This window comes from Pagrus major, chromosome 15 (assembly GCF_040436345.1).
Source record: "Pagrus major chromosome 15, Pma_NU_1.0".
NCBI classification, from domain to species: Eukaryota; Metazoa; Chordata; class Actinopteri; order Spariformes; family Sparidae; genus Pagrus; species Pagrus major.
Window position 1 is genome coordinate 23,276,318 of NC_133229.1, and position 144,179 is coordinate 23,420,496.

At 42.0% G+C, this 144,179-nt stretch overlaps 4 protein-coding genes across 6 annotated transcripts; 2 read left to right on the forward strand and 2 right to left on the reverse strand.

The window, feature by feature from the left end:
- Window positions 1–27,763: 27,763 nt before the first annotated feature.
- LOC141009602 (protein FAM53B-like) lies at window positions 27,764–55,478 on the reverse strand. The gene is made up of 5 exons (XM_073482276.1): window positions 55,323–55,478; window positions 42,546–42,839; window positions 40,140–40,194; window positions 37,301–38,178; window positions 27,764–28,974 (listed from the first exon to the last, which is right to left on the reverse strand). Exons 2-5 carry the CDS (start codon window positions 42,624–42,626, stop codon window positions 28,813–28,815), a joined length of 1,176 nt encoding a protein of 391 aa, XP_073338377.1. The 5' UTR covers window positions 42,627–42,839; window positions 55,323–55,478; the 3' UTR covers window positions 27,764–28,812.
- Window positions 55,479–59,015: 3,537 nt separating this feature from the next.
- eef1akmt2 (EEF1A lysine methyltransferase 2) lies at window positions 59,016–64,847 on the reverse strand. The gene is made up of 6 exons (XM_073481746.1): window positions 64,702–64,847; window positions 63,861–63,926; window positions 62,834–62,948; window positions 62,493–62,600; window positions 61,019–61,235; window positions 59,016–59,262 (listed from the first exon to the last, which is right to left on the reverse strand). Exons 1-6 carry the CDS (start codon window positions 64,809–64,811, stop codon window positions 59,165–59,167), a joined length of 714 nt encoding a protein of 237 aa, XP_073337847.1. The 5' UTR covers window positions 64,812–64,847; the 3' UTR covers window positions 59,016–59,164.
- A 59-nt stretch (window positions 64,848–64,906) lies between these two features.
- Window positions 64,907–74,309, forward strand: abraxas2 (abraxas 2, BRISC complex subunit). Of its 2 annotated transcripts, none has more exons than XM_073481744.1 (9): window positions 64,907–64,996; window positions 66,485–66,575; window positions 67,946–67,982; window positions 68,498–68,564; window positions 68,914–69,104; window positions 69,544–69,663; window positions 70,455–70,539; window positions 70,637–70,754; window positions 70,911–74,309. In XM_073481744.1, the coding sequence occupies exons 1-9, from the start codon at window positions 64,925–64,927 to the stop codon at window positions 71,480–71,482; spliced, it is 1,353 nt and encodes a 450-aa protein (XP_073337845.1). In that variant the 5' UTR covers window positions 64,907–64,924; the 3' UTR covers window positions 71,483–74,309. The 2 variants fall into 2 exon arrangements, with proteins under 2 accessions (XP_073337845.1, XP_073337844.1); XM_073481743.1 differs by having other exon boundaries at window positions 64,925–64,996; window positions 69,541–69,663.
- A 679-nt stretch (window positions 74,310–74,988) lies between these two features.
- On the forward strand, window positions 74,989–94,176 carry zranb1b (zinc finger, RAN-binding domain containing 1b). 2 transcript variants are annotated; one of them, XM_073481933.1, is made up of 10 exons: window positions 74,989–75,207; window positions 76,462–77,528; window positions 81,856–82,043; window positions 84,677–84,830; window positions 85,746–85,817; window positions 87,621–87,819; window positions 88,820–88,940; window positions 89,345–89,474; window positions 91,882–92,111; window positions 92,275–94,176. In XM_073481933.1, the coding sequence occupies exons 2-10, from the start codon at window positions 76,556–76,558 to the stop codon at window positions 92,491–92,493; spliced, it is 2,286 nt and encodes a 761-aa protein (XP_073338034.1). In that variant the 5' UTR covers window positions 74,989–75,207; window positions 76,462–76,555; the 3' UTR covers window positions 92,494–94,176. The 2 variants fall into 2 exon arrangements, with proteins under 2 accessions (XP_073338034.1, XP_073338033.1); XM_073481932.1 differs by lacking the exon at window positions 74,989–75,207 and adding an exon at window positions 75,346–75,389.
- The last annotated feature ends 50,003 nt before the right edge of the window (window positions 94,177–144,179 follow it).

The following is a 144,179-nucleotide window of genomic DNA, read 5'->3' on the forward strand; positions in this document are numbered from 1 at the left end:
CAAATGGCTGTGTATAGTGTTAGTGTATAGTCTTGAGCATTTTCAGGTCACAAAGATCTGGCTTTTTTGCATTGGGAAACACTAGTAAAGTGTCCTAATGAAAACACGACAAAGCCATTTGACTACCTTGTTCATAAATGATGGTGTCAGGACTTTTTTTTATGACACACACACTTTCATTGATAGGAATACTTGGTTTTGAGGAATGACCTCTATTTTGAGCATGTGACATGCTTTTGCAGGTTATCAACAAGGTTTTGCAGTTTGTACTAATTGTTTTGAGAAATGCACCAACTGTTGTGCAAATGTAAGTAATGATGTGAGAAAAACTCCACCCCGTCTCTGGTTTTGGGTTCTTCCCGTTAGTCTCGTCCCACCCCTGGTCATAACATAACTTCTGTTGTGATTTGACACTATAATGAACAAAGATTGATTGGTTGATTGCTATAGCTGTCAGTTTTAGTCCTTGAGTTCATAGCTACGTGCTTTATTTGTTAACTGCTATCAAGGAATATGACTCTCCTTTGTAGTATGTGTGAGAAAGGACGCCACGAGATTTGTGGACTTCTTCGTGGTGTCCGCTGATAATATAGTGGGCTGGTCTGGACAGAAAATGCCAGAGCTGAATTTTTGTCCCAGTCCACCCCTGGTAATGTCACTACCAAAGCTGAGACCAAACCTACGCCCTTGATGTTCAGTGTTGATAGTTGCCCTCTGCTGCCCTGTAACCTTCATCCTCAGACTGTTTTGGCCCCATGACTGCCAAAGAATCGGAAATGATTGGGGTATAATTGTTTTCCTTTCGCGCTTATTGCCCTTCTGTGCTAGTAAAACGGTGTGGGTCCTCTCCATCCCCCAGGGGGAGGAGTCGCTGGCTTTCATAAGGCGTCCGTCCTGCCTGCGTGGCTCTGCAGGCATCACTGCCCATGTGGAGCATCCAGCCATTAAAGGACCGACTCCAGAGAAGAGGAAAAAAGTGGAAGGAGGGGGCTGTTGTCTGAGATAAAATGGCACTTTTAGTGTCTTTCAGGTAAATACAGCTCATAGCAGTGAGACCTAATTTCACATCCCTACAGTTATGACACCCATGAAATGAACTTAAATGCGGAAATACTGAATTTATAACTTCTGTCGAGCTACCAGAAGAGGTGAAAGAGTCTACAGATTTTACAGAAGTCAATGCACATTAAGAATTCTTCATTAAATACTCAAATATACCTCTCCTGAAACACCAATAAATCTTGCAAGTTGAACTGGGGGATCATCTGGCAGGGGAGCGGAGGGTCATTAACTGCTCTTAATAAGATATGACTAGACCTTCCCTGAAATTAAAATGAGCTGCCATCAGTTTAACCTTATTGATTTCACACTTGCAGTAGAGAAAAAGGAAAAAGATCACCAAGAAAAAGTCACTGTCGAAATACTTTTTTGAGGTTACTGTGTGTCTGTTTTGATCAGATTATACTTAATAAATGCAGAAAAAATTAAGACATTTCACCATATTACACCAATTCTACATTCCTTACACCGTCTGAATCACTCCATGGCTCTGGGCTGAAATATATCTCTGACATGTTTGAGCCATATGAACCATCTAGACCCCTGAGGACAACTGTGACCAGAGCTGGAATAATCTTCCTGTACATATCAGAGAAGGTCTTTTAAAGCCCTGCTTTTAAATCAAAGCTAATAACTAAATCCTCTTAGCTTAGCTTTTAAATTGCCATTGTTTTTAATTGATTTATTCGTGCACCAAAATATGCTGTTTTCTATTATCATCTATTATCTCTTTATTTGAACTGCACTAGTTAAATAATCCTAAATTCTGTGTTTCTTGTATTTCTGCACTTTTGAGTCGAAGATCTTTTGACTTTTGCTGTATAATTATCCTGTAAAACACATTAAGTTGTTTTGATGTATGAAATATGCATTGCCATATAAACAAAAATCACAATGCAAACTCATGCTTTCACTGAGACGCAACACTTTATGAACGGCTCCTATGTAATTAGCGTCAGTTGATAGGTAATCAGGCCCTTATAAGACTGCCTTTGTTCTCTTAGATCCAGCAGCTGCAAAGTGTAGTTATCTAGTAAATGCATAATAAAGTAGGTAATAATCTGAATAAAGCAACAACACAAAGCTTGTTATTATAAACAAGAAATTCATGTAGTCTATGTTAATGAGTTTCTAACAAGTGCTTAGAAATATCTTATAATCAAACAATAAACATGTTTATGATGATATGATTGACATTTATATAATTGTATTAATGTTAATAAACATCTTATAAGTACTTATAAGGGCATCATTACCTATTAATTAATGCTTAATCAAGGACCTACATATACAGTGTTACTAATAGCGTTGCAGCAATACCATGGTACCAAAATTGTGTACATTTGCTTATCTTAGGTTTTGAATTTTACCACATTACTGCTGTTGAAAATATAAAATACTTTGTATATCAACTTAAATGTCTGTCAGGACATTGTACACACCGTTCTGTTTTCAGCCCTTAATGGGTCATTTTAACTATATAATATCGTATACCGTGAGATCGATATATTTTCTGAGATGGTCATCTAAAATCTCATACTGTTTCAACCCTAGTTAGCAGTTTTTCCTTTAATCATTATAATTACAATAATTTTAAAGTCTTGACTAATTGCAGAGCTACAATAACTTAATATGTGTACGAGATGATAACAGAAAATGGCTAATTTCTCCATTAGAGCACACATAGTGAAAGGATTAATGCTGCGGTGGCACCCTGCCATAACAATAAATACGGCCTTGATGAATCTGTCGTATATCACGATTTATGGAAGCTTTAGGGTTGTTGACTTACAGGGCTTTATTGAGAAAATTAGATTTGAGTTGTCTAACAGCCGGGCCACTCATCTCCTCAGTAAACTGCTGTAGATTGTGCCGACGTGGGTTTTATCGACATATCCCATTACTGAAGTCTTCACGTTTTATGACCATTTCCATAAATTCTGTCTGGGACAATCTCCGCTCTCTGTGGGGCTGATGGAAAGATCATCTCAGGCCTGTCGTTTGACGCTTCAGCACCCTCTCGCATACACATTTACACACACACACACACTCATCATGTACTACGAGCTGTGTGGCTCGCTCTCTCTATCTCGTGATCGGAGATGCCCCCCCTGCTCAGTGATGGAAATGATTCAGACTCTCCCAGACATCAAGGGAGAGGACTCTGAGTGTTGAATGAGTTTACAGATGATGAGAGTCTTAGTTCAGGTCAATCTGTATTTACAGCTCAATCACTTAACAGAGCGGGCCTCTCTATTAGACCTCTATCTATCTGGTTGGGTGACAGTCAGCAGCAAATAGGGCAGTAGAAGGGACACGGAGGGCAACTGATAAGACCTCTGGGACACTGAGAGCACTCTCAAGGGGGCTTTCTCCGGTTTTCTCCCATCCCCATGCCACTATTAATCCATTTATGGTCAACATTAGGTTATTGATCAGATATAGGCCATGCCCTTAATCAAAAATGATGGTTTGATGTGGATGTATTGAATGTTATATCTAGTTCCCACCAGTAGTGCCTCTTGGAATAATTTTATTTTGGTTTGTGTGAGAAAAAAAAAAAACTTGAATTCCCCCAAATTGAATCCCCATTCGGTCCAGTTCGTCCCAGTTAACACAACATAACAGAAAGCTGAATCATACTTCCGAACACATATGGTAGAACGTTTTGTGGATTTCATCCAAACCCCACTGAAATCAGTGCAGCATTAAAAAGGGAGTTTAAAATATTTAGAAATATGCACTTGAGGACCACAAAGGCGAATTCAGTCCAGATACTTTGAAGGGCTGACTCGTCCAAATAACAAAAAAACACATGCTTCCCTTTTATAATATCACAGGAAAAAGAGAATATTTCTACTTCCTAATTGGGTTAAAGAAAAACATCACTGTCAGCATTTCAACATATGATAGTTTTAAGGAGACCTTGGGACAATTTCCAGCCATGTTTGTGGCGAGAAAATTGGGTGTTTGTAACGAGCCCTCAGAAATCTCAAGCTGTGTTTGCGGTGACAAAAACTGGTATTTTAAGCTAAAACATTATCTTTTCCTGACCCTAATTAAGCGGTTTTTGTGCTCAAAGGTCCTATTTGTAAGCAAAGTTGATGTTTGTATTGTCAAATACTGACAATTTGGGGTTGTAGGAAAGGTCGGCCACCGTCCCAATGCGTCACTATTTGATGAGTTAGGAAACCAAAAGCGTCAGAGGAGTTGGAAATGAGACTCAAAAATCTACAAATAGGACCTTTAAACCTAACCAGACCATGAGCACAACGTTGTCACAACGCAACATGGAAAATTTAACCTGATGAAATGGAGTTTCAGCATATGTAAGGTTAACATTTGTTCTGGCAGTTGGGTTGATAGTATATGTCCATGAATGTCTCATGCACATTTATTTCCATTTGTTTAAACATGGGTTGACCAAAATTTGACCCAAAAAAGCTGCTGAGACTGTCTGGCCCATCTATATTTACTGATGGTTAAATTTGGCCCAATTTGTAATAGAACAGCCCCGATATAAACAGTGGCATATAATTTGATTGAACTCTGTACTCAACTTCTATTTAGGTTCTTGCTAAAAGGCACAAAGGAGAATAACAACCGACCCTGTGTGTGTCGTTTAATGTCAAATAAGCAGTTTCATACTTACTCTACTAATGGCCGTTAGCTGCACTGTTTTAGACATTAAAATGTGTCGCTGCTCTCCATCTTTGTAACGTAACTCGCACATGGAGAATAATGATGGAAAATCAATAGTGCTGATTTTGTCCCCTTCAGACTTTAAAGACATTTTAGTGTTGTGTTTTAACTTCTTGGGGGGGTAGTTTTCAATAGTTTTCAGTAGTTTTCATTTAGAATTTCTATTTTTAACTTTAAATAACCGCATGCAATTTAAATCATTATTAACTTGCTGCACACTGTGGACTGAGATACTATATGTGATATTTTCTGAGTCACAAGGGGGAGCAGTTACCTCAGAGATCTCAGCCTGCGGGGAACAATGACAGGAGTTTCTCTGTGGGTCTGCATGAGTTTTGTTATTAACAACAACAGAATGAATTAACTGATGAATAACCCAAGATTAATTTAAGATTAGACAACTGGATTAATTCCACTAGGGGTTATTTGCTTGAACAGCTTGCCTTGCACACATACTAAAACATACAGTAACATGTAGACACAATAATAGATAAGCAATGAATGAAATAAGAATAAAATACGATAAAATAAAGTCTAATAAAATATGCCAAGGAGTTCAGTGGCATAAAGGAATGTATGATAAATAGAAGATGATAATAAATAGTTTGATCATCAGTTAATAAAATCATTTAAAAAAAACAAATACAGAGAATTTATAAGACGAATTGCAGAGGGAATAAAAGATTTCAAGTAGTGTTTAGTTTTACAAGCAGTGCAGTGCAACGGTGCAATGTAATTATACAGTATGTTTATGCTTGTGGATCAAAATATCACATACCAACCTTTTTATTGCAAGAGCACACTCACTAAAAAACTACTGAGGGGAAGTCAGAAAGTTCAGTCATTGTGCAACATAACTCAAATCTGGCTGTGCAGTTTTTTTGCTCTAAATTAGTTTTTAAATGAGATTTCTGGACTCAACACATTGAACTCATCACCTCTGCACATATAAAAGTAAAATGGTGCCATCTGCTGGCTCTGCGCTGTAATGAGGTGCTGCAGAGTGAGTTGGCTGCAGTGTTTTCCCACAAATTACATGATGGCTTCATTATTCTGCTCACTGGATTTAGCCTTTACATGCTCCGTGTTACACACAGTCATAAAACTCTCCAGCCCAAAATATTACTAAAACATGTGCTGATTTGTATACTCGATTGTGTGTGCGTGTGTGTGCGTGTGTGTGTGTGCGTGTGTGTGCGTGTGTGCGTGTGTATGTGTGGCACAGTGGATGCCTTTATTAAGTATGAGCGTCACTGGCGGCACAGTTTGTTCCTTGGAGACAATGAAAGGTGTTGTGCAACAGTGTGTGAAATGATTATTGGCCCTGACATGAACTCTTAGAAGATGAGGCTCTGATAGAGAGGTCAGGACGGGGTTATCAGACAAGCACGAAGATGAGCACCCTGTCGCCGTTGTTTGTAAAACATTAGCGCTGTTATTCCGGCTCATTGAAGCTGGAAGATGAAGGTTAACCATATTGTTGTCTGAGATCTGCGCACAGGGACACACAGCAGTTTAGATCTCTGTCCGGCTTCATCTATCTACTCAAAGGTTCAAAGCCACGGGGAGCGTTCGGCTACATCCCCCTGACAGCTGCCTCTCAAGGTTGGGTGTTGAATAATCATCGCTGGGCTTATTGGTTTGGTTATGGCTTCTCAAATTTCCTGTCCCTCTGCCTGATAGACATCTAGACGGCTTTTTACTGGGGCACAGTGTAATAGAATGGCATTTCAGGAAGGCGGTGTTACATTAGCTGTAAATATATTGTGTTACCGTGTACGTTAACGTTGCACTTGAGTGCAATGCGTAAAGTGTTTTTTATTTGCTCAAGGCCAAAAGCTTTGGTTCGGTTTGGTTTATGCTCTGCTCTCTCAATTACCTCAGTGTATATACAGACTCTACAGTGGGTGATTAGCTGAGATTATTTATACTTTATCCTCCCCACATGCAGAAACTATTAGCACCATTATACAGCCCTTCAAGTAAAAAGTAAAGCCACTTTACTCAGATTGTTTGGGAGCTGTTAAAGTAGAGAAATATGCAGTTCCATCTCTACATCAGATCAGCTGATGCTCAAAGGGCTTCAGGATGGACTGACCTCGCTCTCTTTGTCATTCTGAATTAAAACCATTGTTCACATTTGTATTTCTGGGGGGAAACAGTTGAGCTCAGGTTGGGCTTAATTGCTCCAGCACTGTTTGTGCGCATGATGTAAACACAGAGATCCTGAAGGGACGTGTTGGCCCTGCTGACTACCTCTCTCTCATCAGCCATTCTGGGTACTTGTGATTTGTTATACTGGGCTGTATAAATAAAAGTGACTTGACTAAGGACTGGATGAACAGTTGGATAGATAGCCATACACAGAGCTGAAATACGCAATGCCTCGAGAATCAAGCGAACGGCTTATTGGAAAAACTATTTTTCCAGTTAACATCCAGACAATTAATCTGTCTGTGGATGTTTCCCAGACCCCTTCATGAAAAAAGTTGCACAAGACAAACCCAAATCAGCAGGTTTTCTTATCTGAGAGGAGCTCACAAGTTCAGATTTATCAAGCTTTTCCTCAGTAGTGTCGAACAAGATGACAAGCTAGAGACATTCACCTCACTGGTAAAGGTAAAACCGAAAGTCAGCAAGATTATATTAAACCTTATCACTAATGTGCTGCTGAAGTCACATGCAGAACAAGTTGTAGTTACAGTCTATAAATCCTTCTCAGCAATGATTGCCTAATTCTTGCTTAATCATATTTCGACATCACCTGTGGCTGACCCAACAGAGCGGGGTTGCACTAATATTAACAAACCAGCAGAGTTAATTTCATACCTTTAGAGAAACACAGTAGGGCTGCCTAAGGTGGAGCCTGCAGGCCAAAGTTGGCCTGACATAAGGTTTGACTTGGCTCAATGGTTCAAGTAAAAAAACATACCTAGTTAATTATCTGAGTGTGATGAGCATAATGACACACAACAGGATCTTAGTTCTGATTTTCCAGTTGATGACGGTTTCCGGATCAGAGGCAAATCGGTGCTCGCTCCCATGTGTGACAATCGCCATGTGTGAACTGTCCAAAGACACGAGCAAGGAGCTCACAGATTCTCCTTGGTCATCATAATCATAATGATGATGAAACTACATCATAATCCATCCTCCCACACATAATCTTCTTTTTTTACTTCCTTGTTCTTTCGCTTTAAACAACTTGGACTTCTTGGACCGTATCATTCCCGCATCTCGTGTGTGCAATCTTGTAATCCTGTAACGGTCTATCAGCTTTAAAACTTGGGCCCCTACTGTCGTACCATTTTGCATCTTAACAATACAGTAGGTGTTTTCTTTTGGCTCGTGGTCCACCAAAAAGTTTCAGTTTTGGCCCTTTGAGGGAAAAAGTTTGGGCACCCGTTTCAGAGTGAGGGAGCCAACAATCAACATTTCTGAGTCGCAACGTCAGTGAAACTAATTAACAATCATAAATGTTCTGTGTTGATGTGTTGAGTTAATTTAACCCTATGCTGATGTATATAGTTTTAATTTAACACTAAACTTGTTGCTGTGCACGTTATGAGTAACTTTTGAGTGTTGTTGTTGCGGTAAAAGGGGGAAAGTGTCACAAAACAGATGCTGTTGTGAATACAGTCAACTTGCATTGTTTGGTAGTTCACATCATCACATTAGATTCAGCTGAGCTCTGGAGGAAACACATGAGAAAAGCCGCATGTCATCACCGGGAAAATAAACTGACAGCCAGTGTAAACTCCAAACATCCTCTGGACCTTACACTCTCATCCTGCTTCTGCCTCAGTTTTCCCACTTGTTCGTGCACTCCTGCACAAAGACTGTTTTCATTCCTTTTGATTTATAATCGAACAAAGATAAACTTCATTCGAATACGAGAAATCCTGCATAGTTCTTTGACTTGTCCGCCGTGTCGTCCTCCCCCATCCCTTGCAGATAAGTGCTGGCTTCCTGTATTGTTAGTGCCAGCCCTTCCAGCCACAGGGTCCCAGACCTCTCCACCAATTAGACTACACACACGCAACCACATGGACAGAGAAAGGGAGAGTGAGGAATGATAAAAAGAGGCAGAAAATGAAAACATGAATGTTTTGTTTTTGTTGGCCGCCGCCACCGTCATCATCGCAAAAGATTTTTCTACATTTGCATGCTGTTTTATATTTGAATACATGTAATCACGCACAACAAAAGGCACACAAAGGTGGTTACTAGGTTATTTTGTGCCCATTTAGAGGGACGTTTCTGTGCCTTTCCATCATCTTTATTCTGTCTTAATTGTTTCCCAGTTCAGCGCAATGCCTTCTTCATGCTCTCAGATCACTATGTCAATAAAAAAGAAAAAGTTGCCCGTGTACACATTCTGTCATCAGCTGTTTATTGTCTGTCTGATAATGACAGCCCTGTGGCTGTAGTGAACACAGAGAGCGAGACAGACAGTGGCAGAACTTGATTCTGTGGCATCGTTTCTCAATGGCAGTTATGTGAGCCTGCCAAAAGTGGAGCATGTGCACACAAAGTCCCAGACAGTGTCATGCAATCACACATGCAGCAGACGATGTTCATGCTGTAAACATTCATAAGAGCGAGGCCGTAACCTCTCTCACGCATATTTGCAGATGGACGTGGACACGCTGTTACCACAGGGATAACCATGTCATGTGTCATCTCTGTCACTATTTCTTCTGTTGTGCTAGCAGAGGCCAAGATGTCCCTTCAGGGAGTTTGTCAGGAGCGTCAGTGACAAAGCATGAAAAAGAAGCATCAGCAAACTCCACTTCCATCACCGCTTTGCGTCAGTTTTAAGCATTACGTCAGTGCCGAGCTTGACTGTCTTCATTCCTTAAAGCGCTCTTATCTTCAGCAGGGTGATACCAAGGTGGCATCCTTTGTATCGTCTTGTTCAGTTAACATAACTCATCCCCCTGACCCCTCAAGAGCTCGCCTATAAACACCCATTTCCACCCCTCCTCCCACAGCAGTCCCTGACTCATGCACCCCAGGGGCCACCCAATGTCAAAAGGCAGACACCCTACCCCCACATCTACTCGCCCATGACCCCCTAAGACCACAACAGGAACCACATTCTTTCCTTTGTGGCTAGTCTTTCATCCTTCTCCACTGCCGGGGCACCAGAAATAACCTGCAAGGAGCATTGTGTGCCAAAAACCGGGGCCTTTTGTCCAGGCCGTGCCACGGCGTGCTGATAAAGTAAACACACCACTCTCCGTCTTATTCACGGTCTTTCTGTGTGTCTGAAAATGCTTCAGTGTGGATGCATTTAGTTGCAGACGTTTGGGAGTGACAGGTGAAGCCGACATACTGTGGTTTCATCAAGGAAATGTCATAAATAAACCATTTTATAGGTATGAGTGTGCTTAGGGAGTGTCTGCGAGTGCATCTTTCTCCCTCGTAGGCACAAACTGTTCCCTTGAAACCGAGATAGCACCGAACACACCTAGTTTCATGTGTTGTCTTTGCAGTTTGCATGAGGATATAGCGAGAGGAGTTGATGCTTTCAGGACAATAAAAGCGAAGCCTGATTTAAAGCGTCAGATACATGCAGCTCCCACTCCTGTTGACCCAGAGGCTACAGTGGCAGCAGCAGTCAGGCAGAGTAAGACAGGATCTGACAAGACAAGACAGTACGAGGTGTGGTGTGTTTATCTTTTAGTTAGGCTTCCTTCATTACACACGCACTTCCTGCATTTCAGATAACCCCTTGGAATTGTGGTAAACATCAGCCTGTTTTTGCACTGTGCATGAATACGGAATAGTTTGGCATTTCGGGAAAGTGCTGGGTGTTAGTATTATCAGCAGCTGGTTAGCTTAGCTTATCTCAGTGATTGGAAAAATCATCTACTAGCATCCGTTAAAGCTCTTTAGTTAGCACATTATATCTTACCTAGTTGATTAACACAAAGACTGAAGTATAAAAATGGCATTTCACCCATTTACAGAAGATTGCGTCTCCAGTAACTTCCTGGAGTTGTTAGTTGCCTGGCAAGTTGTCCTGGCCAGGAAATAGTCCAGCACACAACCCTCCCTCCGTTGTTGTTGCTAAGCTAACCTGCCTCAGTAGCTGTAGCTTTATATTTGAGGGACACATAAGAGTAGTGTTAATCATTTAACATTAACTCTGTCAGAAAGTGATGAAGAATATTTAGAGACATTATAAAAGAGACAAACCACTTTTGCATTCTTAACAGAAAAGTGCGCATAGTTGAGATTCATGACAGTTTGAACCGATTTACTGCGGCTGCAGACGGACCTCTAACGGGCATCGAAGAGGAGGATATCACACTAATACACAAGGATTACATGGGTACGTTGTCGGAGGAGGGTGGTGTTGTGAAACCCTGCGAATGCGCAGTACAAGTATAACCTGTGTATAACCTTATTTTGGGGCAAAGTCACTGAACTTGTTAAGGAGTTTTTATCAGATTTGACTGCCGATTCTGTACATTATGTCCCAGTGTTATGTGAAACTAAGGTTATGGCTCTCTTCCCGTTCATTTAGACTGGGCCTGGTCCCAATAACTGCTCAGAGACATTGCCAAGATGGCTGCCGAGTTTCAAGACTTGCCTAAATGGACTTGTATGAAGACGGATGGTGACCTGCCCTAAGTAAAGGAGCAGCTATATCTTTGTATCCAGCCTTTGAAAGAGGCCAGAAGTGAACTCAGGTCACAAGGCTCACAAACAGGCAGCTTACTCAATCAGTGTACGAATAAGTGAATATGTAAACTGACCAGAATATTCCCAGAATAGACCACCAGCAAAAAAGTTTGAAAAGAAGTAGGAGTGTAGGAGAGTGATGATGCCAAATACTTGTTATAGTCATTTCACTTTCTCAGTTACCTCTTTAACTAAACGTCAGGTGTCTTCATCTGGTTGCTCATGATCAAATATTATCCCCCCGGGTTATTCTAACAGAGTTATGATGTTTGTACGTGTCAAACCAGGTTGCCTGAGTGCATGAGTTAGACAGACTTTTCTGTGCATGTAGAGTTTTATTGAACACAAAGAAAGCCAGGGGGCGGGGGAGGCATGCAGCGGGACAGATGGAGGGCAGAAACCTTACACCAATCTGAATCGGATGAAGAGGGCAGGACCTGTCTCAAATGTTTAAAGCAGAAGAACTGGTCCGATCAATACTAATTCCACTGTTTACTTTCAATCTCTCATCATCAGCACTGGATTTATCGGAAAAAAATCAAGTACATTTCCCTGGATAAGATCTTTGATTGACCAGTGACAGTTTAAAATTGGCACCATGTGGAAAAACCTCCCTTCAGGATTTCACAAAAGAAGGAAGAGTGATGTTTGTTTTGCATGTCAGATCACTCCCTCTTTCATAAACCCACAATTTCCATGTCAGCACTGAGTGCTTTTCCCCGTCTGACACTCTCGGTTGGACAAACACCTTCAGTAATCCAACAGGCTTTATGCCAGAAACTAGACGGTGTTCAGGTAATTCCAAGCAAAACATGCAGTGCAGCGCTAGCAGCGGGCCTACAGGGAAACTAACAGTCATCTACAAAAACAAAAGAGGTGCCTCAAGGAATCATAGAGACAAACTTACAGTTCAGTGAAAATGAAAACATCTATAAATCCATGATCGCTGTCATTTATCTGCAGATTTACTTTAGTAAATTTTAAAAGCATACTTTGCTGGATTCGTTGGTTGCTGTTTGGAAGTTTTCTGGAGAAAGATAGTCGTTTGGCTTGATGGCTCGCCAGCCCAAAGTATCTGTATTTGATGAGCGGGGAATCAACAATCAACTGTCTTTTTCGAGAATTGTTGACGGCCAGAAACGTCATAAGCACAGCAAAATAGAAAGAAAGTAAGGAAATACAAAGGGCAGGGTCTCTGCTGATACAGACACTTCTTAACTTCTTTTTGTATGAGTCTATACATTGATTTTTTTGGAGGTTCCTGCAAAGTATTAACCTGACACACCTGATGTTTTGTTACACAGAACCGTGTGGGGAAGGCTTCGCTTGAAACTATTTGGAAAAGGGCAGGCACTTTCAAAAAAATCCATGGTAGTTGATTGGACGAAGCATAAGTCTGTCACCATCCGTCACGGGCTAACTTCTAGCAATCAGATCAACAGTAGGAGAGCACTACTACCAGAAGAGAACGTCTTCAGTTCAGTTCTTTGCTCTACGTTCAATGAAATAAACTCTCCAGTTCTGATATAACGGATGCTACAGCAGCATCTGTGCTAACCTCTTGAGACAACCGTGTAATAGACCCATCACTTTCACTTTCAAAATACGGGAAAGAGGCACCAAAACTACTTGGTTAGGTTTTAGAAAAGATAATGGTTTGGCTTTATATAACTACTTCCTTAAAACATACACCACTACTTGGTTAAGATTTGGAAAAGATTATGGTTTCCCCAAAAATAAATATTCCCTTAAAATAGTCACAATTGACTATTGGTTTCACACAGAGCTTGAATCCTGGTCACCTGGGTGAAGGTCCACCCAAACAACTCCGACCTCCTCCTGGATATTTTCTGTCTCTTGTCATTATCGCCCCCTGTTGGTACTAAACCGTCAAACACGTGTACTTTTAGTGCACTAGTAGAGGTCAACGGTCAGATATTTCCCTTTTGGAGAGAGGAGGGTGAGTATTGGACTTGCATTGGCAATTGAATGCTCATGTTGTTTGCTAACACGTTCTCCATAACAGGTTTAAAAGCTGAAAATATATCAACATGTGTTTGCAGCCTGTTGCGCTGCCTCTGAATGGCATAAAAGGTAGTTAATGCATGTTTAAAGTTGCTGCCCTCCTTTCATTGAAGTACATAGAAGGTAAATAAAGATTTGAGACGCACATCATCCCAACTTGGTGCTGTTATTTTTGCTGACTGTATCTTAACATCAAGCTATAACGAGCCCACATCCTCACAGGATCACCTGCCACAACAACTGTTTCAATGATTGGCCGCCTTCCAGAATATGATATATGGGAGGGTTTTTGCTTCGTGTCCTGAATATGAAACCGTCTGAATGGGAGGAAACTTTTAGTAAATATTTACATACAGCTAAATTACAGATATGTAAAGATCAGAAAGCAGGTCGACTGTGTTTACACATTAATTCGTGTAAACAAAAAGAGTGTATGCTGCTGCTGAACATCCTGAGCCTCCTGCCTTCTTGCTGCTGCAGTTTTTTAAGTGGTGAGGCCGTGGGGAGAGCACAGCGGAGAGAGACCATATGACACAGATTTTAAAGCACTTTGTGGCCAGTTTTGGCAGCTGGAAATGCCACTATAGCTTCCATGGTATGCACCGGGGGAAGATAAAAATGGAGTGAAGAAAATGAAAGAAAAGAAGGAAATTGCTTTAAATGAAACCTCCCTTGTTTCTACAGGGAGGCTTTTCTGAGTCTTTGTGTCTACCCAGAGGTGTAGATGGCTCCATACTGGCTCAGATTGGTGGATATATGTTCGCCATTCTCCCCCAGTGGAGGATATTACAGAACAGGAAAATAAAAATCTGATAATCTCACTCCACTGAGGTCAAGCAGTGCGCCTGGGGCTGTGGAGAAAATGTGAAAACCCAATTATGGCACATTTTATGTGAAAACAAACACAAAGTCCCCTTTGATGCTAAAAAAAAATATATCTGTCTGGGAATCTGTGCTGCACAGACACATGAGGTTTTGCCGAATCAACACTGAACACGTCCTTGTTTTTATCTTCAGACCTCCGATGAGAGAGAGAGGCAGAAACAGAAAGAGAGAACGAGGTTATGGTGACTAATGCTAAGAAAAGAAACCGGAGCCTCTGCTCATAAAGCTCCTTCATACAACTCTCTTGACACCCAATCAATCTGTCCCTGACATCCTGTTTTCTGCACAGGTCCACCCATCAGCGCAGGCCTTTTCACATGGTACCATTTTTGCTGTGCGCAGGTTACGTAACAGCTTACTATAGCACACGGCCTGGATGTCATGAGCTGTCATTAGCTGACAAGAACTTTCATTGTTAACAGTGAGCACATACGCTGATGTCAGTGTGATTTGACGTCAGCGTGGTATAGAAGTTTTCAGTGAACACCCATGTATAGCTAATATAGCAAACAGTTCTCCTCATTATTATTCTCTAAGATTATTTATGATGCAAAAAATCAATGCTAAGAGGCCAACAAGCTGTAGTTACATGCAGCGATCAGCCACATCATTCAGTGGACTAACAACTGAAGGGCATTCATGTGGATGCCACTTGACGTGCACCACCAACCCAAATACCCTTGCAGACCAAGTGCATCCCCTCGTGGCATTGGCATTCCCTGATGGCACCTGATCTGTTACATCACAATAAAAGTTGCTCCAGGAGCATCTGGACCCCAAATACCCCATCTCCAAATCCCACTGAGCATCCATCAGACATGCGGCCCCACTGTGGATCGGAGTTTGACCCGTATAGGCATGGACACGGGACCTCCGTTGGTGTCCTGTGGCGGTCGGCACCAGGGCGCCAGGGGCAGATCCTTTGACGTCTGTGTATTGTGAGGTGGGGCCTTCATGGATCGGACTTGTTCGGGCATGTCCCACCTATGCTTGTGACGCTGCATATGATGTCCAGTTCAACAAAAGCACCAAAGATTTTGTACAAATTAATATAATGTTGTGTTTTTCTTTCAATTCATTCTGTTAATTATCTTGTTTGGAACCACTGAATCACTTTAAACCTCTAATCATCTTTGTCCTGCAGCTGTTGTACTGTTTATTTAAACTGCAGTGTGTCACAGGCTTCATAGACAGCCCTCTGTGTGCCGGTGTGTCTGGAAGTTTTTTGTTGCCTGCATGTGTTTTTTGTCTCAGTGTCTGGCAGTGGTACCAGTAAATGAGCTGGTGACTTGTATCTCACGCCTCGTGCCAAGATATGTTTTGCCTGCTGACTGTTTCCTCCCTCCTCCTTCGCCTCCTCTTCTGCCCATGTTTTCTTCTTTCATGTCTTTGTTTGTTTACATTCACAGTGGATGGAAATCACAGACTCAGAAGGACGCAGCCAGGAACAAGGCTTTCTTCGTCCTTTCCTTCCCCTTCTTTTCCCTTCGCTCAATTGCAGGCGGTCGGGCATGCTTGGGGTTTCCAAACTAGCGTCTGTGTTGGGGGTCTCTGGAGAGCAACCCCGCCATAATAGCCGGGTGGAGTGGGCTGGCGAGCGCAGAGGAGGGAAAATGAATAGCATGCTATGGGGCTTTCCAAACCCTAACTCCTTACAAGACCTTTGCAGACTACATTGTGCTGAATTTACCCCGTATTTGACAAAACATCCAGCATGTGACCAAAGGACAAAAGTTGAAAAATGTTTTGCGGCTTTCTCACACTCATGATTTGTGAAAAATACTGCGGTCAGGCTTGTAACGCTGTAAATTTGCAGGAGAGAAGCTGTTTTATCTTCTGTTTGTGTTCAATCTTTGATTCAACTCTGCCCTATATTTCACAACTCATCCTCTCCCTGTTTCCTCTTTTCTCAGAGTGTGCTGAGAGTGTGCATGCACATACACCACCGTGATGGAGCTCTTATGGTATGCATGTCACTGCCCATGCATGTGTGCCCGAACGACTGTGTGTGTGTGTGTGTGTGTGTGTGTGTGTGTGTGTGTGTGTGTGTGTGTGTGTGTGTGTGTGTGTGTGTGTGTGTGTGTGCGCATGCAGCCCGTGGATTCTCGTGCAGAGGAGTCGACCACGGTACGGCTGTAAATCTCAAAGGGAAGCTGATAAATTGGAGCACCAGTGACAGTTTGACTTCCTCCCCTCGGAACGGACTTTGCTCCCTAACCTTGGGAAAGAACTGCCACGTGCTCCTGGAGGGGAGGAGACCCCCATCTCTGCTCCCTCCTCCCATCCCTTCATCTCACTGATTATGAGTTTATGTCAAAGGAAGGGAGGAGTGATAAAAAGAGCCAGAACGGGAGGAAATCTCAGACAGGCGTGAAGTATCATCCGCTGACTCACTCAGCGCGATACACAAACACTGACTCCTATACAGGCAAACCGCATTGTTTGATGGCTGGAAGGCATACGCAGACATGTACACAAACAGCACAGGAGCAGGGCGCACACTTGGAAAGCACACACTGTGCAAACAAGGGAAGAGGCCTTTCTCTTTTGTCACAGACATGCAAACCTACAGGGAGGCAGAAATAACAGACACCAGCCCTGTCTTTGCTTTGCTTACGGAGCTCTATTGTCCTCTCCGTCTTTCACATTTACTCCCATCCCTCTGATAGCACAATAAAGACACCAACCGTTTGCACTTGATCACCCTGTAGAGTTTCCACACAAAGGCCGACTTAGCTTGTGCTTCTGTGTGCGACATTGAAACGTAAGGGGAAGTGAAAACATGAGAAGAACACTTACAAAGAAAGTTAAAGCCTTCCACGAAAGACAGATGAATGTATACATACAGTAAGCCTTCCTACTGTATCTCGCTCTCTTTGTTACTTACAGGTGTGACCTATAACCTCTCGACAAAGAAGAAACCCAATTCATTTTAACCTGACATTGCTCCGCTTGGCTGGGAGAAGTAAAAACGAGCGTGACACACACGATGAACACTCCTACAGAGATAATGGCAAGCTGCTGATGCTTTACCAAGGATTTTCTAAGCACTCTAATTTTCTCCCTTCCCAGCTAGATCAAACAGGACTATCTGTGCCTATCCTTGACAGACCCACACCAAAGCAACAACACAGGCTCACACAGATTAGTAATCTGTCAGTACTCGGTGGGAACCTGAAACACCGAAAACCAGCCGCATCAAGAATATCTTCTCCCACAGGATTTGGTGGCATTCCAAGATCCTGTTTGTTCCTCCTCCCGTCAGATTTTGGGGAAACAGAACGAAAACATTTATCAGGCTGAATCCATTCATCATGCAGCTACAGCCGCTTAATGAGCACTTTGCTGGATATAATATGGGAGTTATAATTGTCTTACAGGAAAAAGAGAGAGATGTGGTTCGTTTCAAAGAATAATGCCAAAAATCTAATGAGCTCTGGGATGAAGAGCGAATCGGTGAACTTATCTGTGTGACTGTGTTTAAACAGGTGTATTTTTGTACAGATGTCTGACTGCAAACGTATTCATGATCCGGTACCTAGGGAGCTGAATGTCCTATGTTCAAGTTGTATTTGTTTTTGTATATGGAAGTAAGGGTAAGACCCTGATCAAAAAACTGATAAACATTATTATATTTCCAGCCAAGTTTCTTCAATCTGCGTACAAGTGACACGACTGTACACTTTCAAATATCACGCAGTGCACATGCCAAAGTCCAGTTTTGCCTGCAGGTGATACGCCGATCCTTCCTGTAGAAATTAGATACATCCAAATACCACCATAAAAATATCAGGTGCCGTAAAGAGCGAGAACGACCAAGCGGGGGTGGAGCTGGGGATGATGGATGGGTCACACAAAAATAGGAGACAAAGGAGACCGGTGTTCGTGATCTGTGTGAAACCAAAACGTTGACATACGTACGTTGCTTAACATAAGACAAACACATAACACGTTGCGTAATGTAACGCAACATAACATCAAGTAGCCCATGTGTTTTAACCCAAACCATGATCTTTACCTCAATCTAAGCAAGTGGTTCTGTTGCCTAAACCTAAACAAACCATTTCACAACCTTAACCACATGCTTGTTTTTGTCACCGTGGCGATGAAGCTTACTCAACTACGGATCTGTTCTCCACTGAAGTTTGTGAGAAGGATTCGCAACATGAAAGTGTAAAGTCGTGTTTTGTAAGCAGATCGAGGACATATTGATTGATATTCCATAAAAAGTGTAAATGTAACAGTTTATTTACTACTAGTTATGACTGATTTTAAGTTGTGAGTAGAAAAACAGCACGCCAAATCTACAATTGCTGTGATCTGGAGAAATCCACTTAAAACCATCTCTTAGCCCAGTGACTGAAAGGACTTTTGTGCTCACTGCATCAGAAAATATTAACATTTAAATTAAAGGGCACAAATTAACTCCATGAGGATCCTTAAGTATATAAAAACTTTGTTTTAAAGCACAAAGTAATGACTTAAATGCACACAATAGAAACAATAGAAAATAAGGGAGTGGCTAGCAAGCAAGTTCACCATCTTCCTTCCTCAAAGATATCCTATTTTTTACTGCGGAAGTATTTGCTTACAAAACCAAAGTGTGTTTTTGCCTGTTGAGATGTTAGACGTTGGAAGATCAAACTTACAGTTCCTCTTTTTAAAACATTTGTCTCCTAGCCATGTTTGTTGATGAGCCTGAAACCTAAGAAGCAGTTTATCCAGGGGCTTAATTTGAACCTAATTAGCTTTTCCAAGTTCATTTGTTGTCCGCCCTGCGGCTAATCTCTGTGGTGATAACATCAGTGGCTGCTGCCTACTTGTCTGCCCATGTTTACAGATGTGTGACCATGGCAGGCGCCTTTCCTGTATGCACCCACAGGACCCAGCTGGAGGGTGGTGGAGTAGATCTGATGGACGTCAGACTTATTATTCTCACTCTGACTGTGTAATCTGCTAAAAACATCTCTATAGCGCTCACTTTGTAAAGAGCTGTTGTTGTGTCGGTTTGGTTTCTTTCTCATATTTCAGTACTCATGGAAACTGTGTCAATATGTTTTATGTAATTGTGTTTTTAGTCATTTTTGTACTGTTTTGAAGAAGAGGAAAATTACAGATGACGGAAAGCTTCTCTAACACAGTGTAAAATGTGAAAATAAATCATTCAATCACTCATGTATCATGTTGCAATAGGGCTGAAGATTTTCACAATTTATTTTATCATGCATGAAACTCCTCCTCCACCACTGCATAGACAAATGCCATATGTAGAAAGAAGCACAAGCCTACTAACCTGGTCGTGTCCCTCTGAATCGCCTCCCACATCTTAGTTTTGGTCAGCAATCCAAAAAGTCTGGTTTTGTGTCTACTGACAGCTGTTCTCCCATTAGAAAGGTAATTGACCACTCAGAGCTTTAAAATTAAAGACTCAAGATACTTGATATATTTATTTTTACAATTCTATGTTAATTACTTAATTGCATTGGTAAATAAAGAAAATACCAAAAATCACTACACTAATGCAACCAACAGCAGCAGAGATGAAGATATTGCAGCACTAAGAAGAATGTTATTGTTCCCAGGTGTCCTGTTGACACTAGTATTAATTCCTCAGATCAAGACTTTGCATGGGTAGTACCAATACTTTGTGGATTGATACTTCCTTCTCTACATAGTGAGGCAGTTACCTACATTCATGAAAAACGTTGGCAGAAAAATGGTGAGAAGCATGGATAACATCTGCACAGCTCTACAAGTGTAAGTAATCATACGGGAAGTTAACTGCGGTTAGCAACCGCTAACGTAGCTTCTGTGTCAGATATGTCACTTGGTTCTTCTTCTAGGTGGTTAAAATCAGTTTTGCAGTCAGTGCCGTTTAACAGTACAATGCTCAGCGTCCCTGTCGGTGCTACGCATTGCTTCTCCACACAGGGGGAGAGCTGACGGTTATCTGCTGCACTGACGAGGGATAAATACCTCATACACAAGCCACCGTGCTCATACACATCAAAAGACCAGAACTATCACTTTAAGCTGTAGCTGTTACAGTGAACTGCATAATGTGGCCTACTGACTTCCAGCTCGACTTTCTGGCTCAAGTAATACCTGACAAACTGGATCTGAGAGAGACAGGCTGACAAACACCTCAGCAATTACTGTTTTATGAATGGAAGAACAATATTACACAATCATAGACCAGTCTAAGTCTTAGTCTAAGTGTAAATATGTAAAATTGAGAGTGTGCACACGAGCTGGGAAATCCATTTGGTAATGGAACTATAGCACTGTTACCACAGGGGTATTTCATGAGGGGTCACTGGGATCCCACAGGAGTGCAACAGACACTATCTTCTGTAGCTATATCTCTCTTGATGAATTGTTTCCCTGACATATCTATCTCATGTGTTTCCAGCATAAATTCAAAGTGAGAGATGGCTGCAGAGGAGGTCATCTGCTCCATCTGCTGCCTCTCTGAAGAATGTGAATTTGTGACATGGTATCTGAGAGTCAGTTCATTCTGGGTTTCGGAGACACGTGGCGACACAAACTGTAAGGGTGAAGCATCAGGCAGCCCAGATATACAGTATAGTATGCAACTGTTGACTACGCATGTACAAAATTATATCTCGTACCACCCGATCAAATGCACCCATGTGTGACATATTTGTTTGTTTGACATGTTTTTGCCATTCACCTCAAGAGTTCAATGATCCCCGAGGAGCAGATGCTGGTAGCAGAGGTCAGAGGTGAAATGTTTTAGTCAAGTTTTAAGAATGTGATAATAGCCAGGTATCTCCTGCCTGAAGTATTTCAATGCCAGACACTTACTCTGAAAATAGTTTTTTATTCGTATTACCCTTTAAAAACTAATCGTCCAGTGCCATGGAGACAAACTCGGGCAGCCAAAGCGTAAACTTACTTTAATACACTGAAGTATTATCTCACAAATGCATGCAAACAATTCATGTTAAACTGAACGATGTTGTCAAACGGGGGTCACCTCACATCCATTATCACCCCAGGTGGGCCTCGCACCAATTCAGCCTCGATTAGCCATGACCGGGCGAGACTCCTGAATTGACAACCCCCCACCACCACCTTTATACCCAAGGTCAAAGGTAAGAACGCAGACTGCAGCTGTGCTGAACGCTGTGCGATAGTCGCCCCCGAGTATTCGCTGATTTCAGTTTGATTACAGCTCGAGTGTCCTGACTCAACCCCATCTGCTTTGGTCGCCCTCATCGCAGGCTGGAGCTAGAAAATAAACATTTGAACTGACAGAAGCCAGATTATACATCAAGGCTTTCATACAGAACAATGACACAGATCTGTTTACTCTGCTTTAAAATGATCCAGGGATTGACCTCAGTTTTATGAAAGTGGTCGTTTGAGTTGCTACATTGTACTAATAAAGCTCTTGTGTTTTGTAGGTATTCATTATTTGATATTTGGCTTTTTTTTTTTGGCTTTGTCCAAAATCACTCACTGCCTACTATATAGTGAACTATATAGTGAGTTCACCATTATGTAGTGCCGTCCGAATGTGTAGTGAGATTGATTATGCCCTATGTAGTCGACTCAAAGTATCCCGCAATGCATCGTGAAAAGTAGCGTACAACTGATGGTCACTAACCAAGCATTATGTATCATCATGCATTGCGCTGGAGAGAAAAAATATTACCCAAGCATTGTCCAAAAGTGTTTTTTCCTTTGATTGATGAGCTCACTTTATACTTCTCTCTAGAACTCCCAAGTTAGTGACAAGGGAGTAGTGAATGAGTGGGTGATTTTAGACACAACCTCTGAAATCTGAGTTCAATGTCAAGAAAAGTCAGAATTATGAGGAAAAAGTCGGAATTCTGAGTTCCAAATTCTCAAAATTCCGACCAAAAAGTCAGAATTCGGAGAAAGGCAGCCCATCTGGATTCGGACCAGGAGGAAGGCGCTCTAGGCAGCACTAGTCAACCCAGATGTGACTGGCGTGATGGATGGATGGGGACCAGCCGTTGCAACAACATGTCTATTTCAGTCGCCCATTGTTTGGCACTCAGTCATGACTGTGTTTGTAGCCAGTCAACAGCCAGTCTCCTGTGTGTACTACCCTCCTGCTCACAAAAGAAAAAGGATTCACGGAGAGAAAAAAGGGGGCATGTGTTTCCTCTCTCCCAGCACGTGTCCTTCCACTGAGTAAAACTGCTCTTCTCCCACTTTCCTCTCCCTCATATTCAATAATACGTGCTGCAGCTGAAGCGCACGCAGAATGGGAAATGTTTGGGTGGCATGGCAACACATTTCCAAAATGGAATAAATGCTTGGCAGCGTTTGTGTTGTCAAATAGTCTGTGGTCCGATGGCACTCCTTTTTTTTTTTTTATAATAGGAGAGTATGGCTGGCAGTCGTTTGAGAAACACTTGATTTGAATGAGTTGCTGTGAATACCGCAAAGCTAATCAACACCGGACAATGTTGCCATCTGCTCCCCATAAACTGCTGCGAGCTTTACGAGCAGTGTTGCAGCGTAAATTCTGGGTTTTTCCGGGTTTATCTCGGTCAAGTCAACAACATGTACTCTTCAGGTGGCGCCTATCAGCTGCTCATCACTATCTCACTTTCTTCTTCCTCCTACTGACAGCTGCGAGAAAAAGCTGCTCTCTCTGTAAAGACATGTTTGCATCATAATTACAGTAATTAATGATGGCGTCCGAATAACAACCCCCTCAAGCAAATGTTTTTAAGTGTTTATAGCCAATGTTCTGTTGGTTTAATTACTGGCTGCTGGAGAAGAAACAGATGACTAAATACTCATCCTTCTTCACACCATTAAAGACATATTAACTTGAACTGTTTAATGTTTTTCGATTGTTATTGAACAAGGGAAGCCGGTTAAAAACACCTCTGCTCATTTTAGGGGATTTCATGTCCGATTCCTGCAAGATAAGTCTTTAAGACATGTGAGCGCGGTGGCTTTAACATATGCCACGCAAGCTTATACTACAGGGATTTCCAGGTACTCTTGGGTGGCTGGCACACAATAAAAGCAGTCATTACGGCGCATTATGAAGATGTAAATCACATTGAGATGCAGAGCTGGAGGGGACGGGCACAGCAATCATTGGAACCATGGTGATAAAGTGTTGGGTTGCACTCTGTCACCTGTGAGAGGAGCATTAGTCAATCAGTGACATGTGACACTGCCGGCCACCTGTCTGACTCCGATAGGTGTCTGCTAACACACGAGTACACATGTAGGGCCAGATGAACGCAGCTGTACTGGACAGGAAGATTAATTTGACCGACCTGAAGCACAAAATGTTCCTTCAGTAAAGTGGAGGAGGGATCCTCAGCATTTTTGTCTCATGGATCCTGAGCAAGAAGTACAAGAGAGCAACCTCAACATAACTATCACTTTAGTTTCCTTAAGTTTGTTTTATTGCTTTTTATAGAGGTTTATTTATTTATTACATTTACTGTGCTCATTTGAATTTAATTATAACATTTTTTTAATTTACACACATGAACATGTACTTTAATCTTTAATCTATTGGAAATAATCTGTCATCTGTTTTCTCCCTGATCTTTTGTGGAGTTGTACCAAGACAAGAATTACCAATATCACCACAGACATCAATATTTTTAGAAGCCACGACAGCATTGACTGGTAACAGTTTCATCTCGTTAGTTCATTTGTGTCATCATGGCAAAAGAGTGGAGAGAGTCTGTAACCATAACTGTAAAGAAAAAAGCGCACAAAAAGAAGAATTACTGTACACTCAACTAGTGAAAAGGAAAGGAAATGACTCACAATGGGTCTGAACATAAACATGTTGACGGCGTAACAGCTGGTGTGATCCTTTAACAAGAAAGCCACATCTGAATTCCAAGTGCTATATCGTAGGCGACTGGACTTGTTTCGGTTTCTTGAAGATGTTTCTTCAGTTCTGAAGTGACATCAACATGTTACACATCTTAACAAATATTTCAAGTGTTCCCTTTATTATGATTAGCTTGATTATTCAAATAGACCTTGTAGTTGCAGAGATACACTCTGTTAATTAAGGGCATGTCATTTTCGAGCAGAGACCCAAAATAGAGGCTCGTTCTTAACAGGTTAAAGGTCCAAGGTGAAGGATTTAATGGCATCTAGCTGTGAGGTTGCAAATCGCTACCAACTGAACACCCCTCATCTCATCCTCCCCTTCGGTAGCCACTGAAATCACAGAAAGCCCCTCTCTGGAGTGTGTTTGGTCTGTCCATTCTGGGCCACTGTAGAAACATGGCGGTGCAACATGGAAGACTCAATGGAAGAGGTTCCACTTCCTCTAAAAGGCTCATTCAGGTGATTATACTCCATTAAAAACATAATTATGAATATTATAATTCTCCCTCTAAATCCTTCACACTGGACCTTTAACATGAAGCATTATTTTTTGTTATATTCTTAATTACTTAACCACAAGCACGTTAGATTACAATAAAGCGTTAATGGTAAATAAAGACGAGATGAGTATTGATTTGCTGTGGATCAACGTGGTCTGAACTGCTTCTATAAACTATATTATCTTGCTTTAATGTGTAATCTGTTTTTGATTGTCCTTGCAGTGTTCTTTGTACATCTGGCTCTTCTTATGCTCACTGACAGTATATACAACATCTTGTTTCCCCTGTCGTTCCGTTTTTTTCGCACTATTTCTGACTACCAATTTGTTCTATAAAATAGCAACGTTCACCGAAAGAAAAACACTCTGAAGTTCAACCAGCGGAGGAGGAGAGGAGGAGAGGAGAGGAGGCTCAGAGGCCGTAAACGTATCAGTATTTCAGAAGAAAACAAACATTTCTCTAAAGCTAGGTTGCAAGCGTGCTTCCCACTCAGCTGGATGTAAACACCAGATTACGCCTCAAAAGGCCGATGAAAAACTGATGTCATTATTCTGACCTCCCCCTAAGCTCTCAAAGGATAGTTCAAGTGATTTTGCTGACAGTGTAAAACACAGCTTTCTTTGAAAACGCAGCCAATGTTTTCTCACATGTAATCGAGGCGGCGCAGCACAGGGCGCTGTAAATTTGTGTAACGTGGCCTTTCCTGTCTCCCTCTCTCTCCAATGTCTATGTTTGCCAGCCACAACTACAATGCTCCCTATTTATAGCGCTTTTACCTCAGATATTAACTCTCTCCCCCGCTTAGCCTGCAACTTCCTGCCGGAGAGGAAACGTGTGTGTGTTTGTGAGTGCGGTTCACTGACCTTTGGGAGCAGCGAGCAGCAAGAATGCTGTTGATGGCAACGGGATTTTGTTTTTCCAGCCTTTTGTGTCAAGTTTAAAAAGTGAGGTGTGAACAGATGTCTTGGCCTTTCACCAGTTTATGAGCAGTTTTTAGTTTCCATCATTTAAATATGAGCTTTCTGTCCTTTTTATTAACTTATCCTCATTCTTGCGAAATCTAAAGACAAACTAACTCATTTAGAAAGGAAAAGCTGTAGTTTTCTGGGCTAGGCAACAGGTTTTCTGCATATCCGAGCCAAGTGCACTCGGTATCTATTTCAGGGCCTTTGAATGAGTGTGTGTCGTACGTGTTTGGGTGTGCGTTCGTGTAAGCCGACACCTCGGGGGTTGAGATGTTGGACTTCACCTTCCTTCAAGGCCATGATCGAAGGAAAAGCTGCGGCTGGCTGGAACATCCTGTTTTGGACGTAAACACTGTCATGCAGGCAGGGCTTTCCTCCCCCGTGTTGGAAAAACAATCTGCCCTATCAATTCATTTCAGCAGTCAGCCTCCCTGGTGGCTGGTAATAATAACGACACAAGCCTTTTATGCAGACCCCTGTCGAGGTAGAAGGTGGCAGGTGCTTTGAGTTCATTTCAGCGACTTGGACAGACATAAGAGAGACGTGATAGGAAATCCCAGGGAGGGACAAACTCGCCCGGCCGACATGTCTGACTGTCTGGGACATTTTCTTTTGACATCACCTCCTCTGGTCACTGCTGGGTTACTGGCCAGGGATATTCCATGACTAGGCTTCCTGTCATTTTGTTTGGGGCTGGTGGACAAAATAAGGGTATTACACAGTGTTTACCTAACTTGCTGTATTCATTAAAGGAACAGTTGACCCAAAAATTTAATTCAGTCCATGCCGATGGAAGGTTGGCATGTGTCGTAGATCAGTTCATAGTTTCGCATTCAAAGAAACATTTCTGAAGCTTCACAGCAAAATAGTGTTGCAGCATTCTCCTGAACAGCTGAAGTAGGGACTTGTTTTAAAATGTGAGAAAACGACCCAAAAAGTGCCACATCAAATGGCTTCATACAGCTTGTCTGGTGTAATCCAATTTTCCTGAAGCCCTGACATCCCAAATTGATTTGAAAAGACACTATTTACACCCTTTTTTTAGCCTAAATCTTTACTGTAGCTGCTAAGCCAATAGTGTTAGCATGCGCCTGCCCTGTCTGAGGTACTTGCACAATGTTGACTGTGCTTCAAGGGTGTAAATAACATATTTTCAGATTAATTTGGGATCTGGGTTTCTGGAAACTTGAATTACACTGAATGAGCTGTGTAGAACCTCTGCCGAGGAGATTATGATTTCGCTTGTGTCTGCTTGTCGGCTGGTTGGTCTGTGAGCAGGATTACACAAAATCTATGAAACAGATTTCCACGAAACTTGAATGGAGATTAGTTCTTGACCCAGAATAGACCCTTTTAATGTTTGCTACAGGTTAAGGGACGGATCCTGGATTTTTTTTCTCAATTCCTTTAACATCGTGATATGGGGCATTTTTCAACACTATCATTAATTTCTCAGGGAATAATGCATCAGAATCTGGCATATTTAAATATGTTCTACTTTGTTATTGGATTAGGCTTGACTGTATTAAAGGGGACTGTTGGGCCTTGAGCTCTGACTGTCATTCAAGTTTTGTTTTTTTTTAATTTCATTTGTTTAGGAAATTTAGATGACTGAACTTCTTCCTTTAGAAGCTGTAAATACAGCTTTTAACCGACAACAGTCGAAGTGTTCCTGAGCCCATGCATCGTCTTTCTACTGTCTTCAAATGAGTATATGGCAATTATAAAAATTGTTTTTAATTTATGTTTTAACACAATGTCCTTACTTTTCTAGAATCAGGGTTTTCGCTTAGGTAGCAACTGTGAAAAGAAAATAGAAATAGATAGAAAACAAGGAACAAAAACGCATTTTATGACATTCAACAGGTTTGAATGAGTGAGCTGCAATAAAATGGTTCTGAAATGTGATGCAGGAAGTGAGTGTGGGGGAGCGAGTACATCTTGTACATCAAGACTAGATGGAAACTTTGCAGCTCAATCAGACCTTTGATCTGTCAAAGTGAAAGTCTTCCACAGCGATCGTGAACATTCATTAATAAACTGAGATTAAACCAGACGTATGAGTGCAGGTTGTAAATTTATTTCATGTCCATTCTGTTAGAGGAAAGGCCTTGTATTCTTGCTCCTTCACAAACAGCTCATAAAAAAACAGTTACTTAGAAAAATATACATTGATATTAGAACTGAAAACTTGAGATTCAGTGTTGAATTCAAATATACAATTTGCATATTAAGAAACTACAAAAAAAGATCAGAAAAGGTGGCTTCGGTTGAGGCCGTTTTCTTGAAGAGAACACGGAGAGCAAGCATCCAGAAGAAGGCACTGTCATTTTCTGATCTCCTCATAAAGCTTATTGAGCCTACATTCAGCAAAAAAACATCAGATTTTCATGTGTGCACAAAAAATGAAGAGAAAGGTCGCGGGTAAGAGACTTCTTCCTGTTTTTTTACCCCTCCCTGTTTCATCCTTGATGCCCCCCCACTTACTCTGAAAACAAAAACTCGAGCTACATACAGGAGAGCCCAGCTACTGCTACAGTACTACAAATCTATGGTTAGCTGACTTTGGAAAGGTCATCAGGTTGAAAAGACAGTGGGGGCTTTTAAGACTAACCCTCACTTTCCTACTCCTGAGTTAAGCTGAATACCCATTAAAAAAACAAAACAACTAAGGTCACTGCTTTTTGATTCAAACAGTAAGAATGTTCAAGGCAAATGTGTCATTAAGAAGCCAGCTGTTAACAACGTACTTATTCCTTTTTCTTCTACATCAGTCTCATCATCATTCCCTTTCAAAACTTCCTCTACTCTTTCTCACAGCCCTTCTTAACATCCATCTCTTGGTACATCGTCAATGTCCAATAACTTTCCAAAACAGTCCAGACACAGTCTTTTAAAAAATCTCCTATAAAATGTTCAGTTTCTCTCAATCTGGTCAAGATCCAGCTCTCCCCCCGAGCTGGAAAATGTCCCTCTGTGTCCCGCAGTCACCCTTCCAGAGGGGTGCATTTACCGCCCAGGATGTCTACAGGAGACACCGGGGCGGCGAGTCCACGCTACAAACCGAGTCGCTATCCAGCTCCTCGAAGGATGAATCCTCTTCCTCGTCATCTCCCGCCACTTCCTGACGTGGCTCCAGTCCCAGCTCGGGCACAGCAGCGAAGTCCGGTTGGCCGACAGGTGTCAGAGGTGGGAGGGGGCAGGATTGATTGGCAGCCGTCAGTGGCGGAGAAGCCGGGGCAGCTCAAGCTCTGAAAGGTCTGTAGTTTCTGTATAGAAGAGACAAAGAATAAGTGTTTTTCTTCTTGTTCTTGCTGTTGAATATGTGAGCTTCAGTGTGTAGAATGATGTACGTGCAGAGTTTGAAAGAGAAGTCTGTTTTCACATTTTATGTTTTTGTCCCCATCTACTTCAGTTGTTAAGAGAATGCTGCGACGCCGTTTTGCCGTGAAGCTTCAGAAATGTTTTGTGCACTACGAAACATCACCTGACTTTCCAGCGGCATGAGGGTGCATAGATAATGACTGTTCACTTTGGCTGATCTTATCCTTTAAGAGGCATGATTTGTGACATCACAAATAGTTTTGAAGACATCCTACTCGAACATTCAGCGTACGCAAGAGGCCTCCAGGGCACATACACCGAGAACTGACTTTACAGTGAAGTAGGAGGTATCTTGCGTCCAGCAGTTCAACGTGTGGAATGAAAAATATTCGCATGTTCACATATTCTAGATTTTTTGATGGGGGAGAAGCAGATGTCTCCATTTTTTGGGTTCTAATGTGGTAATTGGGTAAATGGTAATGGGGTCTTAAACTCGTGATCACATCCTGGCTAATGAGGCCATAAAAGTAGCAGAAGAAGTTTGTCTGAGGGAATACGAGCATGAGGTTTTCCAGAATGTCAGTTCTGAGATTGGGTTTCAGTTCGGGCAGCAGCAAGCTGGCATTCCCTTTTCAGAGACGGCATGTGAACATGTAAACACGAGTGCACGCACGAGCCATCGAAGAACTACACAAATTCTACAGAGAAAAACATTGAGACGAGCTGCAGACCACAAAGAGGTATCTCATTTCAAACTGTGCTCGAGGCCTATTTATCACTGCCACTGTGAAACACACCCTGCATGGCTTTCTTTCTTGTTGAAGCCATTGTAATGACAGTTTTTACGATATTTTGTAGTTCTGTGATGTAGGAAGAGTCAGGAGAATCTTTACTGCCTGTGATTTTGCTCTCAACACTTGACCTTAAAAGAGATTTAATTCACTAAGAAGTCGTCTCCTGGTTTGCCTTCATGCTCTCTTTCCTCCCTGAATTCCTCTCTGCAACAAAGAAAAGGCAGCCGTGAAATGCAGTGAAGGGGTTAATGATCTCTGGAGTGCCCCAGCAGCAGATGTTGGAGGCATGGAGGTGAATAGAGATGAGGTTTTCTCTATAGCGCCTCAGCTTACATGACAGACACCTCTAATGTTCCCCAGTGTGTTCGGACATTGCTTTTCCTGTTACAATGAACTGGGAGTCTCCCCTTCTTAAATCTCACTTTAGCAGGCTCACTTTTTTTCCCCTGCCCCTGATTTAGCACGCTCCAGAAGAAAACTATAAGGCAGGATTTTGGCTGTCCCGAGTTGCTGGATTAACTTTACATGTAAGCTGCTCACGCTCAGGATACTCCATCTGCAAACGCTTGAGGTGATCATGTGAGGAGTGGGAGGCCTTCGCTGTAGTTACCCCACTGGAGTGGAAAAGGGGATTTCTGAGCCTTCGTTCTGTGTGTTCAACCCCCGGTATTACCCCGCTACTAATTATCACAGCAGAGGAGGAGACGAAAGGAAGAGAGAGGCGGAGGAGGAGGAGGAGGGGAGGCAGCTTCTCCTCAATATGCTTTCTATAAAATCTAGTGAGGCTGACTGGGATTTAGGTGGGTGTGGTGGCAGGTTGGGGGTCCAGGGTTGGATTTCTGCTGTGTACCCAGCTTTGTCTGTATGTTTTTTTCACTCGAGCATACCTCCAACCAGATGGAATACATCCAAACCATATTCACTATTACCCCTCACACACATGTAGGCTCTCTAACCTCATGCTGTCATGTCTTCACCTAGCCCACAGCAGCAACCAGGAGTTAATCTAATCATTTCCTGACTACATGATTGGCAAGTTGTAATCCTTAGAATGTACCCCAGTGATTTAGTGATACACTTCCATAAAGTTGAGGGACTCGCATAACCATTTTAAAAAGAATGAAGCAACAAAGGCCAGATAACTTGGCTTTTATTTATTATAATCCAGCTCCAAGTCATTGTGTTGATGTAGTCTGCTGATTGTTTTCAGCCAGTCCCAAAATTTTTATGTTGTTGAACTTTTGATGCTGCTGTCTCTGCCAGGACTCGCTTGGAAAAGAGATTCTGAATCTCACAGCGAATATTTCTGGTGAAACAAAGGTTAGATAAAAATATTTAATAAAAATAAGAAGGATACTAAGGCTGTCAAAAGTACAGATACTTTGATACCACATGTTTCATATAATACTATCAAAATACTATGTTAATTACACACTGGGTACTATCAACAGATAGATCTACTATCAGGCTTTTAACCCAAGGCTGCACAGATACGATGCAGGCGTCATTGCAAATGTGTTGGTATGTGTTTAATGACTTTTTCTGTTCCAGCACTGTGTGGTACAGGCTGCTAATGAAAACATTTTAAAAAATGTATCCCATTTTGTGTGCCATGGACTTCTTTTTAGGTGGTATCGAAAGAGGTATAGAGTATCTTTTTTATACTAGTACCACAACGATTAAAAACATTTCCCAGAATTAAACTGCCTCTTCGTTCTAGCTGCCTACTTCTTTCAAACCCCACACTTCCTGTTTGTACTGCAGGGCTTTTTGTTTCATTTCGTTATGATAAAAAGCTCTTCAAGACCCTAAGACAACAAACTTACACATATTGAGTGGTACTCATCATGATGAGTAAACTGATCCTCATATATAAACTCTGAGGAGTAAGCTAGCCGTTTTCCCGCTGCAGGAACTTTTCCCATGGAGGAGGAAACTTTGGAGGAACTCTGGGGACATTATTTTATCCCCTAAAAAGTCCCATGCTAGAGGGGTTGTACTTTCCAGAAGTACAGGAGGTACTTGCAGCGAGTACTCACAACATTTTCTTTCAGCTGCCATTTTTAAAAATCTACAGCCGCAAACCAGTTAGTCTTTTCACGCATCAACATGGAGGTACAGAAGAGAGCATACGACAGATGAACCAACCAACCATGTATGATCACACACAAAAATAAAGTGTAATCAGCAGACTAATCAGCAGGTCGTCATGTGTCTTAAGAACGCGGTGGAAATGCAGACACAACAGGCTGAAGGAGCCTTAGTTCCTTGAAAAGTAGATCCTGGGACAGTTCTTGTTTCTATGAGTGGATACGCAGACACATCTCCGAGCTCTGTTTGACGGTACACATGTATAAACAACCGGGTGCTGCAAACACGGCAGAGGGAAGAAGAGCGACTCTTGTTTCCATTTACAACACATTCAAACAAAAAGTGAAATCAAGCCCTGTTCAAATAGGACTAGTATTACCAGGGGACCTCATGTGATTTAAAAATGACCACTGTGATAAGTCTGTATTTTACTCGAGTCTACTGTCATAACCTCTCAGATATGAGGTCAAGATTTTCAGAAGCAGCTGTTCTTCAGAAACCACATTAATAATATAGTTTGCAGATGTTTCGTGCATAACTACACATTTGCAGCTCGTTCAGATGCAGTCACAGATGCATTGTGGCTGTACTTAAATGACAACCTTTACTCATTTCTAAATGTCACTGTTGACTGCTACTCAAATTTCAGAATTGTTCAGTTCTTTGACATCAGAAAACAGATTTTAAAGAGAACACACACACATCCCATTTGCACGTGGCTAACATCATCACAGCCTCTTTGTTCGGTGAAATATGGTCAGTAATTTGCGGTGGAATCTTAGCTTGACAAATTACGGACATGGCAGATTCGCACAGGATTAAAATCACAGACGTCCTCTGCAATTATAGCTAATTGCTCTGGGTCCCCGTGCCAATAGAGTTCAGACTGGTTTAATAAACAAGGCAGACGAAATCAACAAAGTTGTCCAACATGGTGATACTGAACTCATGACTGCTGCTAAAAAAATGGGGTATAATATGATCAAAAATCGCTCGAGAAGTCTCTTTTCTCATCGATCAACACAACCATTACTTCCACTTCAAAGTCTGAACTGGACTGAAAGGCAGCTGCTGCGAGCACAAGCCAAGAGGTTAGACAAATATTCTCCTGGTAATTAGGGCAAACAACAAACATCGCCTCGCTAAGGACAACAGCAAATGTCCTGCTGTGAACTTGGCTCTAAACATACACACACACACACACAAACAAGCACATATACTGTATGTACTATGAACAGTAGAGAATCAGAAAGTAAGTATATTTCTTTGGATCACCCCTGTGCAGAAATTAGGTCACATAAACAACATCCAGTGACAGACTGCTCTGAGGAAGACATACAAACAGACCAACAGCAAACTGTAAAACAAAAGAGAGGGCAGGGGTGCAAACAAAGACAGGAGAAGTTAACTCATTCCTGACAGGCAGACCACATACTTGCACACCTCCGCATAAATTATCTGTGTGTGAACAGCTTGGTCTGGTTTTCAGTGTACCGCAGAGAGCATGTCGGGCAGATATGAATACAGCTAAGACAGAAAAATGATAAATATGTCAAGAGTAAAGGTTAAAAAAGCGGAGGTAATAGGTGTGACTGCACACTGGTGATGCTTCAGGACAGGTCCTAACATGTCATTACATACACGGCGAGCGCCGCACCTGAAGACGCCCACCTAGGTGTTTCTATAAGTCTGCTGGGCTTGACTCTCAGCTATGATCACCATGTCTGCCATCCCAGGAATGGAGAGGGATGGGGAGAGGAGGGGTAGAGCCGAGCAGCTCGAGCTTGGGCCAGCAGAGAAGATATTAATAGAGAGGAGTGAGGAGTTAGTCTGCCAGCTTCCCTGCAGAAATAATACCCCCTTTCTTCACCCTGAATGCACAGGCAGCCGCACACATGCATTCAAGCTCAACACGCCTCCTTTTACCACCTCTGCTGCTAACACAGCTACGCCAAAGATAACCCGTCCTTTTTCCTCAACCAAACTGAAGCCGTCAACAAAGAAGACATAAAACAATCTCAATGAAACTGGCAGAGTTGGCCTCACACGGGCCATTTCCTCAAGAGCCAAGTGTGAGCTGCCTCAACAATCGTCCGGCCAGTGACCTAGAATCAAGAGATAACATTCCCCATTTGACAGCTCGCAACGCCCACCAGGCTGAGGAAAAAACAATGAAGGGCCAAGGTGGAAGGGCAGCCAGGGATAAAAACGAGGCACTGGATCGCGGAGTGAGCTGATACACGCGGCTGACAGGGAGGATATTCGAGGAATTTTGGGGGTGGCCGCACGTAAATCCCTACAGTAGTCAAGTAATAGCCGATTAGCACGACATGCATCCGCAGAATTCACACCCGCCTTCATTGACGTGGTCGAGGAAGCTGGAGGCCAAATTACACCATGTTCCACTGACAACACACACTGGGGACTTCACGATCCTTAACCCCCCCACCAAATATTGCGATAGACAATATTATCATCTATATATGGTAAAAATTAAGCATATGGAGCCAAAACAAAAATAGCACTAAAACAGATCCTTGGATCCACTGGATGAGGCTCAAAATAAAAAGAGAAATGTCCCACACTTCAACCCATAATCCTCTTTACAAAATAAAAGCCCGAAAGATTCAGTAACAGCTGTCCGAAATTCGATATTGTGAAAAATGTTGCATATGATGGCAAATATCGCAATGTCAGATAATACTACATCTGCCTACGCCTACGTTCAGGTGTCACAAACATGCACAGACTACTTTTGTATTTCTTTGCCTGGACTTAATACTGTATTACTCATCCACACACACCTATAAAATGGATGAAGTATGGTGGCAAGTGTGTGTAGGTGTGAGAAGAAGTAATAACTCTTAATTTACACCCCAAGGCAGTGCCGAATGGGAAGCCGTTCCAGGCCTGAGAGTGCTGTGATGAAGGCCCACCCACTTCTTGGGAGGGAGTGGGAGAAAGTATGTATGTGTATGTGTGTGTGTGTGTGTGTGTGTAGCCAGGGAAAAATGGAGTAAGAGCGTCACTCAAATCACACACACCGTCAGCGGCCAGTTCACACATCAAGTTTGCCCAAAAGCAGCTCGAGTAAAACAGTCGAACACCCGAACCGCAGGTACCAATCACACACATTCTCAAAAAGAGGCATAAAAAAATCTCGTCTGTTGCCAACCCTGACGGTAAATCTTAAGTTCTTTCTTTACTAGAACAGACGTAGGTTGTAGCCAGCCCTGCGTTTCCACATTATCACTTCCTTTTCCAGACAGTTTGCCAGCTACCAGCTTTCTCCTGGCTCTCACTGAGACAAAAACACCTCATTAACCTATGACAACCACGTGAATCTTCGGGTGCTTCAGGGAGTTTGGGGTTATTTCATTTATAATAAGCTTGACAAAGTGAAACCCAGCTTGGAAACTAGATGCGGCCTTCTGGCCTGGATATTAACAAAAAGATGAACATCAAGTCTGAGTAGTGTAGAGGCAAAAGTGGGAAGTAATGAAGTACGAATACTGAGTTACTGTACTTGAGTATTTATTTTTCTGACAACTTTTTACTTTTCCTCCCTACATTTGAACACAAATATCTGTACTTTCTACTCCTTAGATTTTCAAAACAGGCTTGTTCCTTTAGTTGTAATGCAATTGAGGGGAATCCTTGATTATTTTTACTTTGCATCACTGCACACTGCCTTCCCAACATCACAAGACTGATTTTTACCCCTCAGTTGAGCAAGACAAAAAAATGTAGAAGACTTGAATGACGCAAGGTTCAGTTAGCTTTGCACAGAAATACTTTTACTACTAGTTAATACTAATACCAGACTTTTTACTTTCATTCTTTGAGTACATTCCAGAGCCTGTACTGTAAGTTGAATCTGTACTTCTACTTTTTTTTTTACACAAGTATCTGTACTTTGCCACTTCTGTCTAGAACAGAGAAAGAGAAGTGAGAGAGTAAATGAGGGCTGTGTCATTCCTTACTTTCCTCTCTTCAGGCATGCACGAGAGTGTGAAAGTAAACACAGCAACAGTAGATCTGAAATGACCCATCTAACCTGCTCTGACTCCTTTCAACACTGCTGACTACATGAAATCATGCAAGTTGGTTAAAAAAAAAAAACACACACAGAAAAATGGAATGTCTGCAATCTGCAGAGGTCTGAGGTAACGTACGCACAGATACACAAACGCACACACGGAGTCAGTTTTACATGTGTGATCACCGTGCCCGATTTTCCCCTCTTAGCTGCTGGCATGACTAGAGGAAACATGCTCGCTAGGCTCCATTACCAAAGCCTTGTTTATCCAACCCTGGCTAGGTCCTGAGGGTGACTGGCTGGGAACACAAATCTTTGGGAAAAGGAAGGGAGGGCGCAGAGGGGATACATCGATGGTACTTTCTAATCAGAGAACAGGAAAGGGGATGATATTTCCGTGACGGGAGGTGTGATGAGGGAAGATTTTAGTGCATCATGTGCAGTCAGGTCTGAGTCATTACATGCAACTACAGGTTGGCGTTGGTGTCAGTGGCTGCTCACTTCAAGAGCATTAAAATGAATAATGAAGGATCAAATCAAGATTTTTTCTGGGCTCTGTAAAAACATCAGAGCACTGCCAAGCATCAAAATAGTACATGTCATTAAAATACTTCTGCGGTTCTATTTTGGGTTTGACCAGGGGTCGTTTATACTCTCTGGCTGCTCCGCTGCTTCCTCTGACTTTACAAAAGAATAAACAAACACTTGTCATGAGGAGGGTAATTGGATGCTCAAAAACTCCCAAATATCCCCACTATTAATCACCTATAATTGCCTGATAGTAGACAGAGAGCAATGAAATATGGAAATACAGAATGGAAGTTGCAGAGAGGAAGCAAATTAAAGGTGAGGGGTCCACCGTTTGGATGGGCTGTTTACCCAACAGAGTAAATGAAATGATAAACCGGAGCAGGGCTTGCTAGAGCGTGGTGCTAGGCAGCGTGACCGAACATGAGGAATGCTTCTTTAGTATGTACCACTCCCTGAGCCGGAGGGAGGGAGGCCTGAGATCACTTGGCCCCGAGGCCTCGGACCGACGACCCAGAAAACTTAATTCAGCTTGATTTAATCCAGCTCCCTGATCAGATTCAGAGAGAGACAGGCTCGGTTATGTTTGAGAATCCCTTGAACTTCACTTTGGTCTAAGAACAAAAAGGTGCCTGTCTGCTCTTGAGTGAGTTTGGTCGAGGATTTAACTTAATTTGCAGCATTAAGGCAAGATTAGAAATAAAATGATGCTAAATTATGTTTAATCAGTGAACTACAGGGTTGCAAAACTCTGCAAATGCATGTAAGTGTGTGTGCTTGTCTGTGCCTGTCAACATTTGTTTAATATTTCCAGCTAACCTGAGTCATCTTCGCCAGGTCCAGGGAGGGCCGCTGCTCCTGGGCATCTTCTTGCCTCCTGCGCTTCATACCAATCTTTTTGTCGTTTAGCACGCAGGGCTGGGACCGGCTCCGAGACAGGCACCCCGTGCCCCCGGCTCTTTGGCCCGCTCTCCTCCCCAACTCTGGCGTGGAGTCTGGAGAGCTGGCCTCCGACGCCTCTTCCCTCTGGAGTTCTGGCAGGCTGATCTGCTCGTGGGAGAGGGAGAGAGGCCTGAGGAAGTGGTGATGGTGGGAGTGGTGATGAAGCGAGGAAGGAGAGGTAGGGGAGACTGGAGAAGCAGTGAATTGAGGGTGGAGAGGCAGTCGCTGGTTGAAGAATGGCAAGTCGAGGGCTCCATCTGAAGGGATGCTGGAGCGTGAGGGCAAACTAAAGCTGGAGCTACGCTGCATGGCGGGAAAATGACCGCTGGAGAATCCCCCTCCTCCTGCTCGGACACTTCCTCCACTGTGGCACCTCCGTTTCTCCACCGTTGTCCACACCCGGGAGCCTTGGGGCCTCCAAGATGAGCGGAACCCGCTGAATTCATCAGAGAACGACAGGGAGCGACACTGACGTTTGCTCGGGGGTGCCGTCGGAGCCTGGCTGGTGGCTGTAGTGGTGTAGTGTGCAGTGGCGGATGTGGTGAGGGAGTGTGGGCTGCCCACACCGCCGTCACCAAGGCTGAGATCTCTTATCAGACTGGTGATTGCTGTGGCGCTGCCTGGCTCTTTAACCCAGTGCCAGCTCCCCGGCTCAGGCATCACATCCCACAGGCTCTCCAGACTGGCACCAGACTGGCAGGGTGCTCTCTGCTGGATGGCACAGCTTTTCCCCAGGTCCAGCCACCTGTCTGCCTCTGCAAAATTCAAAAACGTACAAACTCACTCTCACTGACCTCAATAACAGGCCTTAATATATGTCTCTATCTGTGCGACGATGTTAATTACAATTACATTAATTCATGACTGAATAAACAAACTGACCTTAAAAAGGACGACACAGTTTCATACTGTTTTACTTTGTTAATATTTGGTGGACCCTGCCACCTTTCTAGCTTCGAACAGTGTTCTGGGGACCTTATTTTCCTCTGAGAACAGCTTGTTTATTCAGTTATGGGAAAAAAACAATTCTGAGTTTGTATTACTCCCTTTTAATATTATAAATATTAATATTCTGAGTTTGAATTTCTTTTCCAAAACTACGTAGTGCCCCTTTAACATCGTTCCTTTGCAGTCAATACCCACATTGTGACAATACAAAGCTGGTTGAAAAATGTCAAAGTTTGACAACATTTGGGGCAGTTACACAGTGCTACTCACCAAAATCAGAAAATCATGAGCTTTGGTGCACAAATGAAAAATAGTTTGTTTTCAGTTGTTTGTCTTAAAATGAATGACAGGATTATGCCAAGAGGAAATAACTCAATTAATTCAAACCAGTGCAGCTCATATGCAAGACACAACAAAAAACTGACAGCAAGATGTTCTCAATTCTCAGTGCATTTTAGGAAACCAGTGTCTTGTAAGTCTGAAGGAGTTGATTGTTTCTTATGAAGAATTTGGTGGTGCTTAATGAGAGATTTCACACAAAAAGCTAAAGAACAAGCAAACAAAATCAGCTGCAAGTTGTGATGGTACACGAAAAGCTAAAATTGTCTGTGGTAGAAATCACCTACAATGAAATCTGTCTGAGACATGTCAGTGCCATGGAAGCTTTTTTCTGAAGCATCCTGCAAACAAACAAGTCCACATTCCTGACTATTTAAAACCTTCAACAATGCTGATTCCAAACACATGAACCGCATATTACTTCGATAAGAATCAGCCTGTGAAACGGTTGGCAAGTCCCTCCCTTTAGTCGAGCGCTTTGCAAGATATGCTTCGGAAGGCAGTATGATTTGCCAGCTGCCTCGCCATCCGCACAAAAGAGTCAATGAGATAATACACCTACAGTAAAGTGTCTTTGTGGCCTGAACTGCAGAGCCAAGTGGTGAAGTTGTGAATCTATTGAAGCTTTTGCCAAAAAGAGCCGCCTTGCTGATCCAAATCCATTCCTTTTGAATGCCTGTCTCCAATTCTGGCATGCTCTCTCACAGCCTCATGGACGGAAATCATTGTTTTGGGCGGACAAACAATGCACGGGGGCTACAGTGACGACCTGACAGGAATGTTAGCAAAACAACTTGACAAAGGGAGAAGGGGATGAACTTCAAAAGGCCACCCTTTGAAAGCAAGAGACAAAGTGCTGGTTAAACTAACAAGACGTGCTCGACGATGTTAAGGTCAACATTAACAGTGCCACGCTCCTCCCTGTGACGTCGTCACGTCTGTCCCCAAAAAGAAAAAGAGGATAGTGAGTAACAGCGGGGCTTGTATTAACAGTAGCATGTCTTTTAACACAGGGGGTAATTACTGCAACACTAACAGAGCCAAAGGGAAATTGTTGACATAGGCAACAGCATATTCAATTACAGTTCACTCCCGTGAGAGCGCTGTGCAACGTTGTGTGAAGGCAGGTGCACCCTGATCATGAGAGGGGGACGAGTGACAGACAGAGAAAGGGAGAAGTGAGAGACGGAGGGGATAAACAATGAGACGCTTATAGCGGGGTGGGGGGTGGGGGGGTGTCACCGACCTTGATGGTTCAACTTATCAAGGGGTTTAAAAAGGGGCGATCCATTATGCTGTTGCATATGTGAAATATTGCTGTGACAGAAAAGGATCCTACCTCAACCATTGATACTGTCCAGATCTTGAGTGATTGCAAAGAAGGAAAGACAAACAAAAGACATAAAGTGAGATGAGGGAGATAACTCACCCACAGTTCCACAGGAGAAGAGGGTGGTCCCTCTGCTCATGGTGTGGAGGTCACGCTGTGGAGGACAGGAGGAGCAGATGGTCAGGGAGATACAAAATAAGCCAAAAAGTGCCAATGAGTCCAATTCTGAGGTACTTGCACTTCTTTTGAGGCTAATTTAAGGCCACTGCACTATATTTCAAAGAGAAATATTATTCTTTCTGATCCACTATATTTATTTGACAGCTGTAATTACTAGTTACGCTGACACAACTTTGAAACGACTACTTAAAGGATGAGTTCAGAAAAATCAGTCATTATCTACTCAACACCATGTCGACAGAGAGTCAGTTAAAGTTTCGTCGTCCACAAAACATTTCTGGTGTTTCACAGCATAACAGTGTCGCAGCATTCTCCTAAACAACTGAAGCAGATGGGGACTTGCTTTAAATGGGCATAATCTAAGTCTGAGGAAGCTCAGAGATTCCAAATTGATTTGAAAAGTGTTATTTATACACTTTTACAGCTGAAATCTTCACTGCAGCTGCTAAGATAAAAACGTTAGCACAGACAAACATCTGGAGGCGAGAGCACTAGCTTGTGTAAATAACTTCTTTTTTTCCCCCGGTCTCGTTCAGTTGTTTAGGAGAATGCTGCCACAGAAATGTTTTGTGGACTACAAAACTTCACCTGACTCTTTATCGGCATGGGAGTGAGTAGATAATGACTGAATTTTCATTTTTGGTTGAACTTATCCGTTAAAGCTGCACTAATTAATATCTTAAACACACTATAAGCTACCTTCTCAGCACATAAACGCACATAGTCGAAGTTCTAGCTGGTGAATATATTAAAGCATCTAGAGACCCAACTTACATTCATCTGGTGGCTCCAAATGAATGCTAATTTTGCTACATGTCAGCCGTAGGTAGCCTATAGAAAACTGTTTGCTAACAGATTCACTAAGATAACAGTCATCGCAGGTTTAAGTTAAAAAGGAATGACATTGTTATTTGAGTATTTTGTATATTGTAGTGTTGCCATCTTTACTGAACACCTCTTCCATCCATGTGCTATGCCTAGCTTAGCAGAGGGCTAAAAACTGTAAGAAACTGCTATCCTATGCCAGCTTGGTCGAACAAGGAAATAAAAACCTTCCAACTTCTTTTTTATGTGTAATACAATAAGCACATATCCTCACCAAGAACACATTATACTTTAACTTTTGATGATAAGACGCAGCTGAATGCTAATTGTACCACATAGCCAAATAAACACCTTTGCATTTACGTCAGATTTCATGAAGAACAAAGGTTTAGGGAGTATAAAACAGTTTTGTCTACCCACGCCTTTCATCTTAAGACACCTACACACTCTCATAGTTCACTTCTGACAACAGGGTGGGGGCTGTTTGTGCAGAGGACAATGCCATGATACTTTGCTCTGACTCACCTCGAGGTTATAGTTACCACAACAACGTTTTCTAAGATACAGCGCAGTACAGTGATTCAAGGGTTGTTTGGATTTCAGAGACAAAATCTTTAAAAGATCTGAGTTTTATTATAGGCAGGGAGATGGCATCAGGAAGAGTGAAAGCTTTGATTAGATTACATTGCGGATTTTAACACAACTCATGTACTCTTGTGTTATCTTAATAGGGCAGTGAGATAAAGAATAAAATGCCCATACTGCAGGTCTGGGTCAAGTTTAGCAACTCTCAGCACAACCACTGAAACAGAGGTAAGCATTTTCAATCACTTTTCTGTCCGAAAAAAATAAAAGCCTTTAAACTACTCCAAAACCGTCAAAGTTACATATAACATACAGTATTTACTACGCTGTCAAACCTAGCCTCCCCACTGGACTCTTGAGGCGCTAACGTTACATGCGCGTGGGTAGTTAGCTAAATACCAGTGTAAGCTACCTCCACAATATCTTGTTACGGTTTCTGCTGTAGAAATGTTCAATGAACAATACACAGGCTGTAAAATAAGGTGTTAAAATGTATTATTTTAAACATTGGACTGAGCTACATTAAGCTAGCTTTTTCCTCCGCTGTAAATCTTTGTGTCAAGCTAGGCTAAACATACCCTGGACTGCTTGATGAAATTGATCTTCCCATCCATCTGGAGGGTAAGATAGCTAAAATAGTGTGAAAAAGCTCCATCTTCATTTCACTGTGACAGAAATGACCGCAAAAGATAAAGTTACTCATTAAAAATACGAACAAGCTAATAAATTATGGTCTAGCGTGCTTACACACAGTGTTCAAGTGTCCATGACTACAGGTGGCATGTGGGCACTTCTGTAATATAATCACTGACCTATTTATTTTGCTGACTACTGTGAAACACTTGCAGATCCTTAACTGCACCAAAAGTTAACAACCAGTTTGTTTTGTGTTAAAACTCAAGCGCTTTCCCTCACCAGCCGTCTCTCGATGTTCTTGGACCTTACATCATTGACACCCTTCTTCTTTTCCAGTGTTTTCAAGAAAATGATCACCATTGTAACACGCAGCTCTGCTCCAGTCTGTTCGGCTGCAGAAGAAGGCCACGGGCAGCCATCTTAGACGAAGGCGGAGGCCTGGTAGTGCATTTGGGCGAAACAGACGACCGGTTGGTGACCTCCCATCTGCAGAGCAGCCTTCAAGTGCTGATGATGATGAGGGTGGTGGTGGTGGTGGAGGTAGGAGGGTGTCTCTCACACTTGAGACGATCCCTGCGTTGACGGAAAGAGAAGAGTGTAAGAAAAATATAATTACTCAGTTAAATAGTGTCACTTCTAAGGTTTATATTTAGGACACAGTGTTATCTCATCACAGCAGAACATAGCAACAAAGATATTTTCCATTTGGCTGCACTGCATCCAGAGGCAGTTGGAGCACAAAAAAAAAATAAAAAACAACTTCTGGGTGTGTCTGGCTGGCAGACAAGACGAGCACAGAGATGCGCCTAAACACAGCTCAGGTTTGAGCAAAGCCTGAAGCAAATTATAGGCAAATATGGGCCAGTTGGCCAAATCCCCCTACAAAAATATGACCCGTCACTTAAAGGGTAAATGCATTTTACACATTAAAGTGTGTTTACAGGTCTTGTGGAGTACTACTGCATATGTGAAAGAGTATGTAGTATGAAGCATTTTGTGGCTCCAGAAGAAGCTGCATGTAATCAGATAATTTGTCTTGAGTGAAGTCACTCAGTGGCTATGTTGCACTGTGGGTAATGTAGGCACCAGGTATCAGATATCTCTTTTTCTGTATCGCTTTTGATCATTTGTTTTTAAACTTACCATAATGAGTCCAACAGTGCTGCTAGACCAGTGGACTGCTTTTCAAAGCTGGTGCCTACGTTACCCACAATGCAACGAGTGCCACTGAGACAATTTACCAGATTACATGCAGCTTCCTCTGGAGCCACAAATGGCTTTATACTACTTTTTCCATGTATGCAGTAGTACTCCCCAGTACCTGTTAATACACTTTAATATGTAAAATTGGTTACTTTTGCACATTTCTCCGAAGTCTACTGAAGACAACAATCTAATGCAAAGTTCATGTAAATGCCAATAAAAGTGTGTCATCCAACACCGTGCCTACGTGAAGAGAAGCATGCAAACCGCAGTCACTGTGTCCCGTTATATTCTGTTTGAACAGTAAATCTAATAAGACCAGATGAAGGCACATAAAAAGCCTACTATAATAATCCTAATTGGGAGTCCCTCTCCACTTAAACAAGTACATTGCTTACTGTTACTTCACAGCTTAATCTACAGATTCTGGGTTTCTCAATAAGGGAGAAAAGGATTTCTGACAATGTAATTCAGGAGTGACTGACCCCCACAGTAAGTACAATACCACCACAGCTGAATAAAATGGGAAATTCAGCCTTTTAATCTGAGAACAAGAAAGGCTTAGTGTTTACAAGTTGCTCTTCAATCATGATCAATTAACTGAAATGGACAATTTTAGTGCTGCAAACCACTTATAACAATATAACCAAAACTCAGACCAACAGGGAGGACCGTACAACAATACCAGAATTTACCCGCTGCTACCAAACAATTACGGAGGAAATACAGGACACTACGTGAATCAAATGAGCAGCTTTAGCCTAAAGGAATGTAAAACAGAAATGGCGTGACGTCTTTTTCTAACGCAACAGTACTTTAATTCAAGCATAAATGAAGCAGACACCAGTTTATCACGTGCAGATGATCAGTTACATCTTAAGTCTTGTAGTATGATAGAGAACATATTCACATATAGGATCTTTTTGCTGTGTAATGGTATTTGCCTTGGATCTAATGCTAAAACAGACAAGCAAAATATTTGTTGAATGTAATTATTGGTCCACCCAGGGTACACTTTTTTTTTTTTAAATCAACAAAAATTAGTAGAAAACAGAACTTCACTGCTGAAATAGCAGAAAAGGAGTGCTAACTTGTGTTTTTACACTCAGCATTTACCACCCTGACACTTACAGTAACATAACCACTCATTTCTCCATATAGCTAAACGCCTTTAGAGAGCCTGTCTACAAACAACACATGCAGCCATATGCTAAATTGTTTCCTTATCCCAATGTTTAATGGAAAAGTTGGCGTGTCAACATAATCCACGGAACATATGGAAATCCAAACATGCTGTTACAGAAAGCAAAGTTCAGCTAATCCGGGAAAAAAGATCTCACATGGCTCCAGATGTGGCGAGGACATATGAATAGAAAAGGAACATATATGGAGCCGCGGTTGCCTCATTGACTGCCAACGACAGTAGCTGCTACAGTAAACACAAACTCTTAAAACGCTTGGAGGGAGTTATATGTCAGGCAGATGGTCCACATGCTTTTTTATGGCGAGCATGCCTCGTCATGTCTGCTCTACTCAGCCCTTCTGATGCTATCTAATGCATGGGGAGGATCTAGGTAAACGACGGGCAGGCTCAGTTATGCTTTCTTTATTCTCAGCATGGGAAAAAAAACCTAAAAAAACAGTAAGAGCCGCAGTGACCTTCGACTTCAGCTTCTCTCCTTCATTAGCCAACCGCCGAGCACACTGACGGCGTCCAATTAGAGAGTACGAGCATGGTTCAGATCCCCCAATCAACGGTCTGCTAATGACAGCTCTCTGCTGTGGAGCGACACAAGAGGCTAATGGATCGTCCAGGCCTGCTATGTTATCCTGCCCGTGTAACATGTGGTTTCATGGTTAAGTGAGGGTTGTTGCACTTATATAACATGCTTTAGGGAGAAGCATGCAAGTGTTCACTGGGTATTAAATGTGTTTTGTGGGACAGGAAAAAAACAACATCATAAAAGAAAAGATGGGCAGGTTGCTCACACAGGGATTTGATAAAGCAATTCTATGCGTCGAGTCAAGTCTTGTTGCTTCACTATGTCATCTCTATCCCTCTTTCTCCAGCCCCATGACTACATGAAGACTATAAATGTTTCATGTAGGCCTGCCCCAAACCAACTGCTAGCATATGACTCCCATTAACTCCATTTATCCCGGAGAGTCAGTGGAGCACAACTGGGCCTCCGCAGGCGAGAGGGTCTGGGTGCCGTTGGTGGGAGTTGGAGGAGAGGGGAATGCTCTTCGCGATCAGTTTTGCAGATTACTTTACTGATTAGGCCTGACACTGAGTAATGGGCGTGGCACTGTAGCAAGGTTTGTATACACGACAGAGTGGGAGCTGAGGGGCATGACAGCCATGTGTAAAGGTTGTTACAGTGTGCTGTTTGACTGATGTGGTTAGGAAGTGTGACGGGTTCCATCTGGGCTGAAAAATGCACCTCGAGTTATGTGAGTGTAAGTCTGTTCATGCTAACCTGCAATCGTGTGTGTGTGTAGTGTGTAGTGACTGGCAAGTGGGGTCATGGGAGAGGGCAGGCCGAGTGTGAAGTCAAACCTGGAGCCATGCTTACTTAATGAAGCGGCTCCTCACGATGGGGGAACCGGGGCTTAATGGAAGGAGAGAGCAGATTTTTTTCTGCTTTAAGCGAGTTTTGGTTTTAAAAAGTAAGCCTCATTCAACTTGCTGTCAAACTAAGAAAAAAAAAACAGGAACAAGTCAGTTTGCATGCCACCTCACCTTCAGGTTTGATTGGTCTGACTCTTATGATATGTGGTGTGTTAAAAGCGTAAATCTCACATGCTTATTTTAACACCCTTCAGTGAAAATCATTCGATTCTGGTATCTGAAAGCCGGACCAATCAGCAGCCACAAAGGAGTGGCTTAAACTATGATCTGACTCACTCCCTCTTGACACTCCCTAATATCATAAATAATAATTTAAACGTGGCATTGTAGATGTCAAATGAAGCACGACCGTGTGACTGGATGTGCTAGTTCTCCCTTCAGGTTAGTGTAACAGCAGCCGAGCAAGTTCATGCAGTCATGTAGTCATAGTCATTTAAGTCTCATACATCCTACTTGCAATAACGCCTGTTCTGAGCAAGGTCTGGCTTTGCGTTGTAATGTCAAATCTGGTTTCTGTATTGTGCAGCTGTCATATCACATTTGATTAGCGTTAAACTGATGGAAAGTTTCATCAACTGAATGGAAACTATGATGCCGTTTGGGCCAATTCACAGTGTTGTTAAGGTAACCAAAGATCATACTTGAGTAAAAGTAAAGATTCTGTGTTAAAATATTACTTTGGTCAAAGCGTAAGTCTTGTACTTGAGTAAAAGTCTGAAAGTATCTGATATTAAATGTATTTCAGTCTCAATACATGTATTCTAAAAGTAACTAGGGAACTAAAGCTATGAAATAAATGTAGTGGATAAAAAAAGTACAATATTTGCCTCCAAATGTAGTGATTCGAAGTACAAAAGAAGCAGAAAATGGAAATCAAGTAAAGTACAAGTTCCTCAAAATTGTCCTTAAGCACAGTACTTGAGTAAATGTACTTAGTTACATTCCATCACTGCCTATTTAACATTCAATGTTCATGTAACTAAATTTGACCTCCAATGTGGGCTGAAATCGAATGGTAATTCTGGTCAGATTTGTGTATGCTGGGGTGCAGACAGCAGCTCTTGGCTCACAATAGCCAATGACTCAGGAGGGCACTAGAAAGGGCAGCTAAGATAATATGGCTCCTTGCCCGGGCTGTGATTTGTACAGGCAGATGAATAGAAGCCTATTTGGGGCCCCCGAAAGTTCTGTGACGGGGTGTTTGGTGTCCATCACCAATTGGCTCTGGTTACTGCATACTTGTGTGGAGCGCGTCTGGTGTCAAGACTTTGATTGGTGGCTGCAGCTGAAAGAAACCAACTTATTTTGTACTGATGAAATGTTGAAGAGCAAACAAACATAACACTGCATGGCTGGTTCAAGTGAAACACATCGTGCATTCAAGACTCTTATTTTGAAGAGGTTAAATGTGATTGATGAACTGAAATTTTAACATCTTGGCCGCGTTAGAACATATTTCCTGGTGCAAGAAGCTGGATGTTGACATCTGTTTTACGTAGTGAAAAAGGCCATGGGAAACAAACTTCAAACATCAAAAAGAAAAGTTTTGCACGATCAGGTTTTTTGTAGCCTGGGGCTGAATAAAAATAAGAGCCGCTCTTTTGTGAAAGTCTGCGACGCGGATTGTTAATTCAGGGTGAACACACAGCCACCCCTCTCTCATAGAATGAGGCTGAGGTCGTAAAAATGGTCCTGGGGAGGTCAAGACATACCACTGAATGCTCTGGCCATCACCCTAGTACCCACTGGCACAGGAACACTGGCCAAAAACAACACGCCATCACACCGCTAGATCTTCAGAAGTGCATAAACAATGAAGGGCTCATTCAGTCAAACTTTGTGCGTCGTCAGTAGTCAGGTTCTGGCTTCCTTCTGCAGATTCCCCTGAAGGTTTCTCCAACGACAGTCCATCAGCCTCTACAGCCACCACCTAAAGCCTCTAGTTAATGAGAAATTTTAAAAGATCATTTCATTTTAACTTTGGAACAGGGGCAGACATCTACAACAGCAGCTCTGGGATGAAAATAGAAGCAGGAAACAACTTAAAAGAACTTCTTCAGAATCAACCTGAAAGTCCAGTCAATACAGTCGTTCCTCTTGCCGCTTAGTTGGCATGAAGACACACAACACGCATAAGCAAGCAAGCACACTTCCCTTTGCAGTATACGGGTTGTGCTTCCCTTGTGGTCACATGCCCCTGCTGAATTGGGTGTGGAACGCACTGACTTCATTAAACACATGAAGAGAGACAACCCCAAGTGATCCACAAAGCATTGTGACACCGCGTTAACTTCACTGCCTTATTGACCACTTCTGCTTTCAAAGACGAACACAATAAAATAGCGCAATGACACCAGACACCATATCCCACCCTGATTTAACATCCAGTAAGCAAGCTGCATCATGAAGTTAGTTAACTATTTTTACTTATATGTGATAGCTTTAAGATATGGCTAGATTAACATATCTATTACTGCTATACTCACTGCCAGAGAGCAGATAAGTCATAGTCAACATGTAATGTCATTATCTAGTCACAAGGGGATTTTTCCCAAATAAAATCAATTCAGTTAGATTTTTTACAGACATTTCGAAGGGCCAGTTTCTCTGTGACTTTCTTCATAAAACAGTTGCTAGGTACTACACTGTTTCGAGGAATTTAAGGGTAGCCATAGCAGCCAAACACAAAACACAAAACAGTGACAACTAATGACGTGAAAAGGTCTGTCATCACCCAACAATAAGGAAGAATATCTGAACAGCTCATCATTTCTTTATCAGGGAGTGTGTTTGTTAAAGGAAACTGGACCATTCAACATGTTCAGCACAACACAGCTGCTCTGAAATTTACTTGGGGTCGACCCCTGTGTCTCAGACCAGGACTTGGTTAACTGAAATCTTTACAAGCCTGACAGGCGTAGGATCAGGTGTTTCAGTTTGAGTAAAGGAAGGTATGGGGGCCTCTTGCCCCCTGGAGTGACCCTCGCATGCCACGACTCTCCATACATCACGTACCCCACTAATTACACTACCCCCCCCTCCTCCTATCAATCCTTGCCTTACCGTCTGTGGTTTCTTCCATTATCCATGAGTGCCTGTTCTGTTCTGAGCACACTAACCAGAGCCCTAATCCATCAGGGATACATTACATGGGAGCCTCCAGCGCTGATAGCAATATGCTGCAATTGCTCAGCTCTATAAGGAGGGGGACCACTCCTACGCTGTGTAAGCAAGTGATGTTATACAGACTATCACTACCAATCAACCAATAACATTACTGCCGTTACATAATACCTAGTCTCACAATGCCAGACATATGTCCACACTTTAGAAGGTCTGACTTTACCCATTATTATTCTGGTATCATGGGAAAAAAGCACTCTGGATTGTTTGTATTTCTTACTCATCTTGAGAGGTGCCAATGCTGTAATTAAGTCCAACACAGAAAAATGTAATGGCTGGTGCAAAGTCTGATCGCAGGCAATCCATCGTAATTCGAAAGTCGACAGTTCCAGACTTCCAATCTAAATGCGTCCCAGTGCATCTGCTCGGGAAAACATGGACAACCGCAGCAGATGGATGCCTGTATGGCAGGTCGCTGAACATCACAAGCAACGACAGCAGCTGATTTAACGTTAGCATACTTAAAAAAAAAGAGACAGGACGTAGGTTGGAACAGCGTGCTGGCAAAGATTTTTTATCAAGCAGATCAACTGAATGAAAATGTAAACGGCAACTGTTGTTAGAGCACCCGTCACAACACAAACACAACATAAAGTAAATAGTGATGAAAAGGAAATTGTTCACTGTGTGTGTTGCCACGCTGCTGTTACATTGTGTGTGTTTATGTTGGTGAAGTCGGTTTTTGGTGGATCTTTCAGAGTTTCCGACTTGCAATTTTGACTTGAGTGACTGTTTCATTGCACCTTTCCGTGTCTGGGGTGACCCACCGACCCACCCAACCACCCCAGCTGCCCCCTGACTCAGACTTTCTCGTGGGGTAACTACAGCGTGAGACTTTGAAGCCTATGCCCACTGACCAGGCTGCATTGGTGGTGAGAACGGACTGGGATGCATTTAGATAAAGTCTGGAATACCAATTTGGAACTATCAGCTTCCACCTTGCAATAGATTGCAGCATAAGCACACCATGCATCGACGGTGCCCTCGTAAAATATTAACATGCAGATAGCGAAAGCAGAGATGAATTCTGACTGACTAAAATAGTCGACCAATGGCAGCCCTTTACCCCCAGCCTTCACTTCCTGTGGGTCAGGCTACATAATACCACACTCATGTTGTGGAGGTGTACTATGGCTGAGCTGAGAGTGTGAATGGGCGTGAGAATGTCAGAAAGAAAACCACGAGCAGCATTCCATCGGCCCATTCATTCATTCATGGGGGGCTCAGCTCACCATATGGACCCTCTGGCTGCTCAGCATAGTGTGTAGTAGTGGTATAAAACAGATGCAATTTGATGCTTGCAAGTTCTCCAACTTCTTGAGAGTGTTGTAAAGAAGTTGTCAAAAGCATTAATTGTAAAATATTCATTACAGCAAGGTCAACAGATGTTTTAACAGCAATGAGGACTGATCATTGTTGTTTTGTTTCCATTTTTCGAGCGGTCGTTCTCGTGGGAGGGATTTAACTCAACCGAATCATAGCTAATCAAATTGTGGGCAGAATCCACAAGTCGATCAAATCTTTGCTGAGAGACTCTGAAGTAAGTAAAATTGTCAGTTCAATTGTTACAACCCTTCTGTGTAGTGATAAGGTTCATATGCCGGGCAAAAACAAAGTAGCAACAGCATCATGGTTTACTTTTACCAGGCTTTAAGTTACAGAAGAAAAAACACACACACACACACACACACACACACACACACACACACACACACACACACACACACACACACACACACACTAAAGATTACCTAAACCTGTCTATTGCAATACTTCAGTTAGATCTTCACTGGCACCCTTCTAAGTCTACTTCCTGACATTCTGCAGTGAATCAGCTTATCTGCTGCCAGTAAGCTAATCAGTTGCAAATCTTCCTGCTTGATGGTGCACTTGTGCTGTTGTTTGGGATGCCCTGCAGGTATATGAAAAAACATGCTGACAGACTCAAACCCGTCTAGTAGGAGCCAATTAGAATATACTGTAAAGGTCAACAGAGGGGAGTTATGACACGTCACCCTCTTTGTGCACGCAGGATTGTCAGGACATATTGGCTCGGTTCTCAAGCCTGGGCTTGCTGAAGAGAGCCATTTCGGACGACGTAACTCATCGAGTGAGAGGATTGAATGAGGAAGAGCTGTCGTAGCGAACTGTAAAAGTCTCTGCTTCAACTCCATGGTACTTCTGTGTTGTGCTGGAAGCTGGTTGTTTACGGTTGCTGACTCTCAACTAATGTTAGCTACTGTTGCGCTCTGTTAGTGGAGCGGAGAGTCACTGAGACTCGGCACTTGAAGGAGCATAAAGTCACATCCTTTGGACCTTCGTGCAAAATCTGACACGAGTCCTTCGCAAAGAAATCCACAGTCCAGCAGCTTTAAACAACTTAAAAATTCATCAACAGGCTTGTATAGGCAACTGACAGAGACGGGTAAGGTCTCGTTTTTCACGCCCTGTTACAATCTGCTCATATATGTCTCATAGAAAAGTTGTAAGACATGTAAATGGCTACAAATTGTTCCAAAAGCCCCTTTAAGTTTTGTCACAACTGTGGAAAACATGCTCTAAAAATACATCAAATTAGGCTGTCTGTGCCAAACACTAACAGAAGCTTTCATTTCTCCTTTTTCTCTGTTTGGGAGGGGGTTGGTTGTTTGTACAGAAAAGCCATCTCCACACCGCATGATTTAGACAGGAGCTTTGTGATGGCTGACTTCTTGAGGTGAAGCCAATCCAAAGTATCTGAGGAAAATAAACAGAACAATGCCAACAACTGTCACTCATAACCGGGGTGATGTGATGACACAAGCCAACAAAAGACAAAACATGACCTCATCTCCACTATAGGTTTTTCAGAGGAATACAGATACCTTGCATATCTATCATTCCACACTTTAATACCATCAGACACCTGATATCCAAACAAATCCATGCCAGTGAAGTGCTATCTCTTTTTTTCAGATGAGATAAAAACTAAGACCCTGAGGGTTTAAAGTCACTCACTTGAGAGTCAAAAAGCAACACCAGAGCCAACTACTAACTTAAGGATGATTCTTCACTATCGCCAGAATAAGACATGTTGATGGGAGCCTTCCCATTGCATCCCAGAATGCTTTTCATCTCTAAGTAGAGTCTGTCGCCTGTCTTTGGGGGGTTGGGGGAGTGCTTCTCTGGTGTATGTGAGAATGCCTCTTTTCTTTTCTTTTCAGCTGCAGGTCCTTGGCTCTGTGGGCGTCGAGACGCCAGACTTACAAATCTATCATGTTAATGAGGAAGGAATATACAAAATGAGGAATAAGAACTGATACTAAAAAAGCAAAATCACCTAAGTTTGTTTTTAACTCCCTGAAGCCAAGTGGTATGAGTTTCAGTGTGTGTGTGAAGCAGCAGCAGTTATGACAGCAGGTCACAGAGAAGAAAGGGAAGCTTCTGAAATGAATAGAGGGTAGCATGGAAGCACAGACAGGCATGGCTAACAACCCTTTTCTGGTAGCTTTGCATAATGCCTTGGGCCAGAGAACAAGGGAAAGAAAGGGAACTAGAGTGTCAGTGGAGCAGAAAGACAAATAACAGCAACAAAAAAAAAACAGGCAAAAGATGATATTGAAATATAGAGAAAGTCAAAAAGAGAGAAACTGACAGAGGGTGGAAAGTGGCTGAATGTGTAGACTGAGGGAGAGTTGTACACACAGACGGAGAATGGACCAGTGGCTTGCTCAGCACACAGGCACACAGCTGCCCACTGACAGAATGGGGCTCTAATAGGGCCTTTTGCCTGCAACACAAAGACGTTGCAAATGTGCGCGTCTTAAGCACACACTGGAGTGCAGAGTGATCCCCTTTAAAAACCCACCGGCCTTAATTGCGCCCATAAATTATGTCTATAGTTAGTCCAAACCCAAGTCTAGAGAGTAACAATGCCAGAGCTGTTGTCGAGGACAATTGCAGTGCATCAAGTTGTGCTTTACAAAAAACATTTGGAAGCTAAAAGTGATAACTGGCAGCGATGAGGATGTGAATGTGTCACTTGCTTTTTCTCTTTAGTCAGATAGTGGGCTGTGTATCGGAGCTCTGCTGACTAAAGACCAAATGTTTCTGGATTGATCTGAATTTTTTTTGGAAAAAAAACACAATCAGTAATCAAATATTTCCACATTTAATTGAACAATATTTCAAAACAGACTGTACTTAGTATTTTTAAAAAAGGGGTTCAGGCCTCAGGTATTGGCACCAGTATAGACAGTCTGAACCCTTGTCAGATAAAATCAACAGGTAAACAACGTTTGCAGCTTCACATGAAAGAATTTGACAGATACTTTGATAAAATGCTTGTTCACTTCAAGCCGAAACCTTCCAGCAGTGGGTTATTTGGAAATCAAAGCAAGGTGCAATCATCATAATCTTACCAAAACTGGAATGACAGATTAGACATACCTAGAAATGGGCTTCCTCAGAGCTTAACAAATATTTTTGAGGCACCCCTTATCAGCAAACTCTTTGTAGTTAGACACTAGTGCTGACATGTGATTAAAATCTTTGCTCAGCTCTCTGCCTCACTTCTAGCCTGAACTTCAGTGTGCATTTGTGAGAACATTTTCTGAGGGCAGGGTTCTTCTTCATTTCCTGTTTCAACCAAAACTTGCCTGCCATCCTTGCAGGTCAAGGACTTTTCAATTAGGGTACTCCGGTACCAAACCAGTTCTTCATGGTATCGTGTTTATGGTGTCCACAAAGATAAACCAACTGCCGTGCAATATTAGAGAGGGCAAAACATCATACCAACAGTTACTTCCTAACCCACAATGGATAGGAAACAACACTGACAAGTAAGCAGTTTAGTGCTTCACTGCCACTGTGCTCCATATTCAGAGTGTAACTGCCTTTCATTTTGAACTAAGAGGGCAATAAAGTAGTTACAAAATGAGTGTGAACCCTGTCCTTTGATTAAGACACGTAGCCACCAATAAATCCACACATAAATCAATACTATTAGGAGACAACGACTTTATTCTCTTGCCAGTAAGACATCTATAGGCTTAGAGTTGGCAGACTCTTCAGTCTACTCTTATCAGTGTCTTATCAGTCCTTGACATGGGAACGCTCAGTTTCACTTTCATAGATGTGTAATGAAATAAATTCAGAGTAAATTAATATCTGTCACGTAGTCTACTGTAACAACGGGTGTGTTTTGATTGGGCTCCAAGGATGCAGCCTTTAAAGACTGAAACAGAATTGAGGAAGAACAAAGTGGCTCATGGTTTCAGCATAAAAAAAAAAAGCAGCTGCTCTGATGAAAATCCCTCAGAAAACCTCAGAGTCAATTAGTAATTTCAGATAACCATCTCCAGAGGAAACAAAAAACTGCAATGTGTGGTGGAGATCGGTGACAGATAACAGCCCCTCATGACTCAAAGCACTCGTGTTTCTCTCAATCTCTCCTCAAAGTTGTGGTGAGAAGATGTATGTCAATATGAGCTGCAGAGCAACCACACAGCCTCCCCACCTACAGGTACTGTTTCTGACAACAGCCTGAGCTTTATTGCCCCAGTTGATAGATGGAGGGGAGTTTGCAGGCTCCAAAGAGCTTGGTTAATGTGTGCAACCCCCTCAGAAGAAGACATTTTAATGGCAGCAACAGGTTGGTCAGGCTGGGACGAGCAAGCACAGCAGATTTTCTTATTCGGATGGTAAGACTCACTTTTAAAAACAGCTGATTTAGAGGCAGAAAAGTTGCAATAACGAAGCTGACAACCACACAGACATGCCACAGGCTGCACTTTTGTGTGCCTTGCCTGATTTGAAGGCAGACAAAAAAAATGCCATTATAAGAAATACAAACGAAAAAAAAAAAGACATTTCCGTTTTCGGATTTGTGCCCAAACTAACCCAACAATGTTGTCATCAAACGTTTGAGTCACATAGGTAAGCCCAACACGACCAGACTAAAAAAGTAAAGCTCACAGCAGAAAAACAGAAGAAACATGATGATGCATGCCTGAACACAGTTATAATGATCGTGTATCCGAGCAAAAATGCCTTACTACCTGGCCAGCAGAGGCTCTTTCGAAGTTAGGTCATCTTCAACAGAGGGGAAAGCAGACAAAAATCATGAAGAAAGAAAAAGTTGCTCGCAGCTGCAGCCGCCAGTTCAGCGTTGCCAGCGCAGGACTGAGCAGGACTGCGAGGACTGAGAGCTCGCTGCTGCTTTCAGCCTTCAGCACTGATTGTAACAATATCCGCGTACGGACGAGCCATGTGAACGGAGGGGGGGTGGGCGAGACTATAAGAAGAGGACTGGAAAACGTGTTTACCAACGGGATTACCGCGTCATTGTACAGTTACAGCCATCACTTGTACTCATTCATTCAAAACAACACATTTATTTCGCGTTTGATCACGCGCGGCGTAAAGTTTGACTTACACCTAACACAGTCCACCCCTTCCGAGTTGGTATGTTCCACCGTCAGGCATTTACGATACTCATGTGCTACTTTCTTGTATTACTGTATGTTTTTCATTGATGCTAATGAAGCTAATAGTTGTTGACGTGTTTGTACTGCAAGGTAAGCTAGATTTACACTAATTAGCTAACAAAAAAGTTGCTGCCACGCATCTTGGTTGTTTCCTTTTCTGTTGCACTCTGAGTTAAGTCAAAAACAATGACCCAGACATATAAAAACAGTTGCCAATCGAAAAAAACAACAACTTTAACGTCGTCATTTATCAAATTAAACCTAATTAGCTCAGTAAAAAGTTGCTACCATGCATCTTGGTTGTTCCCCTTTCTGTTGCACTCTGAATTTAGTCAAAAACAATGACCCAGACATGAAAAAACAGTTGCCAATTGATAAAACATAACTTAAAAGGGGCTCAGATTTTTAATATTTACAATATTAATGAGGTAATAATACAAACTCAGAAATGTTTATCTTTTCCGTAACTGAATAAGAAACTGATCTTAGAGGAAGGTCCCCAGAAGCCTGTTTGAAGCTAAAAGGTGGCAGGGTCCGCCAAATGTAAACAAAGTAAAACAGTAAAAGTTAAATTAAATTGTGTTGTCTTTTGAGGTCAGTTTGTTTATTCAGTTGTGAAACATGGAAACAGTTTATTTAGTTTTCTTAGGCATAAAAAAAAAAAACAAGTCAATGAAGATCTTTCTCTTCCGATTAAAATTTCTTCCCCAAAACTACATAGTGAACCTTTAAGGTTGAAAACATGTGGTAATGCAGACATGGTAGTCATAACTCAAAAGGCGGAGTGTGAAAAAGGCTAAAAAGCTTCGAAAGAGGAAATCTTTCCCACTTCCACATTGGCTCCCATGCCATGGAAAAAACTTCACTGCTACATGCTGGAGTAATTCAATCAATCCACGAAAATCCTATTAAGAGACCTTCAAACGTGTTTCCAGGGAGATGGAGTGAGAAAACATAAATATTTGCAGTATCACACTTGAGAGGTTAAAATGAAAGCATGGCATTCATGCTGGTAGGGCAGCCAGTGGGCTATGGCATCAGGTCTCAAAGCTTATAGGTTTATATTATGAGTGGAATAAAAGTGTAGCTTCAAACATGTGCCAACCCAAAAGCCATGAAAGTGCTGACAGTGCTGAATGTACTGTATGGCCGAGTTCAACGCAGAAGGATCCAACGTTTTATTTAACTTCAACGTGGATGGTAATAAAATGCTTTTTAAAGATGAACAGAAATGATTCAAACTTCCCTTTTGATTAAAATTGGCACTTTAAACAAGAAAGCCAGTCTACAGTACACCATGGGGCATGTCTCAGACACATGGTCAAAATATCCCCCGTTTCAAACCAGAGATGGAATGTAACTAAGTACATTAACTCCAGTACTGTACTTAAGTACAATTTTGATTATTAGTATTTACATTTTCAGCTTCTTTATACTTCCACTTCACAACATTTTGGAGGTAAATATTGTTCTTTATACTCCACTACATTTATATGATAACTTTAGTTACTAGTTACTTTGCAGATTACATGCTACATCAGAGCAAAAGTTGTGCATTTTTTATATAATTTATTTAATTGCCAACTAAAAACAACCGATTTCAATAATAATTGGATCCTATGATTGGTCGACCCATAGTGTGTATACATTATATACATACAGTACATGTACATATAGTCATGGTTTACTTTACTTGTACTTTTGATACTTAAGTACATTTTAATATCAGATACTTTAAGACTTTAACTACGATTTGTATAGGTGACTTTTACTTTTACCAAAGTAATATTTCTTTACCTTTACTTGAGTATGACTTTATGGTACTTTTTACACTGTTTCAAACTAACAAACACACACATGCAACTGTCAGTGCAGTGTCAGGGGCACATGACTCAAAATGATTTAGCATATTAACATCTGCAGGACTTGCAGCATAAGTAAGTTTTAAGGAACTTCTCTAAAAGTAAAGGCTAGTCTGAATGATCATTTAAATACTCTTACAGTGACTAAAACTCGTGACTTTACTTAGGCAAACAGGACTGTGGTGGTTTGTTTCCTAGCAACAGCACCTGAGCAGTGAAGGGAAAGGAGTGGGCCGAGGAGGTAACTTCAGTACATATGAAAATGTAATGACACTGTGACACAATGAAAAACACTCAAAGAGCTGCCTAACAAGATGTTTTAAAGAAAGTGACAGAGAATGCTGACAAAACTTAAAGCAGAGGATATTCAGTTGAGCTCAATGGAGGTGGTTTCACTTCATGGGAAAATCTGTGTGAGAGTTGTAAACGTTGGCATAATAATATGCACATCCAGGCAGGATATCCAGAGCCTTGTAAAATTCCAGGCAGTAATTCTTGTAAAGCTCGCATGTGTTTACTCAACAGCGTGCCTCGACGTCGACAGCTCCCATTGGACCACTGGCTGGAGCTTGCAATTAGGATCCAGAGTTTGGCAGTTGTTAATGATGCCATTGAAGAAAAAATGGCAGATAGGCTTCTCTGCCACAGACGCCGTGGCCTCTTGTTTATTCATTTATGTCAGGCGTTCTTAATCATGGTCCTCAGGACCCCATGCTCTGCTGGTTTCAAGTTTAGCCAATTAGGTACGGGCTATTTCTCATGACATAAAAGATGGATGCAATTAAGTACTTGATAAGACAGAACAGGGGGTTTCAAACTGTGGGTCAGGACCCTCAACGGGGTCCTTAAGAAGTAATTTGAGGGGTTATAAGATGATTTATGAAATATGAAAAAATGTTCAGTACAAATGATCTTTTTTTCTTTTTTCTCTTGAAGTCCTTTAAAAGGAAGTGAGAATATATTTATAGTTCTGTTTTGGTTTGTCAGTGGGATTACACAAAAACTACTTAGCGTATTTCCACATAACTTGGACAGAGGATGGTCTCAGCCCAGAATTGACCCCATTAAGTTTTGGTGCAGATAAATTTAAGGATCCAGGATTTTTTTTTCTCACTTTCTTCAGCATTGCACGATTTTTTTTTACATTTTTGGTAATTTCTCAGGGAATAATGAATGGATCTGAATGAAAATATAAGGCGTATTTAGGTGGCTGGTTTCTATGAAAATGGGACTGTTGGGCGTGGAGGTATGCCCCCTTCTGAGAGCCATTCTAGTAAATATACGTAAACAACCTTGAAACTGAAATTGAATGAAAAAACATTGTGTGTGTTATTTCATTACAAATATTAGACAATTTCACGTGTCTACAGCTCTGTGGATTAATATAACGTTAATACAACAGTAAAAACAAAACAAAGTGATTTTTTATTCCAAGAGGCCTTCCCTACTCAGTTACACTTTATATTTGCTTAATTACACAAAGTTTTGTACACACATAATCAGGTCTTATACAAAAAACAAACAAACAAATATTTTCTGGTGTCATTTGAATCAAAGTATTCGCTTGAAGATGAGTGCAGTCACACTGTTGCCTTTCTTGCCTCCAAATTGGAAACTGGGTGTAGGCAACTCCTGTACAAACTCAAATCCTGTGAGGCAACACAGAGAAAAAGTGCATGTTAAGAAATGTGCATTGTGCAAACTACCAGAACGTCAACATGCTGTGTTAAACACAGATGCCAAGAATCTTTTCCTGCTGACTATGGCTACAGAGAGGTTAGGAGAAGCACTGTGAGTCAAGAACTATCCATCCACCATCTGTGGTGTTTCCTGGGGCCTTGTAAAGGCAGGCTGTCAGTGTGACAGATGAGATCTCAAGGCCCTTTGGCCCCCTGCAGGCTCTCCAGAGTGACTGCACTGAGACGACTGACAGCTATTGGAAGCTTGCCGAAATTCTGACTTTACAAGGCTGTTGTTGCCTGCAGCTTAACAACCTGCCAGGTAACTGTCGCATTTCTGGTACCGTGTCTGTGTTTTGACTGAGGGACAGACAACAATACACCCAAATATAAAAGATGAGAGACACAGCTGTAGATCACACTAATGCACATCTACAGGATCAACAGGTTTTAAGTTAACCTATTTACAAGTCTGCACACACACATTTAAAGGTGCCCTTTGGAGTTTTCTTGTAAACAAACAAAAGATATGTTTATAATTAGTGTTAGCCAACATTAGCAAAGCCAAATTTTAAATACAGCATTGTTTACATCCATGTTTGCTAGTTAACAGTCTTCTTCTTCCCTGTCTTTGTTGGTACATTGAAGCACTATTGTAAGGACTGCATAACAAATCACCTGCATGACCGTTAAAATCCATATGTGTCCTAATTGATACAGGGGCTACTCTATGGAAAAACATATCGCTACAAAAAGTCAAAAACTCACCAGGGAATCTTTAACATTACAAACAAACATGTTATGTATGTTTTAGATTTTTAATGTCTCTTTCTGTGGCAGCTACCACAAGTCATCACAGAAAAAACTGCCTGGGTTTAACTGGTTGAAATCACGTCATTGTTACAGGAGTAATTTAATGCACACACTTAACTAATGTCACTGTCACCATAATAAAAGATTATAAAGACTCAGTTTGATCTATTCTAAAAGTATTACCTGAAGAAGGAACTATTTTATGAAAGGTATGAATGTTAGCTAGAACAGCAGATATTAGGGTAAGTTTATATACACATTTATGTGCTTCTTAATCTATGGACACTCCAGAAGACCCAAATCATGTGTATTTCTTGCAATATATTGCTGTACACAATAATACATGGATACATATATTTTGGATATTGGCCCAGACCAAACCACTGACCTTCTGCAGTACTTTAAAAAGATGAATTAACTGCTGCAGGCAGCCAGAAAATACACCACTCAAAATTAGTCAGGGATATTGGGATATGGGTGTATATATGCATGTGTATGGATATGCAATAAATGCAAATGAAGTGTGTCACATTATTGTTGAGGACCAAAACAAAAAATTTAAAATCTGATATGTCACAGAATAAACAATCAAATGAAACATTAAAATATCCCAATATCCCTTACTAATTTTGAGTAGTGAAATAAACTGGGAATTGAGCAATGGCAAGGTAGAATCAGTTGTATAAAAGGAACAACTTTACATAATCCTACTTTATAGTTTTTTAAACTTCTGATCAAAGGTCAGGTTTACAGAGACTTTACTGGTCGAATCATTAAGCCTTGTATGACTGTAGAGAGCTGCACACCCTGACAAACAAGTACTAAGCAGCTCTCTCATAAAGACATTAACAAGATTCAAAAGAATCTTTTTATTATCACACATTCAATAACTTATTTCAGAGTTCCCCCTCACCTTCACTGAATCTGTCTAGCAGCTGCTCTTTTGTCCAGTTACAGGAAGTGATAGCGAAGAATCCTTTGTCCTTAAGAGCATCTTTTAACGCTTGGACATAGAGTTTTTTGCTCTCCTTGGCGTTGTCTGGGTTTAAGCTTATTGCATCGAATGTTCCTTTGTCGATGCAGACATCAAAACCCTTCAGCTCACCTTGACAGTTTAAGAAATCCATCTCCTAAAATAAAGAAAAGGTGAGTTTAGGAAAAGTTTGTCTGTTGATCAGCTCTACAACAAATACACAATATGGCACCTTATGTATAATCTGACTCTTTAGATGCAGGTTAAACTATACATTTACCTGAGGAAGACATCTTTCAGCATGTGTTATACCTTGCTGGTTAACTTTAAAACTAAATTCCAACTTATGCCATGACAGCAGTTAATTCTGCAGAGGTTGCTGACCTGTAATACCACCAGTGAAAGGAGCCCTTTATCTGGACAGAGGGCAGAACACCAGATCTCTGGGGAGGCCTCCAGAGCCACATACTCACAAACCATGGGTCACAAAATGTGTGATATATGGAGGAGAATCAACAGTGATTCAGTGGTGACAGAAATGTGTATATGTTGTTGCAACAGACCTCAGTTAAAATTTGAGTGCGAGTCTGTAAAATGAAAAAACTGAGATGTCGAAGGAATGTATGAAGGTGACGTGTTAAAGCGGCAGCAGACAGTGACTAATGTACATGGAGACAGGGGGCTTGACATAGATTTGAGACCAAGAACGACCTTTGAGGTAGGAAACCGGACAAGGAAGAGCTGAAACTCCTCACACTCCCTCAGACTCCACTTAAGGCTACACATGCACAAAAAAAAGAGCACATTCACACAAATTACTTTGGCATTCTGCGATATTGAAGACATGAACAAGATGCCAATTTCTCTCTCACACGCACCGTACTTACCCTATCCAGCTAGGGTCAATATTGACTTCAGTGGTAGGCTTTCCGTCCAAGCTAAGTAATGCATATAACATACATGCAACTATATCATGCACACATTAGAGGAAAACTCACTCATCACATCCCTTATAGACTGGCTGGCCTTTACAACTTGTTTTTCTTGCATATATATGTTAGTAGATGTGTTAGGTCCTGCCAGTTCATTGGGGTTTGAGGTGCTTTAATATGAATGGTGGGCAGGCTTCCATCACTTTCAGTGCCTTCTTCCTATCCAACTCTCCCACATAGTAAACACAGGAGAGTTTCCTCTAAGCTTCCCAGGCCCAGGCTGGCTCACAGAATGCTGAAAGCTATTTTGTGTCACTGACATTTAGGAATGAAGGGGAGTGATTAGAAAGTTTTAATTTCCTGTTGGTCACTTCTTATCACACTAAACATGAACAGAATGTACCTGCTAATTGTGTTGTGATACTAGTGTAATTCAACTCTACTAATACTGAAATTTTAATGACAAAAATAACTTAACCTACCTTTACAGATATGTCTGTTAAATCCTCCGCCTGCAGAACATTTCTGGACAACTCGACAGATGCTGGAGAATAATCTATGCCAGTCAGATTCTTGTATCCTTGTTTGGCCTTGACACAAAAACACACAAGCAATTGAAGAATATAGCTTATCAATTGTTATAGAAATGTCTGAGAAAAGTTGAAGTAGTTCGATTACAAGATAACAATAGCAAACATACTTCCTGCCAACATATTTCCCTTTTAACTGCAACTAATTTGGTAAACTGACCATTAAACTCAAATGAAGCGTTCATGAAATAAAAAATCATAAATGTAGAAATGTATTTTTACTCTGTTCACACCAGTTCAACTAAAAAGGCTCCGTTTCCAGTGCCAATGTCGAGAATGGCAGCATTTTCTGGAATCTCAGCTCTGTCCATCCATCGCAGCACACGGCTCATGCTTTCCTCACCAAACCTCACATGAAGAAAGAGAAACACAGACTTTAGTAAGGAGACATGCTACCGTCAGAAACCAAAAACACTGCATTATTAAACAAATCTCTTTTTAGGAATCATCACATCACTGTAATAACTGAGTCTGACTGTTACTAGATTTTTGTGGCCCATATAGATATATTGGCTGATGTTCTCATATACACAGAATAGACATAAATGCATATTTTTTGCAATGATCCTTCAAATGTGATTATCTAACACGTGTGTTGAAGACATACAAATAATGGAGGCAGGATATTTTACAGTTTAACCATACACTTTACATCCAAAATGAACACAGTGCAGTGAAACAGTAAACTTTACCATAAATTATGATTAAGAAAAAAGGTTTCATGTTCACACATATCAGAAAACATGTATGCCAATACTGATACATCCATAGTTGCCAACCCTCCCTATTATCATTGCCCTCTGCTGGTTTCCTCCTGCGGTCACAATTCTCCTCTATTATGACAATGGTTCACACCTTTTCCCCTTTTAGTCATCATAACCTGCTTCTCGCCCTGTACAGCATGTAGACTGCTGGACTGTTGGGCCTCATCGTCCTCAGTGAGTGACAAATTTCAGACGCCCTGGAGAGAGGGAAACTTAAAGTTTTAAAAGGGGAAAGGGCTGTAAAATCTGCCACGTCGTTTGTTTTTCTGGAAATCTAAGGGGGTGCACCATGTCATTCCCCCTCGAGAGGCTGACAAACACAGGGCATGGGCATGCACAGAAATCCTCCCTATATTAGAGGTCTCAAGGTTGGCAAGTATGGATATATCTGTGATAGGCTGTAACAATCAATACTGTCAGTCGGGCTCTAATAATCAGTGGACATGTGCAGTTAATCCTGGAAATTCAAGCGTCTCAATATTCTGTATGTGTTTACCATATCTCACCAACATCCCCCATGTCTTTGAACGTCTCAAGCTCCCTTTGATATGCATCTTCCCAACTGCAGAAAAGGACACTCAGTTAAAAACAATACTCACGTTATAACCACAGATGAAATGTTGCTATATTAGAAACATGACACAGTAGCCTGTAGTCGTCTTCTTATCATCCTTTATTGATTTTATTTATCTCTGTTTTGCATTAATTTTCCCCTCTTTCTTTTTCTGTGATTTTGCCTGTTATGTGGCTTTTATTCCTTTTGCTTATAATGGCTCATATTGTCTTTTTGTACATTTTCTGTTCTGCCTTCTTGTTTGAACTCACCTTACACTAGGTTTCCTTGCGTTTGGTTTGACTGCTGAGTGTTTATTTTGTAATACTGCCCCCCTTAGTTTCCTGCTTTTGCTCGTTTGTCAAAGCACTTTATAAACCATGTTTTTAAAAAAGGTGCTACATACATAAAGTACATTATTAGTGCAAAAACTACGACGGCAAACATCCCCATAAAAAATGGAAATGTAAGCTGGATAACAATATTAGCTACAACTTTAAAAGGTCTCCATTTAACTGTCTCACAGCATTTGGTTGCTTTCTAGCTATCACTCTTGCTCTCAACGCAACATGTTGTCAATTATAAGTCCAGCACTAAACTTATCGTGACAAAGCAGTGTGTAAATAATGTCCATATCAAGCGGTGGCTCTCAAAGATGTAGAAAAATATGCTAAAACGTGTTTTGAAAAAGGTTGTTGTCATGTCAGCTAGCTCTGTTGTTGTCTTTGCCAGAGGTTAGCTTCTAGCAACGGAGCTAACGGAGCTAACCTAGCACAACACTTACTATTCTTTCGTTCCGAGTTTTGAAGGTCCAAAATCGGTGTCCGAGTCTCTATCTTCCTCTGTATCCGAGGTATTTCTAGAGCCATGTGGGCTCTCTGTGGCGACCTCCATGCTGGAGGAGAGGAGACGGTCAGGTCGCCGCCTACAGCTCCCAGAAGACATTGCGCTTGAGGAGCGTGCTTGCAACCGCAGGGGGCATCGGGATTGATAGGGATGTTTCCATCATGGCGGCATCCATTTCAGGTTATACTTTTAGTTCTGTGTGTTATCACAGCGCCAACAGCAACTCAGATCATGTAAGTATTCAAAATTTTGTTGACACGCCACTATGCAAGGGTTGTTAAAGTGTGCGTAGCTCGGAAGTGTGTCTTATCGTTCATCAGCGCCATTAGTTTGTGTTGTTTTCCAGTGTCATCATCCTGTTGCTGGCTAGCTAGTGTTGGTTCCGTCTATTTACCGGCAGGTATGGTGAAATCAGACTGTGTAGCGACAGCAACATGAGAACATGACCGGTAATTTTAGGATAAGTTCATGTTTTACAGCTGCAGGAGTGTTGAATATCCAGCCAAAATGTTACCTTCAAAGAGCCGCACACACGAACACCTGCTATATCGATATAGGAATTGCTGTTAGGAAAGTTTGAGCTCCAGGAAATACTCAGTAGCTAGCTACTTAGCACGTTAGCTAAGCTACTAAGTCAAGTGACTTCCGTGTGTCAGTGCTCATAATATTAAATCACCACGACATGTTATCTGATAGAAGTTTGGCGTGTCATCAAAAATTAGAGACCAACGACATAAAAATCCCATGTAGGTATTTTTAAACATTTTTGTTTTACTCGTTTCGGCATAGCTAAATTAGCTTGTTAGCCACATGCTAATATTGGTTGCATTTATGTCAATATCGTTGTACAACACGACTGACGTGCGTAATAACATGGTTTCTTCTTTGGGGCTTTGGCTTGAGAGTTGTAGAAACGCAATCGAGGAGAAGTGCTTTGTGACTGGCGTATGAGGCAGAAACATTTCACACAAGCGTTGACTAAACTCACGTCAGCGCTGTTTACATGTTTCTTCCTCCTGTCAAGACTTTAAAAGTCGGTCGGGGCAGGTGGGCAGTTTCTTCTTACAAGCCTGCATTCCTGAGATCAGCAGGAAGTGTTGGGCAACGCAGTAGATTACCAGCTGCTGTCACTAATCAGTGATAATAAAATGACTTACTTTAGTCCCAGAAACCGATGTTGATTTGTTATTTATGTTGCATGAGGGAATGTATTGATTATGATTCTGTGTTTCTTCTGACAGCACCTTTTTATTGGTGTTCTGTATGCACTCAATCATGTTTAAATCATTTACATGAAATGATTACCCATTGGACTAGCCTCTCTGTATTGCTGTAGGGCTGCTTTTCAAAACATATTTTTTAATTAATCCATAAATTGTTTAGTCTAAAAAAATTTCCAAAAATAGTGAAAGTGTCGATCACTTTTCCGTTTTTTGACACATTTGCTTGATGAACAACATAACATGAATTAATTGACAAATAAAATGTTGACTTATTTTCTATCAATCTAATAATAATAATAATAATAATAATAATAATACATTTTATTTATAGGCACCTTTCAAGTCACCCAAGGACACTTTACAAAGCAAATAAAGAAGACAATGATGATACAATAATAATACAAAAACGGTCATCAATTTACTAATTGATTAATGGACTAATTGATTCATGTCTACATTATAGTCCTAACCACAGTTTGTCAAACTGTATTTGCACAGGAGGGCTTCCTGTTAGGAGAAGTAAGGCAAGAAGAGACTGTCAGCATCAGTGACACACAGATCAGCACTGCAGAGTTGCTCCAGGTAGTAGGTAAGTCTTGAGAAAACAGACAAACAACAACTGTGTGGCATTTTAAGCAATAAGTAGCGACTCATTAGAGTTAAGAAGTTCTCAGGAACAACATTTTCTAGGCCTATTTCATAGAGACATTTTGACTAGTCACAGTAGGATAAGCACAGGTGTTAATAATAAAATCAATGCTGTCTTTCTATCTGGCTGCTTCATTGTAGAGTCTTGTTATTTTGTATCCCGGCGCTGTCACACAGTCATGGTTTACTGGGATACTTAAAAAGAACAGAGCCACTGTTAAAGTTATTAATAACACCTATGACAAGTCAAAATGTCTGCTGTGAAAAAGCTTCATGTAGTCCCTTTGCACCTTTTTCAAAAAAGTACATCTTATTAGAGGAACACCTAATACAGGTTCTGTTATAGCCGCTGTATACCCATGGTCCGCCCACACAAGTATTTTTCACTGATTTTGATTTTAAGGAAATCTTCCTAAGACTGTGTAGGTGTGTACAGACTGAAGTGGTTGACATGTTCCTCTCATTTTATTATTCTTAAAGTACGTCAATTTCAGTGTTATGACATAATTCACTGTATAGTATTGCCCAGCCTTAACCTGATAATTTTAATCAGCCATAATTTAAAACGTCTGTGTATGTGTGCAGGGCCCCTGACATCTGTTTTACAGACTGTAAACTAACTATTCATGTTGAATAGATAACATTTGTTGTTGAAGGTGCCTCGTCAAATAATCAGCATAGTGGCATACTAGATACGGTGGTTACAAAGCACACCTGTCAATATCTCTCAAACAGACTGAACAGGAGACATTTGAATTGCTCTGCCAGATTAACTCACTTTGAAATTACAATTTAAAATAGGTGGTTATCTGTATAACAACAGGAGAGCCACAGGAATCAGTAATACAGTCAAAATATGGCAATGTATTACAAAAGATGAACTTGGTTTATCTGCTTCCTTAATTTCTATTTGGCCCCTTTGGTCGTCATAGGACAAGTGTGCTTTGAAACATCTGAATATGAAATATAACTAGGAAAAAAATGATGCCACGGAGCAGCTTTTATGTTGAGCACTTATCCATCTGCTTCTGTTTACTCTGTCACAGACTAGCACAGATTTATGCAAATGACCTATTTTTTAAAGTGGTTGGAATAAGAGTCTGCTTGGTAGATGATTTTGTGTTGTATGCTAAGACGACTGAAACTTAAAGCCAATGTAACGTAATCAGTAACAGACGCAAGTACTTATTCATCCATATAAAGTACAGATATCTTTATGAATATAATAAAGTTTACATTTGTATTTAAAGGATTCACATATACAATGCTAAACTGAAATATCTGTCACTTGTCACTATGTGTTCCCAACAGAAATCCATAACCATGATCCTTGTGCACAGTTGTTTAGGTAAGATATGGGCTTTTTATTCTCAAACTGCTACTATTGTTATCAATTATCAATGCACAACAACATCTCACAATTCACACAACTGTATAACATATACACTGCTTTAGGGAGGCAAAAATGGTCAGTAAACAGTATTCAGCCATGATAGTTTTATCTAAGAAAACATGAGCCACCTCTGTTGTAACACATGCATAACAAAGTAAGGTTAAGTAAGGTTGGTTGAAGTGGCATTTTACAAGAGAGCTCTTTCTGTTGTTGTGTTTGCCTTCAGTAAAATGTGCCTTTGTGCAGAGAAGCTTTTTGAATCTTAGTTTTAGGTCACTGTAAATAGACTGTCAGTTTAAAAGGAAACGTCATTTGCCTCACATCCATTTTAGAACACACTGAGTTAATTGACTAAGTGGACAGTAGATGGCCCCATCTGACAAGTTTGAGTAATAGAAGTATGCCAAGGCAGAGGAGGAACATGATGAATCAGATTGAACTAACTTGTGCTTTTTTTCCCCTCCCATCAGCTTTTATGACTACGCAGGAAAAATCAATGAAGAAAGTCTCAACAGCATACTTAAAGATAGGCGGAAAGTGAGTTGTTGTTTTTTTTTAAAATTGTGATTTCAACCTGCATTGTGGCTGATATCCTATTAAAAGTCAGTTGTGCCTTTTTTTAACCTGTAAGCCAAGTCTACACCAAAGTGAATCCTAGTAAAATCAGTCATGAATTTGACTTTTTAATTTATATTATATTATATTATAATCACTAATTGTTATCACTAATGATTGACTGCAAACCAAAAATGTGATTGACTGGTCTATCTTAAAAACTGACTTTAGTCTTGTGTAGTCTTTATCTTGTCAGAAATAAGGTTAGATTACTGAAACTTTATGAGATCCAAAACACATTTTTACAAATTTCTTTCTTTCGGTCTTGCAGAGTGTCATTGGTTGGTACCGGTTCCGGAGGAACACGCAGCAACAGATGTCCTTCAGGGAACAGATCATCCACAAACAGCTGACTCAGCTGCTCGGTGTGCCCGACCTCGTCTTCCTTCTTTTCAGCTTCATCTCCACAGCCAACAGCTCCACGCACGCACTGGAGTATGTGCTCTTCAGACCTAACCGCAGGTAATAACTGCATGCTGACCAACGTTAGCAAACACACACAATTAAAAAAACTGTCTGATCAATAAATATGTATTACCATCCAGACTCTTGACTTTTTGCATATTGAAGTTCATTTTGCTCTGGAACGCTCCAATCTGATTGGTATCTGAGTCTATAATGACCTTATTAAGCGGATTGAGTGAAATCATTATCTGACCGATCCATAATTAATTACAGTTTCTTTGTCCTTGTCATTAAAGAAATGAAGTGCTGCTGCCATCACCAGAATCAATTTCACTAAATAAAGAAATGCTTAATTGGCAGGAGCTGTGAAAGCTAAAAAAAAAGTTCATATTTTTGTGTTAAGTCATTTTTAGTGTCATATTATGTGTATAACATTGACTTCCTGAAAAAGTATGCCATGATTTAACAGTGCTATCTGGTCTTCTCCTCTCAGTAGGTTCAACCAGAGGATCACCCTCACGATCCCAAACCTCGGCAACACAAGCCAACAGGAATACAAAGTCTCCTCAGTGCCCAACACCTCACTCAACTACACCCAGGTCATCAAAGAGCATGGGTAAGGTTTCGACTTTTTACTACACCTTTGTCACTCACACTTTTGGCTCGAGGTGGGTTCAGACAGCCATGTGTCCCCTCTGATATGCGTGGTGTTACAGCAGCCATCTGTTTACACCTGACAGCATACTACAGCTTCACCTTGAGGGCATGTGCTGCTCCCTCCCGTCTCCCATGCCGGTGCCTCAAATACTCAGCAGGAGTTGCTTCCTTTCCACAGACACTTTTGTGTTTGAGGGGATGCACTGCTGGCAGGAATTTTACCCTGATCACTTTGGTGGTGTGCGACCCCAGCATTTATTTGTGTGCGTTCTAGTCACACTTGGCACTGCATCCAAGTGTGTGTGTGTGTGTGTGTGTGTGTGTGTGTGTGTGTGTGTGTGTGTGTGTGTGTGTGTGTGTGTGTGTGTGTGTGTGTGTGTGAGTGAGACTGCTGGTATGTGACAGGCTGCGCATGCCTCTGCTTGTATTTCTGGGTCTATGTGTCTAAACTTAGACCTACTGTTCCTGTTATAGAAGTTTGAATAGGGGGTTTAGCCAGGACTGTCTATCCAGCTTCTCTGATAACATCACTCTATTTTCACCTCAGCTTATTCAGCTCATATTTGTGTGTGACAGTCAGTGGTATACATTTGATTTAGCTTTGATATGGAAGACATCCACTGCTGTAATGCGTAGATTTTGATGATCAAATTGGGTGAGCTGGTACTGCATGATATTTATTATGTCTTGTATAATGTATTATACATGAATAATGTAAATGACATATCTTCTGGTAAATCCTTTTTGCAGGGCTGAATTCTTTGACAAAGATGGTGTGATGAAGGATATCCGAACAATATTCCAAGTCTACAGTGCACTACAAGATAAAGTGCAGGTCGGTAACAGATAGCAGGTGCATTTTGCATAAGATATGTAGTGATGACAAGATGACTCAAAGAAAATGTTTCGCCTGTTTGTGTTGTTTTTTTAAGGCTGTGTGTGGGGAGGTAGAACAAAGTGAACGTGTGAAGGAGAAAATTCAAGAGGATGTGAACAAACTCAAGCAACAAATTGCTCTCAGGAAACGCAAGACGGCAGAAGAAGAGAAGAGTAAGTACCCAATTTGGATGCTATAAACTGAATATATGTAATTCAATATAAGGTCTTTTTTCATCATCATCTATATATATGTATTAGTTAACCAATCAAACTTGACTTCCTCTGATTTAATGCACTCCTTTTTACACCTTCCTCTATGTTCCACAGGGTTACGCGAGTCCCAAAATGCAGACACCCATTCCACTCCAGAGGAGAACACAGAACCTTCTCTTGCTTCCCCTCTGTCCAGGATAACGTTCCACACACCCTCTGCCCCGGAGCGGCCCAGTACCTCACCTAACCCACCGTCTTATGCTGACCTCTTGTCCCAGGATGACTCTCTGCTCTCCTCCTCTTCCCCACCTACCAGTGCTGCTCTACTGCCCCGGCCCCAAGCTGTGGGCTCTCCTGGACACCCTACCCCCGGCCCACTGGGGATGGGCCTGGGCCTTGGGCTAGGTCTGGGTGCCAGCTCAAACCCTGTCACCACTCCCAGCACCCCGTACCTCGGCAATGGTGACGGATCGAGCTCTGACTCATTGGACAGACAAGCTGCAGGGCAGGAAGATGATGAGGATGACGAGGATGATGAGGAGGACGAAGATGAGGACAGTAGCGAATATGAGAACTTAGTGAGCGAAGCCGCTCATCTGCCAATGGCCTCTGCCAGCATTTTAGCGCAAGGCCGGCCAGCTGCCCTTAGTCCTGATGGGGACGCTCGTGGCTCACAAACCACATAGAAACATGCAGGGTGTGTATGGGACACAAATAAGTGACGCACCTTGAGAGGTGGGCATCTCAAGCAATCAAAGATAGACAAATATAGACAAAAGATGTGCCAGTCCTGAAAGTGAAAGGCATGCGCAGGTGGTGTCCCGCTGTGAGTATTTCTTCTTGTCTTAGTCTGATCTCCATTTTAAGGGGAAATGTCGCTAGGCTTTGCAGGCTTAACAGGTGTGTCTCACAGGGGGGAAAAGTCGTCTGTTTTTTTTTTTTCTTTTTCTTTTTGGAATGGGGTCGGTCTGGGTACTTCAGTGTGGATGTGTCTGGTTTCAGGGTCAGAAGTGGATATTACAAATTATGCCAACTGGTTGGCAAGCTGGCTCCCTAAAGGACAGGCCCTTCTCCACGCTTTCCTTCTCTTTTTGTTCGATGTTTGCATCACCAACTCTGAGCACCCACTCTTACATTACCTCTTGCACTATTTTTTTGCCTTCCTTTAAACAAACCATCAAAGAAAAGCAATGGGGAAAATATTTTGCGGCCTTCAAACAAGTTTTAAAATGAAGTTGGGAAATGGTTGTTAACTTTCTATTTGTTGAATTTGGAGAAAGAGATATATATGTAACTAGAATTTCTGCAACATGCACATTTCTCTCATTTGATTTTGGACTTATTACGTCTTTTTCGTTCCATGTTCCACAGTCTTTAATTGATTAATCGTACAGTTGCCTATTTAACTGGTGAAGAATAGATTCCAAACAAGATTTACTCTGCCACTTCTGTAATGGGTGCTTTATATATACATAAATATATATATATATATATTTTGTCAGATTAACAGTTAATCTAATTTGATTGACAAGAATGTCAATGTCTCGTTCCTCTTGGATAACACTGAAATTGTATGCGCTTTGCTGCACTTAACAAAATTTAAGATTTCTTTATTATTGTGCTATACCAATGCTGTCATGTTGTGCCACTTGAGTAGTCCTCTTTGACCACCTTGAGCCAAATTCAGCTCAGCTTTTTGTGCGTTGTATGGGGTTCACAGGGCAAACACAATGTACTGTAGCTTTACTAACCAGATGCTTAAGGTTCCCTTTCTGCTGCTGCAACCACAGAGAGCTGCCACTAAAAAAACTGCATCTGTATGTTCTTCTTCACATAAAAAAACCTGGCTGCTACTTTCACTTCACAGTGCTGGTTGTCTCCGATACTACTGACCGTGATCATATAACCACTTCAATCCCACTTCTCACTGACTTGTTCTCTATTAAACTCATAATGGAAGGCTGATACCCTCTGTAGTGTGTAAATCGTAACCTTGGGAAGAGAGTGAGCGACCACCTCCCTGTCTCGGTATAGTTGACAGCAGACCTCATGTATTCTGACCTGGTTTGGGTCAACGTTACGTGTATGGACCTGGATAATGTGATGAAAACATCATGACCTTGCTTCAGTATACAGTGCCTTCCACTCAGGGCAGTTTCTGTCTGCACACAACACATTCACTGATCTCTGTTGAGGGGTAAAATTATAACAAATTGTGGTGTGTTTGCAATAATCTACTTCCAGCTTCTTTTCTTTCTTTTTTTTATTTTTTATTCCTGCAGTTATATGCCTCTCTTTCCATGATGTGGTGTTTTGTCTACCTGAAACAATCTTCACTGCTTCCTAAAACTGTTTTCCCTTTCTACTTTCACTGGCGACTTCGAAGTGGACCTGTGTCTCATGGTTGCAGCTGTGACTTTGCTTGCTTTATTATTTGAAACTGGAATTATAACGGTAAAGTCCGAGGGAATATGCTTAGTAACTTAAACTTCTGCAAGGCAGAGTTGGTATGATGAGCGTGACGGACATGCAGATGATTTTTTTTTTTTTTTTAAACATCTGACCCAAGAAGGTGTGGATTGATTGACGTAGGAAGCCTCATTGCATGAACCAGTCAATTCTAGACACTTTTATATTCAGCATGGACAGACATTTGCACTGCACATGAAGGACGTCTTAACACAATGATCAGCAGGTTTGGAAAGAAGACATCTGTCCTGTGGTGGGAGAAGCTTTGCCTTGTGAACAAGCTCCGCTTTATTTACACAGCCTGTTTGTATGTCATGTTTTTTGCCTTAGGGTCATTTCATTTGCCCTGATGTGTAATGCCAATGAAACACTTATCGGGAACTGGCACTAAAAATGTTACTTAATAATCACCCAGAGTAACACAATCACACAATGTTAAAAGAAACGACAAAATCAATTTGTTAGGAGTATGGTTTCCTTTGACTACTGGAATATAATAAGGAAATATATAATGAATGTATAGTAGACAAGGGGAGGGGGGGTAGCATTTAAACAGCACTTACTGTATAAGCTTGTCTCGGTTGAGTGTTGTGGTGGTATAGAGCAGCAGTTCTCGATGTTAGTCCTCACTCTTAATCCTGCTCCTCAGTCCCTAGATAATGGCTTTATAAGTCTCTTCCTTCTGGCATCCCTGACTTGATGGCCAGAATGAAAAGCAGCTGGACTCCGGTGGTGGAGGACCACTGGGATAAATCGTGAGTCGGCTAACATTGCTAGGATCCTGTACTTTTCAAGTTCCAACATAGTACAAATATACATTCATGTACTCTTACTGTATGGGGTGACCCTTCCCTTCCTTCCCCGAGTGGGCCATTGCAACATCAACACCTCCCTGAAAGCACAAAGTCCAGTGTCCAGCTTGAATCTTCTCAGCTTTTATCTGGATGTGTGTACTTGACGAAAGTAGATCAAGGACTTGCTTGGACGAGCACAGAGAATATGGTTCTTAAACTGGGGGATAATAAATGAGACATGCATATGTGACATGACGTGCCTTTGTTTTCTTATAATTGAGTACCACTTTTAAATGTGCAAGTAATTTTTGCATGCTTATTTTTTCTTACAAAATGGGTTTTGCAGGTTGATTATGGTTATTCCTATGCGCCAAACCTACAGGCGCTTGTGTCAGTGACATCACATTGGAGTGGGACGGGCTTTCCCGTAAACAAGAGTTGCGTAAATTTACCTCTGCTGAGCAAATAACTCGGTAGAGCATTAATTATGATGCATATTAAATTTCGCCCTCGGATTGTGCATATGCCTGTCACTGATAATAATCCGGCGCTGGGAACTGTTGCTCAAGCTGTCATGCATTGCTGCAGACAGCTTGCTGCAGTATTTTTTTACGATGACATCATCCTCTTATCCTTTTGAGGGGACACACCACGTGGTTGCCTGCCAGAGATGCAACAATTTACGATGCACGAATTAAAAACAAACAATACTTTATATTTAACTGTAAGAAACTGAGCGCGTCGACTGAAAGAAAATAATGTCCGAGCGGGATCGCCGGTGTTATTACTGTGTTATTCGAGCCTGTTTTGCTTTTCACGGAGCCTTTTAACACTTGGAACGAGAGACGTAGAATCTGATTGGCCAATGTCAGGGGATACACAAAAATCAGCCAATCAGCGTGGTTGGCAGATTCAGGTGGTAAATCCTGATCCTGCCTCTGACTGTAACACGGCCCAGAGCTCTCCGCTCTCCCTCGTAGTGTATTTTTTTTTTAGCCCTGCCTCGGTTGCTTCCCTTCCCCTGTGCCGCCATTAAAGCCCGTCAGCTTGGTGTTTTGGAAATCGGGAAGAGGATGAAAATGATTTAAAGCGTCCGAGCGAGACGGTCCGGAGGGGGACGGGAGACTTGGGGGGGTTCTTGCTCCGCGGTATGTATGGACCTTCAGCTGCCAACTAAACGGCGCACCAAAGAAGTAAATATGCGGTTAGTGAGCGGAGCCTGAGTTCGGATTGGAGTGGGTTTCTCTGGTCTTGGGAGCGGGGGGGGGGGGGCTCCATTTGTTTTGGCTGTATTGGGAAACCGAAGGAGTGTAAACACAGCAAAGCAAAGGTAAGGGTTTCAACGTTAGCCGACCTTTCTTGTGGAGTTAATAAGGGCCTCTCCGGCAGAGAGAGAGAGAGGAGCAAAACATAATCCCGTAACGTTAGCGAGCAACCAGCTAGCTTGGCAGTTATTCCTGGCTGGCAACCGAACGAACGTAGCCGAGCGACAGTTGTCATGTTCGGATAAACAGCTAGCTAGTGAGGTGTAGTTAGCATCGGTGGCTAACTAGTTTTGTCAGATAACTAATTGTAGCTCTAAACGCACTGCTCATTGAAGTTAAACCGGGCTTGTTTATTTCATTCAAATTAACGTTATGCACTTGACAAATTGCTAGTCACAAGTGACCAGGTTGACCGCATTTAAACACGGTATGGTCCTTTTTTTTAGCTTTGCTCTGGTGGATCGTATCTCACGGTGTGTTGGTAAACTTGGAGGCGTGGTGTAAACACAGTTCAGTCAACTCCTTTCCGAGCTGCCCCGGCCAGATAACATTAACTTTATCTTCATAGCTTGTGCCTCACAAAGAAAGTCCTGATGTAGTTCGGACCATTCAGTCCCATGTGTTAGCTTTGGGGCTGAATTCAATTTCAGTGCATCAGTAAGTGTCTTAACCAGTCACGCGCCTCCCTGCTGGGTGTCTGGTTTCATATGTCCTTGTCTCTTGTTACCCCTCTCGTTTGTAGGGCACATTTGACTGGTGTATGTAACCTACTGTATGTGGTTAAAGCCAGTGTCAGGTTTTAATAGAAGGAGGTTCAGTGTTGGACTCGACTGGCAGTTTTATTTGCGAGTCTCCAAGCATTGCTCTCTTTTGATTTTTGCTACACTTAGTGTAAGACAATGTATATTTTGCAGGAGTTTTACAGTAAATTACCCAAAGGCTGACTGGCACAGGTGGCTGTAGTAAGCATGCTTTACCTTTTATTTAGAAATTTACAACTGAAAAACTTTGAAAGTTAAGCACAATTTGCCCATTTGAATGGAGAATGTATTATTAATCATTTTACGTTTCAGACTTTAACTTTTCCCCTGATTTTGTGTAGTAATGTGCAATATACCCTGTCTTTTTGTACCCTAGTGCACTGCTTGCTGTGTGATCTCCTTAAGAGTGGATCTGCCGAGCTGAGAAGCCCTCTGAACGGCAGGAAGCCTCCCTCAGCGTCGGTGCGACGATGACCGAGCTGGTTGCCAAGTGGGCCTGTGAATACTGCACATACGAGAACTGGCCGTCAGCCATCAAGTGCACCATGTGCCGCGCTCAGAGGCCCAGCGGGGGTGCCATCATTACTGAGGAGCCCTTCAAGAGCAGCCCTGCTCTAGATGCCAGTCTGCACCAATGGGACCCTGCAGGCCTCAGCAACAGCCCATCCCAGGGGGGCTCAAGCTTACTTATTTGCCCAGACTCCAGTGCCCGACCACGTGTCCGCATTGCTGATGTACCTGAGACTAGTAGCAAGTGGTCATGCCAAATGTGCACCTACTTGAACTGGCCCCGGGCCATCCGTTGTACCCAGTGCCTGTGCCAGAGGCAACAGGCTCAACAACAACAGCATGTGCAACATGCAACCCATCAAGGACATCATACCCAGCAGCCACGCAGCCCCACAGAATCACCCCAGACCTCAGGCTCTGGATGCCGCCCTGCTCCCCCGGCCACCACTACAGACCCCTGTGAGGAATATAATGACCGTAACAGGCTCAACACTCATGCACTTCACTGGACCTGCACTGCCTGCACTTATGAGAACTGGGCCAAGGCACTCAAGTGTGTGGTTTGCGACCACCCCAGGCCAAATAGTCTGCTAGCTGAGCCCATCGAACTGGCATCAGAGCCTGAGAGCCAACAGCCCTCCTCAAAACTTAATGAACAGGACAGGGACAACAGGAGGGGTGTTGTCGGGCATGTGGTCGGACAAGGACTCGGGAGTGTGGTAGGGGGGCTGGGTGGTTGTAGCAGCAGCCAGAGGAGGTCACCCCCGACCTCAAAACGGGAGTCGGAGGTGAACATGGACTTTCAGAGGATTGAAGTGGCATCAGGGGCTGGGATTGGGAGCAAAGAGGAGCTGGAGGTGGATTTCAAAAAACTGAAGCAGATTAAGAACAGGATGAGACGGACTGATTGGCTGTTTCTCAATGCCTGTGTTGGTAAGTTTTCACATATATAAGACCTTATTGAAGTATATTCAGCTTGTTCTCCTTGTCTTTTGTTATGAGGTGATTAATGAGTCAACAGAATAATGTAAGGCAGGCCGACAGAGAAATAGGATTTCCCTCAATTTGTGTGAACGATTACTATGGTATGGTTTTACAATCTGCAGGGTAATTAGTTACAATCCAATTCATATAGCCAAGTCCAGATGATTCGTGTTTGCCTCCTGCTGATGCTGATATACTGTATATTCTCAGAAACCCCCTGCATTCAGCTAGTGTAAAACTTCTCTACACAAAGAGTGAGTGTCCGGCCACCCACACTGTAGACTGGTGAATGTGGAGTGGGAGGGAGAATGAAAGTTTTAAGAACAACTAGTGATTGCTTTTTTCCCGTCTCTCACACACCACTATCTTACTCTTTCTCCTTCCTCCGCCATAGCTATGTAGAATTTCTTCTGCACACCCACACACCCCCCAGTCGTTTTTCCCTATCCGTCTCTGTGACAGACAATTCTTCTGTGTTACACTGACAGCACACATTTGACAGCCACATATGTATTTGATATCCCAGTGAAGCTTATGTAGTGATTAATAGTCATATTATTTTTCATGCTGCTACATTCCTCAAAGCTAAGGAATCATTGGGTCTGAATGTCAGAGAAACATCATCGTAGTTAGTTTGCTTCTGGTCCTACACCGGGTCTCTGACTGCATGTGACATGGTGAATTCCCTCATGTCTTTGTGGCTTGTCCCCTTGGGACTCAGTCTCGTCTGGTCAGACTGTCTGATGTGAATGGTTGTGATTTCTTCTAGCATATTCAAGTGTTCGCTTTCCTTATCTGATCGGAAATGTCCCTTTCTACATTGTCCGCTAGAGGAAATGAAATCCAAGCTCTGTCCAAAATCACTCCCTATTATCCACAAGATTTATTAGATGTGATTTTTAGGTCTGTAGGAGTGGTATCCCCCTATTATTTCCTCACTTAATTGATTCATCTTTCAATGTTGGGGAAAATGCTTATTACAGTTTCCCAGAGTGCAAGTGGACAGATGCATATTGTATATAGTTTGCACTACGGCTGTTCAATATAGCAAAAAAAAAGTAATATTGTGACTATTTTGACATATTATGATAGCAATTTGATTAACGAATAGTGGGAATGATCATATTTGCATCAAAATGAATGAATTTTCACTGAAAAAAACCATTAAAATCTGGATGATGTAACATTTGTTGGGGTCCGTACCAAACAAACACATGTTCTTACATCTGGAGAACAAGATTTACGTGGATAACTCACTTTGCCATATTACGATTTAGATAATATTTCAATAAATTGTGCAGCCCTAGTTTACACACTACTTTGACAATAAACCCACGCCTTTGCTTCTGAGATGCAGACATGCAAGTCACACTAACACCACATCTGTCAGCTGTAACACAGGATCATGATGATTCACAAGTATTTGATATCCAGTTTTAATGCTCACTATGCAGCAAACTACCTAGTAGTATTAATTGAGAAGGGAATAACAAAGGAGTGAATGAGGTGTGACCTAGCTGCAGTCTCACAGGGCATGGAGGGAGTTCAGTTCAGTTCATAACCCAGTTGTGTTTAGAGGCAAGTGAGTCTGTCCTGTGTTGCTAGGGAGGGTTCCCTGCCGTTGATGTATGGGTATCAGTGAGTGTAAACAGTGTCCTCAAAGTTCTTACAGATGCTCTAGTTTCCAAAGGGGACCTGCTGCACTAAAGATAGCATGACCCACGCAAACAGAAGTAAAACACAAATACATCTTGGGCAACAGCAATGACCTTCGCCCCCACAATGTGTATGACCCTAGACCAACTCCCTTAACTCAAGTGACTTTGCTGGAATATGTGGTCATACAGGTGCAGGATAAGTGGCCTAAGAGGTCGATGTGTTTACCAGTGAAACTACAGCTCAAAAAATGCATGAAAACAGACATTACCAGAGGTACTGTGTGGGTTAACAGTTTAAGTCAAGCATAGAGATCGCGACCAACGAAGCCAACCAATCAAAGGCAAGGTGAAAGATAAGTAGTGGTTTGTGGCATGTGGTTTACCTTGTTTCTGTTGGCCACTTTGAATCCTACTGGTGGACATGTTATTGGCATTTAAATGAAGAGTCTTTGGATTTTGTAAAAATTTTTAACATATTATAAACCACAACAATTGTGGTTCTAATTCTCTGAAGAAGCTGGTTTAGCAGGCAAACATACTAATCACAAATAGACTTATTAAAGTAAGCTATTAAGATTAAAGTACCATTATTTGTCTGATGGATGCTCTTTTTTGGTATGATAGAGCTGACATTACATCACTGAAAGAAAAGAACAGAATTTGCGGAGGAAAAAGACCAGCATCAATTAGCCTAATCCAATCTGTCTCATCAGTCTGTCTTTAAGTTAACGCCCCTTTGCGTTTTTTGCGCCTTTTGTGTTCCCTTAAGGATCTGTGGGTACAGTACTGACTGCAGGGCTACAGGCACGCCCACACTAATGGAGTGTTTTGTGGAAAGTGGCTGTGATCCCTCTCTATCACACTGCGCTGCTATTGTGCAGTTTCTCTCCTCATCTCTCACAGTGTTAGCCAGCTCCACATGGCACAGCCGAGTCCTTCCTCCCACTCCATGTCTCTCTCGCTCTCACTCACACACAGATTATGCAGCTGAGCATTGTGTGTGGTCCTTTGACGTGAGAACAAAAGCTCAACAGTGTTTAATGCTGTCAAATGTACGAGAGAATACTACATGGGCATTTACTGTGTATGCCAGAAATGGAAAGAGAAATTTTGTGCAGCTGGGTAGCATTGAAATGAATTCCGACTTTGTGGTTTGATTTGATTGTATTCTGTCATAATAACACACTAGTCTAAACAGTTTATCCTCCTTCAACAGCAAATAACTTATGTTACTGTGTTGCTGGTTTGTTCATAGTAACTGACTTTGTTTGTGCTGAGCTGATCGTACAACCATCCACATTTCTGTCTAAGCCGACTTTTTGGTGTGTGTGGATTTGGAGTAAAAATATCCAATCCTCTAGCCTCTCAGGATTGTTCACTATTGTACACGACACAACACTACATGCACACCATCCCACCCTTTTATCACTCCTGCCTACATTAAAACACAGAAAAGACCAAAAATGGTGTTAGGTCTGAGCATCAGATGTATTTGAGTTCATCATGGACAAAACATTCACAGTTGAACATCAGTGTAGTCAGTGTGTTGAAAAGTATTATAACATCAAAGCAAATGACTGTAGGCTTTAGTATGTTTTCTCTCTGTATAGTTTGACTGGTGGTTGACATAAATCACTCCTGTCAGTAATATTTGTACCTTGTGCCAAAAAAGTAAAGAAAAGCAAACACCTGCATCTGTCCGATCAAACACATCCTTCAACCCCCATGCTAAGATCTAAGCCTGGAGATGAGAGTGAGGGGGAAAATAACTGACAGATTACAATGTGGCCCCCTATTGTCTTTTCCCCTTGACTTCAAAGTCAGCAAAATCTCAAAGCTGTTACAGCTGCGACACAGATAAAGCACATTCTGATCTCTAATATTTTATATTTCTTGGTTGAGCACAGAATGTCCTCTGCACAAGGTTGTTCTGAAGATAAGTTTTGTATCCATTTTGCACATGCATGATGTGATTTTAAACAGTGATCAACAACTAGCTTCTGTTTGGATTTGTCTTTTAAGCAGCATGATGCAAACGTTTTACTTGCTAGATCCTTTGATTTATGAAAGTGCTGCACGATATTGTAAAAAATGATTGCAATTATTTTAACAGATATTCAGTTTGCAATATGATTCACGATTAGAAGAATGATCATGTTTGCATTATAATCTTCATTTTCACTGAAAAAACACAACACATTAAAATCGTGATGCTGTGACATTTGCTTGGGTCTGTACCAAACAAACATGTTATCTTACATCCGGATAACCAGTTTTGTAGGCCAGGGCATCTCTGCAGCCCCACAGTACTTTATTATAATGCTGTTTTGTCACGCATGTGACCTTTAACAGAAAATTGCAGCTTCTACATTTTGGATAATATTTTGGTCAATTGTAATCTTCGTGCAGATAATTGTGTTTTCGAAGGTCTCCGTAAAAAGTAATACGCTTTAAAAACGAGACTTTGTGTCAACTTTTGATTAACATACAAAATGGTCTTTTTGTGTAAACTGTACTTCTTACTATGGTGAATGTCTATTTTAAAGTATCAAAATAATCTTCACTGTAAAACTTCATTTATTTATTGACATTTTACCTTCTCCCTCTTTGCTTGAAAGGCGTCGTGGAAGGCGACCTGGCAGCCGTAGAGGCCTACAAGTCATCAGGAGGTGACATCGCACGACAGCTCTCGTCAGACGAGGTGCGTCTATTAAATCGGCCCTCAGCATTTGATGACGGTTTCACGCTGGTTCACCTCGCCATCCGCTTCCAGAGACAGGACATGCTGGCTGTGTTACTAACAGAGGTCAGTACAGACAACCAACAATTGTTACTCTCTCATGATGAGATTTTTTCTTGAAATTCTGTTTACACTGCGACCACACACTAGATGTGACCACTTCAAACACTTACGTTACATGTTTGGTAATCAAAGATCACCATATGGAGGTGTAAATTTTCGGTCATTAGCCATGGTACACACTGAAATTTGTTTCTCATGCTCCCACTCAGCCTGTATTTATAAATAGGTTAAAGTTCAAAAGATTGAGTATAACATTTTGTGAAATTTACAAGCTTACTGGAGGACATAAATTGGATGAAGCTAAACTTGCAGAGAACTTTGAAGAAAGCATGACCCATTCAAGTTGTAGGAACAAACAAATGCGCTAACAACAACTGTCACTTCCCGTTAGACAATTAGTGGCTGATTAACATCGCTGAGATATGTGAAATTGGAAAACTTGTTTATTTCTGTTGCAATTTTCAGCTATAACTGTAAGGTTTAAAGATATACTGTATAGTTAAATATGGTGGTCCAACCTCTCTGACATTTCTACTCTGCTTATTTTATGTACTGTGTTGCTTTGCTAGTGGTTTTGATAAACCAAGCCTACCCAACAGCAACATCTGGCCACCAGTCGGACTAACTGCTAGTTTTGGCTAAACTCAAGCTGTCATTTTCTTTAGTCTGTGGCCCCATAACACCTGTTGTTGTTGTTGTTGTTGTTGTTGTTGTTGTTATGTGAAATCTTCAAACATGCATTTGATATAAATGAGATATAAATACTTTACACCATGAAAAAATGTAATTACATTGTATGTAAGGTACACGAGTTAGGAGTTTTACACAAGGAAGTTATTGTAAACAGACAAATTGTTTCTTCTATCAAGAGAAAATAAAATTGGCTGAACTTATCTCCTAAGTTTTAGTAGTTCTTATTTAATGTCCACTTTGGCCAGGTTGAGGAGACCAAAAAGTCTGTCATTAAAATCGGAAATTATTTCCTTAAATTATAATAATCTTTGCATCACAGATGATGCAGCTTTTTTAAAGAAGAATCTTTATCACATACAATCATACAACGTACAACAGAGTAAAAACTGGGTCTCTGCGTTTAACCCATCCTGGAGGAGCAGTGTGCAGCCAACATAGAGCACCCGGGGACCAACTCCAGATCTAAGCCAGTGCCTTGTTCAAGGGCACTGACCGGAGAATTAACCTAATATGCATGTTGTGATGGTGAGGGAAACCAGAGCACCCAGTGTAAACCCACTGCACCACTGCCACCGTGCTTTTTTCTTGTGTAGTCTGTTAATCTCAACATCCAATGAGATCAGCCAGGAGGAATCACAAGTGCAAAGGTTTTATGGAAAGGAAAGAGTTTTAAAAGAAAGAGAATTAAGCCACACATGGTTCACAGAGGATATAATAATTTCACGTTCTGGTCTCTAATGTTAGTAATCATTTTATGTTGTTTTTTGATCCCTGGTGTGTCTATTGTCTGTGTGTGTGCGCGCGTGTCTGCAGTGTGCATCTGCTGAGGTTGATTGCAGCTTGCTTGCCGTCAGCACTGTGATCCCAGATTATCTGTACACACACCTCTCCTCCCACACTCTGGCAGTGTCCCAGTTTCTTTTCAGAGGGGGTCAGTGAGTAACCGCTGGATCATGCCCCAAAAGCACTTCAAAGATGACAAGCGTTCCAACATCAAACAGACAAACAGAGACATTTCTTTTCCTCCTCTTGGAGGCAATTTAGATTAGATTAAGGAAAGTAAAATTAGCTCGGATCACAGAGTCAAAAATGTAAAAGTAACAGCTTTTGTAAGTATCGAGGCTTTCAACTATATGTCATATTGTTCTGACTGTATATGTGCAAAACTCGTGTCCAGCAGTCATCACTAACCTCAGCCAAAAAGCAAGCATTGTATTCCTACAACCAAAACCTTCCCCACAGAAAGCAGTCGTGGTTGGAAGGGATTCTTTTCGGGATGCATAATATGGATTTTACGTGCGTCTTATGGTTGGTGATAATTTAATTGTCGACTGATAACCGATATACATTTCCCATTATTGGGCTGATAAATATCGTGCCTCCCTAGTTTCTTCTTTTTAAAACTGGCTTATCACTCTGTTACAACTTTGTTTTTCTATAGCTGTTCTTAGCAATTTCCCCTGTCTCATTTTCACCGTTCGGCTAAATAATTGCTTATGCTGCTGAATATTCACTATCCCTACATAATTTCACTCATCCCGCTGATCATGAACAGTTCCCTGACCTCTGGTGTTAACTGCTTTTTTATGTTTTAAACATTAATTTGTCCAACTTCTCCCTCTTCTAATACTGCCTTATTATGTAATGTTTCAGACTCTGTCACTTTCTCCACACAGCTGAAGCCGGTGACTGTTTGTTTTTATTCCTTGTAGCCCTAAGTGTAGGATTTGATACAAGTGGGCGAAGCATGCAGTTAAACTAACTTGAGAGCTGTTCTTACAGTTATTTTGTTATTTTTTATTTTATTCTATTTTTTGTGGTTATGTTTGAAATACAACCTTCTGTAATTGTTAATAAGTCCTATTCAATTCTCAGCCTCTGTCTCATAAACTCTTTATATACTTAAATTGTACTTCCTTTCCTTTATCCTCTTTTCTCTGCAGGTGTCCCAACAGGCAGCCAAGTGTATCCCAGCAATGGTGTGTCCTGAGCTGACGGAGCAGATTCGTCGAGAGGTAGCGGCTTCTCTTCACCAGCGCAAGGGAGACTTCACCTGCTATTTCCTCACTGACTTGGTGACCTTCACCCTGCCAGCAGGTCAGCACACAAACAAACAAATATGAGCAAAAATATAAGGTTTTTGGTCGAGGGAGTTGGCTTTAAAAACAACTGTGCACTCTCAAATTATTGAATAACATATCATGGATTCCAGTAGCTGTCAAAGTGTACTGTATGTGTTTTCTATAAGGGAAACTGTAGCTGAAGAAGCCCAGTCTAGCCGTCCTCTCTGGCTTGCCAAGTGTGTGATAGAAGGCTTGTTTTGTTTACTTGTGGCATATGAAATTGCTTGTTGTTGTGATGCTGAGGGGACATAATGCTACGGTTGTCTGTCTCCTACTGCCAGAAGACGGAGGCTACCTCTGGCTCACTGTTTGAGCATTGTTCTTGCATACTGAGTGTACCAGCCTGCCAATGATGGACGTCTCTCATTCAAAACAAAGCTATACTTAGCATTTTTTGCCAGTGTCTTTCTGTAAAATTGCATGCATTCAATGCTAAATGTCGAAATTCATTGTGTGGAACAGCTATTATGGTTCAGTTTGTTGCTGGTAGCTAAGCTAAGGATTTTTGTTGCGCAGTGTTTTCAGGACAATGCAGACCTTGGCTTGTGGCCACTATAGAAAGCTATTCTGTTCAGTCCCACAAAGTCAATGCATTCATTTATTTTAGCTAAAGAATACGCTACTGTGTTGACAAGAGCTCCAAGCATGCAGTGAAAGCCTGTGGCTATTGTGGAAAGAACAAAACATGATGGCTTGAGTTGAAATGAGCCACGACAGAGATATTTTCTAGTTAGCCTTTCAGTTAAGTGTTATAGATAAAGTCGAGATTAATGCATTCATCAAATGTAAATTAACTTAAGAGTTAACTTTCCCTGCACTTGTGTCTCCTCTGGTAACACCCTTCTTTTGATTTCTGTCACCCAGTTCTTTTCTTGTTTTTATGTTCCAGACATCGAGGACTTGCCCCCCGCAGTTCAGGAAAAATTGTTCGACGAGGTGTTGGACCGAGACGTACAAAAAGGTGAAACATTTACTCAGTCAACTTCATGACTTGCACAGAAATGTTTTTTTTTTTTTTGAGAGAGAGAGAGAGAGAGAAGCCAGATCCAAGACGAAAAAGATGGTCTGGTGGCTTGGCAACCAGAAAGAGCCCCTTCACAAACTGTATACTCTACTGGGAGGGCTGCCGACTGCTGGCGGTGTTATATTACTTGTATATTCCCTCTTGCCAATGCAGTGTTTTGCCTGCCTGCCTGCCTTCCTGCCTGTCTGTCACTCTGCCTGGCAATCTGTCTTGTCGTGTGTACTAGTTGCGTCTGGCCTAATCAGCCTAATTGAGTTTTAGGGATTTCTCTGATCCCAACTGTATGATTGTACTTCCTCTCAGCCCACACACACATATAAACACAAGTTTAAAAGGCATTGCTCTTCTGGAAACACTTTCTTTCTTTGGTGAACTGTGTCTTTGTGTGTCTTGTTTAATCAGCCCAATGTGTCATGTTGAGCACGGCAGAAACCTTTATTTCACCTTCAAGGTCCTTTCTGGTTGTGTTTGCTTGTATATAAGTAACAAGGTTTGGCAGAAATATGAAATGTTCAAGTGAATGGAAAACTGTGTCTCCTTTCCTGGGTTAAGGGATTAAGACAAGGTCAGTTAACGCTGCTTAAAACCTGATTACCTGACCTTGCAAAACCCTTCACCAACTTTCTTTGCAAGAAAATAACCCATGGCAGAGAAGCCATCACAGTAGCAATATAGCATAATGAAAGGAAAGATCACTGCTAGAAGCTTTGTGTAATTGCATCCAGAATAATTCAGTACTTTAAGATCAAGAAAACCATCAACAATCTTGTTCTGTTGTTTTTGTTTTTATAAATTTTAAAGCTCCAACTGATAAATAAACCAGTTTCATGGTCAAGGTCACAATGAGAAAAGACTGTGTGCTCTCCCACTACAGAGCCATTTGTCTAATTGCACCACCAGTTCAAATGCGCCAACCCTCCAAAATGTCTTTTCAGGTTGTTGTGCCACATCATTAACAGGCTTCTATTAATAAATTAATGTAAATATATTTAAATATTCCAGCACTGATACAAAAATATGGTAGAGGCAGGGGGGAGAAATCTGATACAACTGACCGTGTACACTCAGTTACACTCTGCAGTCGATCGTCGACTTCAAAGCTTCAGCCATCACAGACGTCCACTTGAATTTTATAAACAACATGCTTTTTTGTTTCATGTTGGGCCGTGATTGGCCAGTTGCATCGGCAAAACACAGAAGACGAGATCAGACAGTGTTCTGTCTGTTCAGCTGCAAACAGCAATTCAGCTAAAAGAGACTGAGCTACGCAACACAAAGCTGCGTGCTAAGTGATATTTTTAGTTGACGCTTTCACGTGCACTTTGCAACATGTTACTTGTTACCATAATACAAACGGTTAGCATGTACATTAATATGAGCACACACAGTAAGAGGTATTTGTATACTATATAAGATCTCTGGTTTCCTGCTGTCATCTGACTTCTGACAGTCATCAGGGTTTGTGGTGTACATGCAGGGCTTTGCAGACATTGTTCTGTCAAATCTGTTCTGACAGGTGTGAGTAGTCATTAACATTCTCCACAAATAGTCCTTTTAAATGCCATTACCTGTTATGCAACTCAGAAAAAAGCCAACTATGACTTCTTTATCAACCTAGACCCGCCCGTACTGTTGCATTTCGTAGCACAATGTGTTCTCTTTGAGATCAAATAGTTATTACCGCTGAAAGGTTTTGCAGAGAGATAAAGCACTCAACTTTTTCCCTCCGCTCTTGTTCAGAACTCGAAGAGGAGTCTCCCATCATCAACTGGTCTCTGGAACTCGGGACTAGATTGGACAGTCGACTGTACGCCCTGTGGAACCGCACGGCCGGCGACTGCCTCCTCGACTCAGTGCTGCAGGCAACATGGGGCATCTACGACAAGGACTCGGTGCTCCGCAAGACCCTCCACGACAGCCTGCATGACTGTTCTCATTGGTGAGGCCTGCAGACCACATTACAGTGTGTTATAGTTCTTTCAAAGACAACCTGTGAACAGTATGGCATGCTGATTTGCATCCAGTCTAAGGCATATGCAAACTGTGTTAAGCAGACTGAATGACACAATTTTTAAAACGCCTACAGATGAACCCACATCAGGTTTTATAAAGCAGGCTACTGTAGCTATAATGTGTACACCTACTAAAACATATAAAATAATAATTAAATTACAAGATGTTACGACTGGAAGCATGTTTACACTATTATAGGTGCACTTAGATTATGTGCTGGTGCACCCAAATGAAAAAGTTAGGAAACACCAGTGCAAGCAGTATGAAAGGCTACCAGTGACATGCTGATATCTTCATGTTTATCTTTATACTTGAAGCATTTAGACGACAAAAATATGAGCCAGTTGAGTTAGTGTCTTGGTCAAGGACACAGAAACAGCTGGAACTTGACATTCAGCAGTCTCAAGTTACATTCTGTTTTCCTTGAGCATTGCATGACTGTGTTGGAAATTGGGACATGCGGTTTAGAGGTTGGGATATATACCCAGAATCCAAAGTCTGGATTGCCAGCTCAGATCAGAGATTTGATGGGGAAATGAGAGGCTTTGAAGAGGGCTTTAGACCAGTTGGAGAAGACACACATTTTAGAGGGGATCCATAAAGTCTTCGTCAAGTGCAAAGTGCGTAGTGTTGAAACACTTAAAGGCCTGAGACTGATTCTACATGAACACAACATCCCAGAGTGACTCATTTCTATTTCTAAGAGCTGGTGGGTTTTTTCAGTGAGACAATTACTATTTAGATATGATGTGTAATTGCCATCTAACTTCAACCAAGACAGAGATGGAGGCATGTGGTGAACAGCCGTCACACGCCTTTCTGCACAGAGAGGTCAAATAATGTCACGGACAAAAACAAAAACAGCTTGTGTGTGTGTGTGTGTGTGTGTGTGTGTGTGTGTGTGTGTGTGTGTGTATGATCTGCAGGTTTTACACGCGCTGGAAGGAGTGGGAGTCGTGGTATTCCCAGAGCTTTGGCCTGCACTTTTCCCTGCGGGAGGAACAGTGGCAGGAAGACTGGGCTTTCATCCTCTCCCTGGCTAGTCAGGTACATGCCACATGAAAGCAACAACACACATTATTATGGCGGACAGGAGGCTTGATGTGCTTAAAACGTGACAGACTGACGATGTATGAATTATGCAAGAAGCTTTAATGCTCTTACAGCAGTTTACTTAATCTGTAATGCCCTCTCAAAGTGCATCCTGTCTGTCATCAGCACTTCTTGCTGCTCCGCGTGACCTCATAGACTAAGTATGTGGGTGTGTTGTTATTATATCTGGGTGTGAGAGCGCTGTAATTGTGTTTTTTTCATGTTTTAACACTTGGAGTATGCTAGGGTAATTTACTGGAGGGGATGTACAGTATTCAAGAATCCCTGCTTTGTAGTTTGACCGACATCGCTGTCTTTCTAACTGCTCTCTCTCTGCATGTTGTGTTTTTCTTTTACAGCCAGGATCCAGCTTGGAGCAGACCCACATTTTTGTTCTTGCACACATACTTCGTAGGCCCATTATCGTCTATGGAGTGAAGTATTACAAAAGTTTCCGTGGCGAAACACTTGGGTACACCCGTTTTCAAGGTGAGCATTTAGTTGAGAGTTTTGGACTGCAGTTGTTTTGGTTGAATATGATATATTGTTTGAGTGCAGCTCCATTCCAGTGGGCGTAGAAGGACTAGACTTCCCTTGTGAAATAACTCCAGCCTACATGTGTCTGCATAGCTGACATAGCTGACATAACTGCCCCTCTGATGTGTCAGTAATTGCTATTTACGACATGTATCAGTAGAGTGTCCTTCATTTAAGGGGTATTTTAGCACCGTGTGACTCAAAATAGCAAGAAACATAACAACAACACCCCCGCCTGCCATGGGAGCACATTTAGAAGTGTATGTAATGCTGGAAAGTGTTCAACATACACACACCCAGATACTTTTTAGACATATGTAAACCATCAGGACCTGAGTCAAACAATGTGGAGAGTTGGGGTCTACGTTTATGGGCAGCAGTAAAAACAGCCTGGATTCAGTTTGCCTGCTGAGTGATGCTACACAGAGGATGATGAAAGTGCTCCGTAATGGCCAACTGCTTGTGGTAAAGCCGGCCTGAAGGATGTGTGATTTACCGTTGCCAGGAGCTAATGTAAAACACACAGAGGGAGGCGTGCGTATGGGCGCCTATAGAGAGGGGTGGAGAGCTCAGCTTAAAGTGGTGACCAAGTGAACCCAGTAAAAACACAGCAGTTACTGGGAGAGGAGAGTAGCCAAACAGAGGCTGGTGTCAGTTACAGAGGTATTCAGGAGGTGTGTGAGAGCTGCTTTGTGTTTTATGGAACACGAGACATGAATACAGTCTGTACTGTTTTCTGCATTGTTATTTGTATAACCTGTATGTCGTGCTGCATTCATGTCCTCCTCGCACGGTCCCATTTCCCGACTCTGGAAATTGATCTTCCTAAGTGCGTCATGTCGAAATGTGGGAGCAACATGGACGCCAAAAAGAAGTTGTTTTGCAGTTTATCGCTCAGAGCTTTTAAAAAACACGTTGACAGCTGTTTCCAGTATTTGAGTGACAAGGAAGAGCAAAGGAAACGATACAGTAGCTGTATAATACATGACTGTAGTAAAAGTTTCTTACAATCGACCCGATTTTTACTTTCGTCTGCTATCTTTCACCATCATATGATGTCAACTTAGCAACTCGTGTGCCAAAATGTTCTCAGACTTTCTGAGTTGTTCGTCCTTGAGAGTCATCACTTGAATTTTCTCAGTTGAAATTATATTTTTAATTCCAAAAGCACATGAATGCACTGTCATTCTGTTTTACCTTCTGTTAAATCTTATCTTCTGTTTTCTTCAACCAAAAAATACGTCATTATAACTGATAACTACTGGTATAACACTTTGTAATACTGTATAAATTCAGGGAAAAAAACTCCCGTACACTGTCCACCTCATTGCAGTTAAGTTTAATAACAAAATTCATCAAAATTAATGGGGTTTTTTTTCTTGATTCTGTCAGCCCTCGGTCTTCTCCTACGCACTTGTCGATCTTAAGGTGTGCAAAAGCTGTACTTTGTGAATACTGTATACTGTGAAAATTTTCTGAGATGGTTATTGTACACTGAAAGTCTCATACCGTTGCAATCCTAAATACTATACGTACAAATTTGGCATAAAATACTTTTAAGCTTTTACCTAATTAGGATTTTGATTTTACTTTTATGTGTAATAGAGTATTTTTACACTGTGGCATTAATGCCTTTTCTAATGGAAAGGATAAGAATACTTGTTCCATCATTGGGCATTTCTTCTTTTTCTTTTTCCTCCAAATCGTCTTGAAACATCATAAGGCAGTTGCGTTTTCCATCTCAGGTTTGGCCAAAAATTTGTATCATTCAGTGGTATCCCTCGATCTACTTCATTATCAAAACAGCACGTGTAAAAAAAAAAAAGTTTTACTGAAGTGGGAACAAAACTGCTCATATTAAGTAAAAGTACCAGTGTATGAAGTTTGGTGCTAAAGGGCAGTAACAACATACATCTTTCTCCCTTCAACAAAGCGTCAAATAAACCAACAGTGGTTAATTATGCTGTCCTCGAAATGAGTAATGTACTACATTGTATGACAGTGAAGTAGATTTTTGTTCTCTGTGAGAGCCTGTTTTATTACACTTAAAAGAACCAAAGGAGGGAACCATGCATCTGATCAGAACTCATGCAAAAACAATGCTTTTGAAGTGTTAATTAACAGTAATTAGGCTGATATTAGTCATGCCACTTTGAAAGGGATGAACCAAGATAAATTAATTCTTAATTATTCTGAAACACTCAGTTTTTACAGACATTGAAATTAGGCCATTATTCAGAAAATTGAGACAGCATTTAAAAATGTTTTTAGACAGTAAAGTGATCATTTAGATTTTCATCAAGACAAAATTTATTTCATCTTGTAAAATGACTAAAACTCTGTCCTCCTCATCCTCCAGGTGTGTACTTGCCCCTTTTATGGGAGCAGAGTTTCTGCTGGAAGAGCCCCATTGCCCTGGGCTACACGCGGGGCCACTTCTCAGCACTGGTGGCCATGGAGAACGACGGCTTCGACAATCGGGGCGCGGGCGCCAACCTCAACACAGACGACGACGTGACGGTCACGTTCCTGCCGCTGGTCGACAGCGAGAGGAAGCTGCTTCACATTCACTTCCTGTCAGCGCAGGAGGTGAGGACCTTCCCCACTGTGTCTACAGAGTTCTTTGTCTTTTTCAAATTATGTTGCATTATGTCAGAGAGGTTTCACGCCTGTGTCAACACAAGTATATGATATCCTGAGTTGAGACTAGTGGCACAGCGCCCTCTGATGGCCATGTTTGTTTCTCCTTCAGATGGGTAATGAAGAACAACAGGAGAAGCTGCTGCGGGAGTGGTTGGACTGCTGTGTGACAGAGGGCGGAGTCCTGGTGGCTCTTCAGAAAAGCTCCCGTCGCCGCAACCACCCGCTCGTCACCCAGATGGTGGAGAAGTGGCTGGACGGCTACCGACAGATCCGCCCCTGCGCATCTTTATCTGACGGCGAAGAGGAGGAAGACGACGACGACGAGTGACAAAAATTAAGCGGGGGGTGGGGGAGGCGGTCTGCGGGGGGGCAGGACTCCTCCCCACTCCTCTCTTAGTTTTTTTTTTTGTTTTTTTTGTTTTCCTTTCCTGACACGGACAAACTGTGAAAGCCTTCAGGAGAGGAGAGGGAACCACGAGCCCCCCACCCACCTTCCACCTCTGACAGGAGACACTGCTACTCTTCTAGCACATGCAGGCACTCGGACATAACACTTAAAACACATCCAACACTTACGTCGGACAGACCTGAGACTGACTCCACTGCTGCACAGCACAGATTCGGGGAGAGAATAAAAGGTTTACGAATGCAAATGACCTTTCGATTTGTTTTGATTTTCAAATGTAAAGGAAAAAAGGAATCTTTATCCATAGATGTAAATGCATGTGGTTGTTTAAAAAAAAAGAGTATAAGGAAATATACCAGCATTGACTCAAATCAACACTTTATATCCGCTCAGTGTGGGCACTGACAAAAGCACACTTCCAAATTGATCTTTTTGATGTTTTTTCCAGTTGTATAAGAGTTGGCTTCTTTAGCATTTTGTTTTTGAATGGGCAGGGACAAAGCCAATAAATATCGTTATCTTTAGACAACCAGAGATTGTGTAATAATAAATGACTTTAATCCTTATTAATAAGCACTGCACATTTATTAAAACATTTCTATAGAAATACAGTATCATTGCTTGAATTGAGGTCATATATGAAGCTCTTGAAAAGGGAGATTTCTACCCTTTACAAGTTGAAACTACACTCATTAAGGTTTAGCACACAAACATTCATGTTGGATCTTTGGTTTACCTTTTTTCAGACTGATTGAAATGATAAGTTGTGTGTGAGTGAGTGTGTGTGTGTGGGCGCGTGTGTGTTGTCTCTGAACTTACTCTACGTATTTATTGTTTGGAAACATATTTGAGCTAATAATAAGAGCTTTCTGTATATTTTTTCTCCTTTTTGTGGTTTTTGTTTATTATTCTTTCAATCTTGATGAAGACACATTGCACAGAAACACTGTTGCTGTGAGGAAAGAACCAATCATGACCATCAGTGAAAAGTTTACTTACGTTGTTGTGTGCGATTTAGTACCTCATCTGGATGCCTAAAATCTGGTGCTTTTTTCAGTTTATTTGGGCGGGTGAGTGTGGGAGTGCGAGGCATTCAATGTCCACATTAAACCCAGAAGTCACATTTGTCTCATTGTTGTTTCCCCATTTCCTCTTTGTCCCCTTGTTTCCTTATAGCCTTTGTTGTGGAGTTCACCCTCATGGTACACGTCCGTTCACTTCCTCTGTAACGCCTGTTCGTTGTCATTATGTGAAACCATCTTTAAGTTTTCGATTAAGGTCGTTGTGAGAGACTGCAACATTTAAAACCAAAGCTGACAGAAAAAGAAGAAAAAAAAACACGAGTTGTTGTTACTTTTTTTGCTGTGAATGTTTGCATTTTGTTTTTCCTTGCCATTGCGTACTGTAACCTCTTTCGTGTTTCATTCAAGTCATACACATTTTTCAGCATCACCTGTATGTTGCTTTGTATTTATGCAATAGTTGCAGTTGTGACTATGATGGTTTGTGGATTTAGGCCTGACTTCACTATACAGAGTGTAACGCGAAGAACAGGCAAAATAAGGAAAAAAAATAAAGGAAAACCTTTTTGAATGTCCAACTAAACTGTTTCCTGTTGTCAATTTCTGTTATTTCATGTATCAATTGATGCTATGATTTTACTTTTTCCAGAGTAGAAACCCTTGAGCATCGTGCCACGAGATATGTGTCTTTAAATATGAATTATACATGTGTTACTTTCACAGTAAGTCAATTATTCATGTTCATGTTTTTGAAGCTCTTCTCAATCACATGTTCTGTAGCGCCCTCTAGTGGAATTACAATCTGTGACACTTCAGTACAAGCAGATCGACTGAAGGTCATAAATTAATGAACACTTATGACAAATTAGATTAACATTTAAAAGATGGTTTATAATGCACTAATGTAGGCATTTATAAGTGTTTATTAATTATTTGTCAATAGTCATAACTTTCATTACTGGTGTATAATGAGTTAATCAATGACAGCAAGTTGTAATTATATTTTCTGATATGATTACATAATTGAAAAAATCCTTACTAATCCTACTATAAAACATTTATTTACTGTTTATACACATGTAAGGAACACCTGTTGAAAATTCATGATGATATTGAGCTTGAAGGTCAATTCTTGACAGCATAAGTTGAGGGTATGTAGGGCTGCAGCTAATAATAAATTTCATTATTGACTGATCTGCTGAATCTTAATAAATTCTTAGACATTACTGTAAAATACCCATCACCATTTCCATAACCCAGGTGGATGTGCTTAAATTACTTATTTTGTCCAATATTTGACAAGCTGGAAGCAGTGAAGTTTTTTTTTTTTGCATATTTCCTTAAAAATGACAGAACTGATTAATCAATTATCAGAATAGTTGCCGTGAGACCCTTTCTACAACAGACACTTTGATTTGTCAAAGCAGGAAAAGCACAGGTGGAAATAATAACATTAATGATGGCTGCATTCCATTTATGTGAGCTAGTCCCCAGGCTCTGATATCATGCAGGTCGACTCACTGATAAAGCTTACTGGGACACTACATATCATAGAGCCATTGTTAATGTTACACGTGTGCTTTTCCTGCTTTGACAGCCCAAAATGACCCATGATAAGGGTCTATTACTTTACTGGGTTGATTTACCTTTTCAGCTCAAGTAGTAAATCAAGGACCACTTGTTCGATTTCTTCAAGAGCTTTCAGCTGTGTCTCATGGCCTTCATCATGGTATGGAATTTGCTCTGTTGTCACTAAGAAAAGTTCATAAATACAACAGTTTTATGGAAGAATTATCCTATCTTTATTCAAGAGCGTAGATTTTCAGTTTGAGAGCATGATTTCATTCCTTTTCAGTGACACAGCTCCTTCTCGTGCTCACATTTATTCTCCTCATGCTCACATTTTGTGCTCGCACTGAGATGTTTGCTGCTTTCTTTCAAAATGTGTGCTTGAACTCAAAAATCACATGCTTGTGCTCACACATCTTCTTCTTGCACACAAAAATTTCGCTCGCATTCAAATATGTCCTGTGCGCGCTCAGATCTAAAGTCTGCGCGCTCAAACCTCATGTGCACGCACTCAGGACAAGCACTTCCTCTCCGGTTGAAGAGTCTGCTCAGACTCAAGGCTGTCCCTCCCTGCGCGTAAAGTATTGTGTTTCACCAGCCAATAGGGGACAGCTAGAGTGTGGACCAATCAAATGACGAATCGTCACCTATTTAAGACGCCTGCATATTTATGTATAATTAATCTTAATAATCCTAAAAAGAGTTATCGTAGTTTAGAACTTTTTCAATTTAATATTAGCGGATATATTATAAATACTCACATCAGTGTAGGAATGTTACGATAGACGAGTGGTTAAGTACAATGTTGGGTGTTGTATATTAAACCATGGAATGCCGGTTCGCTTCCCGGTCGCCGCGTTATCCCTTTTCACACTCCCGTTTGCATGCGGGTGAGGGTGAAATTTCGCTGCGCCTCTGATACGGAGATATTATCAGAGGTAGTATCATTATTATCAGAGGTAGTATCAGAGGTAGTATCAGAGGTAGTAGCAGAGGTAGTATCAGAGGTAGTAGGCTATCAGAGGCGCAGTATTGTCGAACCGAACCAGTGTGAACGGATAAGCCGGCGGCGGGGAGTGAGGATGCGTCGGTCTGATGGTTCACTGTCTGATAACTGAACAGGTCCATCACTCAACAAAATATAGAGAAATGTCACCGTGTAAAAAATCACCACGACGGTCAGCCCTCCCGACCGAGACTTCAGTGAACTTTCCCCCCAGAAAACAGCCTCCCTCCCCGCGAGTGAAAGAGTCAGACAGTCTCCTGTTTACTGATGGTGATTATGTAATTATGTAGCCTAATTCAGAGAAAAACGTAGGACGTTTGGTGGGTCAGGATCTCAATCACAACACATTATAACAGCATCCATATGATTATAAACAGTCAGCGGGTACATGTTTAGATTAACAGGAGGACACCGGGGAACCCGTTGAAAAACACACACACGTCATCTTCATGACGTGTACCGCCACGCCGGTTCCGGCTTTCTGTGTCAATTACTCTGGTTCGTCTTTTCCGCCGGAGCTGCTCGGCTCTGTGTGAACAACCAACGGCGGAGAACTGGCGACCCTCCGCTGCAGCGATAATGCGGTGACACTGTGTGGTTTAAAATGCAACATCTGGCAGTGCACTTAACCACTGGACTATCGTAACCTTCCTACACTGCTGTGAGTATTTATAATATATCCGCTAATATTAAATTGAAAAAAGTCTAAACTACGATAACTCTTTTTAGGATTACTTAAGATTAATTATACATAAATATGCTGGCGTCTTAAATAGGTGACGTTTCAAATAGCTGGCTAATATGGTAAATTGGTGTATTTTGAGAGAAGCAGTTTTACAAACAGACCATATGCCCGCCCCGACGGAGCGCCCAAAAAAAGTGCGAAGAAACGCACCCAAGGCGGCGTCCGTCATTTGATTGGTCCACACTCTAGCTGCCCCCTATTGGCTGGTGAAACACAATACTTTACGCGCAGGGAGGGACAGCCTTGAGTCTGAGCAGACTCCTCAACAGGAGAGGAAGTGGTTGTTCTGAGTGCATGCACATTAAGTTTGAGCGCGCAGACTTTAGATCTGAGCGAGCACAGGACATATTTGAATGCGAGCGAAATTTTTGTGTGCAAGAAGAAGATGTGTGAGCACAAGCAAGTGATTTTTGAGTTCAAGCACACATTTTGAAGGAAAGCAGCAAACATCTCAGTGCGAGCACAAAATGTGAGCATGAGGAGAATAAATGTGAGCACGAGAAGGAGCTGTGTCACTGAAAAGGAATGAAATCATGCTCTCAAACTGAAAATCTACGCTCTTGAATAAAGATAGGATAATTCTTCCATAGAGGACGGTTAGCTCGCCTCCCAGAACCTCCAGACTCAATGACCGTCAATTAATTACCTTACTGTTTGTTTAATTTAAACAAACACAAATGTTTCTTCATGCTGACTTGATGATATTAGTGAACATTATGATAAACTGATTTCATGTAGCGCACTTATTTTGATTGCTAATGTGTTATGTATTTATTTTGCAAAAATATTTTCATAAGACAATGGCTTTTTTCCCCCCAATAGCTTTAATGTCATGTGACCCGGTGACTCAAGACAAATATCAAATTGTATTACCACACACCTAAGAGACGCACCTCCTTTTATTGGATTTTAGTGGAACTTTCTGCATTTTAAGTGAAAATATCATCATTTTTTTTCAATAGCTTCCAGGTCATTTGACCCATTGACTCAAAATCAATACCAAAATATCTTCCTATGCTGGTTGAATGAGACAGACCTCTAATGAAAAAAGGTGTTTCTGATTTGTCCCATTTAGTAATACAATTCAGTATTGGTTTTGAGTCAGTGGGTCAAATGACATGAAAGCTATTGAAAAAAAAATGCTGAAATTTTCATCAAAAACATAGATAATTCATTATAAAGTTCATGAAAAATAAATGTTGCACATGAATCCCATAAAAATTGGGGTGTCTCATTCCACCAGTATAGGACGACATTCGTGATCGATTTCGAGTCAATCGGTCAAACGAACTGGAAGCTATTGAAGAAATCAGTCGGTTTATTCACTAAAAATGTTTTCTTGAAAATATTCATGAAAAATAGAAACCCTTTAGCTCAGTTGGTAGGGTGGGTGTCCCACATACAGAAGTTTTGTCCTTGCTACAGCGGCCCCTGGTTCAAGTCCGACCTGAGGCCCTTTGCTGTATGGTTATTCTGAACTTAACCAACTGCTTATTTTGCACTGGATCGTGTATAAATTTGTCCTGAACATCCAAGAGACACTGCAAAAAATTGCAAACATTCATTGTCTTAAGTAGTTGTTGCTGAATGGTTACAGCTATTGAAGAAATCGGCCGATGTTTTCATGAAAAATTGTAACTTTAAAATATTCATGAAAAATACAAATTTCAATAAAATCGAATAAAAACTGCTGTGTCTCATTCAGTCAGTATAGGGTGACATTTCTGATCAATTTCGAGTCAATCGGTCAAACGACCTGGAAGCTATTGAAAAAAATCACCCAATGTTTTCATGAAAAACGGCTAATTTTCTTGAAAATATTCATCAACATGCAAATTCCACTAAAATCCAATAAAAAGTGGTGTGTCTCATTCTACCAGTATAGGACGACATTTATGATTGATTTCGAGTCAACCAGTCAAACGACCTTGGAGCTATTGACAAAATCACCCAATGTTTCATGAAAAATGGTGACTTTTCTTTCAAGTATTCATGAAAAATACAAATTCCACTGAAGTCCATTAAAAACTGCTGTGTCTCATTCTTCCAGTATAAGATGACATATCTCATAGATTTCGAGTTGATTGGTCAAATGACCTGGGAGCTATTGAAAAGAATCACCTAATGTTTACATGAAAAACAGCAAATTTTCTTGAAAATATTCATGAAAAATGCAAATTCCACTAAAATCCAATAAAAAGTGGTGTGTCTCATTCGACCAGTATAATACGACATATCTGATAGATTTCGAGTCGATCGGTCAAACAACCTGGGAGCTATTGAAAAAATCGGCCCATGTATTCATGAAAAATGAACATTTTTCTTGAAAATATTCATGAAAAATACAAATTCCACTAAAATCCAATAAAAACTGCTGTGTCTCATTCTACAAGTATAGGACAACATTTATGATTGATTTCGAGTCAACCAGTCAAACGACCTTGGAGCTATTGACAAAATCACCCAATGTTTCATGAAAAATGGTGACTTTTCTTTCAAGTATTCATGAAAAATACAAATTCCACTGAAGTCCATTAAAAACTGCTGTGTCTCATTCTTCCAGTATAAGATGACATATCTCATAGATTTCGAGTTGATTGGTCAAATGACCTGGGAGCTATTGAAAAGAATCACCTAATGTTTACATGAAAAACAGCAAATTTTCTTGAAAATATTCATGAAAAATGCAAATTCCACTAAAATCCAATAAAAAGTGGTGTGTCTCATTCTACCAGTATAATACGACATATCTGATAGATTTCGAGTCGATCGGTCAAACAACCTGGGAGCTATTGAAAAAATCGGCCCATGTATTCATGAAAAATGGACATTTTTCTTGAAAATATTCATGAAAAATACAAATTCCACTAAAATCCAATAAAAACTGCTGTGTCTCATTCTACAAGTATAGGATGACAGTTCAGATCGATTTCGAGTCGATTGGTCAAACGACCTGGAAGCTATTGAAGAAATCGGTCAGTGTATTCACTAAAAATTGTGATTTTTCTGGAAAATATTCATGAAAAATTGAAGCCCTCGAAATTGATCAGAAATGTGGTCCTATACTGGCTGAACGACACAAAGCAGTTCCAACTGGATTCCGGTGGAATTTGTATTTTTTCGATAGCTTCCAGGTCTTTGGACCGATTGACTCGAAATCGCTCCCAAATGTGCTCCTATACTGGCTGAACGAGACACAGCAGTCCCCATCGGATTCCGGTGGAATTTGTATTTTTGGTGAATATTTTAGTGAAAAGGGACAATGTTTCATGAGACTGCCTTAAGGCTGGCATTAGGGTTAGGGTTAGGGTTAGGGTTATGGAGCTAGGGTTAGGGTTACGGTCGTCTTTTGACCGATTGACTCGAAATTCGTCACGAATGTGGTCCTCTACTCGCTGAATGAGACACAGCAGTCCCCATCGGATTCCGGTGAAATTTGTATTTTTGGTGAATATTTTAAAGAAAAAAGTGGCCCATTTTTTCAATAGCTTCCAGGTCTTTGGACCGATTGACTCGAAATCGCTCCCAAATGTGCTCCTATACTGACTGAACGAGACACAGCAGTCCCCATCGGATTCGGGTGAAATTTGTATTTTTGGTGAATATTTTAGTGAAAAGAGACAATGTTTCATGAGACTGCCTTAAGGCTGGCATTAGGGTTAGGGTTAGGGTTAGGGTTATGGAGCTAGGGTTAGGGTTACGGTCGTCTTTTGACCGATTGACTCGAAATTCGTCACGAATGTGGTCCTCTACTCGCTGAATGAGATACAGCAGTCCCCATCGGATTCCGGTGAAATTTGTATTTTTGGTGAATATTTTAAAGAAAAAAGTGGCCCATTTATTCAATAGCTTCCAGGTCTTTGGACCGATTGACTCGAAATCGCTCCCAAATGTGCTCCTATACTGGCTGAACGAGACACAGCAGTCCCCATCGGATTCCGGTGAAATTTGTATTTTTGGTGAATATTTTAGTGAAAAGAGACAATGTTTCATGAGACTGCCTTAAGGCTGGCATTAGGGTTAGGGTTAGGGTTAGGGTTATGGAGCTAGGGTTAGGGTTACGGTCGTCTTTTGACCGATTGACTCGAAATTCGTCACGAATGTGGTCCTCTACTTGCTGAATGAGACACAGCAGTCCCCATCGGATTCCGGTGAAATTTGTATTTTTGGTGAATATTTTAGTGAAAAGAGACAATGTTTCATGAGACTGCCTTAAGGCTGGCATTAGGGTTAGGGTTAGGGTTAGGGTTATGGACCTAGGGTTAGGGTTACGGTCGTCTTTTGACCGATTGACTCGAAATTCGTCACGAATGTGGTCCTCTACTCGCTGAATGAGACACAGCAGTCCCCATCGGATTCCGGTGAAATTTGTATTTTTGGTGAATATTTTAAAGAAAAAAGTGGCCCATTTTTTCAATAGCTTCCAGGTCTTTGGACCGATTGACTCGAAATCGCTCCCAAATGTGCTCCTATTCTGGCTGAACGAGACACAGCAGTCCCCATCGGATTCCGGTGAAATTTGTATTTTTGGTGAATATTTTAGTGAAAAGAGACAATGTTTCATGAGACTGCCTTAAGGCTGGCATTAGGGTTAGGGTTAGGGTTAGGGTTATGGAGCTAGGGTTAGGGTTACGGTCGTCTTTTGACCGATTGACTCGAAATTCGTCACGAATGTGGTCCTCTACTCGCTGAATGAGACACAGCAGTCCCCATCGGATTCCGGTGAAATTTGTATTTTTGGTGAATATTTTAAAGAAAAAAGTGGCCCATTTTTTCAATAGCTTCCAGGTCTTTGGACCGATTGACTCGAAATCGCTCCCAAATGTGCTCCTATACTGGCTGAACAAGACACAGCAGTCCCCATCAGATTCCGGTGAAATTTGTATTTTTGGTGAATATTTTAAAGAAAAAAGTGGCCCATTTTTTCAATAGCTTCCAGGTCTTTGGACCGATTGACTCGAAATCGCTCCCAAATGTGCTCCTATACTGGCTGAACGAGACACAGCAGTCCCCATCGGATTCCGGTGAAATTTGTATTTTTGGTGAATATTTTAGTGAAAAGAGACAATGTTTCATGAGACTGCCTTAAGGCTGGCATTAGGGTTAGGGTTAGGGTTAGGGTTATGGAGCTAGGGTTAGGGTTACGGTCGTCTTTTGACCGATTGACTCGAAATTCGTCACGAATGTGGTCCTCTACTCGCTGAATGAGACACAGCAGTCCCCATCGGATTCCGGTGAAATTTGTATTTTTGGTGAATATTTTAAAGAAAAAAGTGGCCCATTTTTTCAATAGCTTCCAGGTCTTTGGACCGATTGACTCGAAATCGCTCCCAAATGTGCTCCTATACTGGCTGAACAAGACACAGCAGTCCCCATCAGATTCCGGTGAAATTTGTATTTTTGGTGAATATTTTAAAGAAAAAAGTGGCCCATTTTTTCAATAGCTTCCAGGTCTTTGGACCGATTGACTCTAAATCGCTCCCAAATGTGCTCCTATACTGGCTGAACGAGACACAGCAGTCCCCATCGGATTCCGGTGAAATTTGTATTTTTGGTGAATATTTTAAAGAAAAAAGTGGCCCATTTTTTCAATAGCTTCCAGGTCTTTGGACCGATTGACTCGAAATCGCTCCCAAATGTGCTCCTATACTGGCTGAACGAGACACAGCAGTCCCCATCGGATTCCGGTGAAATTTGTATTTTTGGTGAATATTTTAGTGAAAAGAGACAATGTTTCATGAGACTGCCTTAAGGCTGGCATTAGGGTTAGGGTTAGGGTTAGGGTTATGGAGCTAGGGTTAGGGTTACGGTCGTCTTTTGACCGATTGACTCGAAATTCGTCACGAATGTGGTCCTCTACTCGCTGAATGAGACACAGCAGTCCCCATCGGATTCCGGTGAAATTTGTATTTTTGGTGAATATTTTAAAGAAAAAAGTGGCCCATTTTTTCAATAGCTTCCAGGTCTTTGGACCGATTGACTCGAAATCGCTCCCAAATGTGCTCCTATACTGGCTGAACGAGACACAGCAGTCCCCATCGGATTCCGGTGAAATTTGTATTTTTGGTGAATATTTTAGTGAAAAGAGACAATGTTTCATGAGACTGCCTTAAGGCTGGCATTAGGGTTAGGGTTAGGGTTAGGGTTATGGAGCTAGGGTTAGGGTTACGGTCGTCTTTTGACCGATTGACTCGAAATTCGTCACGAATGTGGTCCTCTACTCGCTGAATGAGACACAGCAGTCCCCATCGGATTCCGGTGAAATTTGTATTTTTGGTGAATATTTTAAAGAAAAAAGTGGCCCATTTTTTCAATAGCTTCCAGGTCTTTGGACCGATTGACTCGAAATCGCTCCCAAATGTGCTCCTATACTGGCTGAACGAGACACAGCAGTCCCCATCGGATTCCGGTGAAATTTGTATTTTTGGTGAATATTTTAAAGAAAAAAGTGGCCCATTTTTTCAATAGCTTCCAGGTCTTTGGACCGATTGACTCTAAATCGCTCCCAAATGTGCTCCTATACTGGCTGAACGAGACACAGCAGTCCCCATCGGATTCCGGTGAAATTTGTATTTTTGGTGAATATTTTAAAGAAAAAAGTGGCCCATTTTTTCAATAGCTTCCAGGTCTTTGGACCGATTGACTCGAAATCGCTCCCAAATGTGCTCCTATACTGGCTGAACGAGACACAGCAGTCCCCATCGGATTCCGGTGAAATTTGTATTTTTGGTGAATATTTTAGTGAAAAGAGACAATGTTTCATGAGACTGCCTTAAGGCTGGCATTAGGGTTAGGGTTAGGGTTAGGGTTATGGAGCTAGGGTTAGGGTTACGGTCGTCTTTTGACCGATTGACTCGAAATTCGTCACGAATGTGGTCCTCTACTCGCTGAATGAGACACAGCAGTCCCCATCGGATTCCGGTGAAATTTGTATTTTTGGTGAATATTTTAAAGAAAAAAGTGGCCCATTTTTTCAATAGCTTCCAGGTCTTTGGACCGATTGACTCGAAATCGCTCCCAAATGTGCTCCTATACTGGCTGAACGAGACACAGCAGTCCCCATCGGATTCCGGTGAAATTTGTATTTTTGGTGAATATTTTAGTGAAAAGAGACAATGTTTCATGAGACTGCCTTAAGGCTGGCATTAGGGTTAGGGTTAGGGTTAGGGTTATGGAGCTAGGGTTAGGGTTACGGTCGTCTTTTGACCGATTGACTCGAAATTCGTCACGAATGTGGTCCTCTACTCGCTGAATGAGACACAGCAGTCCCCATCGGATTCCGGTGAAATTTGTATTTTTGGTGAATATTTTAAAGAAAAAAGTGGCCCATTTTTTCAATAGCTTCCAGGTCTTTGGACCGATTGACTCGAAATCGCTCCCAAATGTGCTCCTATACTGGCTGAACAAGACACAGCAGTCCCCATCAGATTCCGGTGAAATTTGTATTTTTGGTGAATATTTTAAAGAAAAAAGTGGCCCATTTTTTCAATAGCTTCCAGGTCTTTGGACCGATTGACTCTAAATCGCTCCCAAATGTGCTCCTATACTGGCTGAACGAGACACAGCAGTCCCCATCGGATTCCGGTGAAATTTGTATTTTTGGTGAATATTTTAAAGAAAAAAGTGGCCCATTTTTTCAATAGCTTCCAGGTCTTTGGACCGATTGACTCGAAATCGCTCCCAAATGTGCTCCTATACTGGCTGAACGAGACACAGCAGTCCCCATCGGATTCCGGTGAAATTTGTATTTTTGGTGAATATTTTAGTGAAAAGAGACAATGTTTCATGAGACTGCCTTAAGGCTGGCATTAGGGTTAGGGTTAGGGTTAGGGTTATGGAGCTAGGGTTAGGGTTACGGTCGTCTTTTGACCGATTGACTCGAAATTCGTCACGAATGTGGTCCTCTACTCGCTGAATGAGACACAGCAGTCCCCATCGGATTCCGGTGAAATTTGTATTTTTGGTGAATATTTTAAAGAAAAAAGTGGCCCATTTTTTCAATAGCTTCCAGGTCTTTGGACCGATTGACTCGAAATCGCTCCCAAATGTGCTCCTATACTGGCTGAACGAGACACAGCAGTCCCCATCGGATTCCGGTGAAATTTGTATTTTTGGTGAATATTTTAAAGAAAAAAGTGGCCCATTTTTTCAATAGCTTCCAGGTCTTTGGACCGATTGACTCGAAATCGCTCCCAAATGTGCTCCTATACTGGCTGAACGAGACACAGCAGTCCCCATCGGATTCCGGTGAAATTTGTATTTTTGGTGAATATTTTAAAGAAAAAAGTGGCCCATTTTTTCAATAGCTTCCAGGTCTTTGGACCGATTGACTCGAAATCGCTCCCAAATGTGCTCCTATACTGGCTGAACGAGACACAGCAGTCCCCATCGGATTCCGATGAAATTTGTATTTTTGGTGAATATTTTAGTGAAAAGAGACAATGTTTCATGAGACTGCCTTAAGGCTGGCATTAGGGTTAGGGTTAGGGTTAGGGTTATGGAGCTAGGGTTAGGGTTACGGTCGTCTTTTGACCGATTGACTCGAAATTCGTCACGAATGTGGTCCTCTACTCGCTGAATGAGACACAGCAGTCCCCATCGGATTCCGGTGAAATTTGTATTTTTGGTGAATATTTTAAAGAAAAAAGTGGCCCATTTTTTCAATAGCTTCCAGGTCTTTGGACCGATTGACTCGAAATCGCTCCCAAATGTGCTCCTATACTGGCTGAACAAGACACAGCAGTCCCCATCAGATTCCGGTGAAATTTGTATTTTTGGTGAATATTTTAAAGAAAAATGTGGCCCATTTTTTCAATAGCTTCCAGGTCTTTGGACCGATTGACTCTAAATCGCTCCCAAATGTGCTCCTATACTGGCTGAACGAGACACAGCAGTCCCCATCGGATTCCGGTGAAATTTGTATTTTTGGTGAATATTTTAAAGAAAAAAGTGGCCCATTTTTTCAATAGCTTCCAGGTCTTTGGACCGATTGACTCGAAATCGCTCCCAAATGTGCTCCTATACTGGCTGAACGAGACACAGCAGTCCCCATCGGATTCCGGTGAAATTTGTATTTTTGGTGAATATTTTAGTGAAAAGAGACAATGTTTCATGAGACTGCCTTAAGGCTGGCATTAGGGTTAGGGTTAGGGTTAGGGTTATGGAGCTAGGGTTAGGGTTACGGTCGTCTTTTGACCGATTGACTCGAAATTCGTCACGAATGTGGTCCTCTACTCGCTGAATGAGACACAGCAGTCCCCATCGGATTCCGGTGAAATTTGTATTTTTGGTGAATATTTTAAAGAAAAAAGTGGCCCATTTTTTCAATAGCTTCCAGGTCTTTGGACCGATTGACTCGAAATCGCTCCCAAATGTGCTCCTATACTGGCTGAACGAGACACAGCAGTCCCCATCGGATTCCGGTGAAATTTGTATTTTTGGTGAATATTTTAAAGAAAAAAGTGGCCCATTTTTTCAATAGCTTCCAGGTCTTTGGACCGATTGACTCTAAATCGCTCCCAAATGTGCTCCTATACTGGCTGAACGAGACACAGCAGTCCCCATCGGATTCCGGTGAAATTTGTATTTTTGGTGAATATTTTAAAGAAAAAAGTGGCCCATTTTTTCAATAGCTTCCAGGTCTTTGGACCGATTGACTCGAAATCGCTCCCAAATGTGCTCCTATACTGGCTGAACGAGACACAGCAGTCTCCATCGGATTCCGGTGAAATTTGTATTTTTGGTGAATATTTTAGTGAAAAGAGACAATGTTTCATGAGACTGCCTTAAGGCTGGCATTAGGGTTAGGGTTAGGGTTAGGGTTATGGAGCTAGGGTTAGGGTTACGGTCGTCTTTTGACCGATTGACTCGAAATTCGTCACGAATGTGGTCCTCTACTCGCTGAATGAGACACAGCAGTCCCCATCGGATTCCGGTGAAATTTGTATTTTTGGTGAATATTTTAAAGAAAAAAGTGGCCCATTTTTTCAATAGCTTCCAGGTCTTTGGACCGATTGACTCGAAATCGCTCCCAAATGTGCTCCTATACTGGCTGAACAAGACACAGCAGTCCCCATCAGATTCCGGTGAAATTTGTATTTTTGGTGAATATTTTAAAGAAAAAAGTGGCCCATTTTTTCAATAGCTTCCAGGTCTTTGGACCGATTGACTCTAAATCGCTCCCAAATGTGCTCCTATACTGGCTGAACGAGACACAGCAGTCCCCATCGGATTCCGGTGAAATTTGTATTTTTGGTGAATATTTTAAAGAAAAAAGTGGCCCATTTTTTCAATAGCTTCCAGGTCTTTGGACCGATTGACTCGAAATCGCTCCCAAATGTGCTCCTATACTGGCTGAACGAGACACAGCAGTCCCCATCGGATTCCGGTGAAATTTGTATTTTTGGTGAATATTTTAGTGAAAAGAGACAATGTTTCATGAGACTGCCTTAAGGCTGGCATTAGGGTTAGGGTTAGGGTTAGGGTTATGGAGCTAGGGTTAGGGTTACGGTCGTCTTTTGACCGATTGACTCGAAATTCGTCACGAATGTGGTCCTCTACTCGCTGAATGAGACACAGCAGTCCCCATCGGATTCCGGTGAAATTTGTATTTTTGGTGAATATTTTAAAGAAAAAAGTGGCCCATTTTTTCAATAGCTTCCAGGTCTTTGGACCGATTGACTCGAAATCGCTCCCAAATGTGCTCCTATACTGGCTGAACGAGACACAGCAGTCCCCATCGGATTCCGGTGAAATTTGTATTTTTGGTGAATATTTTAGTGAAAAGAGACAATGTTTCATGAGACTGCCTTAAGGCTGGCATTAGGGTTAGGGTTAGGGTTAGGGTTATGGAGCTAGGGTTAGGGTTACGGTCGTCTTTTGACCGATTGACTCGAAATTCGTCACGAATGTGGTCCTCTACTCGCTGAATGAGACACAGCAGTCCCCATCGGATTCCGGTGAAATTTGTATTTTTGGTGAATATTTTAAAGAAAAAAGTGGCCCATTTTTTCAATAGCTTCCAGGTCTTTGGACCGATTGACTCGAAATCGCTCCCAAATGTGCTCCTATACTGGCTGAACGAGACACAGCAGTCCCCATCGGATTCCGGTGAAATTTGTATTTTTGGTGAATATTTTAGTGAAAAGAGACAATGTTTCATGAGACTGCCTTAAGGCTGGCATTAGGGTTAGGGTTAGGGTTAGGGTTATGGAGCTAGGGTTAGGGTTACGGTCGTCTTTTGACCGATTGACTCGAAATTCGTCACGAATGTGGTCCTCTACTCGCTGAATGAGACACAGCAGTCCCCATCGGATTCCGGTGAAATTTGTATTTTTGGTGAATATTTTAAAGAAAAAAGTGGCCCATTTTTTCAATAGCTTCCAGGTCTTTGGACCGATTGACTCGAAATCGCTCCCAAATGTGCTCCTATACTGGCTGAACGAGACACAGCAGTCCCCATCGGATTCCGGTGAAATTTGTATTTTTGGTGAATATTTTAGTGAAAAGAGACAATGTTTCATGAGACTGCCTTAAGGCTGGCATTAGGGTTAGGGTTAGGGTTAGGGTTATGGAGCTAGGGTTAGGGTTACGGTCGTCTTTTGACCGATTGACTCGAAATTCGTCACGAATGTGGTCCTCTACTCGCTGAATGAGACACAGCAGTCCCCATCGGATTCCGGTGAAATTTGTATTTTTGGTGAATATTTTAAAGAAAAAAGTGGCCCATTTTTTCAATAGCTTCCAGGTCTTTGGACCGATTGACTCGAAATCGCTCCCAAATGTGCTCCTATACTGGCTGAACGAGACACAGCAGTCCCCATCGGATTCCGGTGAAATTTGTATTTTTGGTGAATATTTTAAAGAAAAAAGTGGCCCATTTTTTCAATAGCTTCCAGGTCTTTGGACCGATTGACTCTAAATCGCTCCCAAATGTGCTCCTATACTGGCTGAACGAGACACAGCAGTCCCCATCGGATTCCGGTGAAATTTGTATTTTTGGTGAATATTTTAAAGAAAAAAGTGGCCCATTTTTTCAATAGCTTCCAGGTCTTTGGACCGATTGACTCGAAATCGCTCCCAAATGTGCTCCTATACTGGCTGAACGAGACACAGCAGTCCCCATCGGATTCCGGTGAAATTTGTATTTTTGGTGAATATTTTAGTGAAAAGAGACAATGTTTCATGAGACTGCCTTAAGGCTGGCATTAGGGTTAGGGTTATGGAGCTAGGGTTAGGGTTACGGTCGTCTTTTGACCGATTGACTCGAAATTCGTCACGAATGTGGTCCTCTACTCGCTGAATGAGACACAGCAGTCCCCATCGGATTCCGGTGAAATTTGTATTTTTGGTGAATATTTTAAAGAAAAAAGTGGCCCATTTTTTCAATAGCTTCCAGGTCTTTGGACCGATTGACTCGAAATCGCTCCCAAATGTGCTCCTATACTGGCTGAACGAGACACAGCAGTCCCCATCGGATTCCGGTGAAATTTGTATTTTTGGTGAATATTTTAGTGAAAAGAGACAATGTTTCATGAGACTGCCTTAAGGCTGGCATTAGGGTTAGGGTTAGGGTTAGGGTTATGGAGCTAGGGTTAGGGTTACGGTCGTCTTTTGACCGATTGACTCGAAATTCGTCACGAATGTGGTCCTCTACTCGCTGAATGAGACACAGCAGTCCCCATCGGATTCCGGTGAAATTTGTATTTTTGGTGAATATTTTAAAGAAAAAAGTGGCCCATTTTTTCAATAGCTTCCAGGTCTTTGGACCGATTGACTCGAAATCGCTCCCAAATGTGCTCCTATACTGGCTGAACGAGACACAGCAGTCCCCATCGGATTCCGGTGAAATTTGTATTTTTGGTGAATATTTTAAAGAAAAAAGTGGCCCATTTTTTCAATAGCTTCCAGGTCTTTGGACCGATTGACTCTAAATCGCTCCCAAATGTGCTCCTATACTGGCTGAACGAGACACAGCAGTCCCCATCGGATTCCGGTGAAATTTGTATTTTTGGTGAATATTTTAAAGAAAAAAGTGGCCCATTTTTTCAATAGCTTCCAGGTCTTTGGACCGATTGACTCGAAATCGCTCCCAAATGTGCTCCTATACTGGCTGAACGAGACACAGCAGTCCCCATCGGATTCCGGTGAAATTTGTATTTTTGGTGAATATTTTAGTGAAAAGAGACAATGTTTCATGAGACTGCCTTAAGGCTGGCATTAGGGTTAGGGTTATGGAGCTAGGGTTAGGGTTACGGTCGTCTTTTGACCGATTGACTCGAAATTCGTCACGAATGTGGTCCTCTACTCGCTGAATGAGACACAGCAGTCCCCATCGGATTCCGGTGAAATTTGTATTTTTGGTGAATATTTTAAAGAAAAAAGTGGCCCATTTTTTCAATAGCTTCCAGGTCTTTGGACCGATTGACTCGAAATCGCTCCCAAATGTGCTCCTATACTGGCTGAACGAGACACAGCAGTCCCCATCGGATTCCGGTGAAATTTGTATTTTTGGTGAATATTTTAAAGAAAAAAGTGGCCCATTTTTTCAATAGCTTCCAGGTCTTTGGACCGATTGACTCGAAATCGCTCCCAAATGTGCTCCTATACTGGCTGAACGAGACACAGCAGTCCCCATCGGATTCCGGTGAAATTTGTATTTTTGGTGAATATTTTAGTGAAAAGAGACAATGTTTCATGAGACTGCCTTAAGGCTGGCATTAGGGTTAGGGTTAGGGTTAGGGTTATGGAGCTAGGGTTAGGGTTACGGTCGTCTTTTGACCGATTGACTCGAAATTCGTCACGAATGTGGTCCTCTACTTGCTGAATGAGACACAGCAGTCCCCATCGGATTCCGGTGAAATTTGTATTTTTGGTGAATATATTAAAAAAAAAAGTGGCCCATTTTTTCAATAGCTTCCAGGTCTTTGGACCGATTGACTCAAAATCGCTCCCAAATGTGCTCCTCTACTGGCTGAACGAGACACAGCAGTCCCCATCGGATTCCGGTGAAATTTGTATTTTTGGTGAATATTTTAAAGAAAAAAGTGGCCCATTTTTTCAATAGCTTCCAGGTCTTTGGACCGATTGACTCTAAATCGCTCCCAAATGTGCTCCTATACTGGCTGAACGAGACACAGCAGTCCCCATCGGATTCCGGTGAAATTTGTATTTTTGGTGAATATTTTAAAGAAAAAAGTGGCCCATTTTTTCAATAGCTTCCAGGTCTTTGGACCGATTGACTCGAAATCGCTCCCAAATGTGCTCCTATACTGGCTGAACGAGACACAGCAGTCCCCATCGGATTCCGGTGAAATTTGTATTTTTGGTGAATATTTTAGTGAAAAGAGACAATGTTTCATGAGACTGCCTTAAGGCTGGCATTAGGGTTAGGGTTAGGGTTAGGGTTATGGACCTAGGGTTAGGGTTACGGTCGTCTTTGGACCGATTGACTCGAAATTCGTGACGAATGTGGTCCTCTACTCGCTGAATGAGACACAGCAGTCCCCATCGGATTCCGGTGAAATTTGTATTTTTGGTGAATATTTTAAAGAAAAAAGTGGCCCATTTTTTCAATAGCTTCCAGGTCTTTGGACCGATTGACTCGAAATCGCTCCCAAATGTGCTCCTATACTGGCTGAACGAGACACAGCAGTCCCCATCGGATTCCGGTGAAATTTGTATTTTTGGTGAATATTTTAAAGAAAAAAGTGGCCCATTTTTTCAATAGCTTCCACGTCTTTGGACCGATTGACTCTAAATCGCTCCCAAATGTGCTCCTATACTGGCTGAACGAGACACAGCAGTCCCCATCGGATTCCGGTGAAATTTGTATTTTTGGTGAATATTTTAAAGAAAAAAGTGGCCCATTTTTTCAATAGCTTTGGACCGATTGACTCGAAATCGCTCCCAAATGTGCTCCTATACTGGCTGAACGAGACACAGCAGTCCCCATCGGATTCCGGTGAAATTTGTATTTTTGGTGAATATTTTAGTGAAAAGAGACAATGTTTCATGAGACTGCCTTAAGGCTGGCATTAGGGTTAGGGTTATGGAGCTAGGGTTAGGGTTACGGTCGTCCTTTGACCGATTGACTCGAAATTCGTCACGAATGTGGTCCTCTACTCGCTGAATGAGACACAGCAGTCCCCATCGGATTCCGGTGAAATTTGTATTTTTGGTGAATATTTTAAAGAAAAAAGTGGCCCATTTTTTCAATAGCTTCCAGGTCTTTGGACCGATTGACTCGAAATCGCTCCCAAATGTGCTCCTATACTGGCTGAACGAGACACAGCAGTCCCCATCGGATTCCGGTGAAATTTGTATTTTTGGTGAATATTTTAGTGAAAAGAGACAATGTTTCATGAGACTGCCTTAAGGCTGGCATTAGGGTTAGGGTTAGGGTTAGGGTTATGGAGCTAGGGTTAGGGTTACGGTCGTCTTTTGACCGATTGACTCGAAATTCGTCACGAATGTGGTCCTCTACTTGCTGAATGAGACACAGCAGTCCCCATCGGATTCCGGTGAAATTTGTATTTTTGGTGAATATTTTAAAGAAAAAAGTGGCCCATTTTTTCAATAGCTTCCAGGTCTTTGGACCGATTGACTCGAAATCGCTCCCAAATGTGCTCCTATACTGGCTGAACGAGACACAGCAGTCCCCATCGGATTCCGGTGAAATTTGTATTTTTGGTGAATATTTTAGTGAAAAGAGACAATGTTTCATGAGACTGCCTTAAGGCTGGCATTAGGGTTAGGGTTAGGGTTAGGGTTATGGAGCTAGGGTTAGGGTTACGGTCGTCTTTTGACCGATTGACTCGAAATTCGTCACGAATGTGGTCCTCTACTCGCTGAATGAGACACAGCAGTCCCCATCGGATTCCGGTGAAATTTGTATTTTTGGTGAATATTTTAAAGAAAAAAGTGGCCCATTTTTTCAATAGCTTCCAGGTCTTTGGACCGATTGACTCGAAATCGCTCCCAAATGTGCTCCTATACTGGCTGAACGAGACACAGCAGTCCCCATCGGATTCCGGTGAAATTTGTATTTTTGGTGAATATTTTAAAGAAAAAAGTGGCCCATTTTTTCAATAGCTTCCAGGTCTTTGGACCGATTGACTCTAAATCGCTCCCAAATGTGCTCCTATACTGGCTGAACGAGACACAGCAGTCCCCATCGGATTCCGGTGAAATTTGTATTTTTGGTGAATATTTTAAAGAAAAAAGTGGCCCATTTTTTCAATAGCTTCCAGGTCTTTGGACCGATTGACTCGAAATCGCTCCCAAATGTGCTCCTATACTGGCTGAACGAGACACAGCAGTCCCCATCGGATTCCGGTGAAATTTGTATTTTTGGTGAATATTTTAGTGAAAAGAGACAATGTTTCATGAGACTGCCTTAAGGCTGGCATTAGGGTTAGGGTTAGGGTTAGGGTTATGGAGCTAGGGTTAGGGTTACGGTCGTCTTTTGACCGATTGACTCGAAATTCGTCACGAATGTGGTCCTCTACTCGCTGAATGAGACACAGCAGTCCCCATCGGATTCCGGTGAAATTTGTATTTTTGGTGAATATTTTAAAGAAAAAAGTGGCCCATTTTTTCAATAGCTTCCAGGTCTTTGGACCGATTGACTCGAAATCGCTCCCAAATGTGCTCCTATACTGGCTGAACGAGACACAGCAGTCCCCATCGGATTCCGGTGAAATTTGTATTTTTGGTGAATATTTTAAAGAAAAAAGTGGCCCATTTTTTCAATAGCTTCCAGGTCTTTGGACCGATTGACTCGAAATCGCTCCCAAATGTGCTCCTATACTGGCTGAACGAGACACAGCAGTCCCCATCGGATTCCGGTGAAATTTGTATTTTTGGTGAATATTTTAAAGAAAAAAGTGGCCCATTTTTTCAATAGCTTCCAGGTCTTTGGACCGATTGACTCTAAATCGCTCCCAAATGTGCTCCTATACTGGCTGAACGAGACACAGCAGTCCCCATCGGATTCCGGTGGAATTTGTATTTTTGGTGAATATTTTAAAGAAAAAAGTGGCCCATTTTTTCAATAGCTTCCAGGTCTTTGGACCGATTGACTCGAAATCGCTCCCAAATGTGCTCCTATACTGGCTGAACGAGACACAGCAGTCCCCATCGGATTCCGGTGAAATTTGTATTTTTGGTGAATATTTTAGTGAAAAGAGACAATGTTTCATGAGACTGCCTTAAGGCTGGCATTAGGGTTAGGGTTAGGGTTAGGGTTATGGAGCTAGGGTTAGGGTTACGGTCGTCTTTTGACCGATTGACTCGAAATTCGTCACGAATGTGGTCCTCTACTCGCTGAATGAGACACAGCAGTCCCCATCGGATTCCGGTGAAATTTGTATTTTTGGTGAATATTTTAAAGAAAAAAGTGGCCCATTTTTTCAATAGCTTCCAGGTCTTTGGACCGATTGACTCGAAATCGCTCCCAAATGTGCTCCTATACTGGCTGAACGAGACACAGCAGTCCCCATCGGATTCCGGTGAAATTTGTATTTTTGGTGAATATTTTAGTGAAAAGAGACAATGTTTCATGAGACTGCCTTAAGGCTGGCATTAGGGTTAGGGTTAGGGTTATGGACCTAGGGTTAGGGTTACGGTCGTCTTTTGACCGATTGACTCGAAATTCGTCACGAATGTGGTCCTCTACTCGCTGAACGAGGGACAGCAGTTCCCATCGGATTCCGGTGAAATTTGTATTTTTGGTGAATATTTTAAAGAAAAAAGTGGCCCATTTTTTCAATAGCTTCCAGGTCTTTGGACCGATTGACTCGAAATCGCTCCCAAATGTGCTCCTATACTGGCTGAACGAGACACAGCAGTCCCCATCGGATTCCGGTGAAATTTGTATTTTTGGTGAATATTTTAAAGAAAAAAGTGGCCCATTTTTTCAATAGCTTCCAGGTCTTTGGACCGATTGACTCGAAATCGCTCCCAAATGTGCTCCTATACTGGCTGAACGAGACACAGCAGTCCCCATCGGATTCCGGTGAAATTTGTATTTTTGGTGAATATTTTAGTGAAAAGAGACAATGTTTCATGAGACTGCCTTAAGGCTGGCATTAGGGTTAGGGTTAGGGTTAGGGTTATGGAGCTAGGGTTAGGGTTACGGTCGTCTTTTGACCGATTGACTCGAAATTCGTCACGAATGTGGTCCTCTACTTGCTGAATGAGACACAGCAGTCCCCATCGGATTCTGGTGAAATTTGTATTTTTGGTGAATATTTTAAAGAAAAAAGTGGCCCATTTTTTCAATAGCTTCCAGGTATTTGGACCGATTGACTCGAAATCGCTCCCAAATGTGCTCCTATTCTGGCTGAACGAGACAGAGCAGTCCCCATTGGATTCCGGTGAAATTTGTATTTTTGGTGAATATTTTAAAGAAAAAAGTGGCCCATTTTTTCAATAGCTTCCAGGTCTTTGGACCGATTGACTCGAAATCGCTCCCAAATGTGCTCCTATACTGGCTGAACGAGACACAGCAGTCCCCATCGGATTCCGGTGAAATTTGTATTTTTGGTGAATATTTTAGTGAAAAGAGACAATGTTTCATGAGACTGCCTTAAGGCTGGCATTAGGGTTAGGGTTAGGGTTAGGGTTATGGAGCTAGGGTTAGGGTTACGGTCGTCTTTTGACCGATTGACTCGAAATTCGTCACGAATGTGGTCCTCTACTTGCTGAATGAGACACAGCAGTCCCCATCGGATTCCGGTGAAATTTGTATTTTTGGTGAATATTTTAAAGAAAAAAGTGGCCCATTTTTTCAATAGCTTCCAGGTCTTTGGACCGATTGACTCGAAATCGCTCCCAAATGTGCTCCTATTCTGGCTGAACGAGACACAGCAGTCCCCATCGGATTCCGGTGAAATTTGTATTTTTGGTGAATATTTTAAAGAAAAAAGTGGCCCATTTTTTCAATAGCTTCCAGGTCTTTGGACCGATTGACTCGAAATCGCTCCCAAATGTGCTCCTATACTGGCTGAACGAGACACAGCAGTCCCCATCGGATTCCGGTGAAATTTGTATTTTTGGTGAATATTTTAAAGAAAAAAGTGGCCCATTTTTTCAATAGCTTCCAGGTCTTTGGACCGATTGACTCGAAATCGCTCCCAAATGTGCTCCTATTCTGGCTGAACGAGACACAGCAGTCCCCATCGGATTCCGGTGAAATTTGTATTTTTGGTGAATATTTTAAAGAAAAAAGTGGCCCATTTTTTCAATAGCTTCCAGGTCTTTGGACCGATTGACTCGAAATCGCTCCCAAATGTGCTCCTATACTGGCTGAACGAGACACAGCAGTCCCCATCGGATTCCGGTGAAATTTGTATTTTTGGTGAATATTTTAAAGAAAAAAGTGGCCCATTTTTTCAATAGCTTCCAGGTCTTTGGACCGATTGACTCGAAATCGCTCCCAAATGTGCTCCTATACTGGCTGAACGAGACACAGCAGTCCCCATCGGATTCCGGTGAAATTTGTATTTTTGGTGAATATTTTAGTGAAAAGAGACAATGTTTCATGAGACTGCCTTAAGGCTGGCATTAGGGTTAGGGTTAGGGTTAGGGTTATGGAGCTAGGGTTAGGGTTACGGTCGTCTTTTGACCGATTGACTCGAAATTCGTCACGAATGTGGTCCTCTACTTGCTGAATGAGACACAGCAGTCCCCATCGGATTCTGGTGAAATTTGTATTTTTGGTGAATATTTTAAAGAAAAAAGTGGCCCATTTTTTCAATAGCTTCCAGGTATTTGGACCGATTGACTCGAAATCGCTCCCAAATGTGCTCCTATTCTGGCTGAACGAGACAGAGCAGTCCCCATTGGATTCCGGTGAAATTTGTATTTTTGGTGAATATTTTAAAGAAAAAAGTGGCCCATTTTTTCAATAGCTTCCAGGTCTTTGGACCGATTGACTCGAAATCGCTCCCAAATGTGCTCCTATACTGGCTGAACGAGACACAGCAGTCCCCATCGGATTCCGGTGAAATTTGTATTTTTGGTGAATATTTTAGTGAAAAGAGACAATGTTTCATGAGACTGCCTTAAGGCTGGCATTAGGGTTAGGGTTAGGGTTAGGGTTATGGAGCTAGGGTTAGGGTTACGGTCGTCTTTTGACCGATTGACTCGAAATTCGTCACGAATGTGGTCCTCTACTTGCTGAATGAGACACAGCAGTCCCCATCGGATTCCGGTGAAATTTGTATTTTTGGTGAATATTTTAAAGAAAAAAGTGGCCCATTTTTTCAATAGCTTCCAGGTCTTTGGACCGATTGACTCGAAATCGCTCCCAAATGTGCTCCTATTCTGGCTGAACGAGACACAGCAGTCCCCATCGGATTCCGGTGAAATTTGTATTTTTGGTGAATATTTTAAAGAAAAAAGTGGCCCATTTTTTCAATAGCTTCCAGGTCTTTGGACCGATTGACTCGAAATCGCTCCCAAATGTGCTCCTATACTGGCTGAACGAGACACAGCAGTCCCCATCGGATTCCGGTGAAATTTGTATTTTTGGTGAATATTTTAAAGAAAAAAGTGGCCCATTTTTTCAATAGCTTCCAGGTCTTTGGACCGATTGACTCGAAATCGCTCCCAAATGTGCTCCTATACTGGCTGAACGAGACACAGCAGTCCCCATCGGATTCCGGTGAAATTTGTATTTTTGGTGAATATTTTGGTGAAAAGAGACAATGTTTCATGAGACTGCCTTAAGGCTGGCATTAGGGTTAGGGTTAGGGTTAGGGTTATGGAGCTAGGGTTAGGGTTACGGTCGTCTTTTGACCGATTGACTCGAAATTCGTCACGAATGTGGTCCTCTACTCGCTGAACGAGGGACAGCAGTTCCCATCGGATTCCGGTGAAATTTGTATTTTTGGTGAATATTTTAAAGAAAAAAGTGGCCCATTTTTTCAATAGCTTCCAGGTCTTTGGACCGATTGACTCGAAATCGCTCCCAAATGTGCTCCTATTCTGGCTGAACGAGACACAGCAGTCCCCATTGGATTCCGGTGAAATTTGTATTTTTGGTGAATATTTTAAAGAAAAAAGTGGCCCATTTTTTCAATAGCTTCCAGGTCTTTGGACCGATTGACTCGAAATCGCTCCCAAATGTGCTCCTATACTGGCTGAACGAGACACAGCAGTCCCCATCGGATTCCGGTGAAATTTGTATTTTTGGTGAATATTTTAGTGAAAAGAGACAATGTTTCATGAGACTGCCTTAAGGCTGGCATTAGGGTTAGGGTTAGGGTTAGGGTTATGGAGCTAGGGTTAGGGTTACGGTCGTCTTTTGACCGATTGACTCGAAATTCGTCACGAATGTGGTCCTCTACTTGCTGAATGAGACACAGCAGTCCCCATCGGATTCTGGTGAAATTTGTATTTTTGGTGAATATTTTAAAGAAAAAAGTGGCCCATTTTTTCAATAGCTTCCAGGTATTTGGACCGATTGACTCGAAATCGCTCCCAAATGTGCTCCTATTCTGGCTGAACGAGACAGAGCAGTCCCCATTGGATTCCGGTGAAATTTGTATTTTTGGTGAATATTTTAAAGAAAAAAGTGGCCCATTTTTTCAATAGCTTCCAGGTCTTTGGACCGATTGACTCGAAATCGCTCCCAAATGTGCTCCTATACTGGCTGAACGAGACACAGCAGTCCCCATCGGATTCCGGTGAAATTTGTATTTTTGGTGAATATTTTAGTGAAAAGAGACAATGTTTCATGAGACTGCCTTAAGGCTGGCATTAGGGTTAGGGTTAGGGTTAGGGTTATGGAGCTAGGGTTAGGGTTACGGTCGTCTTTTGACCGATTGACTCGAAATTCGTCACGAATGTGGTCCTCTACTTGCTGAATGAGACACAGCAGTCCCCATCGGATTCCGGTGAAATTTGTATTTTTGGTGAATATTTTAAAGAAAAAAGTGGCCCATTTTTTCAATAGCTTCCAGGTCTTTGGACCGATTGACTCGAAATCGCTCCCAAATGTGCTCCTATTCTGGCTGAACGAGACACAGCAGTCCCCATCGGATTCCGGTGAAATTTGTATTTTTGGTGAATATTTTAAAGAAAAAAGTGGCCCATTTTTTCAATAGCTTCCAGGTCTTTGGACCGATTGACTCGAAATCGCTCCCAAATGTGCTCCTATACTGGCTGAACGAGACACAGCAGTCCCCATCGGATTCCGGTGAAATTTGTATTTTTGGTGAATATTTTAAAGAAAAAAGTGGCCCATTTTTTCAATAGCTTCCAGGTCTTTGGACCGATTGACTCGAAATCGCTCCCAAATGTGCTCCTATTCTGGCTGAACGAGACACAGCAGTCCCCATCGGATTCCGGTGAAATTTGTATTTTTGGTGAATATTTTAAAGAAAAAAGTGGCCCATTTTTTCAATAGCTTCCAGGTCTTTGGACCGATTGACTCGAAATCGCTCCCAAATGTGCTCCTATACTGGCTGAACGAGACACAGCAGTCCCCATCGGATTCCGGTGAAATTTGTATTTTTGGTGAATATTTTAAAGAAAAAAGTGGCCCATTTTTTCAATAGCTTCCAGGTCTTTGGACCGATTGACTCGAAATCGCTCCCAAATGTGCTCCTATACTGGCTGAACGAGACACAGCAGTCCCCATCGGATTCCGGTGAAATTTGTATTTTTGGTGAATATTTTAGTGAAAAGAGACAATGTTTCATGAGACTGCCTTAAGGCTGGCATTAGGGTTAGGGTTAGGGTTAGGGTTATGGAGCTAGGGTTAGGGTTACGGTCGTCTTTTGACCGATTGACTCGAAATTCGTCACGAATGTGGTCCTCTACTTGCTGAATGAGACACAGCAGTCCCCATCGGATTCTGGTGAAATTTGTATTTTTGGTGAATATTTTAAAGAAAAAAGTGGCCCATTTTTTCAATAGCTTCCAGGTATTTGGACCGATTGACTCGAAATCGCTCCCAAATGTGCTCCTATTCTGGCTGAACGAGACAGAGCAGTCCCCATTGGATTCCGGTGAAATTTGTATTTTTGGTGAATATTTTAAAGAAAAAAGTGGCCCATTTTTTCAATAGCTTCCAGGTCTTTGGACCGATTGACTCGAAATCGCTCCCAAATGTGCTCCTATACTGGCTGAACGAGACACAGCAGTCCCCATCGGATTCCGGTGAAATTTGTATTTTTGGTGAATATTTTAGTGAAAAGAGACAATGTTTCATGAGACTGCCTTAAGGCTGGCATTAGGGTTAGGGTTAGGGTTAGGGTTATGGAGCTAGGGTTAGGGTTACGGTCGTCTTTTGACCGATTGACTCGAAATTCGTCACGAATGTGGTCCTCTACTTGCTGAATGAGACACAGCAGTCCCCATCGGATTCCGGTGAAATTTGTATTTTTGGTGAATATTTTAAAGAAAAAAGTGGCCCATTTTTTCAATAGCTTCCAGGTCTTTGGACCGATTGACTCGAAATCGCTCCCAAATGTGCTCCTATTCTGGCTGAACGAGACACAGCAGTCCCCATCGGATTCCGGTGAAATTTGTATTTTTGGTGAATATTTTAAAGAAAAAAGTGGCCCATTTTTTCAATAGCTTCCAGGTCTTTGGACCGATTGACTCGAAATCGCTCCCAAATGTGCTCCTATACTGGCTGAACGAGACACAGCAGTCCCCATCGGATTCCGGTGAAATTTGTATTTTTGGTGAATATTTTAAAGAAAAAAGTGGCCCATTTTTTCAATAGCTTCCAGGTCTTTGGACCGATTGACTCGAAATCGCTCCCAAATGTGCTCCTATACTGGCTGAACGAGACACAGCAGTCCCCATCGGATTCCGGTGAAATTTGTATTTTTGGTGAATATTTTGGTGAAAAGAGACAATGTTTCATGAGACTGCCTTAAGGCTGGCATTAGGGTTAGGGTTAGGGTTAGGGTTATGGAGCTAGGGTTAGGGTTACGGTCGTCTTTTGACCGATTGACTCGAAATTCGTCACGAATGTGGTCCTCTACTCGCTGAACGAGGGACAGCAGTTCCCATCGGATTCCGGTGAAATTTGTATTTTTGGTGAATATTTTAAAGAAAAAAGTGGCCCATTTTTTCAATAGCTTCCAGGTCTTTGGACCGATTGACTCGAAATCGCTCCCAAATGTGCTCCTATTCTGGCTGAACGAGACACAGCAGTCCCCATTGGATTCCGGTGAAATTTGTATTTTTGGTGAATATTTTAAAGAAAAAAGTGGCCCATTTTTTCAATAGCTTCCAGGTCTTTGGACCGATTGACTCGAAATCGCTCCCAAATGTGCTCCTATACTGGCTGAACGAGACACAGCAGTCCCCATCGGATTCCGGTGAAATTTGTATTTTTGGTGAATATTTTAGTGAAAAGAGACAATGTTTCATGAGACTGCCTTAAGGCTGGCATTAGGGTTAGGGTTAGGGTTAGGGTTATGGAGCTAGGGTTAGGGTTACGGTCGTCTTTTGACCGATTGACTCGAAATTCGTCACGAATGTGGTCCTCTACTCGCTGAACGAGACACAGCAGTCCCCATCGGATTCCGGTGAAATTTGTATTTTTGGTGAATATTTTAAAGAAAAAAGTGGCCCATTTTTTCAATAGCTTCCAGGTCTTTGGACCGATTGACTCGAAATCGCTCCCAAATGTGCTCCTATACTGGCTGAACGAGACACAGCAGTCCCCATCGGATTCCGGTGAAATTTGTATTTTTGGTGAATATTTTAGTGAAAAGAGACAATGTTTCATGAGACTGCCTTAAGGCTGGCATTAGGGTTAGGGTTAGGGTTAGGGTTATGGACCTAGGGTTAGGGTTACGGTCGTCTTTTGACCGATTGACTCGAAATTCGTCACGAATGTGGTCCTCTACTCGCTGAACGAGGGACAGCAGTTCCCATCGGATTCCGGTGAAATTTGTATTTTTGGTGAATATTTTAAAGAAAAAAGTGGCCCATTTTTTCAATAGCTTCCAGGTCTTTGGACCGATTGACTCGAAATCGCTCCCAAATGTGCTCCTATACTGGCTGAACGAGACACAGCAGTCCCCATCGGATTCCGGTGAAATTTGTATTTTTGGTGAATATTTTAAAGAAAAAAGTGGCCCATTTTTTCAATAGCTTCCAGGTCTTTGGACCGATTGACTCGAAATCGCTCCCAAATGTGCTCCTATACTGGCTGAACGAGACACAGCAGTCCCCATCGGATTCCGGTGAAATTTGTATTTTTGGTGAATATTTTAAAGAAAAAAGTGGCCCATTTTTTCAATAGCTTCCAGGTCTTTGGACCGATTGACTCGAAATCGCTCCCAAATGTGCTCCTATACTGGCTGAACGAGACACAGCAGTCCCCATCGGATTCCGGTGAAATTTGTATTTTTGGTGAATATTTTAGTGAAAAGAGACAATGTTTCATGAGACTGCCTTAAGGCTGGCATTAGGGTTAGGGTTAGGGTTAGGGTTATGGAGCTAGGGTTAGGGTTACAGTCGTCTTTTGACCGATTGACTCGAAATTCGTCACGAATGTGGTCCTCTACTTGCTGAATGAGACACAGCAGTCCCCATCGGATTCCGGTGAAATTTGTATTTTTGGTGAATATTTTAAAGAAAAAAGTGGCCCATTTTTTCAATAGCTTCCAGGTCTTTGGACCGATTGACTCGAAATCGCTCCCAAATGTGCTCCTATTCTGGCTGAACGAGACACAGCAGTCCCCATCGGATTCCGGTGAAATTTGTATTTTTGGTGAATATTTTAAAGAAAAAAGTGGCCCATTTTTTCAATAGCTTCCAGGTCTTTGGACCGATTGACTCGAAATCGCTCCCAAATGTGCTCCTATACTGGCTGAACGAGACACAGCAGTCCCCATCGGATTCCGGTGAAATTTGTATTTTTGGTGAATATTTTAGTGAAAAGAGACAATGTTTCATGAGACTGCCTTAAGGCTGGCATTAGGGTTAGGGTTAGGGTTATGGACCTAGGGTTAGGGTTACGGTCGTCTTTTGACCGATTGACTCGAAATTCGTCACGAATGTGGTCCTCTACTCGCTGAACGAGGGACAGCAGTTCCCATCGGATTCCGGTGAAATTTGTATTTTTGGTGAATATTTTAAAGAAAAAAGTGGCCCATTTTTTCAATAGCTTCCAGGTCTTTGGACCGATTGACTCGAAATCGCTCCCAAATGTGCTCCTATTCTGGCTGAACGAGACACAGCAGTCCCCATTGGATTCCGGTGAAATTTGTATTTTTGGTGAATATTTTAAAGAAAAAAGTGGCCCATTTTTTCAATAGCTTCCAGGTCTTTGGACCGATTGACTCGAAATCGCTCCCAAATGTGCTCCTATACTGGCTGAACGAGACACAGCAGTCCCCATCGGATTCCGGTGAAATTTGTATTTTTGGTGAATATTTTAAAGAAAAAAGTGGCCCATTTTTTCAATAGCTTCCAGGTCTTTGGACCGATTGACTCGAAATCGCTCCCAAATGTGCTCCTATACTGGCTGAACGAGACACAGCAGTCCCCATCGGATTCCGGTGAAATTTGTATTTTTGGTGAATATTTTAGTGAAAAGAGACAATGTTTCATGAGACTGCCTTAAGGCTGGCATTAGGGTTAGGGTTAGGGTTAGGGTTATGGAGCTAGGGTTAGGGTTACAGTCGTCTTTTGACCGATTGACTCGAAATTCGTCACGAATGTGGTCCTCTACTTGCTGAATGAGACACAGCAGTCCCCATCGGATTCCGGTGAAATTTGTATTTTTGGTGAATATTTTAAAGAAAAAAGTGGCCCATTTTTTCAATAGCTTCCAGGTCTTTGGACCGATTGACTCGAAATCGCTCCCAAATGTGCTCCTATTCTGGCTGAACGAGACACAGCAGTCCCCATCGGATTCCGGTGAAATTTGTATTTTTGGTGAATATTTTAAAGAAAAAAGTGGCCCATTTTTTCAATAGCTTCCAGGTCTTTGGACCGATTGACTCGAAATCGCTCCCAAATGTGCTCCTATACTGGCTGAACGAGACACAGCAGTCCCCATCGGATTCCGGTGAAATTTGTATTTTTGGTGAATATTTTAGTGAAAAGAGACAATGTTTCATGAGACTGCCTTAAGGCTGGCATTAGGGTTAGGGTTAGGGTTATGGACCTAGGGTTAGGGTTACGGTCGTCTTTTGACCGATTGACTCGAAATTCGTCACGAATGTGGTCCTCTACTTGCTGAATGAGACACAGCAGTCCCCATCGGATTCCGGTGAAATTTGTATTTTTGGTGAATATTTTAAAGAAAAAAGTGGCCCATTTTTTCAATAGCTTCCAGGTCTTTGGACCGATTGACTCGAAATCGCTCCCAAATGTGCTCCTATTCTGGCTGAACGAGACACAGCAGTCCCCATCGGATTCCGGTGAAATTTGTATTTTTGGTGAATATTTTAAAGAAAAAAGTGGCCCATTTTTTCAATAGCTTCCAGGTCTTTGGACCGATTGACTCGAAATCGCTCCCAAATGTGCTCCTATACTGGCTGAACGAGACACAGCAGTCCCCATCGGATTCCGGTGAAATTTGTATTTTTGGTGAATATTTTAAAGAAAAAAGTGGCCCATTTTTTCAATAGCTTCCAGGTCTTTGGACCGATTGACTCGAAATCGCTCCCAAATGTGCTCCTATACTGGCTGAACGAGACACAGCAGTCCCCATCGGATTCCGGTGAAATTTGTATTTTTGGTGAATATTTTGGTGAAAAGAGACAATGTTTCATGAGACTGCCTTAAGGCTGGCATTAGGGTTAGGGTTAGGGTTAGGGTTATGGAGCTAGGGTTAGGGTTACGGTCGTCTTTTGACCGATTGACTCGAAATTCGTCACGAATGTGGTCCTCTACTCGCTGAACGAGGGACAGCAGTTCCCATCGGATTCCGGTGAAATTTGTATTTTTGGTGAATATTTTAAAGAAAAAAGTGGCCCATTTTTTCAATAGCTTCCAGGTCTTTGGACCGATTGACTCGAAATCGCTCCCAAATGTGCTCCTATTCTGGCTGAACGAGACACAGCAGTCCCCATTGGATTCCGGTGAAATTTGTATTTTTGGTGAATATTTTAAAGAAAAAAGTGGCCCATTTTTTCAATAGCTTCCAGGTCTTTGGACCGATTGACTCGAAATCGCTCCCAACTGTGCTCCTATACTGGCTGAACGAGACACAGCAGTCCCCATCGGATTCCGGTGAAATTTGTATTTTTGGTGAATATTTTAGTGAAAAGAGACAATGTTTCATGAGACTGCCTTAAGGCTGGCATTAGGGTTAGGGTTAGGGTTAGGGTTATGGAGCTAGGGTTAGGGTTACGGTCGTCTTTTGACCGATTGACTCGAAATTCGTCACGAATGTGGTCCTCTACTCGCTGAACGAGACACAGCAGTCCCCATCGGATTCCGGTGAAATTTGTATTTTTGGTGAATATTTTAAAGAAAAAAGTGGCCCATTTTTTCAATAGCTTCCAGGTCTTTGGACCGATTGACTCGAAATCGCTCCCAAATGTGCTCCTATACTGGCTGAACGAGACACAGCAGTCCCCATCGGATTCCGGTGAAATTTGTATTTTTGGTGAATATTTTAGTGAAAAGAGACAATGTTTCATGAGACTGCCTTAAGGCTGGCATTAGGGTTAGGGTTAGGGTTAGGGTTATGGACCTAGGGTTAGGGTTACGGTCGTCTTTTGACCGATTGACTCGAAATTCGTCACGAATGTGGTCCTCTACTCGCTGAACGAGGGACAGCAGTTCCCATCGGATTCCGGTGAAATTTGTATTTTTGGTGAATATTTTAAAGAAAAAAGTGGCCCATTTTTTCAATAGCTTCCAGGTCTTTGGACCGATTGACTCGAAATCGCTCCCAAATGTGCTCCTATACTGGCTGAACGAGACACAGCAGTCCCCATCGGATTCCGGTGAAATTTGTATTTTTGGTGAATATTTTAAAGAAAAAAGTGGCCCATTTTTTCAATAGCTTCCAGGTCTTTGGACCGATTGACTCGAAATCGCTCCCAAATGTGCTCCTATACTGGCTGAACGAGACACAGCAGTCCCCATCGGATTCCGGTGAAATTTGTATTTTTGGTGAATATTTTAAAGAAAAAAGTGGCCCATTTTTTCAATAGCTTCCAGGTCTTTGGACCGATTGACTCGAAATCGCTCCCAAATGTGCTCCTATACTGGCTGAACGAGACACAGCAGTCCCCATCGGATTCCGGTGAAATTTGTATTTTTGGTGAATATTTTAGTGAAAAGAGACAATGTTTCATGAGACTGCCTTAAGGCTGGCATTAGGGTTAGGGTTAGGGTTAGGGTTATGGAGCTAGGGTTAGGGTTACAGTCGTCTTTTGACCGATTGACTCGAAATTCGTCACGAATGTGGTCCTCTACTTGCTGAATGAGACACAGCAGTCCCCATCGGATTCCGGTGAAATTTGTATTTTTGGTGAATATTTTAAAGAAAAAAGTGGCCCATTTTTTCAATAGCTTCCAGGTCTTTGGACCGATTGACTCGAAATCGCTCCCAAATGTGCTCCTATTCTGGCTGAACGAGACACAGCAGTCCCCATCGGATTCCGGTGAAATTTGTATTTTTGGTGAATATTTTAAAGAAAAAAGTGGCCCATTTTTTCAATAGCTTCCAGGTCTTTGGACCGATTGACTCGAAATCGCTCCCAAATGTGCTCCTATACTGGCTGAACGAGACACAGCAGTCCCCATCGGATTCCGGTGAAATTTGTATTTTTGGTGAATATTTTAGTGAAAAGAGACAATGTTTCATGAGACTGCCTTAAGGCTGGCATTAGGGTTAGGGTTAGGGTTATGGACCTAGGGTTAGGGTTACGGTCGTCTTTTGACCGATTGACTCGAAATTCGTCACGAATGTGGTCCTCTACTCGCTGAACGAGGGACAGCAGTTCCCATCGGATTCCGGTGAAATTTGTATTTTTGGTGAATATTTTAAAGAAAAAAGTGGCCCATTTTTTCAATAGCTTCCAGGTCTTTGGACCGATTGACTCGAAATCGCTCCCAAATGTGCTCCTATTCTGGCTGAACGAGACACAGCAGTCCCCATTGGATTCCGGTGAAATTTGTATTTTTGGTGAATATTTTAAAGAAAAAAGTGGCCCATTTTTTCAATAGCTTCCAGGTCTTTGGACCGATTGACTCGAAATCGCTCCCAAATGTGCTCCTATACTGGCTGAACGAGACACAGCAGTCCCCATCGGATTCCGGTGAAATTTGTATTTTTGGTGAATATTTTAAAGAAAAAAGTGGCCCATTTTTTCAATAGCTTCCAGGTCTTTGGACCGATTGACTCGAAATCGCTCCCAAATGTGCTCCTATACTGGCTGAACGAGACACAGCAGTCCCCATCGGATTCCGGTGAAATTTGTATTTTTGGTGAATATTTTAGTGAAAAGAGACAATGTTTCATGAGACTGCCTTAAGGCTGGCATTAGGGTTAGGGTTAGGGTTAGGGTTATGGAGCTAGGGTTAGGGTTACAGTCGTCTTTTGACCGATTGACTCGAAATTCGTCACGAATGTGGTCCTCTACTTGCTGAATGAGACACAGCAGTCCCCATCGGATTCCGGTGAAATTTGTATTTTTGGTGAATATTTTAAAGAAAAAAGTGGCCCATTTTTTCAATAGCTTCCAGGTCTTTGGACCGATTGACTCGAAATCGCTCCCAAATGTGCTCCTATTCTGGCTGAACGAGACACAGCAGTCCCCATCGGATTCCGGTGAAATTTGTATTTTTGGTGAATATTTTAAAGAAAAAAGTGGCCCATTTTTTCAATAGCTTCCAGGTCTTTGGACCGATTGACTCGAAATCGCTCCCAAATGTGCTCCTATACTGGCTGAACGAGACACAGCAGTCCCCATTGGATTCCGGTGAAATTTGTATTTTTGGTGAATATTTTAAAGAAAAAAGTGGCCCATTTTTTCAATAGCTTCCAGGTCTTTGGACCGATTGACTCGAAATCGCTCCCAAATGTGCTCCTATACTGGCTGAACGAGACACAGCAGTCCCCATCGGATTCCGGTGAAATTTGTATTTTTGGTGAATATTTTAAAGAAAAAAGTGGCCCATTTTTTCAATAGCTTCCAGGTCTTTGGACCGATTGACTCGAAATCGCTCCCAAATGTGCTCCTATACTGGCTGAACGAGACACAGCAGTCCCCATCGGATTCCGGTGAAATTTGTATTTTTGGTGAATATTTTAGTGAAAAGAGACAATGTTTCATGAGACTGCCTTAAGGCTGGCATTAGGGTTAGGGTTAGGGTTAGGGTTATGGAGCTAGGGTTAGGGTTACAGTCGTCTTTTGACCGATTGACTCGAAATTCGTCACGAATGTGGTCCTCTACTTGCTGAATGAGACACAGCAGTCCCCATCGGATTCCGGTGAAATTTGTATTTTTGGTGAATATTTTAAAGAAAAAAGTGGCCCATTTTTTCAATAGCTTCCAGGTCTTTGGACCGATTGACTCGAAATCGCTCCCAAATGTGCTCCTATTCTGGCTGAACGAGACACAGCAGTCCCCATCGGATTCCGGTGAAATTTGTATTTTTGGTGAATATTTTAAAGAAAAAAGTGGCCCATTTTTTCAATAGCTTCCAGGTCTTTGGACCGATTGACTCGAAATCGCTCCCAAATGTGCTCCTATACTGGCTGAACGAGACACAGCAGTCCCCATCGGATTCCGGTGAAATTTGTATTTTTGGTGAATATTTTAGTGAAAAGAGACAATGTTTCATGAGACTGCCTTAAGGCTGGCATTAGGGTTAGGGTTAGGGTTATGGACCTAGGGTTAGGGTTACGGTCGTCTTTTGACCGATTGACTCGAAATTCGTCACGAATGTGGTCCTCTACTCGCTGAACGAGGGACAGCAGTTCCCATCGGATTCCGGTGAAATTTGTATTTTTGGTGAATATTTTAAAGAAAAAAGTGGCCCATTTTTTCAATAGCTTCCAGGTCTTTGGACCGATTGACTCGAAATCGCTCCCAAATGTGCTCCTATTCTGGCTGAACGAGACACAGCAGTCCCCATTGGATTCCGGTGAAATTTGTATTTTTGGTGAATATTTTAAAGAAAAAAGTGGCCCATTTTTTCAATAGCTTCCAGGTCTTTGGACCGATTGACTCGAAATCGCTCCCAAATGTGCTCCTATACTGGCTGAACGAGACACAGCAGTCCCCATCGGATTCCGGTGAAATTTGTATTTTTGGTGAATATTTTAAAGAAAAAAGTGGCCCATTTTTTCAATAGCTTCCAGGTCTTTGGACCGATTGACTCGAAATCGCTCCCAAATGTGCTCCTATACTGGCTGAACGAGACACAGCAGTCCCCATCGGATTCCGGTGAAATTTGTATTTTTGGTGAATATTTTAGTGAAAAGAGACAATGTTTCATGAGACTGCCTTAAGGCTGGCATTAGGGTTAGGGTTAGGGTTAGGGTTATGGAGCTAGGGTTAGGGTTACAGTCGTCTTTTGACCGATTGACTCGAAATTCGTCACGAATGTGGTCCTCTACTTGCTGAATGAGACACAGCAGTCCCCATCGGATTCCGGTGAAATTTGTATTTTTGGTGAATATTTTAAAGAAAAAAGTGGCCCATTTTTTCAATAGCTTCCAGGTCTTTGGACCGATTGACTCGAAATCGCTCCCAAATGTGCTCCTATTCTGGCTGAACGAGACACAGCAGTCCCCATCGGATTCCGGTGAAATTTGTATTTTTGGTGAATATTTTAAAGAAAAAAGTGGCCCATTTTTTCAATAGCTTCCAGGTCTTTGGACCGATTGACTCGAAATCGCTCCCAAATGTGCTCCTATACTGGCTGAACGAGACACAGCAGTCCCCATCGGATTCCGGTGAAATTTGTATTTTTGGTGAATATTTTAGTGAAAAGAGACAATGTTTCATGAGACTGCCTTAAGGCTGGCATTAGGGTTAGGGTTAGGGTTATGGACCTAGGGTTAGGGTTACGGTCGTCTTTTGACCGATTGACTCGAAATTCGTCACGAATGTGGTCCTCTACTCGCTGAACGAGGGACAGCAGTTCCCATCGGATTCCGGTGAAATTTGTATTTTTGGTGAATATTTTAAAGAAAAAAGTGGCCCATTTTTTCAATAGCTTCCAGGTCTTTGGACCGATTGACTCGAAATCGCTCCCAAATGTGCTCCTATACTGGCTGAACGAGACACAGCAGTCCCCATCGGATTCCGGTGAAATTTGTATTTTTGGTGAATATTTTAAAGAAAAAAGTGGCCCATTTTTTCAATAGCTTCCAGGTCTTTGGACCGATTGACTCGAAATCGCTCCCAAATGTGCTCCTATACTGGCTGAACGAGACACAGCAGTCCCCATCGGATTCCGGTGAAATTTGTATTTTTGGTGAATATTTTAGTGAAAAGAGACAATGTTTCATGAGACTGCCTTAAGGCTGGCATTAGGGTTAGGGTTAGGGTTAGGGTTATGGAGCTAGGGTTAGGGTTACGGTCGTCTTTTGACCGATTGACTCGAAATTCGTCACGAATGTGGTCCTCTACTTGCTGAATGAGACATAGCAGTCCCCATCGGATTCTGGTGAAATTTGTATTTTTGGTGAATATTTTAAAGAAAAAAGTGGCCCATTTTTTCAATAGCTTCCAGGTATTTGGACCGATTGACTCGAAATCGCTCCCAAATGTGCTCCTATTCTGGCTGAACGAGACAGAGCAGTCCCCATTGGATTCCGGTGAAATTTGTATTTTTGGTGAATATTTTAAAGAAAAAAGTGGCCCATTTTTTCAATAGCTTCCAGGTCTTTGGACCGATTGACTCGAAATCGCTCCCAAATGTGCTCCTATACTGGCTGAACGAGACACAGCAGTCCCCATCGGATTCCGGTGAAATTTGCATTTTTGGTGAATATTTTAGTGAAAAGAGACAATGTTTCATGAGACTGCCTTAAGGCTGGCATTAGGGTTAGGGTTAGGGTTAGGGTTATGGAGCTAGGGTTAGGGTTACGGTCGTCTTTTGACCGATTGACTCGAAATTCGTCACGAATGTGGTCCTCTACTTGCTGAATGAGACACAGCAGTCCCCATCGGATTCCGGTGAAATTTGTATTTTTGGTGAATATTTTAAAGAAAAAAGTGGCCCATTTTTTCAATAGCTTCCAGGTCTTTGGACCGATTGACTCGAAATCGCTCCCAAATGTGCTCCTATTCTGGCTGAACGAGACACAGCAGTCCCCATCGGATTCCGGTGAAATTTGTATTTTTGGTGAATATTTTAAAGAAAAAAGTGGCCCATTTTTTCAATAGCTTCCAGGTCTTTGGACCGATTGACTCGAAATCGCTCCCAAATGTGCTCCTATACTGGCTGAACGAGACACAGCAGTCCCCATCGGATTCCGGTGAAATTTGTATTTTTGGTGAATATTTTAGTGAAAAGAGACAATGTTTCATGAGACTGCCTTAAGGCTGGCATTAGGGTTAGGGTTAGGGTTATGGACCTAGGGTTAGGGTTACGGTCGTCTTTTGACCGATTGACTCGAAATTCGTCACGAATGTGGTCCTCTACTCGCTGAACGAGGGACAGCAGTTCCCATCGGATTCCGGTGAAATTTGTATTTTTGGTGAATATTTTAAAGAAAAAAGTGGCCCATTTTTTCAATAGCTTCCAGGTCTTTGGACCGATTGACTCGAAATCGCTCCCAAATGTGCTCCTATACTGGCTGAACGAGACACAGCAGTCCCCATCGGATTCCGGTGAAATTTGTATTTTTGGTGAATATTTTAAAGAAAAAAGTGGCCCATTTTTTCAATAGCTTCCAGGTCTTTGGACCGATTGACTCGAAATCGCTCCCAAATGTGCTCCTATACTGGCTGAACGAGACACAGCAGTCCCCATCGGATTCCGGTGAAATTTGTATTTTTGGTGAATATTTTAGTGAAAAGAGACAATGTTTCATGAGACTGCCTTAAGGCTGGCATTAGGGTTAGGGTTAGGGTTAGGGTTATGGAGCTAGGGTTAGGGTTACGGTCGTCTTTTGACCGATTGACTCGAAATTCGTCACGAATGTGGTCCTCTACTTGCTGAATGAGACACAGCAGTCCCCATCGGATTCTGGTGAAATTTGTATTTTTGGTGAATATTTTAAAGAAAAAAGTGGCCCATTTTTTCAATAGCTTCCAGGTATTTGGACCGATTGACTCGAAATCGCTCCCAAATGTGCTCCTATTCTGGCTGAACGAGACAGAGCAGTCCCCATTGGATTCCGGTGAAATTTGTATTTTTGGTGAATATTTTAAAGAAAAAAGTGGCCCATTTTTTCAATAGCTTCCAGGTCTTTGGACCGATTGACTCGAAATCGCTCCCAAATGTGCTCCTATACTGGCTGAACGAGACACAGCAGTCCCCATCGGATTCCGGTGAAATTTGTATTTTTGGTGAATATTTTAGTGAAAAGAGACAATGTTTCATGAGACTGCCTTAAGGCTGGCATTAGGGTTAGGGTTAGGGTTAGGGTTATGGAGCTAGGGTTAGGGTTACGGTCGTCTTTTGACCGATTGACTCGAAATTCGTCACGAATGTGGTCCTCTACTTGCTGAATGAGACACAGCAGTCCCCATCGGATTCCGGTGAAATTTGTATTTTTGGTGAATATTTTAAAGAAAAAAGTGGCCCATTTTTTCAATAGCTTCCAGGTCTTTGGACCGATTGACTCGAAATCGCTCCCAAATGTGCTCCTATTCTGGCTGAACGAGACACAGCAGTCCCCATCGGATTCCGGTGAAATTTGTATTTTTGGTGAATATTTTAAAGAAAAAAGTGGCCCATTTTTTCAATAGCTTCCAGGTCTTTGGACCGATTGACTCGAAATCGCTCCCAAATGTGCTCCTATACTGGCTGAACGAGACACAGCAGTCCCCATCGGATTCCGGTGAAATTTGTATTTTTGGTGAATATTTTAAAGAAAAAAGTGGCCCATTTTTTCAATAGCTTCCAGGTCTTTGGACCGATTGACTCGAAATCGCTCCCAAATGTGCTCCTATACTGGCTGAACGAGACACAGCAGTCCCCATCGGATTCCGGTGAAATTTGTATTTTTGGTGAATATTTTGGTGAAAAGAGACAATGTTTCATGAGACTGCCTTAAGGCTGGCATTAGGGTTAGGGTTAGGGTTAGGGTTATGGAGCTAGGGTTAGGGTTACGGTCGTCTTTTGACCGATTGACTCGAAATTCGTCACGAATGTGGTCCTCTACTTGCTGAATGAGACACAGCAGTCCCCATCGGATTCCGGTGAAATTTGTATTTTTGGTGAATATTTTAAAGAAAAAAGTGGCCCATTTTTTCAATAGCTTCCAGGTCTTTGGACCGATTGACTCGAAATCGCTCCCAAATGTGCTCCTATTCTGGCTGAACGAGACACAGCAGTCCCCATCGGATTCCGGTGAAATTTGTATTTTTGGTGAATATTTTAAAGAAAAAAGTGGCCCATTTTTTCAATAGCTTCCAGGTCTTTGGACCGATTGACTCGAAATCGCTCCCAAATGTGCTCCTATACTGGCTGAAGGAGACACAGCAGTCCCCATCGGATTTCGGTGAAATTTGTATTTTTGGTGAATATTTTAAAGAAAAAAGTCGCCCATTTTTTCAATAGCTTCCAGGTCTTTGGACCGATTGACTCGAAATCGCTCCCAAATGTGCTCCTATACTGGCTGAACAAGACACAGCAGTCCCCATCGGATTCCGGTGAAATTTGTATTTTTGGTGAATATTTTAGTGAAAAGAGACAATGTTTCATGAGACTGCCTTAAGGCTGGCATTAGGGTTAGGGTTAGGGTTAGGGTTATGGAGCTAGGGTTAGGGTTACGGTCGTCTTTTGACCGATTGACTCGAAATTCGTCACGAATGTGGTCCTCTACTCGCTGAACGAGGGACAGCAGTTCCCATCGGATTCCGGTGAAATTTGTATTTTTGGTGAATATTTTAAAGAAAAAAGTGGCCCATTTTTTCAATAGCTTCCAGGTCTTTGGACCGATTGACTCGAAATCGCTCCCAAATGTGCTCCTATTCTGGCTGAACGAGACACAGCAGTCCCCATTGGATTCCGGTGAAATTTGTATTTTTGGTGAATATTTTAAAGAAAAAAGTGGCCCATTTTTTCAATAGCTTCCAGGTCTTTGGACCGATTGACTCGAAATCGCTCCCAAATGTGCTCCTATACTGGCTGAACGAGACACAGCAGTCCCCATCGGATTCCGGTGAAATTTGTATTTTTGGTGAATATTTTAGTGAAAAGAGACAATGTTTCATGAGACTGCCTTAAGGCTGGCATTAGGGTTAGGGTTAGGGTTAGGGTTATGGACCTAGGGTTAGGGTTACGGTCGTCTTTTGACCGATTGACTCGAAATTCGTCACGAATGTGGTCCTCTACTTGCTGAATGAGACACAGCAGTCCCCATCGGATTCCGGTGAAATTTGTATTTTTGGTGAATATTTTAAAGAAAAAAGTGGCCCATTTTTTCAATAGCTTCCAGGTCTTTGGACCGATTGACTCGAAATCGCTCCCAAATGTGCTCCTATACTGGCTGAACGAGACACAGCAGTCCCCATCGGATTCCGGTGAAATTTGTATTTTTGGTGAATATTTTAAAGAAAAAAGTGGCCCATTTTTTCAATAGCTTCCAGGTCTTTGGACCGATTGACTCGAAATCGCTCCCAAATGTGCTCCTATACTGGCTGAACGAGACACAGCAGTCCCCATCGGATTCCGGTGAAATTTGTATTTTTGGTGAATATTTTAGTGAAAAGAGACAATGTTTCATGAGACTGCCTTAAGGCTGGCATTAGGGTTAGGGTTAGGGTTAGGGTTATGGAGCTAGGGTTAGGGTTACGGTCGTCTTTTGACCGATTGACTCGAAATTCGTCACGAATGTGGTCCTCTACTTGCTGAATGAGACACAGCAGTCCCCATTGGATTCTGGTGAAATTTGTATTTTTGGTGAATATTTTAAAGAAAAAAGTGGCCCATTTTTTCAATAGCTTCCAGGTATTTGGACCGATTGACTCGAAATCGCTCCCAAATGTGCTCCTATTCTGGCTGAACGAGACAGAGCAGTCCCCATTGGATTCCGGTGAAATTTGTATTTTTGGTGAATATTTTAAAGAAAAAAGTGGCCCATTTTTTCAATAGCTTCCAGGTCTTTGGACCGATTGACTCGAAATCGCTCCCAAATGTGCTCCTATACTGGCTGAACGAGACACAGCAGTCCCCATCGGATTCCGGTGAAATTTGTATTTTTGGTGAATATTTTAGTGAAAAGAGACAATGTTTCATGAGACTGCCTTAAGGCTGGCATTAGGGTTAGGGTTAGGGTTAGGGTTATGGAGCTAGGGTTAGGGTTACGGTCGTCTTTTGACCGATTGACTCGAAATTCGTCACGAATGTGGTCCTCTACTTGCTGAATGAGACACAGCAGTCCCCATCGGATTCCGGTGAAATTTGTATTTTTGGTGAATATTTTAAAGAAAAAAGTGGCCCATTTTTTCAATAGCTTCCAGGTCTTTGGACCGATTGACTCGAAATCGCTCCCAAATGTGCTCCTATTCTGGCTGAACGAGACACAGCAGTCCCCATCGGATTCCGGTGAAATTTGTATTTTTGGTGAATATTTTAAAGAAAAAAGTGGCCCATTTTTTCAATAGCTTCCAGGTCTTTGGACCGATTGACTCGAAATCGCTCCCAAATGTGCTCCTATACTGGCTGAACGAGACACAGCAGTCCCCATCGGATTCCGGTGAAATTTGTATTTTTGGTGAATATTTTAAAGAAAAAAGTGGCCCATTTTTTCAATAGCTTCCAGGTCTTTGGACCGATTGACTCGAAATCGCTCCCAAATGTGCTCCTATACTGGCTGAACGAGACACAGCAGTCCCCATCGGATTCCGGTGAAATTTGTATTTTTGGTGAATATTTTGGTGAAAAGAGACAATGTTTCATGAGACTGCCTTAAGGCTGGCATTAGGGTTAGGGTTAGGGTTAGGGTTATGGAGCTAGGGTTAGGGTTACGGTCGTCTTTTGACCGATTGACTCGAAATTCGTCACGAATGTGGTCCTCTACTTGCTGAATGAGACACAGCAGTCCCCATCGGATTCCGGTGAAATTTGTATTTTTGGTGAATATTTTAAAGAAAAAAGTGGCCCATTTTTTCAATAGCTTCCAGGTCTTTGGACCGATTGACTCGAAATCGCTCCCAAATGTGCTCCTATTCTGGCTGAACGAGACACAGCAGTCCCCATCGGATTCCGGTGAAATTTGTATTTTTGGTGAATATTTTAAAGAAAAAAGTGGCCCATTTTTTCAATAGCTTCCAGGTCTTTGGACCGATTGACTCGAAATCGCTCCCAAATGTGCTCCTATACTGGCTGAAGGAGACACAGCAGTCCCCATCGGATTTCGGTGAAATTTGTATTTTTGGTGAATATTTTAAAGAAAAAAGTCGCCCATTTTTTCAATAGCTTCCAGGTCTTTGGACCGATTGACTCGAAATCGCTCCCAAATGTGCTCCTATACTGGCTGAACAAGACACAGCAGTCCCCATCGGATTCCGGTGAAATTTGTATTTTTGGTGAATATTTTAGTGAAAAGAGACAATGTTTCATGAGACTGCCTTAAGGCTGGCATTAGGGTTAGGGTTAGGGTTAGGGTTATGGAGCTAGGGTTAGGGTTACGGTCGTCTTTTGACCGATTGACTCGAAATTCGTCACGAATGTGGTCCTCTACTCGCTGAACGAGGGACAGCAGTTCCCATCGGATTCCGGTGAAATTTGTATTTTTGGTGAATATTTTAAAGAAAAAAGTGGCCCATTTTTTCAATAGCTTCCAGGTCTTTGGACCGATTGACTCGAAATCGCTCCCAAATGTGCTCCTATTCTGGCTGAACGAGACACAGCAGTCCCCATTGGATTCCGGTGAAATTTGTATTTTTGGTGAATATTTTAAAGAAAAAAGTGGCCCATTTTTTCAATAGCTTCCAGGTCTTTGGACCGATTGACTCGAAATCGCTCCCAAATGTGCTCCTATACTGGCTGAACGAGACACAGCAGTCCCCATCGGATTCCGGTGAAATTTGTATTTTTGGTGAATATTTTAGTGAAAAGAGACAATGTTTCATGAGACTGCTTTAAGGCTGGCATTAGGGTTAGGGTTAGGGTTAGGGTTATGGAGCTAGGGTTAGGGTTACGGTCGTCTTTTGACCGATTGACTCGAAATTCGTCACGAATGTGGTCCTCTACTTGCTGAATGAGACACAGCAGTCCCCATCGGATTCCGGTGAAATTTGTATTTTTGGTGAATATCTTAAAGAAAAAAGTGGCCCATTTTTTCAATAGCTTCCAGGTCTTTGGACCGATTGACTCGAAATCGCTCCCAAATGTGCTCCTATTCTGGCTGAACGAGACACAGCAGTCCCCATCGGATTCCGGTGAAATTTGTATTTTTGGTGAATATTTTAAAGAAAAAAGTGGCCCATTTTTTCAATAGCTTCCAGGTCTTTGGACCGATTGACTCGAAATCGCTCCCAAATGTGCTCCTATACTGGCTGAACGAGACACAGCAGTCCCCATCGGATTCCGGTGAAATTTGTATTTTTGGTGAATATTTTAGTGAAAAGAGACAATGTTTCATGAGACTGCCTTAAGGCTGGCATTAGGGTTAGGGTTAGGGTTAGGGTTATGGAGCTAGGGTTAGGGTTACGGTCGTCTTTTGACCGATTGACTCGAAATTCGTCACGAATGTGGTCCTCTACTCGCTGAACGAGGGACAGCAGTTCCCATCGGATTCCGGTGAAATTTGTATTTTTGGTGAATATTTTAAAGAAAAAAGTGGCCCATTTTTTCAATAGCTTCCAGGTCTTTGGACCGATTGACTCGAAATCGCTCCCAAATGTGCTCCTATTCTGGCTGAACGAGACACAGCAGTCCCCATTGGATTCCGGTGAAATTTGTATTTTTGGTGAATATTTTAAAGAAAAAAGTGGCCCATTTTTTCAATAGCTTCCAGGTCTTTGGACCGATTGACTCGAAATCGCTCCCAAATGTGCTCCTATACTGGCTGAACGAGACACAGCAGTCCCCATCGGATTCCGGTGAAATTTGTATTTTTGGTGAATATTTTAGTGAAAAGAGACAATGTTTCATGAGACTGCCTTAAGGCTGGCATTAGGGTTAGGGTTAGGGTTAGGGTTATGGACCTAGGGCTAGGGTTACGGTCGTCTTTTGACCGATTGACTCGAAATTCGTCACGAATGTGGTCCTCTACTTGCTGAATGAGACACAGCAGTCCCCATCGGATTCCGGTGAAATTTGTATTTTTGGTGAATATTTTAAAGAAAAAAGTGGCCCATTTTTTCAATAGCTTCCAGGTCTTTGGACCGATTGACTCGAAATCGCTCCCAAATGTGCTCCTATTCTGGCTGAACGAGACACAGCAGTCCCCATTGGATTCCGGTGAAATTTGTATTTTTGGTGAATATTTTAAAGAAAAAAGTGGCCCATTTTTTCAATAGCTTCCAGGTCTTTGGACCGATTGACTCGAAATCCCTCCCAAATGTGCTCCTATACTGGCTGAACGAGACACAGCAGTCCCCATCGGATTCCGGTGAAATTTGTATTTTTGGTGAATATTTTAGTGAAAAGAGACAATGTTTCATGAGACTGCCTTAAGGCTGGCATTAGGGTTAGGGTTAGGGTTAGGGTTATGGAGCTAGGGTTAGGGTTACGGTCGTCTTTTGACCGATTGACTCGAAATTCGTCACGAATGTGGTCCTCTACTTGCTGAATGAGACACAGCAGTCCCCATCGGATTCCGGTGAAATTTGTATTTTTGGTGAATATCTTAAAGAAAAAAGTGGCCCATTTTTTCAATAGCTTCCAGGTCTTTGGACCGATTGACTCGAAATCGCTCCCAAATGTGCTCCTATTCTGGCTGAACGAGACACAGCAGTCCCCATCGGATTCCGGTGAAATTTGTATTTTTGGTGAATATTTTAAAGAAAAAAGTGGCCCATTTTTTCAATAGCTTCCAGGTCTTTGGACCGATTGACTCGAAATCGCTCCCAAATGTGCTCCTATACTGGCTGAACGAGACACAGCAGTCCCCATCGGATTCCGGTGAAATTTGTATTTTTGGTGAATATTTTAAAGAAAAAAGTGGCCCATTTTTTCAATAGCTTCCAGGTCTTTGGACCGATTGACTCGAAATCGCTCCCAAATGTGCTCCTATACTGGCTGAACGAGACACAGCAGTCCCCATCGGATTCCGGTGAAATTTGTATTTTTGGTGAATATTTTAGTGAAAAGAGACAATGTTTCATGAGACTGCCTTAAGGCTGGCATTAGGGTTAGGGTTAGGGTTAGGGTTATGGACCTAGGGTTAGGGTTACGGTCGTCTTTTGACCGATTGACTCGAAATTCGTCACGAATGTGGTCCTCTACTCGCTGAACGAGGGACAGCAGTTCCCATCGGATTCCGGTGAAATTTGTATTTTTGGTGAATATTTTAAAGAAAAAAGTGGCCCATTTTTTCAATAGCTTCCAGGTCTTTGGACCGATTGACTCGAAATCGCTCCCAAATGTGCTCCTATTCTGGCTGAACGAGACACAGCAGTCCCCATTGGATTCCGGTGAAATTTGTATTTTTGGTGAATATTTTAAAGAAAAAAGTGGCCCATTTTTTCAATAGCTTCCAGGTCTTTGGACCGATTGACTCGAAATCGCTCCCAAATGTGCTCCTATACTGGCTGAACGAGACACAGCAGTCCCCATTGGATTCCGGTGAAATTTGTATTTTTGGTGAATATTTTAAAGAAAAAAGTGGCCCATTTTTTCAATAGCTTCCAGGTCTTTGGACCGATTGACTCGAAATCGCTCCCAAATGTGCTCCTATTCTGGCTGAACGAGACACAGCAGTCCCCATTGGATTCCGGTGAAATTTGTATTTTTGGTGAATATTTTAAAGAAAAAAGTGGCCCATTTTTTCAATAGCTTCCAGGTCTTTGGACCGATTGACTCGAAATCCCTCCCAAATGTGCTCCTATACTGGCTGAACGAGACACAGCAGTCCCCATCGGATTCCGGTGAAATTTGTATTTTTGGTGAATATTTTAGTGAAAAGAGACAATGTTTCATGAGACTGCCTTAAGGCTGGCATTAGGGTTAGGGTTAGGGTTAGGGTTATGGAGCTAGGGTTAGGGTTACGGTCGTCTTTTGACCGATTGACTCGAAATTCGTCACGAATGTGGTCCTCTACTTGCTGAATGAGACACAGCAGTCCCCATCGGATTCCGGTGAAATTTGTATTTTTGGTGAATATCTTAAAGAAAAAAGTGGCCCATTTTTTCAATAGCTTCCAGGTCTTTGGACCGATTGACTCGAAATCGCTCCCAAATGTGCTCCTATTCTGGCTGAACGAGACACAGCAGTCCCCATCGGATTCCGGTGAAATTTGTATTTTTGGTGAATATTTTAAAGAAAAAAGTGGCCCATTTTTTCAATAGCTTCCAGGTCTTTGGACCGATTGACTCGAAATCGCTCCCAAATGTGCTCCTATACTGGCTGAACGAGACACAGCAGTCCCCATCGGATTCCGGTGAAATTTGTATTTTTGGTGAATATTTTAAAGAAAAAAGTGGCCCATTTTTTCAATAGCTTCCAGGTCTTTGGACCGATTGACTCGAAATCGCTCCCAAATGTGCTCCTATACTGGCTGAACGAGACACAGCAGTCCCCATCGGATTCCGGTGAAATTTGTATTTTTGGTGAATATTTTAGTGAAAAGAGACAATGTTTCATGAGACTGCCTTAAGGCTGGCATTAGGGTTAGGGTTAGGGTTAGGGTTATGGACCTAGGGTTAGGGTTACGGTCGTCTTTTGACCGATTGACTCGAAATTCGTCACGAATGTGGTCCTCTACTCGCTGAACGAGGGACAGCAGTTCCCATCGGATTCCGGTGAAATTTGTATTTTTGGTGAATATTTTAAAGAAAAAAGTGGCCCATTTTTTCAATAGCTTCCAGGTCTTTGGACCGATTGACTCGAAATCGTTCCCAAATGTGCTCCTATTCTGGCTGAACGAGACACAGCAGTCCCCATTGGATTCCGGTGAAATTTGTATTTTTGGTGAATATTTTAAAGAAAAAAGTGGCCCATTTTTTCAATAGCTTCCAGGTCTTTGGACCGATTGACTCGAAATCGCTCCCAAATGTGCTCCTATACTGGCTGAACGAGACACAGCAGTCCCCATCGGATTCCGGTGAAATTTGTATTTTTGGTGAATATTTTAGTGAAAAGAGACAATGTTTCATGAGACTGCCTTAAGGCTGGCATTAGGGTTAGGGTTAGGGTTAGGGTTATGGACCTAGGGCTAGGGTTACGGTCGTCTTTTGACCGATTGACTCGAAATTCGTCACGAATGTGGTCCTCTACTTGCTGAATGAGACACAGCAGTCCCCATCGGATTCCGGTGAAATTTGTATTTTTGGTGAATATTTTAAAGAAAAAAGTGGCCCATTTTTTCAATAGCTTCCAGGTCTTTGGACCGATTGACTCGAAATCGCTCCCAAATGTGCTCCTATTCTGGCTGAACGAGACACAGCAGTCCCCATTGGATTCCGGTGAAATTTGTATTTTTGGTGAATATTTTAAAGAAAAAAGTGGCCCATTTTTTCAATAGCTTCCAGGTCTTTGGACCGATTGACTCGAAATCGCTCCCAAATGTGCTCCTATACTGGCTGAACGAGACACAGCAGTCCCCATCGGATTCCGGTGAAATTTGTATTTTTGGTGAATATTTTAGTGAAAAGAGACAATGTTTCATGAGACTGCCTTAAGGCTGGCATTAGGGTTAGGGTTAGGGTTAGGGTTATGGAGCTAGGGTTAGGGTTACAGTCGTCTTTTGACCGATTGACTCGAAATTCGTCACGAATGTGGTCCTCTACTTGCTGAATGAGACACAGCAGTCCCCATCGGATTCCGGTGAAATTTGTATTTTTGGTGAATATTTTAAAGAAAAAAGTGGCCCATTTTTTCAATAGCTTCCAGGTCTTTGGACCGATTGACTCGAAATCGCTCCCAAATGTGCTCCTATTCTGGCTGAACGAGACACAGCAGTCCCCATCGGATTCCGGTGAAATTTGTATTTTTGGTGAATATTTTAGTGAAAAGAGACAATGTTTCATGAGACTGCCTTAAGGCTGGCATTAGGGTTAGGGTTAGGGTTAGGGTTATGGAGCTAGGGTTAGGGTTACGGTCGTCTTTTGACCGATTGACTCGAAATTCGTCACGAATGTGGTCCTCTACTTGCTGAATGAGACACAGCAGTCCCCATCGGATTCCGGTGAAATTTGTATTTTTGGTGAATATTTTAAAGAAAAAAGTGGCCCATTTTTTCAATAGCTTCCAGGTCTTTGGACCGATTGACTCGAAATCGCTCCCAAATGTGCTCCTATTCTGGCTGAACGAGACACAGCAGTCCCCATCGGATTCTGGTGAAATTTGTATTTTTGGTGAATATTTTAAAGAAAAAAGTGGCCCATTTTTTCAATAGCTTCCAGGTCTTTGGACCGATTGACTCGAAATCGCTCCCAAATGTGCTCCTATACTGGCTGAACGAGACACAGCAGTCCCCATCGGATTCCGGTGAAATTTGTATTTTTGGTGAATATTTTAGTGAAAAGAGACAATGTTTCATGAGACTGCCTTAAGGCTGGCATTAGGGTTAGGGTTAGGGTTAGGGTTATGGAGCTAGGGTTAGGGTTACGGTCGTCTTTTGACCGATTGACTCGAAATTCGTCACGAATGTGGTCCTCTACTTGCTGAATGAGACACAGCAGTCCCCATCGGATTCCGGTGAAATTTGTATTTTTGGTGAGTATTTTAAAGAAAAAAGTGGCCCATTTTTTCAATAGCTTCCAGGTCTTTGGACCGATTGACTCGAAATCGCTCCCAAATGTGCTCCTATTCTGGCTGAACGAGACACAGCAGTCCCCATCGGATTCTGGTGAAATTTGTATTTTTGGTGAATATTTTAAAGAAAAAAGTGGCCCATTTTTTCAATAGCTTCCAGGTCTTTGGACCGATTGACTCGAAATCGCTCCCAAATGTGCTCCTATACTGGCTGAACGAGACACAGCAGTCCCCATCGGATTCCGGTGAAATTTGTATTTTTGGTGAATATTTTAGTGAAAAGAGACAATGTTTCATGAGACTGCCTTAAGGCTGGCATTAGGGTTAGGGTTAGGGTTAGGGTTATGGAGCTAGGGTTAGGGTTACGGTCGTCTTTTGACCGATTGACTCGAAATTCGTCACGAATGTGGTCCTCTACTCGCTGAACGAGACACAGCAGTCCCCATCGGATTCCGGTGAAATTTGTATTTTTGGTGAATATTTTAAAGAAAAAAGTGGCCCATTTTTTCAATAGCTTCCAGGTCTTTGGACCGATTGACTCGAAATCGCTCCCAAATGTGCTCCTATTCTGGCTGAACGAGACACAGCAGTCCCCATCGGATTCCGGTGAAATTTGTATTTTTGGTGAATATTTTAGTGAAAAGAGACAATGTTTCATGAGACTGCCTTAAGGCTGGCATTAGGGTTAGGGTTAGGGTTAGGGTTATGGACCTAGGGTTAGGGTTACGGTCGTCTTTTGACCGATTGACTCGAAATTCGTCACGAATGTGGTCCTCTACTTGCTGAATGAGACACAGCAGTCCCCATCGGATTCCGGTGAAATTTGTATTTTTGGTGAATATTTTAAAGAAAAAAGTGGCCCATTTTTTCAATAGCTTCCAGGTCTTTGGACCGATTGACTCGAAATCGCTCCCAAATGTGCTCCTATACTGGCTGAACGAGACACAGCAGTCCCCATCGGATTCCGGTGAAATTTGTATTTTTGGTGAATATTTTAGTGAAAAGAGACAATGTTTCATGAGACTGCCTTAAGGCTGGCATTAGGGTTAGGGTTAGGGTTAGGGTTATGGACCTAGGGTTAGGGTTACGGTCGTCTTTTGACCGATTGACTCGAAATTCGTCACGAATGTGGTCCTCTACTCGCTGAACGAGGGACAGCAGTTCCCATCGGATTCCGGTGGAATTTGTATTTTTGGTGAATATTTTAAAGAAAAAAGTGGCCCATTTTTTCAATAGCTTCCAGGTCTTTGGACCGATTGACTCGAAATCGCT

Coding starts and splice junctions, on each gene's coding strand:
- LOC141009602 (XM_073482276.1), bottom strand. CDS start 42,626: ATGGTGATCATTTTCTTGAAAACACTGGAAAAGAAGAAGGGTGTCAAT. Junction 38,179..40,139: donor CTTCTCCTGTGGAACTGTGG/GTGAGTTATCTC, acceptor TGAATTTTGCAG/AGGCAGACAGGTGGCTGGAC. Junction 28,975..37,300: donor ACCTGGCGAAGATGACTCAG/GTTAGCTGGAAA, acceptor TCTTCTATACAG/AAACTACAGACCTTTCAGAG.
- zranb1b (XM_073481933.1), top strand. CDS start 76,556: ATGACCGAGCTGGTTGCCAAGTGGGCCTGTGAATACTGCACATACGAG. Junction 84,831..85,745: donor GACCTTCACCCTGCCAGCAG/GTCAGCACACAA, acceptor TTTATGTTCCAG/ACATCGAGGACTTGCCCCCC. Junction 85,818..87,620: donor GGACCGAGACGTACAAAAAG/GTGAAACATTTA, acceptor GCTCTTGTTCAG/AACTCGAAGAGGAGTCTCCC.
- abraxas2 (XM_073481743.1), top strand. CDS start 64,925: ATGGCGGCATCCATTTCAGGTTATACTTTTAGTTCTGTGTGTTATCAC. Junction 69,105..69,540: donor CTCTTCAGACCTAACCGCAG/GTAATAACTGCA, acceptor TTCTCCTCTCAG/TAGGTTCAACCAGAGGATCA. Junction 70,540..70,636: donor CACTACAAGATAAAGTGCAG/GTCGGTAACAGA, acceptor TGTTTTTTTAAG/GCTGTGTGTGGGGAGGTAGA.
- eef1akmt2 (XM_073481746.1), bottom strand. CDS start 64,811: ATGGAGGTCGCCACAGAGAGCCCACATGGCTCTAGAAATACCTCGGAT. Junction 61,236..62,492: donor TAACAGACATATCTGTAAAG/GTAGGTTAAGTT, acceptor TCTTTATTTTAG/GAGATGGATTTCTTAAACTG. Junction 59,263..61,018: donor GCTAGACAGATTCAGTGAAG/GTGAGGGGGAAC, acceptor GTTGCCTCACAG/GATTTGAGTTTGTACAGGAG.